The sequence below is a fragment of the Pinus tabuliformis genome, chromosome 6 (genome assembly GCF_031772625.1).
Source record: "Pinus tabuliformis cultivar Carrire ecotype Pingquan chromosome 6, CPIR1, whole genome shotgun sequence".
NCBI lineage: Eukaryota > Viridiplantae > Streptophyta > Pinopsida > Pinales > Pinaceae > Pinus > Pinus tabuliformis.
In genome coordinates, this window is record NC_142292.1 from 865533495 (window position 1) to 865677673 (window position 144179).

The 144179-nt window shown below is 36.9% G+C and overlaps 1 non-coding gene across 1 annotated transcript; it reads right to left on the minus strand.

The window, feature by feature from the left end:
- Window positions 1–128975: 128975 nt before the first annotated feature.
- Window positions 128976–129048, minus strand: TRNAK-CUU (transfer RNA lysine (anticodon CUU)). Its single transcript has one exon. It is a non-coding gene; the product is annotated as a tRNA-Lys (tRNA).
- Window positions 129049–144179: the final 15131 nt, after the last annotated feature.

Here is a 144179-nt window from a genome sequence, read left to right on the forward strand (position 1 = left end):
ACACCGTTCAGAGCACACTTGGGGATGCAGTCGATCAAGTGTCCATGGACTTGCCTACCCACGAAGACATCAAGTTGTTCATAGACAAGGACATCAAGATATGACAACAACAACATCACAGCGAGAAGCATCATGAACAAAAGCTGAAGACAGCATACCAAATGCAATGAATGTAAGAGGAGGGTTGTTGACAACATGGAGATGGAACAAGGTTGCAAGCTCAAGCAGGTCCATTGATGATGAAAGCAACTTTGGAGATTACGGCTATGAAGTGACGGCGCGACATGAAAATCGCGAAGGCAGAAGATGGAACAAAGAAGGAGTTGCATGTGTTGAAGCATCAACTTAGGAAGAACATGAAGCTGCACAGAGAGACGAATGAGTTGCAATAGGAACATGAATAGCAATGGGTGTAACATGCACTCACGGATGAAACTGCACCTGTACAAGTTAAGGATCCATCCCAACAGCGGAAATAGAGCAGACATGGTGAGCAATGTTTTTGATCACATTCAAGGGATTCAACAACATGCATGACGTTGAGCACACGCATGCAATCCAACCCATTCAACACACTCACCAAGGTGAAGACAAGAAGCAAGTCCAACTGGGGCTGAACATGTACTTCGGAAAGTTGATGGACCTGAACACTAGCACACACTTGAAGATCAACATGGACACTATGCATTAGTTTGATCTCAATTCAACCGTAGCCAAGAAGACCATGCACATGTTAGAAGATGAGTTGGATGAAGGGGCTGAACCAATGCACCGGTTGCAACGGAGGCAAGAGTTCACTTTAGCAAGATGTCACCATGAGGTGCATGCACACCATCACGGATGACCAAGCTTGGCATCAGCTCACCACCTTCACCATCACAAGCATGTCAAAGAGTTGGTCTCATCACAGCAGACCGAGTGTCAGTGATGCCTTGCATGGCTTGTTCAAGCCATTGTTCACATGGGTACATGTGCATTGTAATGTTGAGTCATGTCAAGTGTAAGTCAAGTCTCAATAATGGGTGTAACAGTCATAGAGTAGGTGAAGAGTCATGAGGGTGGTTGAATGGTCACAAAGGGGAATGTCAAGGGTCACCCCACCCTTTGCTATAAATAGTCCCTCGTAACTCATTGTATAGGCTTTTGGTCAGCCAAGCTTCTATTAAGACTATCTTGAAGAAAGCTTGGATAGTATTGTAACACGCCTTGGCTCTCCACTGGACAGAGCTAGTACATCTCTTTGGAGGAGCAGGCGGATGTGGCTGTAACGTTTCACTGATGGGACTAGTAGGTTTACATGGATGTATTGTATGATTGGAATATACACTTTATAACAAGAGCCAACACATTATCATGCATATGTTGTTATTATAGTTGGACTGCTCTGGTTTCCTTAATGATATATGTTGTTTAACTTACGTATTTGTGTATGAACTGATTCACATGCAATTATATGAATCTTGTTGCAAATGTGTTGTATATGTTATTAATGTTGTCACCGTCCGTGTCGACTACTCTACCGGACACTAGACAAATCTTTCACGTGAACCTTGTTGTAACAATTGTTGCACTCATCTCACACTAATCCATGAGTGTTGCACATGTTATCTTACCTTGTACGTTGTGACTACCACATCCGAGTGGACTGCTCCGCCAGAAGCTGTGTATGTCCTTTTGTGTTGTGTGTTCCTAGTTGAGTTAGGACTGATCCCTTTCAACCTGGAACTCACCTTCACCCTTTTCTCCCCTTTATGTGTTAGAAACCTCTCATACACCTTCTTTGACTCATTGCATCAGTCACACCCTTGCTACTGACAGAGTTATGTTACTTGCCTCTGTGCGACATCATGGTCAAGGCATTACCTTACGATCCACTGTTGGGACTCCTACACCAAACGGTCTAAGGTCTAATTGGGACTTCTTACCAGGGAGATCCCCTTGACATGTTGGTGTGTCCAGCACCATCAACAGGTTGGAAGAGGGTTATATGATAGCCAAAGAACCATGATTGTAATTGGTCGATGTTAGGACATCAAATTCTTAATGGCATATATGCATTATTCTATTGTATTTTTTATTAATTTATATGAACTACTACGACCTTGGGTAAGATGCATTTTTGTAGGTAACATGACTTCTCAACTAAATAATTTAATGACAAACACCCAAAACTAGTATTATAGTGTGGTCTATCTTAGGGTTTTGACCCTAGCTCTATAACAAGGGGCAAAGGCATTCCTCATCGGTGTATCTTCTGAAAGCTGGAGTCATGGGAGAATGGTGTTAATTATCACTCCCCTAGACGTGTGATGTTGACTATTGGTTTTCCATTGGGGAAGCTTGATCAACACATCAATACTCTCACTGACAGGTTCAACTTAAAGTTAGGTCAATAAACTTGATATCTGCGATAGTCCAACAAAGCAGGGAGAGGACATGGAGGATGGAAGTAGGTTAGGAAGGAAAGGTGTTAGGATTAGTTGAGAGTGTATTGAGTTATCACATAACTATAGTTCCTAACCTAGTTCATTTTCCTTGTATTTCATGTTAAACTTAATTTTCTATTAATTAGAGACTATCCTTTTATGTTCTATATGTTGTGAATGACAGAATTCTTCTAACAGGATTGGGTATGTACTTAATTACTTCATTTTGATGTATTTCACTATAGATTATATGTGATAGTTATTGATACTAGTACACACATGAGATATTTATGCACTAGCTACACATACATACCTTGCACATAGTAGCAGTAGTGAACTCATAGTAACAAACACACAGTAACTACTACATTTCCCTAAGTTCTAATCGTTTGAAATCAAATAGAATGAAGGAGGCCTCTTACCTATTTAGCGAACCGATTGATGAAGTCCCTCAAAGCTTTCGATGACTCACTCTTTGATGCTCTAAATGTCCTCTCATCGCTCCTAACAGGTTCTCCGCAATGTCCTGAAAGAGATCTGCAAAGACAGAGACAAACAAGAGATCAAAGAATACAACATATAATCAAAGAGATAAATGAACTAATTAACTAATTATACCTATGAACTGATCAATTATACAACCATAACTCATGTAGGTGATCAAGGAATCCTACAAATTAAATCAATGAAGATGTAACTAAGAAAGAACAATTTCTTATATTCATAAAACTGGAGAAAAGCCTTACAACCATGTAGCCTTGATGTAGCAAGCCCCTTTTGCAATCTCCAACCCTCTCCATTGCAATAAAATCCTTCCAACCTAATTGAAATAGCATAAACCTACTTCCAACAGTCCTCCTTCAATCCTCTTGCCTATAATAGCTTTATAGGCCAAGAATGGGAAGTTATGGATCCATTCTCCATGGGATGAGATCTACTATTAGTGGGTAAGAGGTTCCACAAAGGAATGGAAGTTACTCCATCATGGGAGGGATCAATACTGAATAGGCACTCATTCGAAGCTTGTTGGTTGAGATAGATGCTACCAAATAGTGCTTCTAGACTTTTACTTTTTATTTTTACGTACTTTAAGTCATGTTCGCAAGTCATAGTGGAAGACAATGCGTACTTTTCCACAGATAATAATGGTCTTTCTTGTGTGTGGGCAAGAATCAACTAGGTAACTGTGAACATAGCCAAAATTAGGGTTTTGTACCATAGGATATAGAAATTCCACTTTCTTTGGTATAATTTAGTTTCAAACTTTACAGGGGAATTCTCCGAGACACTTTTGTGGATAGCGAGAGATCCAAATTAGTGGTCATTTGCTTACTACGACAAAATGACGTGTAATAGATTGCCCCTTAAAGCGCAAAGTCAGAAGAAATATTTTGATGACTGAAGTGATTTATCATGCGAAGGTTTAGGTTAGAGACTACAATCGAAGACCTGGAACAATCAAACAAATGTTACAATGCAATATATAATATAATCGTTGAGGTGGGAATTCCCAGACTCAGAACCTAAATGTCTCAATAGCACAATATGGAAATACAACTATAGATCCATGTCAAAAAACGACATAGTATGGACACAACCATCAATGGATTTATTTTTACAATCATGAATATTTAATAACTCCACGTAGTCTAGATGGATGAAGCTAGATCCAGGGTCTCGATCTTTAGCACGAATCTAAACATGCGAGTGAATGTCTCGAAGTCGAACATGGTAGAAACCACTTGATTATCGGTCAATGATATGAATCGTTAACAAGTGTGAGAGAAACCACCAATAATGACAATGGCTCTCAAGGTACTTCTAGTACAATATATGGATTGTGAATAGATTATTTGATGTCGAACACTCATAGAATCATTCGATCGAAGGCCAATGATGAAAACGTATCATCAAAGATGAGAAACCTACCATTAAGGTATGCAAGCTTCAAGGTACTAATGTTTCTAAATAAACTCCCTAGATAATGAGCTGAAGTCGATAGGAAGTGATTTGTCGCAGGAGGGCCTATGACATGAAACTCATGTCAAGTTTTGAAGAACAACAGTTTAGAGTAATCCAAGACTGACTCGGGGATAATCTCTGCAACTAAAGGTGAAGACTGGAAAAGTAATTTTTACTGAGGTTGAACTTTTCTTGAACATATTAGAGACATGACATGATGACTTGGTAGCGTTTGACTCAAAAATAAAAAACCCAAACCAACTGAATTATTTCAAATGAGGTATGGTCAACTAAGAGGAAAATGGATTTCCCAACCCAGGCATGAAAGTGACTGAGTGTCATGTTCAAGAGTGACATACTACCTTTTAAAAATGAAAAATAAATATTATTTCTCACTTTTCCCCCACCATTACTGGAAAGTACCTCTTTATTTTTTACAAGCTTGAGGAGGATAACATATGCTTGTCCTGTAAGCTCATCCTTCGGACGAGTCCTCCAAAGTATTTTTAATGAACCCTAAGAAGGAGTGGTTTGGTCTCGTCATGCTTAACTAGTCCTATACTATTTAATTTTTTTATGAGTCCAATAAAGGGGTAACTCGATGTCATTTTCATGTTTAAAGAGTTTGAAAATACATGAAAATAAAACTCATTCAATTCTTTTACTGTAAAAGTATAACGAGCCCGGAGAAAGTAAAGCTTGGTGTTTTTCAGTTTTAAGGAGTCAGAAGAAAAACGTAAGTAAACTCCACAATGATATTTTTTGTAAGTTTAGTTTCTCAAGCCCGAAATAGGATAAAATAATTCAGGAGATAACTATATTGACCATGATTGGTCAATGTATACCTTTCTTGTAAATATTCTAGTTTAGTCCATAAAAGGGGTAAACTTATACTAGAAGGACGGTTGTTCATTTACTTTTATAAGTTCAAACAATCAAGTACTCGACGATATTTTCGTTTTTAAGGAGTCTAAAAAGGGCGTAAAGTGAACTCCGTGGTTTCACTTTTTCACAAGTTTTAATGAGTTTGAAAAAGTGATAAAATGTACTTAGTACCAAAAATCATTTGTTTCTATAATTATCCAGTAACTTGCACACTTAAAATTGAAATAAAATTGCACACTTAAACTCGAAATAATTATCTCTGCTTGAAAATAAAAATGAAAACATTTTTAAAACGAGACTTAAAAAATTTAATAAACACAAAATATTAGATATCATTTTTGGGATTCAATTGCATTAAGTAAGTCATTCATCTATGACCATTTCCATGAGAGGTAGTCGTAACTGACTAATTTCTCATGATTTTTGAATAGTTCACTTAGCACTCATTGCATCGGGTGATGTTCACAGGGGTGAAGAATTGGGATTGAAACTAGTGAAATAAATCACATAGTGTCAATCATCACTTCCGGGGCTTGCATCCAGTAACTAGGACTTCCTGGGAGGTCACCCATCCCAGATCGCCTTTGGCTCAAGCGTGCTTAACTGTGGAGTTTTCCCCACAATCAAACCCACTTAGCTTGCTACCCCACTTATTTCACTAGTTTGAATCCCACTTCTTCATCCCTGTGAGCATCACCCAATGCAATGAGTGCTAAGTGAACTATTCAAAAATCATGAGAAATTAGTTAGTTACAACTACCTCTCATGGAAATTGCCATGGATGAATGACTTACTTAACGCAGTTGAATCCCAAAAATGATATCTAATATAATGCACTGTGAAAACCCCCAATACTTAAGCACAAAATAATATTTAATTATCCCTTAAAACTTATAAAAATTCCAAAAAAGTAAAAAGTTTTCACCATTTTCATTTTTACCCTTTTGAGAGATAGAAATCATTTTTTACGAAAAACTTCCCAAGTTGATTTCGAGAAAAGTGTTGGAGGAAATCATGAGCCGCTTTCTCCAAGTAAATGGTTTATTCGAGCTCTTTATTTTCATGTCAATTTTTTATCTTTTCACCATGGATTTTGGTTTTTTGGGGAGGGTTTTAAAAAAAAAATTGCCCTCGATGTGCGCAAGTACCCTTTATCAATCCTGCGCACACCAACATTATTTTTAACGCTATGTGCGCAGTTTCAAGGAAATAAATTGTGCACATGTGCACTGTCAATCAAATCCGGCTGCCCACAACACCGAGGGCAAGAAAAATAAATGAAAACACCCCAAATATTTTTCTAAATCTCTCCATATTTGATTCTAATGATCTTTAATGTTTAATTGTAGGCTTTTGAACCATAAACATGGAATGGAGAGAGCGTGAGCATGAAGAACAAGATATACTTGCTCTCAATGACCCAACAACCATACAAACCTTGACAAATTATGGATTATACAAGTTTTTCACCATTCCAAGCATGAGGGCCCAATTAGACTTGCTTGAATGGATGGTAGGCAAGTGGAATGTTCAGGAAGAATGTTTCATAGTTGGAGACCACAGAATTTTCATCAATGCTGATGACATTTACTTCCTGAGTGGACTTCCACGTCGTGGCGAGGAAATTTGTCTATATGGCCATAGGCACAATGGCGAGACCAATGCTACCTATTTGATACAATATTGTACTAATGGGGCTTCTCTTAAATATGGTCAAATTGATTTCAAGACCATAGCTTCCTTTCAAAGCCATCGAGTTTATTGTTGCATGGTTGTGTGGTAGCATAGCTTTACATTTGCTCACTAAGGCTCATATGCTGACTATTGCGGATTGCTTTCATGGTACCATATTTAACTAGAGTGAGGCTGTAGTTTCCAACTTGAAGGGGCAACTAACTAGGGTTAGAACGAGCATACTCAAAAACTTTGGGTATGGTTCCTTCGTTATTTCATTTTATTTGGAGCAGATTCCTTTCTGGCTCAACAAGTATCTGTAAAGAGAGGAGGGACTCATGATCCTCATATGATAAAGTGGGGTACACTTATTGTAGGTTTTAAACCCTTACAAAAATTACCTGCATACGAATTCTAAAACACAAAAAATAAACAATGCGAGAGCATAACACATAAAACACATATACACAGAGATTTTCCCCTGGATCCCAAAACTGGACTACCAGATTGACTTTTTATTATGTTCCTTTCAATGTTACAATACATATTTATACATGTCAAAGCATCCAATACCATGGACCGAAAACCATCGCGTCCAAAACCATGTGCGAAAACCATGCACAAAGTCATAGGTAGGTCTGCCCAACCTAATATAGGGTCCCAAAAAAATTTCCCCGGGGCACTGCCCCGGACCCCCGTAGAGGAGGGCTACCCGCCCCCCTCAAACCCTCGTTGCGCAATCGACGCAATGAAGGGGGGACTCTGCCCCCCCTCTAACCCCACAATTAACTACGTGGGCTAGTCGTAGAAAAAATATAACACAACCCAACATTCTCCCACTTGTTGTTTTCTTTCCATAGGAGAGCTTAGTCATTTATCCAACACTGCAATGCCCATTGTTTCTCTACACCAAGAGAACTTCTCAGAGGTCACAGATTTTGTCAATGCATCTACAGTATTCTTCAAAGTGTCCATCTTTACCAACAACACCCTTTTGTCTTCTATCATATCCCTCACAAAGTGATACCGAACATCAATGTGCTTTGTCTTTGAATGGTAAGCAGGGTTCTTTGCCAAGAAAATTGCACTTTGGCTGTCACAGTCAATCCTTATAGCTCCGTGTACTAACCCCATACTTGAACACAATCTCTCCAACCAAACTGCTTCCTTGCTTGCATGAGTGGCTGCCATGGATTCTGCCTCCGTAGTTGATAGTGCCACTACAGATTGTTTCTTACTCATCCAACTGACTGCACCTCCAAATAAGTTAAACACATACCCACTTGTAGATCTTCTCTGATCCAGATCTCCAACCCAGTCCGCATCAACAAAGCCATGGATATCCAAAACTCGGTCCCATCCCAGTCTTCCTTGGTAGCATAAACCATAATCACTAGTTCCATGCAAATACCTAAAGACCCGCTTCACTATTGTCCAATGCTCCTTCCCTGGTTTTGACATAAACTTGCTCAATACTCCCACTACATGTGCAACGTATGGTCTAGTACAAACCATTGCATATAGTGGGCTATCGACTGAACTTGCATATGGAACACAGGGCATGTCTTCTTCCTCTTCTTGTGTCTTGGTACATTTTTCAACAGATAACTTCACACCTACAGGAATAGGAACCTTCACCGGTTTACTATCCTGCATATTAAACCTCTGAAGTATTGTCTCGACATACTTCCTCTGGTTTAACCAGAGCTTCCTCTTTGCCTGGTCTCTTTTAATTTCCATGCCCAAAATATTGTTTGCAACACCAAGATCTTTCATGTCGAATTTGGAGGACAATTGGGTCTTCAAATCCTAGATAATTTCTTTGTCATTTCCAACCAGCAACATATCATCCACATAGAAGAACAGATAAATAACACGATCACAAATTAATTTGAAAAACACACAGTGATCTACTTTGCTTCTGGTGAAGCCAAGTCCCTGTATAAATGTATCAAATTTCTAATACCACATCCTTGGCGACTGTTTTAACCCATACATAGACTTCTCTAACTTGCATACCAATTCTTTCTTACCCTTGACCACAAAGCCTTCAGGTTGCTTCATGTAGATCTCCTCTTCCAGATCCCTATGAAGAAATGTTGTCTTCACATCCATTTGTTCTACCTCAAAATCAAAAGCAGCAACAACAGATAAAAGTAATCTAATAGAAGCTACCTTGGAAACAAGAGAAAAAATATCATCAAAATCAATTCCTGGCACCTGGGAATAACCATTTGCTACCAACTGAGCTTTGTATTTCTCTACCTTTCCTTCTGCATTTGTCTTCTTCTTGAACACCCATTTGTTGCCTGTGGGTTTCCTTCCAGCCGGCAACTCCACCAGATCCCAAGCTTCATTTTTGTGCAAAGCTGTCATTTCATCAACCATGGCCTCTTTCCAGAGTTTGTCATCCTCTAAATCAACTGCTTCCTTCACAGTTCCGAGATCATCATCAGTAATAGATAAAGAAAAATTTGAATAGAAAGCAAATGTACTATACCTTTCTGGCTGCCTTCTTTCTCGAACTGATCTTCTCACACTCGGAGTTTGTGGCTTTTCATCTTCTGATTCCTCTTCTGCTGTAGAGTATGATTCTTCCTCCTTAAGCTCAAACTCTATCTTCTCAAGTTCCTTTGGTTGGAATTCATGTTTAATAACATCTTTCACCTCTCTAAACACCGCATCTCGGCTATACACAACCTTCCTTGTTACTGGGTTCCAAAGCTTATAACCCTTTAAACCATCCTTATACCCAATAAAGATGCACTTTTCATATTTACTATCCAACTTGGTTCTTTTCTCCTTTCGAATATATACATATGCGTCACATCCGAATACCCTCAGATGTGAAAGAGAGGGTTTCTTACCAGTCCATACCTCTTATGGAGTCTTATCCTCCAACACTGATGAAGGTGATCTGTTGACCATGTAACATGCTATCTCCACCACCTCTTTCCAGAATTCCTATCCTAACCTAGCACCACTTAGCATGCTTTTTGCCCTTTCCGTTAATGTCTTGTTTATTCTTTCTGACCCTCCATTTTGCTCAGGTCTATATGGAGTAGTCTTTTTCCATGCTATACCACATTTCTTACAGAATTCTTCAAATTCCTTACTACAAACTCTCTACCGTTATTTGTCCTCAGCAACTTTATCTTCTTCTCTGTCTGGTTTTCCACCAAAGCCTTAAATTCTTTAAACTTGTCAAAGACTTCATATTTCTTCTTAAGGAAATATATCCATGTATTCCTTGAGAAGTCATCTATAAATGATACATAGTACATAGACTTACCTAGTGATGGAACCTTCACAGGTCCAAACACATCACAGTGCACAAGCTCTAGTATCTATTTCACCCTCTTACCACTAGAGGGGAAACTCACTCGATTCTAATTCCTATATACATTATTTTCACAAAAATCAAAATCTAGAGAGATATTACTCATACCTTTTACCATACCTTTACCATGAAGTATTCAAAGGCCCTTCTCTCCAATATGTCCAAGCCTTTGAAGCCACAACATGGTTTTCTCTCCAGAGACCAGTATATTTTGTGCTCCACACTTTCAGGAACCACAGAACTGTTGCACCCATCAACAACAGTGCTACCTTGCAGCTTGTACAGAGTTCCAATCCAAACTCCCCACATCAATACCAGTGCTCCTTGAACCATCTTGCAGGTATCCTTCTCAAACAATGTTTTTACACCTGCATCATCCAGCTTTCTTACAGAAATCAGATTTTTGGCCAATGCAGGAATATGCAGAACACCTGGAAGTGTGCTAACCCTTCCACCTTGCAACTTCAACTTTACTTTTCCACGACCAATGATTCTAGCCTTCCTATCATTTTGTAAGAAGACATCACCACCATTGTATTTCTCATACTCGCAGAACCACTCTCTATGGGGAGTGAAGTGAAAAGATGCACCTGATTCAATCAACCATGCCTCATGATCTATGTGTGTATTTGAAGAAGCCAAGTACACATCTCCACCTTCATCTGAAGTGGTTTTCATCTCTGCAGAAGGAGCATCGTTAGATCCCTTTCCTTTGTCAGGAGCTTTAGATTTACAATCCCTTTTGTAGTGCCCTTCCTTTCTTCATTTCCAGCACACCACCTTTACAGGTTTTCCTAGAGATTTAGATAACCCTCTAGATTTATATCTCCCTTTCGATGACTTATTTTTGTTTGTATTTTGGCACCATCCTCGGACAGACAAGGCATCACCATTCTGGCTCTCCATATTTTTCCGTCTCATCTCCTCCTTCAGCAAGGATGAGACTATTTCATCAAACTGCAAGGCAGTTGCATTGCTACCTATTGCAATAACCAGATTATCCCACGAATCTGGTAGAGAACACAAAAAACTGATGCACTTATCTTCTTTTGAAATTTTAATATCAACAGATAATAACTGACTTACCACAGTATTAAATGCGTTCAGATGTTTTGTCACTGAGTCTCCATCTTTCATTCTCAGGTTATACAACTTTTTCTGTAGGAACAATTTATTCACCAGAGACTTACATTGGTACAAAGTCCCTAACTTGTCCCACAAAGCCTTTGTCGTAGCTTCCCCTTATACATTCAACGACACTGAATCTGAGACACACAATCGTATTGTGCTCTTTGCCTTCCAATCCAACTTCTTCCATTCTTCATCGGACACTCCCGTTGGTTTAGTACCCAGATCTACCGCGATCCACTGATATTTATCCACCAATAGATCCTCCATCTTGAGTTTCCACAACTCAAAACTCTGACCATTAAATTTCTTGATCTCTATCTTTCCACTCTTCGCCATCTATTTTCACCACTAGAATCGATCCTGCAGATTTCCCACTGAACAGGGTCTACCACAAACCTGAGTGAAACCCCTCAGCAACAAAGGTGTCCCCTTGAAGCCAAAACAACTCCGATACCAAATGTAGGTTTTAACCCCGTATAGAAATTACCTGCATATGAATTCTAAAACATAAAAAATAAACAATGCAAGAGCATAACACATAAAATACATATACACAGAGATTTTCCCCTGGATCCCAAAACCGGGACTACCAGATTTATTTTTCATTATGTTCCTTTCAATATTACAATACATATGTATACATGCCGAAGCATCCAATACCATGGACGGAAGCCCATCGCTTCCAAAACCATGCACAAAACCATAGGTAGGTCTGCCCAACCTAATAGAGGGTCCCAAAAAAATTTCCCCGGGGCGCTGCCTTAGACCCCATAGAGGGGGGCTACTTGCCCCCCCCTGGACCTGCCCCCCTCTAACCTCCCGGTTAACTACATCAGCTAGTTGTGGAAAGAATATAACACAACCCAACACTTACGGCACACCATGGAGGCGACGAAGGACCAATAATCAGATTTACTCCTGACTTATTTGAGTGGCTGGAAAGCCAGATCATCGTGATTGAGAACTTTACATATGCAGGGATCAACTACACAGGAGATCCAAACATGTCTCTGCCTCGTGGGATGTAGTGGGGTGCTATAGGTAAAACTTCAAATTTTGGTTGATTTTAATATTTTTATTTATTGTTATTTTTGGCATCCAACTTATTTTCTGAAATGATCATGGAGATATGGCCCCAGTCAGACCAGTTGGATTACGTAGGTATGACCGACGTGGTGAGCAACCAATTTCCCCCATAGTACAGAACTTGGATGCTGCAGAGACACTGACAGAGATAGAAAACAACCTTGAGAGTTTGAGTATGGACATTCTAGATGCCACTATAGATGATTTGCCTCTCTGCTACTAGAGGCATACTATAGTAGTTCCCGGTCCTATTAGTTGTTTGCTACGATGAGTAGCACGTGGCATTGTATGTTACCATGATCACCATCATGCATAGAGACTAGTTTAAGGGCTACATTTTTTATTTTTGATGATGTATCGGCATGTTCATAAAATAAAGGCCATGGGGCCTCATGTCATTGAATGACATTTTTTGTAAAAGACACACCTATTTACAGACTTTTATCTAATGAAAAGCCTACTGCTTCTATTTCTGATTATCTCGTACAATATGTGAATGAATATTGCATTGATTTCTTTACAAATATTTTACAAGTGCCAATTTAACACATAATTAGCTAATTTATCTGTTAATGTGTTTAAATTTATCAGAATATGTTGATACTCAATATAATCAAATTCTCATTTCAAGAGACGAACCCGCAAAAACATCCTTAACATGGAAGCACTTCTAACTGAATACACACCATTTAAATGTGATACCACGAGTTTTGAATCTAACCTAATGATCAATTGATGGATGCCAAATGCAATGGCATCAGATAATAGTTCAATCACTGTGCTATATTCTGTAATATTTTTCGTTGTTCGATTGAGGCATATCCCATGAATATAAACTAACTCGTCTGTGGGTGAATAAATGACCTAAGCTACGGAAGACAAATTTTGGGTACTATGACTAGTGCTATCATCGAAGCCAATCTAAGTATGAGGGAATGTCGACATCTGTAAATTAGGTGTAAAACAAGATAAATAGGAAAAGTAGCGAAAATCGCAAAACAACTAAAAAATTTCATATGTCAATTATGGTATAGTAATATACAAATGTTTCACCAAACAATCTAATCATAATATTTCTTTAACCAAGGACCATTTATGGGCTTTCCCAAAGGAATTCTTGTCATAATCCACTAGTTCATAGGCCCCTTTTTCTAGTGCATGTTTTACAATATAAGGGCCATGCCACATAGGATTGAATTTACCAGCGCATAAATTATCATGCTCTTGATCATGGACCAAGACTAAATCGCCCTCTGCATACAAATGAGGTTTGGCATTTTGTTCATACTATGCTTTAACTCATTTCTTTTGGGCCTCACTAGCTAATGCAACATCATGGCGAGTCTTATCGAGATGTGATAAGTACAAAAAGTTCTCTTCTTCAACAGAAGTAACTGAAATAATTCAATTGTCAGTTTCAAAGATGATATCTCACATTCAATTGGTAAAGCTGCTTCCATATCGTAGAAAAGTTGGAAATGAGTAAAACGAGTTAAAGTTTTGTTGTAGTGCAGTGTGCCGACAAGGCTGAATGTAGCATTAGATGTCATTCTCGCTTATGGGTCCTGATAATCCATTTAATCATGGTGGTTAAAACCTTGTTAACGACTTCCACTTGGCCATTTTCCCGCAGTTAATATGGGATATAACTGTTATGATGTAGCCCTAGCTTGGTGGTAAGATCAATCATCATATGGTTTCGAAAATGGTTACCATGGTCCGTGACGATATCTTGTGGTACTTCGAACCGAGCAATTACATGATTGAACATGAAAATGGATGTTGTTTCACTGTCATCCTTGTATGTATGAATCGCCTCAACTCATTTTGTAAAATAATCTACCGCAAGGATAATATACACATGCCCCCCGGTCAAGCGAGGGTTACATGTAAGAAAGTCAATGCCCCATTTAGCAAACGGACTGAAAACACTGATTGGGTGAAGAGGAGTTGGATGTGTACACATTTTTCAATCATAAATTTGGCAACCATGGTATTTTCAGACCATAGTTATATGTCTTTAAACATAAAAGGCCAAATATACCCCGCGCAGAGAATATTTTGAGCAGTGGCAAACCCTGACATATGATTGCCACAAGCTCTAGAATGACGGTCATTTAATGCCTTTTCAGCTTCTGCGTGAATTAAACACCGTCAGAAAACAAAATTGGGACCACGACAATAAAGCGTGTCACCAACAATATTGTATTGTTGGGATTGATACCAAATTTGACACTGATCAGTTCGACTCATTTCTAGCTAAAATGTCTAGGTATGGAGATAAATGATGATATCTCTGTATCAAGGATCTAAAGTACTAATTAGAAAGAGAGAGTCACCTAGAAGAGAATCTTCTGCTACGTTTTCAGTTTCAATACTGGGAAAGTCACACAATAACTCAACAAATACTAATGATTTCTTAGATTTGGATTTAATGAATTCCAAATTGAATTCTTGTAGGATTAATATCCATTTCGAATACTTGACCCTGAAGAATTGTCTGGTAAGAATGTAAACCATGGGGTTGCAATTAGAAATTATAGTAATTTTGTGCAATAAAATGTAGTGACGGAAACGTTGGACAACTTGAATAGCTGCCAATGCCAATTTCTCCACATGTGCATAGCTCGCTTCAATTTTGGTCAAATTACAACTTAAGTAATATATCACATGCTCTTCATTTGACTTGTCTTCCTGAACTAGGACCATACCAATGGTGGCATCAGACGCTGCTAAGTATAAAAAGTAATCTCGGTGATAATCGGGAGGATGCAACAACGGTGTATGGGTCAACACATATTTAAGTGCATCAAAGGATTTTTTAGCCACTTCATCCCAGATAAATGGGATGCCCTTTTTCAAAAGTTGAGTAAACCCTTAGTCAACTCGGCATAGTTCTGGATAAATCGACGTAGAAATTTTTCTTTCCCTTGCAAAATTTGGAGTTGGCGTAGATTGGAAGGAGGAGGTAAATTTAAGATAGCATCAATCTTCAATGGATCGACATGAATGCCTTCATCTAAAACAAGAAATGCTAGCAATCGATCAAATTGCACATAGAAAACACACTTATGTGGATTCAAGCGAATATTGTAATGACGACATCTGATGAAAATTTCTCTCAAATGCATTGGATGGTCTTCCCATCTCAGTGAATGAGTTGGTAAGTCATCCAAATAAGGTTTCACAATATGCTTGATATCGTGAAATGCATAAGGCATGGCCCGTTGAAAAGTTTCACTTGCATTATTTAAACCGAATGGGAGTTTTCGATAGGAAAAATTCTCCAATGGGCAAATGAATGCAATTTTATGTTGATCAACTGGGAGAATGTTGATTTGATTGTAGCCAGAAAATTCGCCTATAAATGAGAATATTTTATTTTTGGCACATTTTTCAATGATTTGGTTGATATAGGGAGTAGGATAATTGTGTTTTGTACAAGCCTTATTGATGTCCCTATACTTGATGCATACTCTAATGGTTCCATGTTTCTTGTTAACATACATGATATTGGATACCCAATCAGTTAAGGGAACCAGATAGATGAAACCTACTTTGAGAAATTTATCGACCTCATTTTTAATCGCAACAGCGTTTCTTGGATGCACTAGACGTAATCATTGTCTGACAGGCTTAACATTTGGGTAAGTCTTAATTTCATGTATTACAATGCTTGGATCAATTCCTGGCATTTCCTCATAGGACCAGGAAAAAATGTTGTGGAATTCTTGAAATAAGCCTTATATGTTCGAATTTCTTCGATCGAACATGAGGCACCTATGTGAGTATTTTCAACAAATCTTGTTTTAACTGAGATGTCAATGGAGATGGTCACAGATATATCCCCATATTTCTTTCATATTCAGATTGAAAAACTGAAATGGGTGATTATGGACTTTTTACTATCTCAGGTGAATACATATTTGAAAAATCATTCTTGATTTTCTCCGGGCTAGGTAGAAAATATGAACAATGATGGTGATCGTTCCATGGCATTTCATCCGAAGTCATAACCTTCATGATACTTTCATGAGTTGGAAATGTATGATTGAAAGAATCAGAAAATGAAACCGGTTCTAACCAAGGCAAAGGAGGATAATCTTCATTGGTTGTATCCACTTGATCAAAATCTAAAGATGCTGGGTTAGAAAACGATTCTACTCCCTGATAAGCCAATTCAAAATGACTCAAAGGAATCTCATTGTCGTAGGAGGATAACTCAGACTCTAAATGCACTATCCACGGATCAAGAGATTGCATAGTGCTTGAAGTAATCATGTTTATCTTAGAAAAATTAGAAGGAAAATTCAGTGGAGGCATCGCAAAGATTCCCATTAATGACGAGTCTTAGAGTAAACCAACACTGATATTTTCATAAGGAGAATTCATTTGCCGACAAAATGTAAGCTACCCGCAGAGTTAAGGTCTGAAATGTAGTAAGACAACTGGCCAACTTTAACAATTTTTCCCTTATGAGGAAATTGGATCATTCGAAACAGTAACGAGACCATCGCTGACATAGCATAGGTCCAACTTCGACCAAAAAAAAGGTTGTAATCTAGCTGAGCATCCATAACAAAACTTCGATTATGACCATTTTTCCTCTAGCGCTATGGGCAAATCGTTCAGGATCCCATATGGACGAAAACCTCTTCCATGAAAGGCTTTCAGAGTGAGAGGTGATTGATTGATTATTGGAGAACCTAAAGCTTTCGAACAAGTAATCGACATAATGCACGTAGAATCTCCTTCATCAACTGTACGAAATACTTGTCTAGTTTTAACAAAAACTGGGATCTAGATTACCAGTTGATGAGGGAGTCTCAGGATATGACTCTCAAGATCAAAGATAATTAAGTTAGAATCATGTAGATCAATAGCTCCTATATCTGAAACTAAAATCTTCACTATGCCGGGCATGTTTGCAATACTCCCAGCGCTGACATTGCGAAAGGAAACAACCAAGTCTTCAACGATGCTGTAATTTTGCGCAGCTCTAGCATGCGGATTGAAAGTTGATTTCCGAAGCACACCTTTGGGAGGCAATCTGGTCATCATGTCAAAATTTGGGTTCTCGATCTATAATGGTTCAAACGGAGAAGAAAGAATTGAATTGGAAGGTTGGCTAGACGGACTAGCTTCATTTCCATTTTCGACGAGAAACTTGGACCCATAATCTTTGGACCTTGTAACTACCAAAACTTCTTACGAAGACATCATCAGGATATCTTGTAACGTGGAAGAGGAAGATGTGTTATGAGAAACCATTTTGTTCCCTGAGAAGGAAATTGATCCTTTGTAACGTGGAAGAGGAAGATGTGTTATGAGAAACCATTTTGTTCCCTGAGAAGGAAATTGATCCTTCAAAAAAAAATTTGTCGAGTATTTGATTGAGAACTGCAGTTTAAAAAACAAAAAAACCATACGCATAACAAAAGTAAAAACGAGATCTTGGCGGACAAAACAAAAGGGGGAAGACAAATATTGAGGAAAATAACCGTTCAGATAAAAGGATGTTGAAAATGCCACTGCGAAAGTAAGTCAGAGATCCTCGGAAGAATCTGAAATCCTACATTGCCAGGATTTAATTTCATCATGGTGTAAAAGCCAAACCCATCTTGTTTTTCGTTGACCAGATTTGAACCCGGGTCGCCTGGGTGAAAACATGGCAGCATTGAATCCAAGGTTCTTTAGCTGGATATAACACACAAACAAACAAAAACAGTTGTCCATTTTATTTTTTTTCAAAGGAAAAAAACTAGATATATTATATGAGAAATATAAAGTAGCTGTGATACATCCTCAGATTTCAGATTAGCGTTCCTGCATTCTAAATTTTTACAAAATTCAAAATACCTGTGATCTACATAGAGAAACATATATTTATGAAGCTAATCTACAGCTATCTGATTCCAAAATTTCTATATATGGGAACTGTCTTGCAGATAGAGAATTAAAAATCTGGTAAAACAAAATCACTGATCTGATAAGTAGTATCATCTGATACTATCTCAAGATGCCAGTATCCAGGAGCGGAAGATAGACCCATTTTGGAGAGGGAGTCAGCTGTAGAGTTCTTATCCCTGTAGATGTGATGAATAGAGCACTGCTCCATGCTGCTCCAATAGAAGTTGATTCTGTCACGCCATCCGGACAGATGCTGAGCCAGAATGACATTTTTCCTGTTAACCGAATCTATCAGTAGCTTAGAATCACCATAGATGGCCACCTGCGGTATGCCAAGGAATATACAAAATTTTAAAAGACCTGTGAGAGCCATGGCTTCTGCCAAATTGTTGGAACCCTGTCCACCATGCCAGAAGGAAGAAAAATGTGATTTTTCAGATATCTTGATGTGGAATCCACATCCACATTGACCCCTTTGAGCAGCCCCGTCAAAAAATGCTGTATGCTGTGAATGAACAGTAGGAGAAGACCTGGCTGAGGGATTGCAATTGTTCCTTGTTTTCTTCAGTGGGAGCGATTCCAGATATACAGAAATTGAGTCAAATGATTTAGTCCATTTTATATCTCGTCAGGCGCTGGACCAAGCCATTCTCGCACATTCACTTTTATTGTTCAAGTAGCTGGTATGAAATTTAGAAGGGAGTTTCTCAGACCAAACAAAACAAAAAAACGCAGAGAAGAATGCAACATGGAATGATGGTGAAGGAAAAAAAAAGACAGTTTATCCTCGTTGTTTTAGCTTGCTATGAAATTAAATCACGGTAATGATTACCTTAAAAAAGTGAGAATTACTAAGGAAAATACAAATAAATAAAAAGAAAGTGGGCAAATTTTATACAAACCGGAACATAAGATATTGAGTCATCAAGGGTAATAAGAAAATTTAGAATTAGTGAGTAACAATCACTTGCTATAAACCTCCCAATCGTTGCAGGTTGCTTGTATGATTATTGGTACCTGAATTAATATATTTATGAAAAATATAAATGTGTATAAATAAACTTATGAGTTATGTTAAATAGAGTGTATATGTAATGTAAATATATGTTATATATCGTAAAAGTGAGTTAAATAAAGTTAGTGTATATAATGTAAATAAATGTATATTAAAAAAAACTAATGAATATATTTATGGTTCAAGGAATCAATACTATTCATCAAGTTGTATTATTTTTTTTTAAATGTTTAAATTATTATAAAAATGAATGGTTTTATGTAATAAAAGAATTTACTAAATATTTATAGTTTTTATATTTAATTAATATAAAAGGAATTATTTATTTAATAAAAGAATTTACTAAAAAAAAATTTTAAGTTGTTTGTCATGATTTTAAATTCATATACATGATGATTTGAAATAGATTTAGATGAAGAGATTTTGTTTTTGTTTTTATTATTATTAATATGGAGAAAAGAGAAAATAAAATATACTTATTCATTCAATAATAGATTTCATTGAAAACTTAATTTTTTAGTTTTAATCATAATATTGATTTTCTACCTAATGTGTGCTTCTATATTGAGTTAGGATGTCAATTGGATTTCTTTTGATATAGCTAATAATGTTGTTAATACTAATAGTTTGGGTTCACAGTTGACTTAGGGAAAGTTCGCTAGACTTTGTTGATATTTGTTTAATATTATTGATAATATGGGAGCTTTTGACATTGTGTGGAATTGATCTCATTGATTGATTTTGGATGTACAAATTCTTTCATAGTGATGATTATGCTTATAGTGTACTATTGAGGTGATTCTCATATTAATGATGTTTAATGATATGATGATATAAGGATAATGATGCACATATTTATTTAGTTATTACGATAATGATGTTGTATGGTCATGAGGGATTTGATATTCATAAAGTGGCATAGGATTTGTGATGCTATGATATGAGGTATGTTGACATGTAGTTCATTTATTATGTCATGTGATGATATATCTTTGATGTTGATACGTTGACGCTATAACTTAGGAGGATATTATGATGTCAAGCATGTGGTAATTGTATGTAGATTTATGATATGCATAATTTTGTGATAATAATGATGTTATGTTCTCATGATGACATGCAAGACTTGGCATGTGGATTATTTTCTGTGATGTTATAAATAATGCATTGGATGTATGTTGAGATGTGGTGATTGAAAGGAAATCCACAAATGGGATGAGAGGGTCAGTTTATTTGATGATCTCGTACGAGCCCATGCCTACGAGGGATAATATGTAACACCATATGGGTTGGGGACAAACTCAATCAGCACTACATATGACAGTGGTTCATTTGTCTTGTATGGCTCTTGATGGATAGCTATTGAGGGGTTGTGGGACAATCTTGAGGAGACCAAGTGCCTGATATTGTAGGCCAAGTGCCTGATATTGGAATGGGATGTCGAAGTCTTGTGGGGGTGTAAGGACTTCAATGCCTAGGGTTGTGCACCTTAGTAGGTGTGGAGGGAGTGGGCCAACCTTGCAAGATGCCCGAAGTCATTGAGTACTGGGACCAGATGCCTGCCTTGAGGCAGATGAGGTTCGAGCCAGGTGCGAGCCTTGGGGCTAACCTTAGGCTAGGGTAAAGACTGATGAGGCTTATGCCTAGTTCCGAAAGTGGGAAAAAGGACAAAGATTCCTTGAGATTTCCCGGGTGTTGTGGAAACTTTCAATGCCTGCTCGTTATACTAGTTCAGCAAAGGGTGTAGGGAAAACATGAAGTAATAAATAACTAAATAAATAAAATGTTAAATGATTCAACTTAACTTCAGGATGAAGTTCCTTAAAGAGGGGGAGTATGTAATGTCCCCTAATGATAATAAAAATAAAACTGATAAATAATATAATATAATATTAAAATATAAGCAAATAAATTATAAATAATAAATAAAAGATATTATTAGTAAATAAATAATAAATAATTAAGAGAATATAATAATAATAAATAAATAAAATAGTAAATAACAATACTAGAGTTTTAAATAAATATATATAAAAGTAAACTATAAAAATAGTAAAAATAAGTAAAGTTAACAAAATGTAAAATAAAATAAGAAAGAGTTAAACTAAGAGAACTATAAAATAGTAAAAATAAGTAAAGTTATCAAAAAGTAAAAAGGAATAAAATAAGAAAAAATTAAATTAAGAGAAATATTAAATTAAGTAAAACTTAAAATAAAAAAATAAAAGTTGCATGGTGACACATGGAATGTGTGCATGCAGACCCCTTTCCATTGTTTGGTCTATTTAATAGACGATGAGGAAGATGAGATTCATCATTCCTTCCCCCATCGTCTGGGGAGAAAAGTGTTGTGAGACGAAGGATTCTCTCGCAATGGTACGTTGATTGAGGGCTCGGGGATGGCCAACTATAGAAAGATTATGTGCAGTTGAGCTTAGGGTTAGGTGGAGAGTCATCCCCAAAACTTTGTTGCGATTAGCAGGATTCAAATAGCGTTCAACTCCGAAATTACAAGTGAGGAATATCATCGCTACAGGTAAGTTGCCTTTGCTCCTATTTCTCAAAAATTGTATGCTAATTAGTTGAATAGAGGTGTGTTGATTGTAAATCGCATAATTGATCTAATTAGTTGCAAATTTTGATTTCAAGGTTGTTACAAGTACTGGGCACAAGAAATTACTTGATTTTCCATGATGACACCTCCCTTGGGAACATCTTCCATGATAATGGGAAGAAGTGACTTTGTAAACCATTCAACGAAAATTTGATCTGGAATGAAAACTTTGACTAAGCGAAGTCTATGTCTCCATTCATGGATATGGTCAAAGATGTGATTCGACTTCAATTGTTTTAAAGAAGTCAATAGTTCAGTACCAATATCATACCAAATTGGTAGTTGAAAGTGGGTTAAAAATGTGGTTGCCAGGGCGTTAAAGTTATGGAAAGAGGCACAAGGTAGCTCTATGTAGCATTTAGCTACCAAACCAGTTAAAGCTCATTGAAAATTGCATAGATGGATGGAATCATCAATCAAAGAATTTGATGCACACCAAAGATGATATATCATCACATGATTCGATGGATCCTCTCCCGATTTACCTTCGAATTTAGGTATGTCACTTGGTAACTTGGTAGGAATCACCGACCAAAAAGGATAATAATAAATAGGATTGTTGGTTAACCAAGATAAATTTGGTATATCTAGCGTTGCAATAAATGGTAACTATCGGCTAGGATCTTGCGGTAAAGTTTGATAACCTTGCGGGTTAAGACCAACCCCTGGAGGCAGATATCCAGGATATCCTAGAATAACCTGAGTAGTTGGAATTGGAATTCCACCAAGGTAACCAGGGTGAACCATACTGGGTTGAGGTTGAACAAGGACTTGATAAGTATGACCAGGGTACGGTTGACTCTAGAAAGGTTGATATTGACCCATTTTACCTAAGTAATATTTCCCCTACATAGGTTGCGCTTGCAAAGGTTGACCTTAAACAAATTGACTTTGAATATGTTGGCTTTGAATGAATTGACCTTGAAAAGGTGGGTTTTGGAAAGTTTTGCCTTGGAAAGGCAGACTTTGAAAAACTTGTCCCTAAAAAGGTGGAACCTGGTAAGCTTTACCTTGAAAAGGTGGGCTTTTAAATCTTGACCTTGAAAATGTGTTTTCCCTATTTTGACAATGGGTTTCCTAATAGGAATCTGTTGTATAGACTAGACCGTAGGAACAATTTAATAAGCATAAACCTGCAAGATTTCCTGAACAGTTTGAGGAACATATATTTGAGGGTTACTGAAATGGTCTTTTGTGATACTCCTGGAATAGGTGGCTGAGGAGAACTTGGAACTAGGTATGAAACAGTTGTTTGAACAAGGGTATGTGGCGAACTCTGAATAGGTCGTTGAACCTGTTGCTGAACATGTGTTTGAGGAATTCCTTGAATAGGTTATTAGACAATTATTTGAAGAATTCCCTGAACATGCTATTGGACAGGTACAACAATACCTGGAACATGTATCTGAGGTATAGCTTGTCCAGTAGGCTGAACAGGTTGATAAAGTGGCACTTGTGGAGCACGTGGACCATACTATTGATTAAAGGCATGATTCCAAATTGTGTTTGTCCCAGGATAAGGAGTACCAAGTAAAGGTTGATTTATAGCAAGTTGACCTAGGTCGGGCTGAGGTATCTGACCATAAGTTCCAGTAAAAGATTGACCCCTAGAAATAGGTTGTCCTCCAGGTGGAGGATAAGGCGGTTTCCCCCCATGATGGTAATAAACGTCGGTCAATGTTACTTGAATTACCATACACCATGTGAATATGTTGTTTTGATGTCGTAAATGCTTCAGGAATGGAATTCATGCTCTAATTAGTAGACGTAGATAAACCAAATGACCAAATAGAAGGTTGGGGAGAAGAAGCAACTCCTGAAAAAGTTCCAGTAAGTGACTTGTACCCAGGAGGAACTGATGGACCACCATTGATCCGGATTTAAACAGGAACGCAACAAATTACAGAGATAACCATAAACACAGAAATGCAGCGGAAATAATACTTCATTTCATTAATGTAAAATATTGAAATATGCTTACAAATAACAATGGAAATAAACCAGCTAGGGCGATGGTAGCTTATCTCTGAGAAGAGATGTGGCAGCTACATGCCTCTCAACTGTGTTACAATGAGGCTCGAAGGCCTATTTATTGTTTATGGACAATGGAAAACCCTAAACTTCCAAAAACCTAACCCTAGAAGATAAAACGCCAAATTGTTGGCCCTGTTTGGGTAAATTGGTACATCAACTTCTCAGGGTCGTAACTTTGGCATATGATCTCCGTTTGACGCGCACAATATCTCGTCAGAAAGATCTATCCGAGAACTACAACTTTGGGAAGAGAAACATCGGTCCATGGACCCATGTTACTCCCAGTTTTCCCAAAAAAACGTCATTTAGGGCCTCAAAATGGTTCCAGAAGTTCAGGACCCGAAAGACTACTAAAAATAGTAAACTGTGTTACAATTAAGGAAACTAAAAAGCTAAAAGAAACAATGGTGGGGTCCAAGTGGACTTGGCAGGTGGCCACCAATATCCACCTGGATCATTCCTCCCCCCTTAGGAAGCAATGGTCCCCATTGTGTTGAGTTCCTCCATGAGATGAGGAAACTTCTGCTGAACTTGATCCCTGGTGAGCCACTTGCCCTGGTGAAGGAGTTGGCCTGCTTTGACAACTCGATACAGTTGGATATTCTGTTGGCGAGTGTGCTTGATTTATGTGTCCATGATCCGATCAGTTGCAACTTTTTCCATGCAATCTAGATTTAACTCTGTGGGTGTGAACTATTCTGCAATGTCGGATGTGTCTAGTAATGGTGGAAAGTATGGTCGAAGGTAGTCCACATTGAACACTGGGTGCAGGAAAATGAAGCGGGGAATGCTGAGTTCAAATGCATTGTCTCCCATAGCCTTGGTAATGGTGTAAGGACCATATCATAGTGGTCTAAGTTTTCGATAGGCTCTGGTAAGGTGTTCCTTTTGCAAATGCAACCAAACTTTGTCACCCACCTGAAACTTGTGTGGCACCTGATGTTGATCATGTCGATGCTTGTACTTGGCATTTGATTTCTCCAAAATGTCACAGACCTGCTCGCGAATATGTTGGATGTGCTCAATGAAGTTGTTTGCCTTATCTATTTCGGACTTGACATGAGCCAAATCTGCGTGAGTAGTTGCAAATGGCATGGCCACATCAATGGGACATAGTGGCTGGAATCCCAAACCCACCTGAAAAGGGTTGTGGCCAGTCGAGCTGTGGAGAGCCTGGTTGTAGCTGTGCTGAACATAGGGGAGGCTCTCATCCAATGTGCGTGGATGCTTTGAGTTGTACATGCGCAAAATGTGTACGATCATCCTGTTGACAACCTCTATCTAGCCATCAGTTTGAGGATGGAAGGTTGTGGACTTAGTGAGTTTGGTGTCCAACATCGACTAGAGACTGGACCAAAATGTACTGAGGAACCTGCTGTCTCGATCTGAGATAATAAACTATGGGATCCCAAAGTGTAACCACACTCTTCAAAGAATAGTTTAGCAGTGGCTTTTACTGTGTTATCTTTGAGAACTTGTCGATGACCACAAAAACACAGTCATTTCCATGCTGAGTGGAAGGAAGGCCTGACATGTAATCCATGGAGATGGATTCCCAAGGTTGACTGGGGGTAGGCAGCAGGGTATAGAGGCCTTACTTCTTGATGGTCGGTTTGGAAATGGCATAGACAGTGCATGATCTGATGTACTTCTCGACATCCTGTCGAAGGTTCGGCCAATAGAAATACTTCTGCATTACCACCACCGTTTTCTCGATCCCGAAATGCCCAGCAGCCCGACTATAGTGTGCTTCCCAAATCATCTTGGCACACTCGCTTGAAGGAAAACACAGGTGACCCAGGTGGCATAACAACACATCCTGGAGGTGAAAATCTAGAACATGCTGCCCTCCAAGAGTTTCTGGTATGTGTGGCCGAATTATGGGTCGCTTTTGTAGAGAAGTGGCCAATCAGAAGTCTCGTGCCCACAAGAGTTGAGCACGGTGGTTAACGCCATGATCGGTGGTTGACTGAGGAAATTCGAAACATTATTGGTGCTGCCCTTCTTATACTTGATATTCAAATGGAACTGTTGCAGATATGTGGACCACTTCTGATGGCAATCATTCTGCAATTTCCCTTGGATCTGGATGAATTGCAGGGGTCGGTGGTCTATGTGGATGATCGTTTCCTTCCCCAAAATGTAATGCTTCCATTGTTAGTAGGCCTGCACAATGGAATACATCTCTTTTTCATAAGTGGGATACTTCTAGACTGTGTCTAAAAGAGACTCACTATGATATGCCACTGGATGCCCGTGTTGAGTAAGGACTGCCCAATAGCATAGTCAGAGGCATCTGTCTCAACCTCAAATGGTTGTTGCAAGTCTGGTAATGCAAGCACTGGTGCAGTTCAGAGGCAATCTTTCAACTCTATGAATGCCTTCTATTGAGATTCAGACCAAAAGAATTTTCTTTCGCTCCTCTCTTAGTGACTTGACTCAAGGGCCAAGTGATATGAGAAAATCCCAACACGAACTTGCAGTAGAAGTTGGCAAGACCTAGAAAGCTGTGGAGCTCTGTCAGAGTGGTTGGAGATGGCCAATCCTGAATGACTTTGATCTTGGATGGATCCACATGCACCCCATGTTCATCAATAATGTATCCCAAATACTGAACCTGGGTCATGCCAAAAGTGCATTTCTCCAAATTGGCACATAACTTGTGTTGCCTTAGTGTTTGGAGAACCTGTAGGATGTGGTGGAGGTGCTCTTCCCAATTCTGGTTGAAGATCAGGATGTCATCCAAGTATACCACTACAAATGAGTTGGTGAATGGCCGCAAGATGTCATCCATTAGCCTCATGAAGGTTGCAGGAGCATTCGTCAATCCAAAAGGCATAACCAACCATTCGCAAAAGGCCCTCCTTGGCTTTGAAGGCAGTCTTCCACACATCAGAGGGTTTGCTTAGTACCTGGTGATATCCTAACTTCAAATCGATCTTGATGAAATATTTTTCCCCCTTCAGTTGGTCTAGGAGGCCATTAATTTGTGGGATCGGGTACCAATTATAGACAGTGATCTTGTTCAGTGCCCGATAGTCAATACAAAGTCTCCAAGTCCCATCCTTTTTTTGTACCAACATGATCGGGCTCCCACAGGGCGATGAACTCGGATGGATGTGACCTGTCTACAACAGCTCCTGGATCTACCTCTTGATTTCATCATTCTCCAGAATGGAGCGCCGATAGATTGGTCCATTGGGCAGCGACGCACCTGGGGTCAGATCGATGGAGTGCTTGACCTAACAGTGTAGAGGAACCCTTGTGGGGGAGGTGAAGATGTCCTCGCACTCCTCCATGACCTTGTCCATCTGTAGTTGTAGTGCGGAGGGGCCTTGTCTAGAGGTCGTGGCCACCTTCTTCTTCTTTCCTTGAGGGCGTATCATCAGGAAAACAAATTTCCCGGTTTTGGAAATGAGCTTGCTACATTGTTTTGCAGTGACCAAAGAGATGGCGGTAGGTGGTGCTACCTCCGGTATCCTGTACAACTTATTTCCTAAAGTAATAATAACAACACAGGGCCTTGAATCATACACAGCATGTCACTTCCACAAGTATGGTTGTCCTAATAATACATCACAAACTTCAAGGGGAGCAATGTCACACAATACCTCATCCATGAAGGGTTTGATTTTGTATGGAATGCAACACTACTGGCTCACGCGAAGGTCCCATCCTTGGTGAAGCCACCCAATGGTGTACGGTTGTGGATGTGTTATGGTCGGTAAGCCCAGCCGCTTCACGACCTCTGCCGAAATGAGGTTCTTTTGGCTCCCGCTGTCGACAATGAACTGTAGAGGGAGCCCTTTACCCACATCTGGGAGTGGAAGAGACACTCCTCCTCCTTTGTATCTTTGGGTTCCTCCTTTTGGATCTTCGTGTTGGAAATGGTGGCATTGGGCTCTGCATCAATAATCTGCGTCCCTTTGTCATTCCCCTTGTCAGGTTCTGACTCAGAATCAGAACATGCATATGATTCTAAAACCCTTAGCTCAGCCACCAGTGATTTCTTGGCCTGACACTCACTTGTTTTGTGAGTGGAGCTCTTATGGAACTCACACCACTTTCCTGTGTCCTTTTTCAGCTTCACGGCATTGTTCTTTGCTTGCAGCTTTGGCGAGTTGTCTTGGGCCACCCCGCCTTGGCTTTGTCCTTTGCTCTGCAGTTTGGGGGCACCTTTCCCTTGCTTCGGATTTGCAGATCTAAAGTCTCGCTTCTTCTGTTTAAACTTTTTCTTGACCTTGACGACATATCGATTTGCCATGCCGATCGAGGGGATGTTCAGGAATTCTATTTCTTCCTAGATGTACTTGTGCAGGCAGCTGCAATATTTGAGTACCAAATGCTGCTCTGAATCCTTGATACCAAACTTTATGCGAAGGGTATGGAAAATATTGGTAAACTCTGACACATCTTAGTCCCTTCCCTACCACAGCATGGTCCACTTTATGTATTGATCCTCATAGCTTCCGACAGGGTAGTACTGCTCCTTGATGGCATCCCGGAGTGAATCCCAAGTGGGTGCGGCTGAAAATAGTGAGCTTGTAATTTCATCCTTCTGCTTACAGTAGGTTTCCCACCAGTCCTTGAAGTGGGGGGCTGCTTTGAGAACAGCGAACATAATCTTTTCCCGACTGGAAAAATCATGAACAAAAAGATAACCCTCTAGCAGATTTAACCATTAATCAATGGCATATGCGTCTATTTGACCCTCGAATATGGGGATTTCAAAATTAACTTGTACCTTAAATGGTGTGGTGTTTCCAGAGTAGCTGTTAGAAGCCGATGCGTCGCCCCTGGGTAGTCACTGAAGGATCTAGGCAAAGTTGTCCATCATCACGTTCCTTTGTCACTCAAGGGCTTCTTCGAGCAAGATTTTGATAGAATCTCCTACCCCATCGTCTTTCTCTTCATCCACCATGGAAGGTCGTCGGGATTTGCGAGGTTGGTCTTGTTGGACACCTAATCCTCTATGGGTTAGTGTGGAAGCGGAATAGACTAAGGAAGTCCGAGAGACCTTGGGATGTGGAACCCAACGGTCAAACCATGTACTATAAATGTAAATGTTTTGTTAATAAAAATGTACTATCATGTTTTATCTTTCATATTATCTTGTTTCCATGTGTGTTTAACATGGTATCAGAGCCACGATGTGTGGCCTTCTCCCACCATTAATTGTGTGGTATTCTCGAAACTGGGTGCTTTGTCATTTGACTATTAAATATTCGACCCTTTGTGTACTATTTTAGCTTTCCTCTCTGCCTTCTACAGTGTCCTTCTTGCAAAAACGTTACATTTACCTGAGAGCGAATCCTGACAGCTATTAATCCTTCACCTGTCGCTGCACCTTATTATAGCCTGCCTTCTACAGTGTCCTTCCTGCAAAAACGTTACATTTACTTGAGAGCGAATCCTGACAGCTATTAATCCTTCACCTGTCGCTGCACCTTATTATAGCCTGATATAACGTTCCTATGTGCCATCCATGGCAAGTGGAAATGGCTCTACGCCATCCCTGTTAGGTACATGTAGCTCTTAGATTTGTTGTGGTGCATCTCGCTGCCTTTATGCTTAGTCTGACTTGCCATATTTTGTCATTGTTTACCTTCTCGGAAGTGTTTCATTTGCTCACCAAACCTGCGTACATGTATACTCGCAGTACTCAAAAACTTCACCTGCATTCGTTCATATGCTGACAACATTTCATAGCTCAGTTGGTGCATTGGAATTAGCATTGGTTTTGAGCTTTGAATGTATTATGTTGAGCATGTCTTGTGAGTTATTCTCTACCCAATCTGCGTGAGGCCCATCTATGAGCACAATTGCATGTGAAAGGAAAACAACCTCATTAGCATGCTTAGTTGCATGTGAGAGGAAAGTTGCGATGACAACGAAGGAAAATAACACTGTGGAGGGAATGCATGGCATCCTTTTAGTGCATCGTGGCGGTTTGAAAGAGGACAGAGGGGAGAGTTTTCCTGTAGTTGATGAGAGGTGGTGGAGATCATATGATATCTTGGTTTGGCTTTCAAGTTCAACATCAAAATCAACAGTTACAAGTCTATGGTAAGTTTAAATGAGACAAGCATAACATATAATTTTGCAAGGAATATTGAAGTCCTGCGTATGGACAACATTTGGGACACATTGTTTATATGGTGTTGAAGACGATATATACGATGGAAGTATGCATTGAGATCCATAGTGTATTATAGTGTATTATTGAGTTCAGTCATAATATTATTACACATATAAAATGTTATTGATTAAAAAATTAAATGGTGCATAAACTCTTGAAGGCCGTGACTGGTGTTGTGATATATATGGTGCGGTAAGCGCGGAACAGTTTGCATTATATACACAACGATTGAAGCATTGAACAAATGTGTATGCTCAACTGTATTGATTGAATGTTGTGCATGAATATTACTTTGGGTGTTGGACAAAAGCTAGTCGAATGGTGCGTTAAATTCCATGTTCGGTGTCTCTGTCATGACTGAGTTAAATCCTGTGTTGCAAAAAAAAATAAAAAAATTGACCTGGCTGAAGTATAAACATATGCATTGGCCTTTTATGATGCAATGGTCATGATTCCTTACTGTAATTTTTTGAACATCATGTAGTTTGATGTGAGATGCTTGGGTGGTCGAATTGTTTACTAAAGTGAAAGAATATGTGCTGGTCATTTTTGTTAAAGAGGATGTGTTGGTTATGTGAAACCCATGAGGCCAGGGTGTATATATGAGTATTGTTTCATTGCTCATTGTTGAACTGAAGATCAATAGTTTCATTTCGTGAAGAAAAGATGATTATTTCCTGTAAGGGCTAACAGAGATGTCCTCCTAAATGTGCTAAGTTTTTGCGTATTTTTTTGAGTGCTGCCATTCACTGCAGTCTTCCTTATTTTATATGAAGAAATTGATGATATTGTAAGCACTTGTTTTGGAAAAACTTGTAACAAAGTTTCACCCTAGGGTTTCGAGGGTGAGCACTTCATCATCTGCCATTTCAAAATTAGCAAATGTAAGGCGCTTCTTATGTGCTTTCAGCTTTGCAGTTTATGAGATTATGTACAACGCTTTCTCTGGTGATCTGTTATCCCACAATTGCAGTTGTTCCACATGCTATCATCAATGGTTACAAGAATGTATTAGTAGTCGCTATTGAACTTGACTATTCTTTTCCATTGGCCAAGAAATGAAGGAGTATTTGAAGGATCAAAGCAAGTTTGCAGTTGCTGCTGCCCCAGTTGTGGCATTGTATTTAAAACTCATTATAGTTTTTGTGTTCAGTGCTGAATGAATACTTAATCTGCTCCCTGGTATGCTTCAAGACATTGCAGAAGGCTTAAAGTTTTTATACTTGCAATATTTTCAATTAACATAATTTTATGGCACTTGTGTGTCATGCGAAATACAAGAAACCTATAGATTTGGAGGTCGAAGGGATACAAACACAATCTACATATATATTCATTGATTCCTTGTTACTTCGATTGCTGCATAAGAGTTTGGTGGGTTGTAAACTCTTATTTTTATGTAATGGATTGTAATTGGTTGTTGCTGGTTGCACTATGATCATTTGTTGCACATTTATAAAGGATATTGCTATGTACTATGAGTGGGTATTACTTTTCTGCATTGAGTAGTAGTTGTGATCAGTTTTTAAGGTGTAATTTTGACATTGAAGAAAAAAATGGCCATAATCAATGAAGTATTAGAGTTCCTTAAAACTCTGATATTGTCTACTACTCATGATACATGAAAAGTCAGCAAAGTTTCTCTCACAAACATTCAAGTCTGTCTACAAAATGCACAAGAGAAAACTGATTTTTTGTAACTTGAATCTCAGCTACAACAAGAAGAATTAAAAGAGAGGAGTCATCATTCTGAACCTATTTCTGTTCAGAAGATTGAAACAGACTCCCATAAAGCAGCAGTTGTACATGCAGATGCAGAAGTTCAGTTTGCACTTCCAAAGCCCATCATCAGACCTTGGGAAGAGCTTGTCCATAACAAGCACAAAATTGGTCTTGGATCTGACAAGGACTTGTCCTTTCATATTCCAGACTACTCCAAACCAATCCAATTTCAAAGTGTTGGATTCATTTATGACAGTTCACCTGCTCCTCATGACAATTCACCTCGAGCTGTTCCAGATTCTTCCCCTCTTCCACAACAGCCACAACGGATTATGAAATGCCAACACTGTGACCGAGTTGGCCATCTGAAAGATCATTGTTTTGATCTTCATCCATGTAAGCACTGTCATAAAACCAATCATTCTTCAAACAGATGCTTCAGAAACAAACCTCCTGCAAGAACAAAGATTCATCTTGGACGGATCGCTTCTTGGAAATGGGCATCAACAGCCAAGAATATATTCTAGTCACATGTCAAAACTTGTTCTAGAGTATTGAATAGTCTTGTAATTGAGTTTTCTCCATCATCTCACCTTGTATCTGACAGGGGGGGAAATGATGGTCATGTACAAGCTTCAAAGCCACATCAAGCGAGCCTGAGCCACAACCTGTCACACCAGTTTCAAAATTGTAGCCAGAGACAAAGATACCCCTGAGCATGCCTTCATTTGGTAATGCCTCTTCAAAGAATCTAGGACACTTCCTCTAGCAGAAGACTTCAACTTCTTGCCAGTTTTGGAAGAATTCTAGGAACAAAATTGGGGACACTTCCTCTAGCAGAAGACTTCAACTTCTTGCCAGTTTTGGAAGAATTCCAGGAACAAAATTGGGGACACTTCCTCTAGTAGAAGACTTCAGCTTCTTGTGAGTTTAATAAGAGTTCCAGCAATTGCATTAAGCATTCCAGAGTTGTTGGTCATCCTTAAACCATCACAGGTTGAGACTTCCCTTTTCAGGTTGAAGTTCTGCCCTTTTATGCGGGGTGAGACCTCCCTTTATTGGTTGAAGGTTTCCCTCTTCAAAACATCAGGAGCACTTCCTCTAGCAAAATACATGAGCTTCATGCTAGAATTGGAAGAGTTTTGGGAACTACATTAAGCGTTCCAGTGTTGGTGGTCATCCTTAAACCACTGCCCTTTATACCAACATTTCAGAGAACACATTCAGCCTAGTGTTGCCATGCATTTTTTGCACGTTCTGTGTTACAGCTCTCTTCTTAGACTCATACATAACCCTTCAGATTAAGGTGGGGAATGTTGGACACCTAATCCTCTATGGGTTAGTGTGGAAGCGGAATAGACTAAGGAAGTCCAAGAGACCTTGGGATGTGGAACCCAACGGTCAAACCATGTACTATAAATGTATATGTTTTGTTAATAAAAATGTACTCTCATGTTTTATCTTTCATATTATCTTGCTGCCATGTGTGTTTAACAGGTCTTGCAAAGGTTTGACGAGTTCAAGCCCTAACTCCTTATATCCCGACCTCATTGGGGACATGCAAAGAAAACTAGAGAAAAAGCAGACCACTCTGATACCACTGATCCAGATTTAAACGAGAATGCAAAAAATTATAGAGATAACCATAAACACAGATATGCAGTGGAAATAATACTTCATTTCATTAATGTAAAACACTGAAATATGCTTACAAACAACAATGGGTATAAACCAATTAGAGCGATGGTAGCTTATCTCTAAGAAGAGATGTGGCAGCTACATGCCTCTGAACTGTGTTACAATGAGGCTCGAAGGCCTATTTATTGTTGAGAAACAATGGAAAACCCTAAACATCCAAAAACCTAACCCTAGAAGATGAAACACCAAATTGTGGGCCCCGTTTGGATAAATTGGTACATCAACTTCCCGGGGCCGTAACTTTGGCATATGATCTCCATTTGATGCGCACAATATCTCGTTAGAAATATCTATCCAAGAACTACAACTCTGGGAAGAGCAACATTGGCCCATGGACCCATGTTGCTCCCAGTTTTCCCAAAAAACGTTGTTTAGGGCCCCAAAACGGCTCCAGAAGTTCAGGACCCAAAAAACTGCTAAAAATAGTAAATTGTGCTACAATTAAGGAAACTGAAAAGCTGAAAGAAACAATGGTGGGGGTCCAAGTGGACTTGGCAAGTGGCCACCAATATCCACCTGGATCAACCATACAATAGTGATTACAGGGAGCTGGTAAACATGGATGAATCAATAGGTTCTCTCCCAATAGGAATTTCTGACATAGTTACTTTGGTGAATAAAAAGGAATGCGTAGTGGTAACAAATTATGACCTAAAAACTCAAATTTGTAGAATACCAAGGGTCAGGTTAGAAAGGAGAGAAAGGAACTCTTGGGTCAAAAGTTTCAATACCGGTAAATTGAGAATGAGGTGTCTCTATTTCTTTGATAACGTCTTCAATGCTAATTCACCCAGGAGGTAATTTGGTCATTACTATCAGCTTCCTTTGAGGTGAAGGTGGATCAAGAATAGGAGATAAACAATCTAAGGTGATTTAGGTTGAGAAATTTCATATTTAGGATGTTCTACATTTGGTTCTCTGAAACTTCATTAGCGTCAGATTCTGTATGAACTACTTCGGTAATCTCTAGACCAAAGAGGAACTAAGTCTGATTCTACTTCCTGTGTTGGATTCAAATCGGTTTCTATTGTCTCAGATTGTAAAATTGATTATGTTTCAGGTTCATCTAAGGCTTTTGATCTTGTTTACTTTGACCTTTCTATTTTTATCTTTTTTCAACTGACTTGTGTGTATTCAGGAGGTTGACCTCGCATTCTACGTGATTGTCTTTGTGATTTAGTCAAGATTAAAATTTATCTCAAAATTAAACAATATTCACAATCCAATTTTAAGGTCTCTAAAAGGTAAAAACAAACAATTAACACACGATAAAAAAATCTAAGGATTCAAACCATGCAAACAAGCTTTTCACAATGAAATCACTAGTTGGTAATGAAATCCAACATTGCATAAATTAAAGTGAAAAGTGGTTGTAGATATGAGCGAGTGGAACCAGTTACACTGACAACCTACTTAATGAAACGATTTGTTGCAAGCAACTTCACTTATGCCATCTAAAGCGGAGATTACCCTCCAAGTGAGTCTAGTCAGTGTTTGTTTCAGGTACAGCAGGATCTTCCCTCTGTCGTCACCTCGGGTAATAGCCCTAGGATTATGGTCACTAAGGTTACCAACTACAACAATTCTACCTGGGGGGATACTCGTAAATCAGACGTACACGCAAGGGAAGAGTAACAAAGTTCAATCCCCTTGAAAGCTCCTCAACATGGTTAATTGGAGGTTTACTTTCAAGTGACCTCAAGTATCATTCGACACCATTGTAATACATGTAAATCATTGTACCATAGCTAATGAAGTGTGTATGATCACTTCGCCAAGTTTGATATGATCTCGCGCTTGACTCTTTTGTAAGGGGAAATTCCCAGAGAAAAACTAAAATAACTGGATTTATCTCCCTATCGCAAGATTCTAGTGTTTGTCTACAACTTTGGAAAGTTTACTCACTTCCCCCCTACACTTAATCTACTATAGGTGGAAAATATCCCTAAGAATAAAACTTTCTAAATTGAGTTTAATTAGCATTGATTTTAATAGTTCTTGTTACGCAAAGGTAATGAATGTGAAACTTGATGAAATTATGACTTGACACAATCCTAATGCAAATGAAAATGATGATATAATCTTTTTGTTTCAATGAAAAAATATCTAAGGTAGGAAAAGAGTTTTCACTTTTCCAACTGAAATATAAAGAGAAACTCAAAATCCCATTATAACTTTTTCCCTAAAATGAAAATAACCAATTTCAAATCACCCGAATATTGAAAACAATTTCAAGCCTTCACTTTGCCCAATAATACATGTAAACAAAAAAAAAGTCTCTCTTTTCATACAAGCACTCAAAAATTCAAACAATGCAACAAGAAACCAATGATGACTAAAAATGAACTTTTCCCTAATTGAATGCTACAACTTTTCTTGCAATAACTAATTCAGTTCATGAACACTTCCAACAAATAGACAAAAAATATTTTTCATTCCAAAACTAGCATACAAAGTATTTTCATAAAACAAACCTAATCTTGTAAATAATTCACTTTCACATTCAAAATAAACTTTTGCAAAAGAGAAATTTGGATTGAAAGATTGATTTAATTGACAGAACAAATATAGATAGTCAATTCAACAAGGCCAACAAATCTCTCTCTTGATAGGTCAACCGTTCATAAGGAAAGACTCAACCCTAATTTGCAAAACAAGACCAATCACAAGCAAAAAACCAAAATAACATTCAATCAGACTGAAAAATACTCACAGCAGGTTCTAAGAGGTGAAAAACAATAGGAAAAAACAAAAATTTTGGATTTGAAGATGAAACAAATGATTTTTTCAAAAGTTCTAGGCATGTGCGCAAGCTCTAGAGTAAACTAGTGCGCATGCGCTCTGTTGCTAAGTGCTAAGTGTGTAGAACTGTGCACTGTGCCTAAAGTAAAAGTGCACACAACGGGGAAATTCAAGAAAAGATAAAAATAAACCAAATCTAGCCCAAAATCAAAATTTCTAAACTGTCTAGACACTCAAGTAAGGCTTGTGCAACAAGTGGAAAAGATAAAACAAGGAAAATGACAGAGATTGAAACGATTCCCCAGTGGAGTCGTCAATTTTCTATGTGGACAAATCCCTCTTGCGGACAATAGAAATATCCCTAGACTTCAAAGAACCCTATTAACAAACACACAATAATTGCTACCTTTACCTAAGTTCTAATCATTTGAGAGTAAATAGAATGAAGGAGGCCTCTTACAGGTTTAGCGAACTATTAGATGAAGTCCCTCAAAGCTTTCGATCACTCACTCTTTGATGCTCTAAATGTCCTCTCATCACTCCTAACAGCTTCTCCGCAATGTCTTGAAAGACATATGCAAAAACAGAGACATACAAGAGATCAAAGCATACAACATATAATCAAAGAGACACATGTACTAATTAACCATTTATACATGTGAACTAATCAATTATACAACCAAAACTCATGTATGTGATCAAGGAATCCTATAAATTAAATCAATGAAGATGTAGTTGAGAAAGAACAATTGCTTATATTCATAAAACTGGAGAAAATACTTACAACCATGTAGCCTTGATGTAACAAGCCCCTTCTGCAATCTCCAACCCTCTCCCTTGCAATAAAATCCTTCCAACCTAATCTCAACAACATAAACCTACTTCCAATAGTCCTCCTTCAATCCTCAGACTTGTAATGGTTTTATAGGCCAAGAATGGGAAGTTATGGATCCATTCTCCAAGGGATGAGATCCACTATTAGTGGGATAGAGGTTCCACAAAGGAAGGGGAGTTAGTCCATTATGGGAGGGATCAACACTAAATAGGCACTCATTCGAAGCTTGATGGTTGGGATAGATGCTACGAACAATGCTTCTATAATTTAATTTTTATTTTTACGTACTTCAAGTCAGGTTCGCAGGTCATAATGTAAGACAATGCGTACTTCTACACAAATAATAATGGTCTTCCCTTCGTATGCGTAAAAATCAACTAGGTAACTATGAACGTAGCCAAAATCAAGGTTTTGTACCATAGGATCTAGAAATTCCACTTTCTTTTGTATATTTTAGTTTCAAACTTTGCAGGGGAATTTTTCAAGACACATTTGTGGATAGCGAGAGATCCAAACTGATGGTCATTTACCTAATGTGACAAAATGACGTGTAACACATTCAAAGTGGATATATGTTCTAAATAAGAGATCGAATTAGAGGGGAAATTGGCAGATAATGAAGAACCAAGAAAGGAGTCGAGGAAAGAACTTGAGAAAGAGAGGTCAAGTTTGAATACAGTTAACCCTTCACAATCCCTATTCAAGATGGAAGAAAAAGTGGATCACAAATCGATCATGAGGTGAGAGTGATGCATTAAAACTAAAAAATGAGTTGCAACAACTAAAATTTCATTTCAACGCTCACCATATATACGAAGAACAACTATATCATTTGCTACTTTGAAGTTAGAGGTCCATTCTTTAATTTGGTGGGAAATCCATACAAAAACACTTAGGTTGGAGGTTGATCAACTAGTAACTAGGTGGGAGGACTTCCAAACCCCCATTAAGTCCCAACTTAACCCTATCAGATATCTAGGGTACTAATGGATTTGGTGAAACTACTTTAAGTAGAGGTAGGGGCAGACTATACAAGAGTACACCAATGAGTTCAAAAATTTGGCCGTCATGCTAGGTATCTCTCACAAGAACCTAGATGTTCTCCTCAAGTATTTTGGGGATCTCTGAGTCATCTATAAAATCAAGTGATTCTTTTTAAGTTAACAATAATGGATGAGGCATGTGTATAGGATGGAAATCATAAGCCACAAGAAAGGGAAGAAAAAAGCATTAGGAAGCTTCCAAGGAGGGGGAGAAGAAGTGGAAAGGGGGGAAGGATATGCAAATGACACCCATTATATGCCAATGCAAGGATCCCAATAACCATTGTAACCATTACAATATTTATGGTCACACTAAGGAAAAGTGTTGGAAATTGCATCCAAAGTTGAACCTAAAGAATTTCAAGAAGGACGCAAAGAAAAAGTATTTTCTTGCACAAATTCGAGCAATCAAGTTGAATGTAGCTCTAATGTGGATGAGAATATTTTCTACACATTAGTGTAAAAGGAGGTGAACCCAAGTAGCCTTCTTCACTAGGAAGAGAATGAGATGACCAAACTCTTCCACATCAAGATCGATGTAAAGGAGACCAAGATAGATGCTCTATTCAACTATGGCTCATAGGTTACTATCATATCGAGAAATCTAGTAAACAAGATTGGATTAGATGTTCATAATCATCCTATCTTGTATCCATTGGAATGGATATACAAGGATGTAGAGATCAAGGTAACACAATAATGCAAGATTAAATTTTTTGTAAGTGCTTATTATATTGATGAAGTGGAACTGGAGGAAATACCTCTTGACATATGTGCAGTAGAATATGGAAGCCCTTACATGTATATGAGTGAGGAAATATTCATGCATAGATTTAATCAATAGTACTTGATTAATAATGGAAAATTCTATGTCATCAATGCACATAAAGGCAATTTAAGGTCTCACTAGCAAGTGTCAACCAAGCCAAGAAACTGATTAGTTCCAGTAAGAAATATGCTTTACTTTTCTTAGAGATAATTAGTTTGATGATGAGTCAATAAGAGAAAAAGTATCCCTAGAAGGGTGTACTAAGGAATAGAAGCATCAATTGGAGGAATTGCTACAATTATATAGGGGAGTGTTCCAACAACATAAAGGCCTACCACCGAAAAGGAAAGTGAAGCACGAATCATAATTATTGTTACTCTCCATTGTTGAATATTAGGTTGTAAGGTAGTCCATTCAATAATTGAATGAAGTAAAGAAGCAATTGCAACAACTATTGGAGTAGTGTGTCATTCAACCAAGAACTTCACCTTGTGGGTCACCCATAATAATTGTACCAAAGAAGGATGGGACTTCATGAATTTACATTGATTATAAAGCATTAAACAAGATTAAGCAAGGGAATATTTTTTTTAATAAATTAATAAAATTGAATATGGTAAACCATGGTTTAATGCCTTCAAACGTGATCAACCATGTTCAACCATGGTCAATTAATGTCAACCATCATTTACCATGATCAACGATGTTCAATGATGATCTTCTATGGTCAAGCATGCTCCACCATCATCAACCATGGTCATAATGGTTAATCAATGTCTCTATGGTGAACCATGATCAATGATGGTTAATCATGCTTGAATATGGTCGACCATGGTCAGCATATTTATGGTCAACCACAATCAACCATGGTCAACCATGATTAACCATGGTCAATGATGGTCAGCCATGATTAACCATGGTTGAATTTCATCAACCACGATCAATCTTGATTAAAGTGTCTTTGATCATGATCAATAATGATGGTCAACCATGTTCCAACCATGGTCAACCATGTTTATTTTAGTGTTTATAATATTTATCTTAGGGTTTATATACCTTGGGTTTATAATATTAGTCTATTGAGTTTAATATTATTCCCTTGGGTTTATAATCCCTCGGAGTTTTAGTATTAATCCCTTGGGTTTATAATATCAATCCATTGGGTTTATAATATCAATCATGGTCAACCATAATCAATCATAGCCAACCATGGTCGAATGTCACAGTGTAACAAAGATTGTCTCAATATGGAAATAAACCATGGTCAACCATGATCCAACGTCGTGTTCTGATAAAGATTGTCTCAATATGACAATCAATCATGGTCAACCATGGTCCAACATCGCATTGTGACAAGGATCGTCTCAATATGGAAATCAACCATGCTCAACCATGTTTATTTTAGGGTTTATAATATTTATGTTAGGGTTAGATACCTTGGGTTTATAATTTTTATCCCTTGAGTTTATTGATCTAAGGGTTCATATTCCTAGGGTTTAATATTATTCCCTTAGGTTTATAATCCCTTGGGTTTTTAGTATTAATCCATATGGTTTATTATTCCTTTGGGTTTATAATATCAATTATGGTCAATTGTGGTCAACCATGTTCAATCATGGTCAACCATTGTCTACCATCTTTTATAAATTCAATCATGGTCAACCATGGTCCAACATCACATTGTGACAAGGATTGTCTCAATAAGAAAATCAACCACGATCACCATGTTTATTTTAGTGTTTATAATATATATCTTAGGGTTTATATACCTTGGCTTTGTAATATTAGTCCCTTGGGTTTAATATTATTCAACTATGGTCAACCATGTTTTATAAAATCAATTGTGGTCAACCATGGTTAATCATGGTCAACCATGATCCAACATCACATTGTGACAAAGATTGTCTCAATATGAAAATAAATCATTGTCTCAACCATGGTCCAACATCACATTATGACAAATATTGTCTCCATATGATAATCATGGTAAACCATGTTTTATAAAGTCAATCATGGTGAACCTTTGTCAACCATGTTTTATAAAGTCAAACATGGCCATCCATGGTCAGCCATGGTCCAACGCCGCATTGTGATAAGGTTTTTCTCAATATGAAAATCAATCACGGTAAACCATGCTTATTTTAGTGTTTATAATATTTATCTCAAGGTTTATATACCTTGGACTTATAATATTAGTCCCTTAGATTTAATATTATTCCCTTGGGTTCATAATCCCTTAAGGTTTTAGTATTAATCCCTTGGTTTTATTATTCCCTTGGGTTTATAAAATCATTCTCTTGGGTTTATAATACCAATCATGGTTAACTATGGTCAATCATAGCCAACCATACTCAACCATGGTCAAATGTCGCATTGTGACAAATTTTTTCTCAATATGGAAATCAACCATGGTCAACCATGGTCCAATGCCATGTTTTGACAAAGATTGCCTCGATATAAAAATCAATCATGGTCAACCATGGTCCATGTCACATTGTGACAAGGATTGTCTCAATATGGAAATCAACCATGGTCAACCATGTTTATTTTAGGGTTTATAATATTTATGTTAGGGTTTATATACCTTAGGTTTATAATTTTTATCCCTTGGGTTTATAATATCAATCCCTTGGGTTTATTGATCTAAGGGTTCATATTCCTAAGGTTTAATATTATTCCCTTAGGTTTATAGTCCCTTGGGTTTTTAGTATTAATCCCTAGGGTTTATTATTCCCCTAGGTTTATAATATCAATCATGTTCAACTATGGTAAACCATGGTCAATCATGGTCAACCATTGTCTACCATATTTTATAAATTCAATCATGGTCAACCATGGTCCAATGTCGCAATATGACAAATATTGTCTCAATATGAGAATCAACCCTGGTCAACCATGGTCTAATGTCATATTGTGACAAAGATTCTCTTGATTTCAAAATCAATCATGGTTAAGCATGGTTAGCCATGGTCCAACATCACATTGTAACAAGGATTGTCTCAATATGAAAATCAACCATGGTCAACCATGTTTTATAAAATCAATTGTGGTCAACCAGGGTTAATCATGGTCAACCATGGTCCAACGTTGCATTATGACAAAGATTGTCTCAATATGAAAACCAATCATTGTCTCAATCATGGTCCAACATCACATTTTGACAAACATTGTCTCAATATGATAATCATGGTCAACCATGTTTTATAAAGTCAATCATGGTCAACCATGGTCGAACGTCACATTGCAATAAAGATTGTCTTGATATGAAAATCAATCATTATTAAGCATGGTCAACCATGATCCAATGTCAAATTGTGACAAGGATAGTCTCTATATGAAAATCAACCATGGTCAACCATACTTATTTTAGTGTTTACAATATTTATCTTAGGGTTTATATATGTTAGGTTTATAATAGTCCCTTGGTTTTAATATTATTCCCTTGGGTTCATAATCCCTTGGGGCTTTGGTATTAATCCCTTAGGTTTATAATATCAATCCCTTGGGTTTATAATGTCAATCATGGTCAACCATGGTCAAACATAGCTAACCATGGTCAACCATGGTCAAATGTCGCATTGTGACAAAGATTGTCTCAATATGAAAATCAACCATGGTTCAATGTCGCATTGTGACAAAGATTGTCTTGATATGAAAGCCAATCATGGTCAAGCATGGTCCAATGTCGCATTTTGACTAGGATTGTTTCAATATGGAAACCAACCATGGTCAACCATGTTTATTTTAGGGTTTATAATATTTATCTTAGGGTTTATATACGATGGGTTTATAATTTTTATCCCTTTAGTTTATAATATCAATCCCTTGGGTTTATTAATCTAAGGGTTTATATTCCTAGCATTTAATATTATTCCCGTAGGTTTATAATGTCTTGGGTTTTTAGTATTAATCCCTAGGGTTTATTATTCCCTTGGGTTTATAATATCAATCATGGTCAACCATGGTCGAACGTTGCATCGTGACAAAGATTGTCTCAATATGAAAATCAATCATTATCTAGACCATGGTCCAACGTCACATTATGACAAAGATTGTCTCAATATGATAATCATGATCAATCATGGTCAAACTTTGTAAACCTTGGTCAACCATGTTTTATATAGTCAAACATGGTCATCCACGGTTAATCGTGGTCAACCATGGTCGAACATCTCATTGTGACAAAGACTATCTTGATATGAAAATCAATCATGCTTAAGCATTGCCAACCATTGTCCAATGTCGCATTGTGACAAGGATACCATGGTCAATCATGGTGGACCATGTTTATTTATCTTATGGTTTATATACCTTGGGTTTATAATATTAGTCCTTTGGATTTAATGTCATTCCCTTCAATTCATGATCCCTTGGGGTTTTAGTATTAATCCTTGGGTTTATAATATCAATCATAGCCAACCATGGTCAAATGTCCCATTGTGACAAATATTGTCTCAATACGAAAATCAACCATGGTCAACCATAGTCCAATGTCGCATTTTTATAAAGATTGTCTCGATATGAAAATCAATCATGGTCAAGCATGGGTCAATGCCGCATTATGACAAGTATTGTCTTAATATGGAAATCAATCATGGTCAATCATGGTCAATCATGGTCAACCATGCTTATTTTAGGGTTTATAATATTTATTTTAGGGTTTATATACCTTGGGTTTATAATTTTTATCCCTCAGGTTTATATTTTAATTTTAATTTATATTTAATTGAATATATTTATTTTAAAATATTATTATTCTTATATATTTATCAATGGCTTATGTCATAGATACAAATGAAGTTGTATATCAACCACATTTACTAAAATAACTATTGTTATTAAAATAATTATTGTTAATTAATATTACTACTATTATTATTAAATATTAAATAATAATTAATATACATTTATAATTATAATTATAATTAGAATAATATTAATATTTTATTGTAATAACATTATTTTTATTGATATATATATTTATTAATGGTAGATGTAAATGAAATCTTTGACTATATTAACCACATTAATATTTTTAATATAGTTGTACTATTTATAATGTAAGTTTGTTTACAATGTTTTTCAAAAGAGATCCACTTACTCGGGCAATAAAAAAACTACATTACATTAAAACCCATGTGTAATATATATGAATCTTTCCATAATTGTGTTGTCACTGAATGGGTTATAAGGAGTAACTCAAAAGGCCTTTGTAGGTACGCTAGAGGTATCACTTTTCTAGAAACACCTATAGAGAGTATGATCTCAAAGTTTAGTTATCTTCCTAACAATCACCTATGGAGAATATAATCTCAAAGTTCAGTTTATAATAGAGAACAAGATGGAAGATCACTAAGAGAAGAAGGGACTACAGTAAAATGCCAATTTAACTATTCTATTGGAGCCCCTTGATATCGTTAAAAGAGAAGGGCCTTTCTAAAATTGTTTAGAGATTCGTTATGAAATTTTTTACGAGGTTATAATGAGATGTTCCAGCACACAAACCCACATATCACACGTAATGTGACAGGCCAAATTTGCATGGTAGAGGACCCAACAGAAATGAAGTACCTTTTAGGCCTTGCTTTGGGAATTATAGTTTTGGTTTGAAGTAAAGTAGTGAACCTGATTCCTTATTGACATTATCAAGGAACATGCATGTATAATTTAAGAATAGAATGTGCTTTTTTTTATTACATTTAACTTAGACCAAGAACCTTCTTAAAGTGGGATGAATTTGAAAATTAAATATATTTTAATATGAGTTATAGTTTACAAAAAGTCATTGTAAATAAAAGTGTTGAGTGCAAGGATGTTGAATTTGAAAATTAAACATATTTTAATATGAATGATAGTTTCAAAAAGTCATTTTTTGAGTTACATTTAACCTAGACCAAGAACCTTCTTAAAGTGGGATGAATTTGAAAATTAAATATATTTTAATATGAGTTATAGTTTACAAAAAGTCATTGTAAATAAAATTGTTGGGTGCAAGGATGTCGAATTTGAAAATTAAACGTATTTTAATATGAATGATAGTTCCAAGAAGTCATTGTCAGTAAAATTGCTGAGTGCAAGGATGTTAAAGAAAAAAAATGATAAAGACTCAATAAATTAAATTTATAAAATTATTTTTTAAATAGTGTGAAATTTTATTATTATTTAGCTATCAAATTATTAGTGAAGACAATTATCTTTTGTTGTTATTCCTTAATACAGAGTGACTCGTCACCATTATTTAAGGAAAACCACATCACTTGGAATGACTTGTTGGTGGTTCATAAGTGGGTAGGCTTTCACTCCTACCAAATGTCTTTGGGTGTTAACCTATTTCCTTGCATCCAAGGAAAATGAGTTGTTAGCCAAGCATAAACAGTTTTAGAACATACTTTAGATCCATAAATAGTAAACTCCATGTTCAAACTAGAAATTAACGGATGCAATACAAACATAGATTTTACTATTTATAAAAAAAATTATTTCTTGTTTTTTTATAAATTGTAAAATCTATGCATGTATTGTATCTGCTAATTTCTAGTTTGACATTGGGTTTATTAATAGGGCAAAAATATACTACATGAAATCATATTAAGGAATTTATAACTGTTAAAACATGAAGTGGCATATTAATTAACCTAGAATCATCTTAACTCCATATTTATCAAACATTAAAAAGGATCCAGTGAAACTTTTTTAAAGTGAAACTAGATTTGATCCCTCTTAATACTTAGTAGTGTCGGAGTTAAAAATAAATTAAAAAACATATCCAGCATACTAGAGTGCAAAGTGCAACTAAGTGGAAAAATTTAATATAACAAAATAATCAATTAACTAAATGGACTTGCTTCGTAATGGTATTCAAATTTACATTTGATTGTGAAGACAAGCTTTTATTTTGGAGCTTTTAATTAGCTAGTGTATTACATATTTCTCAGTGATATACTAGTCGGTGTATCACGTAATTCTTATTGAATTGGAAAATTTCACTATATAATATCTAATTTAGATAAACAATACACTTTATATTCAATGGCCTATGCAAGTTTCGAACATGCGAGCTTCACGTTATTAGCATGACATTCAGACTAACTTAATTTCCAATGTCAACAAAAATCAGTGGAAATGATAAGATCTAGTATATCTGACTTTCAAGCAACCAACTTAATCTCCAATGTCAACAAAAATCAGTGAAAATGATAAGATCTAGTATATATGGCTTTCAAGTAACCAACTTAATCTCCAATATCAACAAAAATCAGTAAAAATGATAAGATCTAGTATATCTGATTTTCAAGCGACCAACTTTATCTCCAATGTCAACAAAAATTAGTGAAAATGATAAGATCTAGACTTTCAAGCAACCAACTTAATCTCCAATATCAATAAAAATAATGAAAATGATAAAATCTAGTATATATAGCTTTCAAGCAACCAACTTAACCTCCAATATCAACAAAAATCAGTGAAAATGATAAAATCTAATATCTGACTTTCAACCAGCATAGGATGGTCTCACTCATCAACAGCTAATATTATATATCCGACGTGGCAGAATCAACTGCCGTACTAATGCAAAATGATAAGTATTTTAATATATAATTCGGACAATTCAATGCATGCGTCATTTTTAACCCTTTTCAAAAGGGTCTTTAACGTTCATGGCGAACTCGTGGCTATATGAAAGTGAGAAGTTCATTAGATCGATTTCTTTGTTGCACCCTGATTCTATTCATAGGTGTTACCCTTTTAAAAATCTCACATGATTTCGTTTTATGGTAGTTTATTTGGAATATTTTTATTTTCCTTTTAAAATATTTAATGGAAATTTTATGTTATTTAATTTTCATTTTCAAATATAATTCGATGAAGAAAGTATGCGTTAGGATTAATGTAAATATAAATACAAATTTAGATATAAATATGGTTAATTAAGTTAGATTCTAGAAAGAGTTTAGCCACCTTAACTCATGTTGAAGGTTCACTTTCAACATGCAATTAAGAATGGATTACATCATAGAATAAATATTAAAGATATATGGGAGGAATTCCAAATATTTATTAAGAATACATGGGAGGAATTCCAATAATATTTGTATTCAGTCTTTATATGCATTTATATGTTAGGGAATGATTGGAGCAGTTGTACCTGCACCAACTAATCATTTTTCAAACATATTTACCCTTTATTACATACATATTCATATATTTTACTTATTATTTGGTATTTAGTGTATGACAATTATTACATAGGCCTAAGAGGCCCCTCAACATCTTCCCCAGCCTTAGTTTCTTGCTCATCCTGAGCAAGTTTTTAACAATACTATGACCTATTACTCTTTAGCTTTCACCTTCAATCTGGTAGGTGATTTTTCAGCCAATGATTCTCTTCCATGCCTTTTTCTACTCACCCAATAATGTCTTATTAACTCTCTTGCTATACCATAGTGTCTACAGAGTGCTGCCCAACTCATCCTGTCCTTATCTTGCACCTACACACACCCTATGGTGGAGCTCATTCTTGAACCAACCTACCATATCTCTATTGCTAGCTTCTAAGGTCACAACCCAAAGAATTGTTTAATGACTTTTATACCAAGGGGCCCAATCAATTTAAGCACTCTTATGTCATCAACTTGTCATTTATGTTCATTATGTTTGTGGTCATCTCATTTGATCTCATTCTTAACTGCTTTCTTTTCTCATCACCTCCCACAAGTATTTCTATCAAAGAGTCTCTCATGTTCATACTTTCTTTTTTTGCTATTAACATGGTTGTGCTCTCTGTATCTTTTGTTGTTTCCTTTCTTCCACTACCAACAAATGCTCATGTTTTGTTGCATGATAAAATTTACTTTATCAAGGAGAGGTGGTTGGACTGAATGCTCTATTGCTTATCACTACTAGCTTCTTTGAAGTTTCTTATAATGTATGGAACCTGCAATTCAATTTACATAAAGGGAAACTTAACTAACTTGACTAAGACACACTATTTTTTTCTAACATCTAGCTTTTTACTTGATTATTGTCGACTCGATATCTATAAATGTCTGTGTAAGAAATTGACCAACTTACAATCTGACTCAATCAACTAAAATTTTTCAATGATCGTAAATTCATCAAAACATATTTTTTCTCTAACTTCTTACTCAACTCTAGACTTGACTAGATACTATCCTTCATATAATTATTTTTGTACATAAGATATATTTTCATAGTGATCCAAATTCAACGAAATTTAAATACTAAGAATGATGCATTCAAAATGTTCGTTCTGATGGCTTCGCTAGTTAGACAAAATTGACTGGCAAGTGTAAATGAATTTAAATTAATTCTCTATATAAAATTTAAATTAAATATTTTACTTATTTAGATTCTTAATTTTAGAATTATTAAAGTATTACTAAATTGATTAATAATATGATATGTGAAATGTGAATGTGATGTGTAACTTCCATGATTATAAAATCAAATTATAAAATAATAAAAATAAATCTTTAGTGTAAAAAAAGAATATCAAATATTAATTAACACAGTAATATAAATTTGGGATTTATTAAGCATAAAGAGTGTTGGGTTTCAATGTATTATTGATCTTCTAAGTGTTTAATATATCAAAAAATAAGATGGTCAATAAAAGAGAATTGAAAAGCGATTTAGAATAAATATAGGTTTAAATTTGGAGAAAGTATAGATATGAGCCAGTGCACATTTTGAAATCCGAAGTACATCATCAAATATGAAAAATTGGAGAATTAATTTAAATTAATTTACACAAACAGGTGCACTGCTGGAAGGTACAAGAATAGAAACAGGTGCAAGTTTAGTATGTGTTTTTTTAATATAAATAAGAAATTTATGGTTAAAAAAAGCACAAAGAGAAATCTTGTTAGTAAATTTTTTATATAATTTTGTCTTGTCATGTAATGTACGTTTAGTGTGAGCTTTATCACGATGAAGTAAGTGTTATCACTCCAAAATTTCTCTAGAGTTGGTGGGAAAGAAATAATAGAGGTAACCACAAACCTACTTTGGAGATCAGGATCTAGCCTTCCTAATGCTCAGAGAGGGCTCTCTCTCTTTATGATTTAACTTTATTTAGTTAATTGATTTTAGGCTAGTTATGATTGTACTTGGGTTTTGATTTTGATTTGGTACTGGGATCATTTACTTAGATAGATAGAGGGATGTCTTTTACCATTGGGCTATGGGGTCAAATGTCAAGCAAACAGGACTGGATCAAGTTCTAAAAATAGTGTTTACAGGGCAAGATAGTTGAGTAAATTCAGATCTTAAGGCTGGATGGTGAAATGGTTTTCAATTGGATCCAAGGAGCAATTAAGGATTCCTTAAACCGGATTATGAAGGAAGTGAAAGAGGTCAACCAGGATGGGAGAGAAATTAAGGATTCTCAGATCTGGATATCAGAAGAAAACATTAAAATGATTAATTGTTCAAGACAGAGTGTACTTAAACAAATTTTGAAATAAATTTCCAGTTAATTCATTCAATTTAAATAACATGCAAGTTTGTGAAACACATAAGAAAATACTTCACTGAAGTAGCTCAACACATGAATCCTGTAATGCAATCTCTTTATTACTCAGTCCAATCTGCTGACTTGAAAAAATGATACAGTGAACCCTTAGGTTTCAGATCAATACAACTCTACAAATGTCTAGTAATCCACCCCCAATACTTCGAATTATGAAGTCTTTATACAAAAATAGTTTAAAAAATATCCAAAACTGTCTTGGGAATTAATCTAGGAAAAAGAAATATCTTCATGCAAGAAGATAGAGACAAATTTTCAACTGTTGTATGTTGTCCCCGTTTATTTGGTTGTGTTGTCTTTATGCTTTTGATCTTTTGCTATTTATTCTCTACCTTGTTGTTGGTCTTCACGTTGGCTGTTCTTTTTACTTTGCCCTTTCAACTGATACTCTTTACCCTGACACTCTTTCATCTGGCTGGCCTGTTATTTTTCTTTTACTGTGCTTTTTCACTTTGATTGTGCATTTTTAGAGTAAGCCATTTAATTTCTTCCAAATATCTACATCTGGTAATTTATATTTACCATTTTCCTATAAATTTCGTCTGCTTCTGTGTACTTAGCAAAGGTTGGCTTGTTCACAAAAAGGTGTTTTACCTCATGCTGGAGGTAAAACAGGTTCTCAAATGTTTGATATAGAAACTTTCCAGTAGGCATCCCTTTCAAAGAAGAGTTATTTTCCTGATCCTTTGCCACCTCTCTGAATTTCTTGTTGTAGTCTTCCTGTGGCATCAATTTGTCATTTATCACCAAGGGATTTGGCAGACCTTCCTGCCTCAAAACATCAAACTTTATCATGAACCTGTCTATAGCCAACTGCATGGTTTGGCATTTTTCCTCAAGATTCATCATCAAATTCCTCTTTGTGAGCACCTTTTTAACCTCCAGTATGGTGCTTGTCCTGTCAGCTATGTCCAACTCCTGCAATTCATATTTATTTTTAGAGTTAAGGAAATGGATTATTCTAGTGGCTTCTTCTGGCATGTCTCCCAGTTCAGCCTTAACTCTTTGTATTGCTCCTGTAGCTTCTTTGACTAAGTCATTCTACTCAAAGATGACTTGTATAGATGGCCAAATATCATTAACAGAGTCAATGATATTGGCCCATAACTATTCTTTAGCTTGGCCAAGTGGTTCCTTCAATGTTAGTTCTTTCTCTAAGCTCTTCATTCTTTCACTCAACCTGGTTGACTTATGAACTTCCTCCTTGTGCATAATCTATGCAAGCTTATTCTCATTCTCTAAACTTGTTACCTTTTCTTTAAGCTTATTTATCTGTTTTGTCTGAATGGACATGTCTTCCATTGCTTTGACCAATTTGCTTGCCTCATCACTTGGCTGAGCTGCTACTATTGTCGAACCTATTGCTAATGTAAATGATGTTGCAGGTGGAGGTGTTGTAGCCAGTGGAGCTATAGGAGCCAATGAAGTTGCCAAGGTGGATGGTACTGTTGTAGTTACTGTTGGAATGATAGTGGAAATGGCAGTCTCAAGGCTGGCCTGTTTCAGCTGTATTAAGCTGTCCAACTCCTTCTCCATTTCTTTCAATTGGTCATTAAGTTGTAGAACTAGATCCATCATCTCCTCCTACTATGTTTGGCTTTCTAAGACCTCTTTTGTCTGTGGATGCTCTGAATGAGGCAGTTTTAGTTGCTTCTTCAAAGCAGCAATATCCTCATTCTTTTTCTTTATCAATTTCTCAACAACCTTGACATCATTGGGATCATGTCCAAGCTCAATCACCAAGTCTTCCAGTGACTTGATTCTGTTGTCCTTGGCCTGTGAGGAGGCCTTTTCTAGTTTGTACTATGTAATGATATTATCTAGTGAGCCTTGGAGTTTGTGCATAGTCATAGCTTTGTTTGTCATGGTGGAATAGATCATCTCACCTGCCTATTTGTGAAACTCAATTTGGTCAATGGGGTGAACATCCCTGGCCAAAACTTCAAAATATGTTTTCTTATAGTCTGTTGATGATCTTGGTTGCTAGACTATGGGTTGCATGAATGTCATTTGCATCTTCCCAGTCTTAATGTCGAAGGCTGACATTAACCTATTTTGATTGGCAGGTGTTTGCTTGAAGCACTGGGCATAAGTCTCAGCCTTCAATGTCTCATTTCTCAACTTAATTTCCTTATACCTTTCTTTAATATCTCTCTCTTTATCCATAAAGTTGGTGGATGAAGAGACTTCAATGCTGAGCTATTTCTCAATAAGTTGATTGTTTTATGTATAAGGATGGTGTGTTTCTTCTAAAGTTGTTGGGCCTTTGTTCCTTCCCACCATTGTGTCAGTGTCAGTTATTTCCACTATTCCAATGGTGTCTTCTTGTTCAGTTACAGGACTAAGCTTGGGCCTCTTCCTATAACTGATTTCAAATTGTTCATCTGTAGTGTCCATTGTTGAACAAGAACCTTCTTCCCTGGTTCTTTTCACATTCTTGTCTTCATTTGCTGGAGTTTTTTGGATGGGAGTAATATTCATTTGTTTTCCTAGGGCTGGAACCCGCAGAAAGGAACTAGTATCAATCTGCTTTTCCACATCTATCAATGTATTTTCCACGTCTACTATAGTATTGTCCATGTCTATCAAAGTGTTTTCCAACCATTCAGACTGGTTGGCAAATATCTCAATGTCTGGCCTAGGATGATGTATGAAAGGTCCCAATTTGACTTTGAGCCTTAGTTTATTTATGACTCCATGAGGGTCATATTGCCACATAAAACTATTCTTGAATTTCATCTGTTGTAGAATCTTATCTACCTCTGGTCAAACTTCCATATTATTACAAATAAAGGGGCCCAATTGGTTTTTCATTTTGAATTGAGCTTCTTCTTGGCTGCCAAGAAGTTATCTTCATCAGAGTTTATAATCTGCCTAAAGTACTCTAATGCAATTAACCTCATGGGGAGGTATTTGGGCAGTTTGTAGGGAGCTAGTTGACATCCATATATCCTTATCTTTGTGTGGTCCTAGTATAAATACCAGTCTACCACTTTACTGTTCTTTGCCAACTATAAAACCCTTTTAATTTCTTGACTGATCCTGGGCTGATAGCTGCTGGTTAGCATCTTTACAATAGGATGCATAAATGAATCAATGAAGTCTTTATAGGAAAAACTAGTTGAGTATTCTTGGATCAATGGTGTCCAATATATCACTGATCTTGGATTGCCTTTGGTGTCTAACTTCTGAATGTTGATTGGAAACTTGTTTGACTTATAGTACAAGAACATGTGAAACAAAACTGAAGAGTACTTGAAAACTCTCTCATTTGGTAGTCTGATGAATTGTTCATGCATTCTATCTGCTATGAACTAAGCATAGTTATACATTATGGTAGGAGGCTTACTGGGAAAAATATAGAAAGGAAAGTCAGGACAACCTCATCCACATGTTCATCTGTGGTGTACCCTAAAATGCAAGAGAGCATGGTAATAATTTGTTTGTCTCTCTCATAAAAAATGGTGGCAACATAAGGAGGACTATCTGTTGGAGTGTGAGACTCTTTAATGATGAAATTTTGAATAATCTGAGCTTTCTTGGGAATATCTAGCTTGGTGTAGAGGTCAAGCAATCCTTCAATTGAAAGTGTCTCATTTTGAATTGGCTGGATTTGCAGCATTTGATTTATAGATTCTACTGTAATGGTGAGCAAAACCTGTTGATCAAGGGTGACTATGGCTCTTTGAGTTCGAATATAGCATGCTTGGCAGAAGTGGATGATTTCTGGGAATGGGTGTACCTGTGGGAAACAGTACTTGGGCAAATTTGACTCCCAAAGGTGAATGTCATTATTCTGGTTTAAAAAATTGTCTTTACTCTAGTAGTGGAGTTTCAGTAGGTAGGCAGGGAAAGCAATATCTTTAATTTGAAAGTATCTATTGGCTAACGCAAGGTGGTCAATATCCAGGTGAGGGGTTTGGAGAGGTCTTACATCCAGAGAAGTTTGGGAAGCCATAATTGGGTTTAATGAATTGAATTATGCTTTCTGTGGCTTCAGGAGTGAGGTTTAGAAGCTCTGGAACAGTGGGAGGGTAATTACAATCTGTGAAAAAGGGTTTTGGGTGGATAGTAGGCTTCTCTTCAATTCAAGAAGGTTTTTTAGTTAATTTAATTAATTGACCATTCAATAATTACTGTGTGTTTTTCAAATTCACAGGGTCGTTCTGGTTTTTCCAAGAATACCTGGAAATTGGCGATTTGGTGTGCAGACGAGGTTCTGTGGTAGCTGCAGAGGGTACTGAGGCTTGAACTGGATATTTGTTGCTTCAATTTGGCGTTCGCAATGTATTCAAGTGGCAATAAGTGGTTGAATTGGTCGCTCAGAGGTTCTGTGTGTCACAATTGGTTTACAACAGTTTACAGTGAAAAACGAGCGAAAAGAGAAATTTGGGGCTTTTTTAGCCTTTTAACCGATAATGGTTAGATTTTGGCGCAGAATTTTATTGAATGAATAGTGGGCAATTTTCAGTTTAAGCGGGGAGGTAGTTTTGTGCGATATTGCATCGCTTTTGGATGGCAGTGGTATTTTTTGAGAGCACGCGATATAATGTGGGGTTGCCACGTAGCAAAAGGGAACTTGGGCAAAACCACGAATCTCCCGTGCTTTTGGGATTTTAACTGTCGGACGATGGGAGTGCGCAATATGGATATGGGCCGTTAGATCTGGAGGTGGGAGATCGGAGGGTTATCGCGCGGCGGAGTTGCAAGGGCTGAGTTGGGGTGTGGTTGGTGAGGCATGGGGATAAATAATGCGGTGGTTTAAATATATTTCAAAGGTTTAGTGAGGGTTAGGATTTATAAAGTGGGGGGGTTTAAATATATAAAGTGGGATTATTGTATGAATAATGTAAGGGTTAAATTAAAAAGGGTATCAGGGAGGGTTTTTTGAATGGGGCCCGATACATTATTCAAACTTAGGATAAGGGGTTTTAGTGGGTTTTAAGGGAAAATGGAAACTAATAAGGGGGGAATAGTAAAATGAAGGGGTAAAGGCCAAAATGAGGGGGAAGGGTATTTATAAGTAATAAAGGGATAATGAGGGAAATTAACAAATAAGTATGTGGGGGTGTAATGAAATGAGGGGAAATTTTTGTAAACAAACTTTGGTGAATATCCTTTTTTTTTCTGAGCTCCTCCTGCACATGAAACATAAGATTAAGCATGATAAATGTGCTTTTGACTTAGAAACCTTGTGCACTTTGCAAAACTTCTTCTACCTACCCTCTATTTACCCTAACATTTTTTCTTCATTTCAATTGGTGCATTTGAGCTTGCTAACCCTTTATTTCCTTTTCTTTTGATAGGCAAACTATCTAATTCTAACCTTATAACTTCCAATGGCTCAGATTAAACTGATGAGCTCATTATTATTCTCTACCTAACTAATGATCTGCTAAGATTAAACGGTTTGACTAGATCTTTATTCTCTATCTATCAACATGAAATTTAAAGCATGAATGAGTCAAGATTAAACTATTTGACCATCATGGATTGTGGCATTTTGGACAAGCTACACACAATTTTATTTTGCAAAGTAAAGTAAAAAGGTAGTGGCATTTGAATTTTCACACTTTCATGATCTATTTTTATCTCTTTTGGGGTTCATATTTTTCACTTTTTTATCTTTCTTTTTTCTTTCTTTTTGTCCTTTGATTATTCTTTTAGGACATACCCTCTTTACATTTTTTAATTTTTAATATGGAAAACATTTTGTAGAAAGCAAAAGTATGTACAATATTACAATACTAACCGTAGCCAATTCAAAATTATGAATCCTATTATTATAGGACCCTAACGGTGGCTCCACATGGGGATGGCATTTCCTTGTGAAATGTCAATAACTTTAAGATCAGTAACCTTTGAAATTTTTTACTATAGTTTCCTTGTAACTGCTCCTCTATAATTTGCTTTATTCATACTTATGATGGTAAACATTTCAAAGCTCAGGGCCTTCTCTCCGGGCTTCAACTTTAAAATATTACCATCCAATCCAATCTAAACTTTGCAATGTTATATACAATGAGAAAAGTAAAATGAACTATTGTTAATCTATGGATAAGTAATGCTTCATCATTCTACCATTGATTGGTCCTCCTTGTAAATCTGTTCCATCTAACTATCTCAAGAGAAATGCATTGTTACCTCTGTAACCATAAATGATATAAGGGCCTTGCCATAGGAAATCAAATTTGCCATGTTTACCTTTCTCTTCTCTTCTAGAATCCCATTTAAGTACTTTTTCACCTATGTAAAAATCATCAGCTTTAGTTTTCTTGTCAAAAATCTTTTTGATTTTATCCTGGATCACTTGTGATTTGACATAGACTTCTTCTCTGGTTTGTTGCAAGTGTATTGTCTGATTTATCCTCCTTTGGATATCATTCGGTTCTACTTGCAACTCTTGAATGATCTTCATCACTGGTACTCCTAAGGAGGATGGAAAAACAACATCCATTCCATATACTAGCTGGTAAGGAGATGTACCAATGGAATTTTTGGTAGTTAGTCTGTCTGCCCATAAGGCATTAACCAACTTTTTATTCTAGGTCTTCTTGTTGTCTTCTAGCAGTTTCTTGATGATATTGACAAGGCTTTTGTTTGAGGATTCTGCAAGTCTGTTACCTTGAGGGTAATAGATAGTGGAATGGCCAAGGGTAATGTGATATCTATTACAAAAGTCTATCATTTTCTTGGATTTAAAAGCAGTTGCATTATCGATAATGAGCTTTTGGGGGCATCCAAATCTTGAAAGGATATTGTTTTCAAGGAATGAGATAATGACAGAGTCTGTGGCTTGTCTAGAAGGGATTGCTTGTTTAGTCAATTTAATGTCTTAAATTGCTCTACATAAATTATCAATCTGGGTATCGTAAACTGATGAAGTGTGGTGCACTATATGTGCTTAGTTAACATTTCTCTTACTTCGTCGTTTTATAGTTTATGTTGTTTTTGGGGTTTTGTTCTTGTTGCTTTTCTGAAGTGTTTAATGCAACTTAAAACAACTAGTTCAATCGAAATAAAATGCAATAATCAAATAATGAGAGAATGACTATGAGACCCAGTATCCTTGCTGCTTCAGCAAAAGGACAAGATGATTTTATCACATCATTAGTTCATTAAAAGGCTATGTGCATCACTAATCTACAATCAACTTGAAAGCAATTTATGTACAGCTAATATACATGGTGAAATAAAATGCAAAAATAAAATGACAACTATACAAGGCAGGGGCCCCCTACTACCTATGAAATCAAATGCTTAAAGGAAAATAAAGACATCAAATAAAGGACTAATGACATCGGCCCAGTATCTCTGCTGCTGATTAAAATGAAAATGAAATCTAAGTGACACTACATAAAGGAGACAAATCACACTACTTTAACCTTTTCTTAACCTTTTTGCCTTTCAGCTAGATTTATCATGTGAGAACAGTTATGAACAAGTCAGCAATGTGAGTCTTAAAGCAAACTAAACCAAGTTGTACTAAGTGATATTTTGGCTCCAATAAAGTTATTTGATTATGGAAAAAGAACCATCAATAGATGAACAACTTGATATCTAAGAGCAGAAAGTAAAGTACAAGTCAAAGAAATGATACTAATGAAAATCAAATTGCAGAAAAATAAAGGTCAGCAACATAGACAAGATGATCACACATGCCACTAGTCATGAAATCAAATCAAAATTGAACACACTTGCATGAATTAAAATTGCATGAATGAAAAATCTAATCTACCTTACATTCTACAAAGCAATATTTACAAAATGAAATCTACTCTACCTTACATCCTAATATGCTCCATGACATCTACTTCACATCTCCTTCAATGTTGAGAACATCAAAGCTTTATTCAATTTCTTCAAAAGTACAAAGTACAACAAAGTCCTCCAAAGCTTTCAAAAGCCATCAAGGAAGAACTACAAACTTGAGAACTAGAAACTAAAAGACTAAAAGGACTAACAAATGAAGGAGAGAGATCTCCTATTTATACAAAAAGATGAGAGCCATCTCATTAATGATAGTCCATGAATCTCTCCCTCTACCTCTAGAGTCCTAATCAAAATAGGAACTGATAAGACACATGTCTTCTTAGAGTTACAATACAATTAGGAGATGTGACACATATCCTCATGATCCCATGATTCTTTCCAACCAAATTCGAATTTGGCCTTAGAGTGCCACATAAGGGTCTTCTAGAAGCCTCCTTTCAACCTACACATGTCAACAATCTCAACCCATTTGTTAGGTATAAGCATATGCACATTATTTTCTAATGTTTAGCCACAAATTCACTTAAAAGGCTTAGAAATAATAAAGATTGGGAAAACATAAAGGTGGCCCAATGATAATGAAAGTGGGATGAATGTGGTGACATAGTAGTGAAATGGAGGTGAAATGGAGGTGATATAATGGACATAATAGTGAAAGTGTAATGGAAATGAATGACATTTTCAAGACTCAACATACCCCCCAAATGAAGCTATTGCATGTCCTCATGCAATGTATATTACATTAACTCTTTTGATCCTTGAGCTTTGGCTTAACTTTGCATGATATCATTTGATAACTTCATATTTCTGCAAAGTGTTTCACTTGAATTGCAACATGGTTGGTTCTTGTGTTACAACCATTTTTTTTTTTTTTTTTTGTTGCCTTCTATTTTGATCTTTGAACTTTGCATAATGATATTTTGATTATTGTTGCAAAGTATATCTTTATTGGATTGCATGATGGTTGGTTCTTGTGTGACAACCATGATTTTGTTTGTATCCAATTTATCCTTTAAGCACTTTTTCAAAAGCCATTGTATGCTCATAATAACAATGTAATAATTAATATATGTTGGAAGTATGTGAGCTCCTGAATATGATATGGAAATGGCAAGATATGAATATGAATGTATTCCCCCCCCCCCAACTGATGGTATTGGCAATTTTATGAAATGAGGAAGAGAAATGTTTTTCCAACAATTATCATTCTAGCTTTTTATGGAATTCTATGGTCAAAAGTTAGAAAATTCCATACCTTCACTTACCCTTTGGAATGGATGAGTTGTATGTGTGGTGGCTGAAAACTTCTGATCATATTCTTCTTTAAGTGGCTGAACAAGAGGAGTCATGGATAGAGAGATAAGATGACTTTTTATTGCTTCTGCTAAAACTTGCTGAATCTGCTCCAAAATGATGAAAATAATAGTCTTCATGTCCTCAAAACTTATTGGCACAATTCCTACTATGTGAAAAGATGTTCTGATGTCGAACATAGTAGGAAATTGTTGGCTTAGTGGCCATTAATGGATGCCACTAGTCAACACGAGAACTCTCACCATTGATGACAATGAGAGTCAAGATGCCCAAACACATCTTGCTAGGTACGAATGAATTTGTTGATGTCGAGTCACCTAGAAGATCTAACGAACAAGGGACATTAATGTATTCCCATTGTTTTTCAGCATGAGGACTTGCCATTAAGGCATGCAAGCCTCAAGGTGTTTTTACAAAGAACTTAGACTCAAAGGACTATGGACTCAATAATTTGCATTGAAGCAGGGCTTATTTGCGGAATGAAAATGACAAGGAATGGAAAATGAAAATGGAAAATGGCAATGGAGAACAGAAATGGCAATGGCAATAAGCATGTGAATGAGCCTCTTGCTTTTATTTGTGGGTTATGAATGGACAAAAAGAGATGGAAAGTGTATGTGAATGAAAATGGAAAATATGGAGTGAAATGAGGTGAATGGTTTATTATGAAGTATGGATGTGATGATGGAGACAATAGTATCTGAAAGTTTTCAAGTGTTTGGATCTGATTTTGCATCAGCATATTTCCTCTTTGTCGCTGATCATCCTCTTATGAAACAAATTGGTCTCTTAGAGAAACACCATTCTCTTGTAGTCATTTGTCCTTCCTCCTGAAACCTGCAAAAAAAACTAATACTTCTTCTGCAATGGAATGTAAGATTATCAAAGGAGAGAGGTGATCAATCTCTCTAGTTATGATATTTACACACAAAACTAAGAATTTGTATTAATGAAACAAGTTCTCAAAGGAAAAATCAAAAGAATTTATACCTGCTTTGAAATTGGTGCCCAAGTTGATGTTGTTTCTTTTCAGCAATTTATTTCATTATTTGCCATTTCAAACTCTAATGATAGATTTATCATTATATAGATCTTGTTGAGATCTTTCCAACGATACTTAAATCATCAAAATCTGATTTTGTATGAGAAAGATAAGCTGATTTGAACAATGAGGTTTTTCTGGCTGCGGAATCAGAGAACAGCTGCGGAATTGGACTTTAGCTGTGGAATGTGCACGGTTCTGTAGCTAAAAATCTTGAATACAAAGTTAGCCATTCATCTTTCATTATCAGTCCAAAATTAATCAATACCTTCAGAAAAGTGAGCAAATAACTTGTTCATTTCAATGATTCAAAATTATTATTTTTTTTATTATTTTTTGACGTGGCGACTCAGTGTGGCGACTTTGTGATAACACACAATTTGACTTCCCTTTGACCGGGGTCTTTTCCATCAAATTTGATCGAATGAATAGGACACCATCCATGTACTGACATTTCCCTAGCTACCCATGTGGCTTGTTTTGCTTGATGACACCTGCAACCTAGAGTTTAACAAAACAGCTGCGGAAAGTGGGGCTGGCTGCGGAAAGTGGCTAAAACAGTTTGATCATCAAATTTTTTTATTTTTTATTTTTTTATTGTCTGCAGAGCAAAATAGTTTTATTGATAAAAAAAAAACAGTCTATAACCATTATCATGACTATTTGACCCTTTCATAGACTTAAGCCCTTCCGGTTCTGCCTTTAGTTCAGTTTGACCGTATTTGCCTCCTCGTTGACCACGGGTTTTGATGACCGGTTTGGATGAGCTGGAAGGACACACACCATGTCCTTGATCCCACAAACTTGCCCATGTGGCTCTTCTACCCGGAGGACACCTGGAACATAGCATTTAAGAAAACAGCTGCGGAATCCGGGATTGGCTGCGGAAACCGGGATCAGCTGCGGAAACTGGTGCGAGCTGCGGAAACGCTGTGTGACATTAATAGTTTATAGCATCAGCCAAAAGAAAGTTAAGGTGTAAACGAACTGATCTTCCATATGATAGCCTTTTCCATGGAAATAGCAAAGGAACCACCCTTTTTTATTGCAGAAGTGGTGAACCTGAAGGATGTTGTGCTTGACTCAAAGTCCATACACGTGAAGATTGTAAAATGTAATGTTTCTTCTGTTTCAAAACTCACTGCAGTAGCAAGAACACAATTGCAAATGATGGGAATTTACACAATTATGTGTTGCTAGAGACTACAATGGCAGATGGAAAACTATTCCCATGATTAATGCTACTGACTGTTAATCTTTTGAAACAGTGTAAGTGCCCCCTCAAGACAATTAACTTAACTAATGCAATTCACGGTTCAGCTCTGCCAAGCTTTCCCATTCTCGGCTTTCAACTCCGGCTGAAAATTTTACTGTGTGTGGACATTCAAGGGAAAAACAAGCTGATTACGGGATTCTTGAGGCAAGTGGAGTGGCCATAATCGAATTGCAAGGCGTATTGGTGACTGTAATCAAGGTTTGAAGCACAGCCGTGGAGCATACATTTTCACCCCTAAATCACAATAAACGCAGAATGCAATAAAGAAATTGACACAAGTGGTGTATGCTGATCCAGACTTTTAGGACGAGTAATCTGAAATGCGAGGGAATCCTTCATTTCCTTGAGTTCTTCAAACATGATTTTCTCCCAAAATTTAACCGACAGTAACAAAACATGTACAGATGGGTGGCAGCGACAGAGAGTCGTGTTCAATTGAAACTGTTGTTTAACGGGGAGTCGTGTTCAATTGAAACTGTTGTTTAACGGTTTTAAATGAATTGCAATGGGTGGCATATGGGCAGAGAACGTGGTAGAGGTGGCAGCATAGAATCAAATTTGAATTCCCCTTCTTCAGGCACGCGGAATACATCAAACTGTCAGTTAATAACTCAATTTTTTCACGCGGCGACAAAAAAGAGGCTCCAAAGAACTGAATATTTCTCCCAGACCGCCACAAATTTCTTCAAACAGTTTCTGGGTTATCTAATTAACCCACCTGGAAAAAAAACCCATGTTTTATTTTTTCTAAATTCGTCTCTGTTTGGTCAAATCGAACGTTTGAATTTTGACGTTTTTTTTTGCTGTTACGTTTTTCCTGAGTTAACTGTTCTCACTGTTCTGCATTGTTGCATTCATTTTTCTTGCTTGATCTACTGTTTTGCAGGTGTATTACACAGGTTCAATCATTGTCCCTAGTCATTGGCTTTTCTCCATTGCCGATAGTACCTAGTCGTAGTTACCGTTGGAAGTATTAGCTAGAAGGTAGATGCAGCTAGGCAGTGCATTAAGTTCTTTTCAATCAGGAATTAGGTCTAGTCCATGGAAAGACTCATTAGACACTTAGTTAAGTGCGTGAACCTCTGGTCAACATGCATGAAGCTCTGGTCTGCCCGTGAATGAAAGAATGAAGCTCCTTTTAGTGCAGCAATTAGCTCTTTTCGGTGCAGCTAGAAGTTATTGCCTTGAGACAGAGAACATCATTCCAATAAGAAGAGACAGTATTTGCTATGATCTTAGAGGGTAGGGTATCTAGATAGGACGCATACAGATGACTTATATGAGCTGGCCTAGAGCATAGAGAGACAGTGGTTTTTAACTGCAGAAAATGAAGTGCTTATCTATTCCATTATTGCAATGGTTATGAGCACATTTTAGTGAAACCTCTTCTCTTATTTGCTGAAGATGAATTATTTGATTAATCTGACGCTAAATATCATCTTCCTCACTGTCGGCTTCCTACAATAATCTCATGACCAAGACTACAAGGGATGTGTTAAACATTATATCAATACCATAAGTAAGACAATACGCCATTGTTTGATGGTGGTAGTTTCACACTGTTGACCCTTATCAGAGATCTATGTGGGAGACAAGAAATTCCAATCCAACCATAGGAAAGACACATCAATAAAGAACACACTATTTGAAGAGTCACGAAGCCACAGCGAAAACTAGGAATGGAGATAGCCATAGATTGTTTTTCTTCTCTTCTCCTTTTTTTTTTTTTTTTCTTGAATCAATTGAAGTGATGAAGTTTATTTTGTCTCCTATTTTTTCTTAACAATTCTTTTTCTGATCCTCCAGATCACACAAAGTGCAGGAGGAGAGCATACTCAAGAATTATTATTTTTCTTTTTTACTTAACAATCCTTTTTCTGATCCTCTAGATCACACAAAGTGCAAGAGGAGAGCATACTCAAGAATTATTAACTTTTTTTTTCAGATGTAAGAAATGAGGTCTCCTAATTACACTTCCCCGGCAACGGCGCCAAAATGTTTAGTCAATTTAATGTCTTAAATTGCTCTACATAAATTATCAATCCGGGTATCGTAAACTGATGAAGTGTGGTGCACTATATGTGCTTAGTTAACCTTTCTCTTACTTCGTCGTTTTATAGTTTATGTTGTTTTTGGGGTTTTGTTCTTGTTGCTTTTCTAAAGTGTTTAATGCAACTTAAAACAACTAGTTCAATCGAAATAAAATGCAATAATCAAATAATGAGAGAATGACTATGAGACCCAGTATCCTTGCTGCTTCAGCAAAAGGACAAGATGATTCTATCACGTCATTAGTTCATTAAAAGGCTATGTGCATCACTAATCTACAATCAACTTGAAAGCAATTTATGTACAGCTAATATACATGGTGAAATAAAATGAAAAAATAAAATGACAACTATACAAGGCAGGGGCCCCCTACTACCTATGAAATCAAATGCTTAAAGGAAAATAAAGACATCAAATAAAGGACTAATGACATCGGCCCAGTATCTCTGCTTCTGATTAAAATGAAAATGAAATCTAAGTGACACTACATAAAGGAGACAAATCACACTACTTTAACCTTTTCTTAACCTTTTTGCCTTTCAGCTAGATTTATCATGTGAGAACAGTTATGAACAAGTCAGCAATGTGAGTCTTAAAGCAAACTAAACCAAGTTGTACTAAGTGATATTTTGGCTCCAATAAAGTTATTTGATTATGGAAAAAGAACCATCAATAGATGAACAACTTGATATCTAAGAGCAGAAAGTAAAGTACAAGTCAAAGAAATGATACTAATGAAAATCAAATTGCAGAAAAATAAAGGTCAGCAACATAGACAAGATGATCACACATGCCACTAGTCATGAAATCAAAGCAAAATTGAACACACTTGCATGAATTAAAATTGCATGAATGAAAAATCTAATCTACCTTACATTCTACAAAGCAATATTTACAAAATGAAATCTACTCTACCTTACATCCTAATATGCTCCATGACATCTACTTCACATCTCCTTCAATGTTGAGAACATCAAAGCTTTATTCAATTTCTTCAAAAGTACAAAGTACAACAAAGTCCTCCAAAGCTTTCAAAAGCCATCAAGGAAGAACTACAAACTTGAGAACTAGAAACTAAAAGGACTAACAAATGAAGGAGAGAGATCTCCTATTTATACAAAAAGATGAGAGCCATCTCATTAATGATAGTCCATGAATCTCTCCCTCTACCTCTAGAGTCCTAATCAAAATAGGAACTGATAAGACACATGTCTTCTTAGAGTTACAATACAATTAGGAGATGTGACACATATCCTCATGATCCCATGATTCTTTCCAACCAAATTCGAATTTGGCCTTAGAGTGCCACATAAGGGTCTTCTAGAAGCCTCCTTTCAACCTACACATGTCAACAATCTCAACCCATTTGTTAGGTATAAGCATATGCACATTATTTTCTAATGTTTAACCACAAATTCACTTAAAAGGCTTAGAAATAATAAAGATTGAAAAAACATAAAGGTGGCCCAATGATAATGAAAGTGGGATGAATGTGGTGACATAGTAGTGAAATGGAGGTGAAATGGAGGTGATATAATGGACATAATAGTGAAAGTGTAATGGAAATGAATGACATTTTCAAGACTCAACATAGCTGCTATCCATTTAGTAAAGTAATTAGTGGCTGTCAAAATCCATTTATGTTGGGATGAAGAGGATGGGTGAATTTCCCCAATGAAGTATAAACCCCATTGTTGAAATGGCACTTCTGTGGATATGGGTTTGAGAGGTAAAGGTAAGAGCTTCCTTTTGCCCTCAAATATTTGGCACTTATGACAGGAGGTCACATGTTTCTTAACATCTGCAAAAAGGGTGGGCCAGTAAAAACCTGCCCTTAGAATCTTATTAGCAGTAGTTTTCCAATATAGGTGTCCTCCACAATCTCCTGCATGAAATTCTTGCATAACTTTGTCAGCTTCATCTTTCAATAAACAATTTAATAGAATTCCACCATTATCTTTCCAAAATAAAGCATTATCTATGATACAATATTTCATTGATTTCATTTTCAAAAATCTAGCTTTAGTTCTAGATAAACCAGGAGGAGCTTGTAAGTTTAGTAAAAAAAATATGATATCTGCATACCAAGGTGAATCTGTAAAAGTTTCATTGATCTGTGGAGATCTAAGGCCTGACAGTTCAATTCAGTCATGACTTTAGCTAAACATTGGTTGTTGATAAGTTTTGTAGGCTTTATTTCTATGTCATATTCCAAAATAGTGGCAATCCATTTGCCTCTGTTTCCTTTAGGCCCATTATGTGTTAGAATGTCCTTTACTACTAAATTTGGAACATAAGCAATGGTGTGTGAATACAAGATGTATACTCTGAAATCCTTAATAGCTTTCACTAAAGCTAGTGCTTGTTTTTCCATTATGTTGTATTTTAGTGTAGCATCTCTGAAAGATTTGCTGAAAAATGCAATAGGTTGCTCATAACCTTGATCATTCTTTTGCAACAAGACTGCTGCAATAGTATGTTCTAAAGCAAAAGAAAAAATTATAAAATCTTTTTGGAAATTAGGACTTACAAGGACTGGTGTCTTAGTAAGGGCTTCTTTGATGGCCTCAAAAGATTGTTTAACCTCTACTGTCCACTTAAGTGTTGAATCTTTCTTTAACATGTTATTTAATTCTCTGATTAATTCTTCTAAGTTAGAAATGAATCTCCTAAGGAAATTTATTTTGCCTAAGAATGATTGTAATTCTTTGATGTTTCTAGGATGAGTGATGTTTAGGATTGCCTCTATTCTAGCTGGATCTATTCTGATTCCATATTTGGATATTATGTGTCCCAAGAGTTTACCTTCTTCTAGACCAAAGAGTGTCTTTTTGGGATTTAAGGAAATACCAAATTTTCTGCATTTAATGAAAACTCTTCTTAGGTGATCTAGATGTTCATTATCTGGTTTGAAAACACTATGATGTCATTTTGGTAAACAAATAGAAAGTCATAGATTTCTTTTGCAAAATATATATCCATAGCTCTATGGAATGTTTCTCCTGCATTCATCAGTCCAAAAGGCATCTTTAAATACATAAAAGTACCCCAAGGAGTGGTAAATGTAGTCTTTGCTTGATCCTTTGGTTGAAATAAGATTTGGTTGTATCCAGAGAATCCATCAAGTAATGAAATTCTGGATGAGCCTACTACCCTTTGGAGAATGTGGTCCATTTTAGGGAGAGGGTAGTTATCTTTTAATGACACTTTGTTCAAGTTCTTGAAATCAACACAGAGTCTGATTTCTCCTGTTTTCTTTCTAGTAGTGACCAAATTAGAGACCCAGTATGAATATCTAATTGGTGCTATGATTTGTGCATCATACATCCTCTTTACTTCCTTTTCAATTAATGGCATAAGAACTGGATTAATTCTCCTAAGCTTCTGTTTAAAGGGTTTATGATCTTCTTTGATAGGTATCTTATGTTGAATTATGTTGGTATCATAAGACTTAAGGTCTTCATAACTCCAGGCAAAGACATCTTGAAACTCTTTGAACAGACTTATGTATTTAATCTTTTCATCTAGAGGTAAGGCTTTTGATATTTTGATAAGCTTGGGTTTTTCTTCTGTTCCTATGTTACATTCTTCTATATCTGCTCTTAAAGGTTCCATCTTTGGTTTCCTAGCTACATCATTTGAATCAAACAAATCTTCTAATGGGACTAATCCCTTGGGAAAAAAGTTATCTTTAAGGTTTAAAATTTCAGGATCATCATTCATTATTTCTTCTATTTCTACCTTTTCTAAGTTATCTATTTCTACTTTAGTGAAATTAGTGGGTTTATTCAAATCTAAAGCATTTATATCTATCTCACTATCTATGTTATTATCTACTGTACAATCAGTATCTATGTTACAGTTTTGAAACTCTCCTTCAGCATTCATGAAATCATAAATTTGAGAATCTTGTGAAAAAATCTGCCAATATTTCAAATTGTCAGGTATGACAGGTCTGTGTCTTACTTCTGCAGTGTACTTGTGGTTGGGCTGAAAAGGTAATTTGTAGGTACTAGCAAAAGTGGCCAGACTATGAGCTTGCATGTTCTGTTTCCTAGGAATGGCAACAAAATCAGTTTCAAGGAGGTCCTTAATCAAATCTAGGACAATCTCTTTGTATTGGCTAAGTCTGGGATTATTCACAGAGTATTCTCCTTTAATTTTTTTTATAATCAATTCTGAATCTCCCATGATAGAAACTCTCTTGGCTCCAAGTTTTCTAACAATTTGTAGTCCTAAGATTAAAGCTTCATATTCTGCCATGTTGTTTGTGCATTTAAAGTTTAATCTAAAGGCATGACCTTCAGAATGATTATTTTCCATGTTGTGAATCCAAACTCCTGCACCTGCTCCTAATCTATTCACAGAGCCATCAAAATCTAAATGCCATAGAGACTCATGAAATATGTTTTCACTATCAGGTGATTTGTGTTTTTCTTCTACAGCTGTGATTTCATTTTTTTCATTGTCTGAATTGTACAAGATAAAAGAGTCCATATCAGAATGCATGGAGTATATGGGGAAATTCTGTGGTTTTTTTGCACTACTCACCATGTATTTCATCAAGGTCTCTCTGTAAATTTTTCTTGGCTGACCAAACACAAAGATGGTGGCATATGACATGTCTAACTGTAGAGATCCCTGCAATTTTTCTCCCCATGAGTGAGATAACAACATTCCATACTTGGGTGGGATATCAGCAACTACTATGTCCATGACAATGCTCTTTGTTGGGCACTGGACTAGAGTCACACACAAATATTTAATCAGGCCAAGGCATTTGACTTGGCTAGAATCAAAGGAAAAGAGGTCCTTGTATGGTCTGGTGATATCTAAGTTTAATCTCTCCATGATTTCTTTTGGCATTAAGTTATGGGATGCCCCTAAATCTAGCATAGCATTATGTAAGATTTTATCATGAACATTCAAGCTAATGTAGAATGGAGGGATACCCCCTTGTTGATGTGTGCCATTTACTTTTGGGCCAAACAATAACTCAGGTTGATCATCATTAAGGTTTACAACATCTTCTCCTTCACCTATGTTTAGTGTTTGAATGATTTGTGCTTTATATAATTCATTTTTCACTAACTCTGTCAAAGGAACTAATATTTTCAATTTGGCTATCTCAGTCTTAATGTTGAATGGCAATTGAGTTTTGCCTGATTGTGTGAGATCTTCCTGAGAAATTGTGGTCTGTGTAGTTTTATCTTCTTTATCAACAGTTGGCAATTCAGTTTGTGTACCAGTTGTTTTGTTTTGGATTCTCTTATTTGGGATAGTTTGACTAACAATTTTAGTTTGAGTTTCAACTGAAGTTATATCTACAATTTTAGGGCTGGAAGTCTCCTGAGTTCCTCTAGGGAGAATTTGTAGCACTTTTTTCACAAGAGATTCTGTTATCTTTTTATTTTGGGTTTGGATTGATTTCTTAGTGGGAATTTCAATATTCTTTTTGCTTCTAAGGCTGTACTGTTTTTGAACTTCATATATAGCAGATTCATAGCCTTGTTTGAAGTCAAAGGATTCTCCAGATTCTAATTGTAATTGTTGTAGCATGTACAATTCCTGTTCTTCCTGAGTAAGAAAAACAACATCTTCATTTTTAATTCCTAATAGATTTATCTGGGTATCCTCCTCTTCTTCATGGTTTTGTGAACCCTCAGCATAGTTTTCCTAGAAAGGAGGTCTAATCTGCTGATCTGGTATAGCATTTTTTCCAGTGTTAGGATTTTTCCTAAAGTTGGGGTTTCTTATTGGGGGTGGCTGTTGATTTTCCCACTGTTATGCTCTTAACCTGCAAGACGATACCAGAAACCAAATATCCAAAGAAATATACCCAGAACATAGAACAATGAGAAATAACAACAAGTATTTTATTATTCAGAAAGCAATGTTCACTTGTCTCTTCGAGGGGGCAACCTCCAATAGAGCAGAGCTCGATTACAAAATAAGACGCAATGCTCCTCGAGGGGAGTCTCTATCCTTTATATAGGATCCATACATGCAATACCATGGGGCAATACCATGGTTCTTATTAACACCATCTATCTAATACCATGGCCCATTTGCAACTAACTGTGGTCCCTTCATTAAATGTAGGTTAACCACTTACAATTATTAATATGGGCTTTATTGACTCTTTACTTAACTATAACTATGACTCAATCCTATTACATAAATAAGGGGGTTAGGGTGGGACCCTAACATGCCCTCCCCCATAAGAATAGCCTTGTCCTCAAGGCTGAAGCTACGGAAACTGCTGAAGAATAGTGGCTAGTTCCCAGGTTGCATCTTCTGGAGAGGTGTCTTTCCACTTGATGAGGACTTCCTTGATCATGCGGCCACGCAGGTGCCTTTCTCATGTATCAAGAACCTATTCAGGTTGGAGCTAGATTGACCCTTCTTCATCCAATTCAGGTAGATTGGTTTGAATTCTGCAATTGTTCCCAATCACTTTCTTGAGGCATGAGACATGGAAAACTGGATGGATTTTTGCAATTGGGTGGCAAAGCTAGCTTGTAGGCAACTTCTCCAATGCGCTGAAGTACTTGATATGGTTCATAGAATTTTGGAGATAGTTTCTGACAACCCTTGTCTTTGAGCGATGTTTGCTTATATGGTTGCAGCCTCAAAAATACCTGATCCCCTTCTTGAAATTGGCGTTCTGAGTGATGTTGATATACCTGTTGCTTCATGCGGTTTTGAGCTTGATGAAGATTCTCTCTAAGGTGAGCTAGCATGGTTGTGCAGTTCTATAGGAGTTGATCGATTGCCTGTACCTTCGAGCATCCCTTGATATAAGAAGTAGGGGAAGGAGCGAGTTGACCATAAACTGCTTCATATGGAGTCATTTTTGTGGTGGCATGATAGTTGTTTAAGATCTGTTGCATCTCAGGATGAATATGAACAAGATTGGGTTCGTAGGCCTAGATGGCATTAAATTGAGCTATAACTCCATGGTGGCCCTTTTTTAACAATTTTTCCATCCGATGTGAGCTGATGATAGAGGGAGGTCCCGCCTGGAGTTCGTTGAGGGTATGTGTGTGGTTGTTCTGCTAAAAGCTCATATATAACTCCTAGAAATCCATTGTGATTGGGCCAAGTGTGCGAAGCCATTCAGCACCGAGGACAATGTCGCACCCTCCCATGTGTATGGCAAACATGTGGGTCTTTAATTGATAATACCCCATTTGAAGTTTGACATTTTCACAATGGCCTTCACATTTCATTGTTCCCCCATTAGCAATTTGGACCTGGAAGTTAGAAACTACTCAGACAAAACAATGCATTGCTTTTGCAACTCTTTGATGGATAAAATTATGTGTACTTCCACTATCAATCAAGACTACTACTGGTCGATGCTTAATAAAACCTCTGATTTTGAGAGTTTGAGGCGAAGAAATCCCTGCCAAAGCATGCAGCGAGATAACTGGTTCTTCAGGTACATTGTCCTGCTGGTTGTCCTCTTCTTCCTCCTCTGGTTTCTCAAGTGGTGGAGCTTCCTCCGATGTACTGTGATCAGTAGCATAAAAAATTTGGGCTCCTTGCATTTATGCCCGGGGGAGTATTTCTCATCACAGTAGTAACATAATCCTTGCTTTCTTCTTTCTGCCAATTCTGCTAGTGACACCTTCTGAACCTTGAGTGTCTGGGTAATGCTTTGAGCCTGTGGGGGGTGACCTTTGGCGATGAAATTTAGGCAATTGGATTGGGCCGCCAACGCACGTTCGAATTCATGAGCTATCCTGCAAGCATGCAGCCACGTGCTAGGGTGGTGCAGTCGTACGTGGGCTTGTATGGCTTCTTTGAGACCACTGACAAAACATTCCGTGTAGAACTCATCTTGTAGACCTCCAGTGCAGAAAGCTAAGGCTTCAAAGGCTGCAATATATTCATTCACTGTTCCTGTCTGTCTGAGCTTAGTGAGACGGCCCAAAAAGTTAGATTCATGGTCAAAGCGATCCATAAGAGCTTTTTTGAATGTCTCCCACGTCAAGGGCCTTCCATAGCAACGTTGATGCCATTGCCACCATTGCCATCTTTCATTGTCCAAGTACATGATACCCACACTAAGCTGAGTCGCATTATCCAGGATGTAATTCAGTGTGAAATATTGCTCCATTTGTGCTATCCATGCGGCCGGGTGAGAGCCATCAAATTTATACATGTCCAACTTGGGTGGTCGCAGATGGGATTGTTGGTGGGTGCCAAAGAGGTGAAGAGACTGGCTAGACTCACCCTCACTATTTTCATTGCCAATATATGCCTCCTCGCATGCCTCCATCTTGCCCTTAGAGAGTGTTGTAGTTAATTCCTTCAGCTGTGATACGATGTCTTTCAAGGATGATTCAAGGCTATCCATCCTCTCATTCGCCATAGCTTGAGCTCTAGTTCGTACCATGCACAGAGCCGATTTACTTGAAATTTGGGATCACCTGAATTTTTTGGCATTAACAATTGAATGGTACCACCTTGCTTAGCTCATCGTCTTGATTCTTATGGGCTAAGTCACCAATAAGCGCCCCAGGGGGTCTCAGACCTTTTTTTTTTTTTTTACTCTTAACGGAGTTTTACTCCTTGCTTAGGAAGACTGCAGCAGCCGAATCCTGGAAATGTCAATGCTGCCAAAAGTCTTGCGAAAATCATGCCCAGGTATAGGAACCCACACAACTACTCAGATTTAGATGGCGGATCTGATGGACTTGAGAGATCTGAATGGCTGATCTGATAGATCTGAATGACAGAACTGATTTCTGTTGTGGATATAATGGATCTAATAGATCTGAATGGCGATTCTGATAAATCTGAATGGCGAAATTGATTGCTACTGCTGCTACAAAACCCCACTTGTGAGATCTGATCTGGCAGAGATTATGCGTGATCCAGAGATAGAGAAGGGAACTATGGTCTCCAGGAGTGTCAGGTGCTACAGATCGCAATATACATAAGGGTCTGACAGTAGTACTCGGCCCAATTTTTCAAGGCACTAACCAAGGAGGATCAATCGTACCCTTAGCCGTACAACCCGACTACCCTATCGTACGGGCGAGTAATCTCTCCGAGTGCTATTCTCGGTGTACTGTAGCAGCAAGACGGCTGACGGTTTATCTATGGCGAGGTTTCAAGGGAGCTAGGGGGCTTCCGATATACCCAGAGGGTACTTGGAAGACAGTCCGTGCGCGGTTCTGTCTAATGCGCTACTACTCGAAGGGGTACCCACAGGGGTTACAAGGGAGTCCAACAAGCGTGACCACCTCTTGTATTTCTTGCGTGCATGCCTCCCCAAATCCGTAGGTTTATGCGCTCAATGACAGATCCTGTGGTTTAAAGATGCCGGAACACGTCTCTAGCCAAAAAAAAGTTTGCTAAAAAATGGAGATCCACCGGCCTTGGAAAGTGATCTGATACCTCTTGTTATGCTCTTAACCTACAAGACGATACCAGAATACCAAATATGCGAAGAAATATACCTAGAACATAGAACAATGAGAAATAACAACAAGTATTTTATTATTCAGAAAGCAATGTTCACTTGCCTCTTCAAGGGGGCAACCTCCAATAGAGCAGAGCTCGATTACAAAATAAGACACGATGCTCCTCGAGGGGAGTCTTTATCCTTTATATAGGATTCATACATGCAATACCATGGGGAAATACCATGGTTCTTATTAATACCATCTATCTAATACCATGGCCCATTTGCAACTAACTGTGGTCCCTTCATTAAATGTGGGTTAACCACTTACAATTGTTAATATGGGCTTTATTGACTCTTTACTTAACTATAACTATGACTTGATCCTATTACATAAATAAGGGGGATATGGTGGGACCTTAACACCCATTAAGTTTTTCTTTCTATGTTTTCTAATATATCCATTATCCTTTCTACACTCTTTACTAAACTATCTATTTTACCATCAGAAGTGGAGGTTTCCTCTTTAATGACAACTCGTTTCTCATTTCTCATCCTAGCTTTCTTAGCTATTAAATTTGCTTCTACACTAAAAACATTTCTTTGCATATGTTCTAATGTTTCAAGATTTCTTTCCCTCAACTGGTAGGACATGTTAGTGCCTAAATCTACCTCAGGCTGAAGGAAGGTAGGTCTAGGGTTACATCAAACCACGCTTAACCTGGTAGCTAGCCCTACCAGGTCAGGAGAGAGCTCTCTCCTTGTCAATCTCAATTAGAATATTGGGAACTAGGGCTTGAGATGACTGAAATGAATGCTGATTTTAGGCTAGGTATAGTAGATCAGAGAATTTTGTTTGATTTGAGGTTTTTGTTGCTAGATCAATTAGAGAAGGCAGATTAGATCTGAGAAATCAACTCAAGGATACAGTCATGTCCTGTGGGGCAGGGTAGAAAAGAGCTTGTGTACTAGCAAAGGATTGAGATGGCAGAGTAAGACAGTTAAGGAGTTGAGGAGGGCATAAGAAACTATGAATCCTCTTTAAACAGTGAAAACATTGAAAACTAAATGCATTCCCAAGACAAGGCACTGAAAATCTAATGTGTTTTGTTTACTCACATTGATTCATTTAGTTTTAGAAGAGAAAGATAGATTTGGATACATATAAAACACAATAAAAACTCATTACAAAGAAGAAACAATACATAAACTCACTGTCATAAGAATCCCACAAAAATAACTGTGAAACCTAGTTTTATTCCTTGCCAAACTGCTGATAAAAATGTTCAATGAGTGCCACCACTTCCACCAAAGTCCAACCTTTTCAAATGAGTCAAAAAGTACATGATATAGGCAAGGAAACTACTCAAGCTAGCTATTAGGGTTGAATCCATGAGAAAATGGGTGGTTTCAACGATATCTAAACTAAGAATAGGAATATAAGCAGTGGAACAACTTGCCTCTAAAACTAAGGAAACCAATTCATTCAGTTTCAAACTACCTTTGACTTGATGTATCTACCCTATTAAGTGTTTTACATCCATAATTACATCAAGTTACATAATTTACCATGCTAATTTCACCAAGAGAGCAAGAAAAAGTCAACTGTAGAGAAAACTAGGCGAAATCTGGAAAATCAGGAAAAACTGGCAAAATTCATCCTATGCGTAGTGCCACTGATCCTATGCGCAACGCTTTTTCTAGGCCAATTTTGGAAGGCTTCTCGGAGTCCAAATCAGGTGCAGGATAGCTCGTTGGAAATCTTGATGAGTCTACTTTCTAGAACAACTTGAATTTCTAAATTTGGAGTCCATTTGCCCCTCCAAAAATTGATTCTCCCAATATTGCTTCCTATGTGGCAAAAAAGTGGCAGAGAGGGCACTTTTTGGGTGTTTTTTGCCCTTTTGGAGACCTAGAACTTGTCCAAAATTCTCAGCCATTTCTGAGCTTCCATATTTTTCCATGCTGATTCCAAAAATATAATTTTTTTTTGCAAGAAATTGTCCCCAACAAAAGCACAGCGCCAGTGGCGCTGCGCACCTATTGAAAAAAAACCTGTTTTTTGCATTAAAATTTTCAAAATTGACAAAAATTTCTCCAAATTTCTTGAAATTTGGTATGATTGACCCTTGTTAAGTGCTTTGATGAGCCAATGATGCTTCAGCCAAGATCTTGAGTTTATCATGCTCTTTTTGCTCCTTTTTGCTTCTCAAAGCCTTCCTCAACCTTGCTAATTCATGATGGGATTTTACCCTTTTTCACCATTTCACAAAAAGTAAACATGATTGATGTCTGAAACAAGAAAGGGTAAATGGGCAAGCTTGCAACTCTCTCAAACTGGTGGGCTCCTCTCTGATATGTTTTCCTCCCTTATGAGGTCTTCTGCCCTGAGTGTCTCTCTCTGGAACTGTCACTATGTGTCTCTTCCTCCATTTCATACCCACTGTCCCTCTCCATTTATTGTACTGCTGTTTGTCTTTATGGTCAATGAGGAGTGATGGAGTAATGAATGAGGGTATGATGAGTATGAAGAGATTTTAGATAGGAATGTTAATGAGGGTACAGAAGAATGGAATAGGGGTGTGGGAAATGAGTGATTAATGAATGATGTAGGGTTTGGGATTGTGATAGGGTTTAAGGCATATGATATAGAGTTTGGGAATATGGTAGGGTTTAGGGTATATGTATGAGGTGGGGAAAATATAGATGGAATAATTTTTAGGGAATCATGTATGGGGAATAGGTTTGAGGGAACAACAACTAGATGGGGGAAAACAACAATAAAACAACGGCCCTTTGGGTTTATTAGATATTTTAGGTAACAATTAGGGTTTAATTTCTTAAGAAACAAACTCACCAATAACTGATTGCAAAACTTCTTTTAAGAAAGAATGGCAGTGATACTTACTTGAAATAGAGGAAATTTGGAGGTTTGAGGTGATTTAGTGCTCTTTGGAACAATTTGACAGGTTTGAGAGCTTGGTTTCCAGGTGCGCAACACCCCCTAACAGGTGCACAATGCCTTTTCTATGCGCAGCGCCTGTGTAATTTTACACTGGCAAAAGCTCACAGCTGCGCAGCGCCAATCCTATGCGCAACGCCAGCTGATAGGTGCGCAGTTCCCTTTTGCAAACCGATTTTGGAGGCCTTCCTGGTGTCCAAATTGGGCGTGTGATAGCTCGTTGGAAATATTATCGAGTCTACTTTCCATAAAATCTTGAAATTTCCAATTTTGAGAGCATTTGCCTTGTCAAAGGTCAAATCTCCCAAGACTGGTCAAAATGTGCAAAATGAGGTTGCCTAAATGCAGATTGTTGTTGTAGTCAACGTTTGAAGGTCTTCCTCAACTCCAAATTGAGCTCATGGTAGATCATTGGAAATATCTTTGTGTCTAGTTATCATTTGACTCATCAACCAAGTCATTTTGCCAACCAAGCTAGGAGAAATCTTGATTTTACCAAGGCCACTCCAGAAGTACATCAATTCTCCTGAGGCAACTGTATTTTTGACATTTCTCTAAAACCATGACACCTGTGTAAAAAGTGAAGGAGGTTTTTCTTCCTTGGCCTATTTTGGAAAAAAACCTCTCTCACTTTTTCCAAATTCATTTTTCCTTGCTCAGAAACATCATTTGAGTAAAACCTATCCCGATGTGTGGAACAGGGGATTTGTCGAAATGAAGTGAAATGAAGGGGATAAGGGGCTTCTAAATTCTTGAGAAAATTTTGGGAAGTAGGAGGGAATGTTAGGAAGTAGGGAAAGGTGAAATTTTCAATATTGAGTGAGGGGAAGGGGTCCAAAATGGCAAAACACAGGCCTAACCTAGAAAATTGTCAAATTGTAGCAAGAAACTAGGGTTTGTGGGAAAATGAGGAATTTGAGGGATATTAGTGATGGGAAGTGTTTAATAAGGTACATTAAGGATAGGGGAAGGTGTATGAGCATAAGGATGCAAGCTTTGTTGATGATTTGACCATACAAGAGAAATTACCTTCAAAACCCTAGGAGAGGGAAATGAGCCTTACCTAGTACAACTAAAGCACGAACAAGGTGTAAAATGACCCATTGGAACCTAAAATGATGATGACAACTCTCTGAATGATGGTACACTCTGCTGAATGGTGACATGGACCGACATTTGGAAAACCTTGAAAGGAGTGAAAACAAATCCTAGACCTAATACCTAGAGACCAAATTTTACTCGAAGACTCACTGAAATGACAAAATTTGACTTTGACACCCTAAGACCACTTTGTAAGAGCATGTTTGATCACTGGTGGAAGGCTTCAAATACTAACACTAACATTGGCTCCAATGGGGATGGTAGCTCCTTGGAGGTGCCACGAACCGTAGATCTTTGGGAAGCAGACTAGTGCCTTATCCATTGGGCAATGGAGTCAAAAACTCAAGCTGAAATTACATGACTGAATACTGATGACTCAAAAACACCAACTGACTGAAACTGACTCAATACTAAAATACAAATGACAAACTAGAAAATATGCTCAAAATGGAGCTTATTCAATAAAACCTACTCTAACTGTTACATTCATCACCTGATCAATTGAAATGAAACAACCAATGCAACCAAGTAAGTATTCCGGCTGCTGTTTGAATTCTTCGCAAGTGCTTTCTTATGAAACATAAGAGAGAACTACTGAAAGGCAACTCCCATGAAAACTTGTAAACAGATCCAAATTTTACCAAATTGAATAATATAGATTCTCTATCCGTCTCCAAAAAGACTGCATAAGGATCTTGAAATTCATACACACTGGGACTTAGCTCATCCAATGGATTACTTTTCTTCTCCTCGTACCATGAATGCAGACTTTCATCTGAGCTTTGTGATGAGACTCCTGTTGATAATGACAAAGAAACCGGCTGCCAAATCAAGTTTGTAACAATACTTGTTTCAAGCTCACAAGTAGCTAATGGAGAAGGACTTTGACTGCAGACATCATCCAACACATCAGCTATTGGATCGTGAAAAACTTGAAAAGACTGTTGCAACCCATTTTTTATTGGTTCCGATGAGATTACATGATTTTCTACACACTGCTCATTTGAAGATATACTATGCAATTTTCCCTTCAAAAAATGAAATGATTCAAAACAAAATGGTACGAAATCATCTGGCATCATTTGATCCTATGGTCCAACTTCCAAGTCTTCATTTGCAACTTGAAAATCAATGGCATTCGGAGGCTGCAACTCTGGATATGAAAAGTATTGAACAAGGATTTCATTTCCCTCAAAATGGTTCAGATCAAAAGTTATCGACGATTGACTTCTCATTGCATGAAATTTGTCTCTGATGAACTAAAACGAAGTAAAACAAAAAGGCAAAGATCCTTCACTTACTTCAAAATTTGATGCACTTTCCTCCTCACATCCATAGCTGATATGTATTGGCTAATCACTGCATTCGAGCTGCTGAAAGTGAACTTCCTCCTCCCACAAACTAGCTGCTGATTTGTCTGCAAGATTAGCTTATGTTTGGAGAACATAATCATCATCATACTAATCAAACTGAGGCAAATCATCAGTATAAAACACATCATCAAGCACACATGTCATATCAACATATCTCTCTTCTCCAAGATGATCTATAAAACAATCATTATCAGATCTATGACAACTGGGATAAGAAAGAAAATGTTTTGGATCAGCAACTTGTTCCTCTTCAATCAATGAGCCATGGTCTTGAACGTCATACTCATTCCTTGTAGTGATCTTCTACATCATATCTTCCACTACACTTACCAAAATGTCGAGCTTTACCTCTAAAGATGTTGATTCCTCTGGATCTATGTTTTTCATCTCTTCTTCCTTCAACTTTGTCCTTATGATCAGCAAATGAGCCTCTACATCTACTGCAATTTTTTGCATCTCTTCAAGAGTTGCAAGGTTCCTTTCTCTCAGCTGAAACTCCATTTCCGAATCAAAGGCTTTCGGGTAGTGCAAGAGAGCGAATCCAGGAGGAGGTCTTATATTAACCGGCATCAAAAAATAGAATTGGTTAAATCTGGCAGAAAATTGTTGTATTGTCTCCCTTGGCAATCTTTTCAGTTGGTTATACTCTTCTATAATCAAGAAAGGGTTTTTTCTGACCACCCACCTATCGAGGAAAACTTTGACGAACTGCTGGAAATTTGAGATGCTCACATCAGGCGGGGTTTTGAACCAACTCTTAACTTTGCCTTGCAAAGAAAGAGCAAAAATCCTAATACTAACATCCTCTTCATCAACTTCAAAAAGGTCAAGAAAAGACTCAAAATTAAATACATGTCTCTCAATAGTAATGTCGTCAAAGTCACCATCAAATCTTGGTAGATAGAGGTAATGATTTTTAGGGAAAGCATGGGATATAGGAGGTAAAATCAGAGGCTTGTATCAATCTGGAATTACAAGGGATACGGGTATGTACAAAAGGTGTAGAATCAGTCTTGGTCTCTTGAGGCTCATCAGTTTAAATATGGTCATCACAAGCCTCAGAAAAATGGTCTTGATCAAGCTCAAAGGCATGCAAATCTTTGGTATTCACAATCTTCAAAGGGAAGGAATCAAATGTAGGTCTGCGATATTTTCTCAAACACAGTATACTTTGTAAAACCTTCTGGACATTCTCGGGAAAAGAGAAGAAATAATTTATAACAAAGAACATAATGTCTTGGATGAATTTCCAACTTGAATACCTGATCTTTCCATATTGTCCTTTCATGTTTTTGCTGGTCAGGTTCATCCTCCAGTGGAGTCCTTGGATCTGATCTCAAAACTGATTTAGAGTCTCCAGGTGAATGATTTCAGCCTTTCGGTGTCTGATCGTTGTCCACCATCAACAATCAGATCTAAACATGATACATTTTGCTGAGGAACATAAAACTACATTCCCCAGTATGGTCGCCACTATGTTAGTGCCTAAATCTACCTCAGGCTGAAGGAAGGCAAGTCTAGGGTAACATCAAACCACGCTTAACCTGGTAGCTAGCCCTACCAGGTCAGGAGAGGGCTCTCTCCTTGTCAATCTCAATTAGAATATTGGAAACTAGGGCTTGAGATGACTGAAATGAATGCTGATTTTAGGCTAGGTATAGTAGATCAGAGAATTTTGTTTGATTTTAGAATTTTGTTGCTGGATCAATTAGAGAAGGCATATTGGATCTGGGAAATCAACTCAGGGATACAGTCATGTCCTGTGGGGCAGGGTAGACAAGATCTTATGTACTATAAAAAGATTGAGATGGTAGAGTAAGACAGCTAAGGAGTTTAGGAGGGCATAAGAAACTATGAATCCACTTCAAACAATGAAAACATTGAAAACTAAATATATTCCCAAGACAAAGCACTAAAAATCTAGTGTATTTTGTCTATTCACCTTGATTCATTTAGCTTTAAAAGAGAAATATAGATTTGGATACATATAAAACATAAGAAAAACTCATTACAAAGAAGAAACAATACATAAATTCACTGTCACAAGAATCCAACAAAAATAGTTGTGAAACCTAATTTTATTCCTTGTCAAACTACTGATACAAATGTTCAATGAGTGCCACCACTTCCACCAAAGTCCAGCCTTTTCAAATGAATCAAAAAGTACATGATATAGGCAAGGAAACTACTCAAGCTAGCTATTAGGGTCGAATCCATGAGAAAAGGGGTGGTTTCAACCATATCTAAACTAAGAACAGGAATATAGGCAGTGGAACAACTTGCCTCTAAAACCAAGGAAACCAATTCATTCAGTTTCAAAACCACCTTTGATTTGATGTATCTACTCTATTAAGTGTTTTACATCCATAATTACATCAAGTTACATCATTTACCATGCTAATTTCACCAAGAGAGCAAGAAAAAGTCAACTGTAGAGAAAATTAGGCAAAATCTAGAAAATCAGGCAAAACTGGCAAAATTCATCCTATGCGCAGCGGCCAATTTTGGAAGGCTTCCCGGAGTCCAAATCAGGTACAGGATAGCTCGTTGGAAATCTTGATGAGTCTACTTTTTGGAACAACTTGAATTTCTGAATTTGGAGTCCATTTGCCCCTCCAAAAATTGATTCTCCCAAGACTACTTCTTGTGTGGCAAAAAAGTGGCAGAGAGGGCACTTTTTGGGTGTTTTTTTCCCTTTTGGAGACCTAGAACTTGTCCAAAATTCTCAGCCATTTCTGAGCTTCCATATTTTTCCATGCTAATTCCAAAAATATAAACTTTTTTTCAAGAAATTGTCCCCAACAAAAACGCAGCGCCAGTGGCGTTGTGCACCTATTGAAAAACCCTGTTTTTTACATTAAAAATTTCAAAATTGACAAAAATTTCTCCAAATTTCTTGAAATTTGGTATGATTGGCCCTTGTTAAGTGCTTTGATGAGCCAATGATGCTTCAGCCAAGACCTTGAGTTTATCATGCTCTTTTTGCTCCTTTTTGCTTCTCAAAGCCTTCCTCAACCTTGCTAATTCATGATGGGATTCTACCCTTTTTCACCATTTCACAAAAAGTAAACATGATTGATGTCTGAAACAAGAAAGGGTAAATGGGCAAGCTTGCAGCTCTCTCAAACTGGTGGGCTCCTCTCTGATATGTTTTCCTCCCTTATGAGGTCTTCTGCCCTAAGTGTCTCTCTCTCTGGAACTGTCACTATGTGTCTCTTCCTCCATTTCATACCCATTGTCCCTCTCCATTTATTGTACTGCTGTTTGTCTTTATGGTCAATGAGGAGTGATGGAGTAATGAATGAGGGTATGATGAGTATGAAGAGATTTTAGATAGGAATGTTAATGAGGGTGCACAAGAATGGGATAGGGGTGTGGGAAATGAGTGATTAATGAATGATGTAGGGTTTGGGATTATGATAGGGTTTAAGGCATATGATATAGAGTTTGGGAATATGGTAGGGTTTAGGGTATATGTATGAAGTGGGGAAAATATAGAGGGAATAATGTTTAGGGAATCATGTATGGGGAATAGGTTTGAGGGAACAACAACTAGATGGGGGAAAACAACAATAAAAAAATGGCCCTTTTGGATTATGAGATATTTTAGGTGACAATTAGGGTTTACTTTCTTAAGAAACAAAATCACCAATAACTGATTGCAAAACTTCTTTTAAGAAAGAATGGCAGTGATACTTACTTGAAATAGAGGAAATTTGGAGGTTTGAGGTGATTTAGTGCTCTTTGGAACAATTTGACAGGTTTGAGAGCTTGGCTGCTAGGTGTGCAACTCCTTTTCTATGTGCAGCGCCTGTGTAATTTTATACTGGAAAAAGCTCACAGGTGCACAGTGCCAATCCTATGCGCATCGCCAGTTGACAGGTGCGCAGTGCCATTTTGCAAACCACTTTTGGAGGCCTTCCCAGTGTCCAAATTGGGTGTGTCATAACTCGTTGGAAATCTTATCGAGTCTACTTTCCAGAACATCTTGAAGTTTCCAATTTGGAGGTCATTTGCCCTATCAAAAGTCAAATCTCCCAAGACTAGTAAAAGTGTGCAAAATGAGGTTGCCTAAATGTAGAGTGTTGTTGCAGTCAACTTTTGAAGGTCTTCCTCAACTCCAAATTGAGCTCATGATAGCTCATTGGAAAATTTTTTGTGTCTAGTTATCTTTTGACTCATCAACGAAGTCATTTGGCCAACCAAGCTAGGATAAATCTTGATTTTCCCAAGGCCACTCCAGAAGTACATCAATTCTCTTGAGGCAACTGTATTTTTGATATTTCTATAAAACCATGACACCTGTGTAAAAAGTGAAAGAAATTTTTCTTCCTTGGCCTATTTTGGACAAAAACCTCTCTCACTTTTTCCAAATTCATTTTTCCTTGCTCAGAAACATCATTTGAGTAAAACCTATCCTGATGTGTGGAACAGGGGATTTGTCGAAATGAAGTGAAATGAAGGGGATAAGGGGCTTCTAAATTCTTGAGAAAATTTTGGGAAGTAGGAGGGAATGTTAGGAAGTAGGGAAAGGTGAAATTTCAAATATTGAGTGAGGGTAAGGGGTCCAAAAGGGCAAAACACAGGCCTAGCCTAGAAAATTGTCAAATTGTAGCAAGAAACTAGGGTTTGTGGGAAAATGAGGAATTTGAGGGATATCAGTCATGGGAAGTGTTTAATAAAATACATTAAGGATAGGGGAAGGTGTAAGAGCATCAGGATGCAAGCTTTGTTGATGATTTGACCATACAAGAGAAATTACCTTCAAAACCCTAGGAGAGGGAAATGAGCCTTACCTAGTACAACTGAAGCACGAACAAGGTGTAAAATGACCCATTGGAACCTAAAATGATGATGACAACTCTCTGAATGATGGTACACTCCGCTGAATGGTGACATGGACCAACATTTGGAAAACCTTGAAAGGAGTGAAAAGAAATCCTAGACCTAATACCTAGAGGCCAAATTTTACTTGAAGACTCACTGAAATGAAAAAATTTGACTTTGACGCCCTAAGACCACTTTGTAAGAGCATGTTTGATCACTAGTGGAAGGCTTCAAATACTGACACTAACAAGACATGTCAGTGTCAAAACCATCAGGAAATTTGATTAATGCTAGGTCTAGTGGAGGTTTAATATTAGCAGGGATTGCATTGTAGATACTATTGAACCTAGTACAATAGTCCTGAACTGATTCATTAGGAGCTCTTCTAATGTTATCATATTCAGATAGTATTTGCAGAGGGTTTTTCTTTCTTTCCCATCTATCAATAAACAATCTATGAAAAGCAGCTAAATCTGCAATATGATTAGCAGGTAAACCTTTGAACCATTTTTTAACATCCCCTGTCAATGTTTGGGCAAATAACCTCATTTGGACATCAGACTCATCAATCTCATGCAATTCAAAGTAATCAGTCATTTTATTCACATGATGTTGGGCAATATACTGACCAGTAGCATCAAACAAAAAGATTTTGCTTTGGTAATCTTGGGGCATGCCATGTAGTTGAGCTAGTAAAACCAAAGGTGCATATTTGTCTGCCATGGCTGAGATTTTGGTTTGACTGTGGGGCAAAGTAGTGGTGCTAGAAGAAGGACTTGAGATGGGTGTAGATGAACTTGAGATGTTCGGTTGGAGAGGAAACTGAGGTATGAATGGTTTAGGGGAATGAATTGTGGTGGATATTATAGGTGGGGTGGTAGTAAATGAAGTTGTATTTACAGTTTTTGAAGACTCTGTAGAAATTTCAGAGGCAATAGTAGTGAGGGCAGCTAATTCAACTGATTGTTGAAGGTAGGCATTGTCTATATGGTTTATCAAGGTTGAGGTTAAAGCTTCTAGTTTATCAAAAGTATCCAAAACAAGTTGATCTAAATCTGGATGTATAGGCACCTTTTTTGACTCAATGAATTGAATAAAACTAGGGTCTATTACAGTTTCATGAATTGAATTTTCTGATTTGGTTCTAAACAATGAAATCTCAAATGACAGATCAAACTGAATATCCTCTAAACTTGATAATTCTTTGGGGAGTGAATTTGCTTTAACTAACTGACTACTACTTCCTTGAGTTTCTACCTTTTTTTATTTTCTTAAAATTCTGTCAGGGTCATCAACTATTGTTGCAGGGTTTGGATTTGGATTTGCCCTGGTATAGTGTGTTCTCCTGGAAGCCATAATTTTAGTTTTTTAATTGTTTTATGAAATTTTTTAACAACTCTAAGATGAACTTAAGGTGAAAAAGGTAAAATTTAAGATTTCCTTAAAAAATTTATTACACTGAGGACTGATCCCCAGTATGGTCGCCAATATGTTATCACTCGAAAATTTCTCTAGAGTTGTTGGGAAAGAAATAATAGAGGTAACCAAAAACCTTCTTTGGAGATCCAGATCTAGCCCTCCTATTGCTCAGAGAGGGCTCTCTCTCTTTATGATTTAACTTTGTTTAGTTAATTGATTTTAGGTTAGTTATGATTGTACTTGGGTTTTGATTTTGATTTGGTGGTGGGATCACTTACTTAGATAGATAGAGGGATGTCTTTTACCATTGGGTTATGGGGTCAAATGTCAAGCAAACGGGACTCGATCAAGTTCTAAAAATATTGTTTACGGGGCAAGATAGCTGAGTAAATTTAGATCTTAAGGCTGGATGGTGAAATGGTTTTCAATCGGATCCAAGGAGAAATTAAGGATTCCTTAAACCGGATTATGAAGGAAGTGGAAGAGGTCAACTGGGTTGGGAGAGAAATTAAGGATTCTCAGATCTGGATATCAGAAGAAAACATTAAAATGATTAACTATTCAAGACAGAGTGTACTTAAACAAATTCTGAAAAAAATTTCCAGTTAATTCATTCAATTTAGATAACATGCAAGTTTGTGAAACACATTAAAAAATAACAGTTGGACAAAGAAAATACTTCACTAAAGTAGCTCAACACATGAATCCTGTAATACAATCTCTTTATTACTCAGTCCAGTTTGTTGACTTGAAAAAATGATACAGTGAACCCTTAGGTTTCAGATCAATACAACTCTACAAATGTCTAGTAATCCACCCCCAATACTTTGAATTATGAAGTATTTATACAAAAATAGTTTACAAAATATCCCAAACTGTCTTGGGAATTAATCTAGGAAAAAGAAATATCTTCATGCAAGAAGATAGAGACAAATGTTCAACTTCTATATGTTGTCCCCGTTTATTTGGTTGTGTTGTCTTTAAACTTTTGATCTTTTGTTGTTTATTCTCTGCCTTGTTGTTGGTCTTCACGCTGGCTGTTCTTTTTACTTTTCCCTTTCAACTGATACTCTTTACCCTAACACTCTTTCATCTGGCTGGCCTGTTATTTTTCTTTTACTGTGCTTTTTCACTTTGACTGTGCATTTTTACAGTAAGTCATTTAATTTCTCCCAAATATCCGCATTTGGTAATTTTATATTTACCATTTTCCTATAAATTTCATCTACTTATGTGTACTTAGAAAACATTGGCCTGTTCACAAAAAGGTGCTTTACCTCATGCTAGAGGTAAAACAGGTTCTCAAATGTCTGATATAGAACCTTTCCAGTAGGCATCCCCTTCATAGAAGAGTTATTTTCCTAATCCTTTGCCACCTCTCTGATTTTCTTGTTGTAGTATTCCTGTGGCATCAATTTTTCATTTATCACCAAGGGATTTGGCAGACCTTTCTGCCTCAAAACATCAAACTTTACCATGAACCTGTCTATAGCCAGCTGCATGGTTTGGCATTTGTCCTCAAGGTTCATCATCAAATTCCTCTTGGTGAGCACCTTTTTAACCTCCAGTATGGTGCCTGTCCTATCAGCTATGTCCAGCTCCTGCAATTCATATTTATTTTTAGAGTTAAGGAAATGGATTATTCTAGTGGCTTCTTCTGGCATGTCTCCTAGTTCAGCCTTAACTCTTTGTATTGCTTCTGTAGCTTCTTTGACTAAGTCATTTTGCTCAAATATGACTTGTATAGATGGCCAAATATCATTGACAGAGTCAATGATATTGGCCCATAACTGTTCTTTAGCTTGGCCAAGTGGTTCCTTCAATGTTAGTTCTTTATCTAAGCTCTGAATTCTTTCAGTCAACCTGGTTGACTTCTGAACTTCCTCCTTGTGCATAATATGTGAAAGCTTATTCTCATTCTCTAAACTTGTTATCTTTTCTTTAAGCTTATTTATCTCTGTGGTTTGAATGGACATGTCTTCCATTACTTTGACCAATTTGCTTGCCTCATCACTTGGCTAAGTTGTTGTTGTTGTCAAACCTGTTGCTGATGTAGATGATGTTGCAAATGGAAGTGTTGTAGCCAGTGGAGCTGTAGGAGCCAATGAAGTTGCCAAGGTGGATGGTACTGTTGTAGTGACTGTTGGAATGACAGTGGCAATGGCAGTCTCAAGGCTAGCTTGTTTCAGCTGTATTAAGTTGTCCAACTCCTTCTCCATTTCTTTCAATTGGTCATTAAGTTGTAGAACTAGATCCATCATCTCCTCCTGCTGTGTTGGCTTTCTAATGCCTCTTTTGTCTGTGGATGCTCTGAATGAGGTAGTTTTAGTTTCTTGTTCAAAGAAACATTATCCTCATTCTTTTTCTTTATCAATTTCTCAACAGCCTTTGACATCATTGGGATCATGTCCAAGCTCAATCACCAAGTCTTCTAGTGACTTGATTCTGTTGTCCTTGGCTTTTGAGGAGGCCTTTTTCTAGTGTGTATTGTGTAGTGATATTATCTAGTGAGCCTTGGAGTTTGTGCACAGTTATAGCTTTGTTTGTCATGATGGAATAGATCATCTCACCTTCCTGTTTGTGAAACTCAATTTGGCCAATGGGGTGAACATCCCTGGCCAAAACTTCAAAAAAAAAATTCTTATAGTTTGTTGATGATCTTGGTTGCTGGACTGTGGGTTGCATGAATTTCATTTGCATCTTTGTAGCCTTAATGTCGAAGGCTTACATTAACCTATTTTGATTGGAAGGTGTTTTCTTGAAGTACTGGGCATAAGTCTCAACCTTCAATGTCTCATTCCTCAACTTAATTTCCGTGTACCTTTCTTTAATATATTTCTCTTTATCCACATGCCTGGTGGATGAAGGGACTTCAATGCTGCGTTGTTTTTCAATAATTTGAGTGTTTGATGTAGAAGGATGGTGTGTTTCTTTTGAAGCTACTGGACCTTTGCTCCTTCCCACCATTGTGTCAGTGTCAGTGATTTCCATTGTTCCAATGGTGTCTTCTTATTCAGTTACAGGATTAAGCTTGGGCCTATTCCTGTAACTGATTTCAAATTGTTCATCTGTAGTGTCCATTACTGAACTAGAACCTTCTTCCCTGGTTCTTTTCACATTCTTGTCTTTATTTGCTGGAGTTTGTAGGATGGGAGTAATATTCATCTGTCCTCCTAGGGCTGGAACCTGCAGAAAGGAACTAGTATCAATATGCTTTTCCACATCTATCAATGTATTTTCCACATATACTACAGTACTATCCATGTCTATCAAAGTGTTTTCCAACCATTCAGACTGGTTGGCAAATCTCTCAATGTCTGGCCTGGGATGATGTATTAAAGGACTCAATTTGACTTTGAGCCTTAGTTTATTTATGACTCCATGAGGGTCATATTGCCACATAAAACTATTCTTGAATTTCATTTGTTGTAGAATCTTATCTGCCTCCAGTCCAACTTCCCTATTATTACAAATAAAAGGGCCCAATTGGTTTTTCATTTTGAATTGAGTCTTCTTTTTTGCTGCTAGGAAGTTAACTTCGTCAGAGTTTATAATCTACCTAAAGTACTCTAATGCAAATAACCTCATGGGGAGGTATTTGGGCAGTTTGTAGGGAGCTAGTTGGCATCCATATATCCTTATCTCTGTGTGGTCCTGGTATAAATACTAGTCTCCCACTTTACTGTTCTTTTCCAACTGTAAAACCCTTTTAATTTCCTGATTGATTCAGGTCTGATAGCTACTGGTTAGCATGTTTACAACACGATGCACAAAAGAATCAATGAAGTTTTTATAGGACAAAACAGTTGAGTATTCTTGGATCAATGGTGTCCAACAGATGACTGATCTTGGATTTCCTTTGGTGTCTAACTTCTGAATGTTGATTGGAAACTTGTCTGACTGATAGTACAGGAACATGTGAAACAAAACTGAAGAGTACTTGAAAACTCTCTCATTTGGTAGTCTGATGAATTGTTCATGCATTATGTCTGCTATGAATTGAGCATAGTTATACATTATAGCAGGAGGCTTGCATGGGCAAAAGATAGAAAGGAAAGCCAAGACAACCTCATCCACATGTTCATCTGTGGTGTACCCTAAAATGCAAGAGAGCATGGTAATAATTTCTCTGCCTCTCTCAGAAAAAATGGTGGCAGCATAAGGAGGACTATTTGTTGGAGTGTGAGACTCTTTAATGATGAAAGTTTGAATAATCTGAGCTTTCTTGGGAATATCTAGCTTGGTGTAGAGGTCAAGCAATCCTTCAATTGAAAGTGGGGTCTCATTTTGACTTGACTGGATTTGCAGCATTTGATTTATAGATTCTGCTGTAATGGTGAACAAAACTTGTTGATCAGGGGTGACTATGGCTCTCTGACTTGGAATATAGCATGCTTGGTAGAAGTGGATGATTTCTAGGAATGGGTGTACCTATGGGAAACAGTACTTGGGCAAATTTGACTCCCAAAGGTGAATGTCATCATTCTGGTTTAAAAACTTGTCTTTACTCTAGCAGTGGAGTTTCAGTAGGTAGGCGGGGGAAGCAATATCTTTAATTTGAAAGTATCTATCGGCTAACACAAGGTGGTCAATATCTAGGTGAGGGGTTTGCAGAGGACTTACATCCAGAGAAGTTTAGGAAGCCATAATTGGGTTTAATGAATTGAATTATGCTTTCTGTGGCTTCAGGAGTGAGGTTTAGAAGCTCTGAAACAATGGGAGGGTAATTATAGTTTGTGAAAAAGGGTTTTAGGTGGACAGTAGGCTTCTCTTCAACTTCAGGAAAGTTTTTTAGCTAATTTAATTAATTGACCATTCAATAATTATTGTGCATTTTTCAAATTCACAGTGTCGTTCTGGTTTTTCCAAGAATACCTGGAAATTGGCGATTTGGTGTGCAGACGGGTTTCTGTGGTAGCTGCAAAGGGTACTGAGACTTGAACTGGATATTTGTTGCTTCTATTTGGTATCCGCATCGTCTTCAGGTGGCAATAGGTGGCTGAATTGGTCACTTAGAGGTTCTGGGTGTCACAATTGGTTTATAGCGGTTTGCAGTGAAAAGAGCAATTTGGGGCTTTTTCGGCCTTTTAACCGATAATGGTTACATTTTGGCGCTGAATTTTATTGAATGAACGGTGGGAAGTTTTCAGTGTAAGCGGGGAGGTGGTTTTGGGCGATATCACACTACTTTTGGATGACGGGCAGTATTTTTTTAGAGAACACGATATAACGTGGGGCTGCCACTTAGAAAAAGGGTGCTCGGGAAAAACCATGAATCTCGCATACTTTTGGGATTTTAATTGTCGGACGTTGAGAGCACGCGATATGGATATGGGCCGTCGGATCTAAAGGTGGGAGATCAGAGGGTTATCGCGCGACGAAGTTGCAAGGGCTGAGTCGGGGTGTGGTTGGCGGGGCCCGGGGATAAATAATGCGGTGGTTTAAATATATTTCAAAGGTTTGGTGAGGGTCGGGATTTATAAAGTGGGGGCGGGGTTTCAATATATAAAGCGAGATTATTGTATGAATAATGTAAGGGTTAATTTAAAAAGGGCATCAGGGAGGGTTTTTTGAAGGGGGCCCGATACTTTATTCAAACTTAGGATAAGGCGTTTTAGTGGGTTTTAAGGGAAAATGGAAATTAATAAGGGGGAATAGTAAAATGAAGGGGTAAAGGTCAAAATGAGGGGGAAGGGTATTTAAAAGTAATAAAGGGATAATGGGGAAATTAGCAAATAAGTATGTGGGGTCCTAGTGAAATGAGGGGAAATTTAGTAAACAATCTTTGGTGAATATCCTTTCTTTTTCTAAACTCCTCCTGCACATTAAACATAAGATTAAGCATGATAAATGTGCTTTTGACTTATCAACCTTGTGCACTTTGAAAAACTTCTTCTACCTACCCTTTATTTACCCTAACATTTTTTCTTCATTTCAATGGGTGCATTTGAGGTTGCTGACCCTATATTTCATTTTCTTTTGATAGGCAAACTATCTAATTCTAACATTATAACTTCCAATGGCTCCAATTAAACTGATGAGCTCATTATTATTCTCTACCTAACTAATGATCTGCCAAGATTAAACAGTTTGGTTAGATCTTTATTCTCTATCTATCAACATGAAATTTAAAGCATGAATGAGTCAAGATTAAACTATTTGACCATCATGGATTGTGGCATTTTGGACAAGCTACACACAATTTTATTTTGCAAAGTAAAGTAAAAAGGTAGTGGCATTTGAATTTGCACACTTTCATGATCTATTTTTATCTCTTTTGGGGTCCATATTTTTCACTTCTTTTATCTTTCTTTTTTTTTGTCCTTTGATTATTCTTTTAGGACATACCCTTTTTAAATTTTTTAATTTTTAATATGGAAAACATTTTGCAGAAAGCAAAAGTATGTACAATATTACAAGACTAACCATAGCCAATTCAAAATTATGAATCCTATTATTATATGACCCTAACAGTAAGTTTTTGCATTTTGTTAAGATGAGCATGAAAAAAGTCAAAGGGTGAGAAGATTTATTAGGAAAGTTAAATGTGTGGATTGAAATTGAAAGGTTGAATTTTGTGAGAATATTTTTGTTTAGTTTATGTTTTTTAATATAAATGAGAAAATTTGTATATTTTGAAAAATGTACAGAGAGAAATTTTGTTAATAATTTTTTTATATAATTTTATTTTGTTATGTAATGTATGTTTAGTATGAGCATTATTATGATGAAGTAAGTGAAAAATAAAAAGAGCAGTTAAAGGTTGAGAAGTTTTATTAGGAAAGTTTATAAGGTTGAATTTTGTGTGAATAATTTTATTTTTTTAATTTTAATTGTTTATGGTATATTTTTATTATTATTTAATTGTGGGTTGTTTTTAGGATTTGATTTCTATTTTCAAATTATTATTATTTATGTTTTAAATTTTCATATTAGAGTTAGTGTGATAATAAACTCTCTGGTGAGTAAGGTTTATAGATTGTTAGGGTATTTTTTGTTTTCAAATTTTTTTTATGTGAAGAATGTCATTCTAGATTTAGGAATACATTGAGAGAATACTAGAGTGGAGGGAGAATCCAAGTTTGTGTTAATGAGTGTTTATAATGATGGTGATCATAGATAAGGTGAACAATACCTAGTTATAATAAAGAAAGCTTTTGCATATGCAAATGTGTTATTATAGAAGTTGAGGCTCCATAAAAATCATGTTTGTTCACTGAAGATAGTTCTTGAAGAAGCATGTTGGGAGTAAATCATTGTGAGTGGGGTGAATGGTGTTTTTTCCCTTGTTGAATGGATGTTAATGGTTAACAATTTTGCTAATCACTACAAAGATGAACTTTCTTTTGTACATTAGTGATGGGCAATGATGTCTCATGAGTATGAGATAGAGATATCTTTAAGAGGGAAATTGGAACAATATGATATACATGCATTCACAACTAGCACTCTATGTAAAGGAGAACATTATTAATATAGTCATTACCTAAATGCACAATTCCTAAGCCTAAAACATCACGTCGAGAAGAATCTCCAAGTATAAACCTATAACATTCGCCAAATAACAATAAAAATCTATTTGATGGGACTAATCCATACCTCATGCATGAACTTTGCAGAGTTTTTTAGCAAAAGTCAATATGTTCTTGAATTTAGAAATTTGAATGAACATGTTAATCTTGTGTGTAGTAGAAACATGAACAAAGTCAATGGGGTTTATATTGAGGTTTTAATCAACTGTAGCCAATTTTATTAGTGAGGATGAGGTCTAAACTTCACAAATATTAATCTAATATTTCAAGAAACATATTGATATTCTTTTCATTTTATATGCAGTGTGGAGTTTATTATTTTAGCCACAAAGAATTCCCTTCATGATCAAAATTAACTTAGAGATGCTTCACTCTATATATATACGTGTGTGTTTACAGAATAAGTTGAATTCAATGTTTGTTAGATTTCCATTCTTATCCTTGCACTGAATTATCGGGTCTTGATTTTACTCTTAAAACGTTGTAATCATATCTCAACATGGAAACATATATTTTTGAATGGTGTGTATCCTAGCATGAAAACCTACTCTGCTCTTATAAAAGGCCTCTTGTAGAAAATTCATTAGGAAGAAGCCTATGCTTAGCTTGAGACAGTCGTGAGGATCAATTTCTATGGTTTGCACAAACTTATCATAGGAGAATGACTGACTTTAATTGAATTTGGGTTCCCAAAATAAGCAAATAGGAAACAAATTAAACTTTAGAACATGACCTTTATTCTATTTTGTTTAGATGGAAACAAAAATTATTTGAATTTTTTTTTAAACGATCATAAACAAACTATGTGACACCACGTAGGGGTAACCCTTGAGTTAGAAGTGTACTGTGTTATTAAACAGTGATGGTTTGGGATGTAATTGTTTCAAAGATCTGCAAAAGGTACATGAAAAATGGAATAGGAAAAAAATGGAATATTGGATTCCTGAGACATTTGTGAGGATCAATTTCTATGGTTTCACATAGATGTCTCATAAGAGAATGACTGACTTTAACTGAATTTGGCTTCCCAAAAGAAGAAAATAGGAAAAAATTTAAACTTCACAACATGACCTTTATTCTATTTTGCTTAGATGAAAACAAAAATTACTTGAAAATTAAAAAATGATCATAAACAAACTATGTGACACGAAGTAGGGGTAACCCTTGAGTTAGGAGTGTATTGTGTTGTTAAACAACAATGGGTTGGGATGTATTTGTTTCAAAGATACAATCCTTAGAAACCTAAGGACTGACATTCAACAGAAAATGCTTACGAAGGAGGTATCTCCACAACAAGAATATTGTTTTGTATTATCTGCTCAATAAATGTATTCTTACACTTTGCAAGCACTCTAAAACCACATTGAACAAAGCTCGTTGAGCAGACTGGAAGAAATGAAGAAAAGATAACAGGAGTTATGTTCACTCTAAGCTGGACATCACAACTCTTGAGCCTTGCAGAGGATGAGAAAGAGGTCGAGGTCCTTGTAAATGAAATATTGTTTAATGGGTTGCTTGCTTGCAATATATTTTTATGAGTTGTAACATTGTCGAGGTCTATTGGGCACCTGTCATTATGTGATATTGAATTTCTTTATCAAACTTCTTTATTCCGGTGAATGAAGGGACATAGGACGAGCTTGGAATGTCATCACATAACATATCACATCTTCTTTCTTCTCTTTTACTCATACCTATGCTACCGCCTTACGACGTTCCCTTTGCAACATCAACTGCAATTGCTAGTATACCTTATCATGAACTTTATTTGTATGTATTGTTTTGCTGAGGTTTCATGTAATTATTTTCATATCGCATTTAATGGTATTATATTCATATATGGTTGGATTTTTCTGATTTGTTTGTTTAATGGTATTTTATTCATATATAGTTGGATTTTTGTGATGTTGGTTTGTTTTTGGTTTTTTATTTTATTTTATAATTTTTGTAAATTAAGGTAATTATATAAATTAAATGATTAATACAATAGGTATCAATCTATGATAAACATTAAAACATTTACATTATAATATATCTCACTATTCACGTTGTCAAAAAAAAAAATTATAACTTTATTATTATTATTAATTATAAAAAGAATTAATATATGAGCTAAAACATATATACATTTTAAAAAACATGTAACACAAATTTTAAACATGAAAATTTTTAATGTGTAAATTTGTTTTATTGCAATACCATGGCTAATCAATATCACATGCTTACAAAACAATAACTCATTTTATATTAATTTTTTTTAATTAAATAAACATAATTAAAATAACTACTTTTAAAATAAATCTCAACCTTTAATTTGTGATCATTAATACAAGTTAAATATTTACCATCTATTTAATAATTATTAATAATTAAATTACAATTTTAAAAACATTATTCCAAACAACACAACACAGTTATTATTATATTTAATCACTTATATATAACTTTATTAATTCCTTAAAATTTAATATATTTTATATTTAAAAAATACACATCAAAACATACGCAATCTCCATCGCTATTAAAAAAAAAAAATTCCTCACATTTCATTTAATTAAAAAAAACACAGCAAAACAAAAACGAATCTCGCATCTCATTGGTTCATACCAATGCTACACAACACAAGCTCCATTTCCGCACACGGTGTTACTGTTTTATTTACCATATATTAATCCTCTTAACATATGAAAGATTATGCTTCAGAAAAGCCCTATAATTAACAATTTCCTCTATTGAGACCATTCAGATTCATTTGCGATTTGTATAATATTAAATTAAAAAAAGAAAATGAAATATATTACTATAGAAAATTTTAAGGGTTAATATCTGTAAATGGGTTAATTTTTTATAATTTTTTCATAAAAAAATTTGTTAATTTTTATTTCTTTTAAAAATAATTCGCTCAATTTTTACACTATAAAATTATATTACCCTAAAAATCCTCAAAATTATATGGACTCTCCTTATAAAATAATTAAAAATTTAGATAGTTTTATAAATATATCAACAGACATTTTATAATATTTATATTAGACACTAATGAGATTCACCAAAATTTATAAACTTTAAAATAATTTTCTATCTTTTAATATTACAAACATTCAAACATTTATATACAAATTTGAAATAATAAATTAATTATCAGAAATAATTTTATTTACAAAATAAAATAAAATTTTATAATCAATTAAATGTTTATTTTTAAAATAAAAATATTAAATATATATTAAAAGAAATTTTAATAAATATTTTAATTTTTATAATTTTAATAAATAAATATCATTATTAATTAATAAATAAATTGCTTAGTTTAGTTAATAGATAAAATGATCTTGTTCATGGAGCTTATAATAAATGGTGATGGGGTGTATTGTTAAGTCGTTCCCTGAGGTGAAGGTAGGTGGTTAGAAACTTCGTGGTCTTAAGGAATGGTGTGGCCAGGCAGGGTGTGATCCCCTGCTAACTTTGATGGCTGACATTCCCTTGGGTCATGATTTCTCAAGCCACAAGTTCTGAAGTAATCTTTGGAGAACTTAGATAACTTGAAAAACAAAAACAATTGATGAAATAATTTTTTTACGATGAATTTTGCCCAAAATTTAGTAGAGATTTTTTAAAAATTATAAATTTAAGTTATTTAATTTACAAATTTCTGGAGCCTTATAGTTTTTCAAGACACTGAATCTATTTATACATTTAAAAGTGTATTTTAAATAATAAAAAATCACAATTTTATTCAAAATTATATTACAAAATTTTCACTAAAATCTATTTTATCTACCATTAAATTATCCTTAATTAAATTATTTACAAAATAATCCAACAATAATGAATAAACCATGCTCCTCAACCATATACCTCCTTCCGTAGAAGGGGGACGTTGTGGAAAGTACATATAGTAGAGAAAGGGTTAATATTTTGTAAAAATCCAAATAATGTATGACGATAAAACTGGACAAATGTTCAAGGGGCATGATAAGAATCTTCTTAAGCGAAGATTTGATTGATATATATATATATCAATTTTTATTTTTGTATTTTAAGGTTATTATTTATTTATTTATATTTGATGTTTGTCTAATGATAACCAATTAAGAGGTCAATGGAAGTAGATTTTTTTTTTTTTTAACTTATTCATTATATTATTTCTATTTATTAAGAGGTCAATGGAAGTAGATTTTTTTTTTACTTATTCATTATATTATTTGTATTTATTATATTGGAAGATTATTGAAAATTTGAAAATTATTTAATGATAATTATTTTGAGGTGTTATTTTAGAAGTTATTATTTTCCTATGTGTGTGAGTTGTAGTTGAGTCAAAGTATTTATCATCCAAGTTGTTATGTCTATCGAGTCTACGTTATATAATGAGACATTTTCATGTATTTGGTGTGTGAGAAGGTCCAAGACTGAATTAATAGAAGTCTAATTTTATCAATTCTTTGTGATCCTTATTTGTTTAATTTGGTATCAAATCTGACAGGCCCAATCCATAGTTGTGTTTTTGTGTTTGTTTGGAGAGTTGTTCGTTTGGGAGATCCTTTGTTGTCATTGTGAGTCAGAGGTGTTGTTGTAACCTGTTGTTATATTCACCAATAAATAGATTGTGCATTAAGCCTTTGTAAAGAGTAAGATTTGAGTATCAAGTGATGTTTGCATTAAAGAGATGAAAGTTTTTTTGCAGTTTGAGAGCACCCCCATTGTCACCAAGTCAGAAAATTGCTAAGGGCCTCTGAGTAGCCACAATTTCCATTTGCAGAGTTATAACATTGGTTTCTCGTGTAAGAAGAGCCGCCAATTCATGATTATTGAGAACTATAACTACATAGTTTCTTAAATGAAGTTCCCTCAGTCCTAGCCACAAAAATTATTGGAGGATGTTATTTTTTAAAAGGAAGAGCCATCTCACATGCATCGCCAAAGCTAGGAAGACAAGATCGATCACATGGCAGTTGATCCACCACATAAGTTTGGTTTGTGAAAAAATTACACTCTTGATAACATTTATTTTAAAGCTCATACCATACCTTTCATGCATGGTGAAAATTTTGATATTCTATTTTTTTTTTGGTTGGAAAGAAGTTTTGTGTGTTTTTTTATTGGTCAAAAGGAGAAATAAGGAATACAAATATTTTTTTTCTTTTTATTTTTAATTCGTGAAAAGGATCCCATGGGGCATAGAATGAATAGTGATGGGATATACACTAAGTCATTCTTGGCTGTGAAGGTTGCCGGTTCAGAACTTTGTGGGAAAAAATCTAGTCATGTTAAGGGTTGGCGTGGCCTAGGTTGGGTGCGATCACCGGTTGATTTTGACAGCTTAGATGCCCCTGGGTCACAGTTTCTCAATCCAAATGTTAAGCATGTAGTCATCTCTAGAGGACACAGAAAACTTGACAAAAAAAATGGTGAAAATGAGAAATTAAAATTAAAAAAAGGGGGTAATGTGACAACTCCAGGCTAATTCCCCTTAATTGTAAATATTTCACATATTGTGATTATAATTAAAAGACCTGAGAATTGGGACAAAGATTCCAGAGTTTCAGGAAGGAGGTTGCTTAGGATTTGAAGGAAGTTTGACTTGTTTCATGACAACCATTAAAGGTTGGCAAGTGTGCCTTGAATGGAATGGTTTTACAAATAAATTGAGCAAGAAACAAGGATAGAAGAACCATGCCTACCTTGGATAAATATATAAGGAAGACAAGACAAAATTAAATAGAGAATGGTCTACATTGGAAATTGGTGGATAGAAAAGTCTACCTACAAGAAGTGGGGAGGAAGGAAGTGCTAATAGCCAACATTCTCACCACCAGTCATATATGACAGAATCACTATGACTGGGAAGGAAGAGGAGCGACAACAATGCCTGCCTACACAACCAAAAAAATGGTTGCAACAACATAAGGAAAAAGATAAGCATTCTCACGGAAGGAAGACCAAATTCACTATTAGGAGGAGAGAATTCATAAGAGAGCAGGGGCACAGATTGAGAAAGAATGATTCTGATACAGAGAAGGAGAAAGTGTAGATGAGCGCAACTAAATAAGAACGAGAGAGAAAACTCTGGGATGCTACTAGAACGCAGGGGGATAGAGCCAGTTTTTGGTTAAGCATTGGAGGTGGAAGAATAACCCTTAGGTAAGGATAGTAATCTATGAATTCCCTGTAACCTTGGAGGGTGGGGATAATTTTCTCTGGATTCCCTTGACAACTTCGGTGGAGGCCTGTTTCTTGGATTCATGGTAGGAGAGTTCTTTTGTAACATCCCTGGTGAAAATTCCATGTAAAAACTATATAAGGCCACGGTCGATGGGATTTGTATACGAAGTTGAATGGTGGGGGAAACATCCTAGTCGGTGTTGATTCAATTTATCATGGCTTAGGAAATTGGCAAAGGAAATGGCTAAGGCTTTGGAAAGGCAAAATGGCATTTTTGGCACATTTATTTATGAAAATAATGGAAATTAGGAGAAAATGGAGGTGAAAGGTCATAGGTTGCATGTGAGGAGGAAAATGAAGGAAAATAACAGAAATTGAAGAAAATAGAGGCCTCATTCATAAAAAGGCTTCTAAGGATCAGTTGGTAGGCTTTTGACAAGTTTTCATGGAGCTCTCTTCTATTCTCTCTCTCATACTCTTGGAGACTTAGAGTTTTCTTGGAGCACTCTTGGTGGGTGTGGCATACTTGGATTCTTGGAGCAAAAAGGAGAAGGAAGAGTAGGAAAGCACAAGAGGACATCGGGATCAAAAACTACGTCAGATTTGCTTGTAGGTACCGAGTTGCATGTATTTTTCCTTCACTAGTTTTGGCATGCATGGCATATGCATGTGGATTTTTGGCTATGATCTGTCATTGGCATCGAGGATGGTCGAGATTGACAGTGAATTTCCTAGCCTTTCCATTTCCCGGATAACCATGGTGATTTTGGGCTTACTTTCATTGTTTGTTTTTGGTTGGTTCTCATGTTTCCTTGGCGTGGGTTGAGTTACTAGTCTTGGAAGCCCTAGTTGGACAAATTCTCTGGAATCCCTGTAACAGCTTGGGTTGAGTTACTAGTCTTGGAAGCCTTGGTTGGACAAACACTCTGGAAGCCCTTGGTGGGTTGAGTTACTAGTCCTGGAGGCCTTGGAAGTCTTGGATGGGGGCCAATCTGATGATGTTTTTGGTGATGTCCAGCCAGGTGGTGGAATCATTGTTTTATGGGTTGAGGTGGATGGCCTCTAGAAACCCTGGATGAATTTTGATTGATGTGTTCTATGAGATCCCACATTCATGCTTGGAATATGGCACGGAGGTGAATGGCTGAAGAGAGATTGGCTCATCCATTCTACATTTGGGTGGAACGTGGAAGTCCCATCTCGGGTTTGGATTTTTCATCATTAATGAAAGGTTATTTCTCCTGGTATTTCTATGAGTATTATGATGGATTATATGTGGTGTATATGGTTGTGATTTCATTGATATTTATGTCCCTATTATGTTGGTTATGTATATGTTTTATGACAACATCTATGTATGGCTCTCATCATGTTTTTACTTGTAAATGAATGAATAATTTATCTATGATCTAGTGGATGGAATGGGAGTTAAAGTGATAAGGAAACAATGCTTCATGGCGAAATTCAGATAAGTATGATACCCCTATGCTCAGATCTGTTATTTACAACTGTAGGTTGTATATTTACTAAGTGTTTGACAAAATGTCTATCATGGTTAGGCTTGGTTAGGTCAAGCCCTTGATCAAGTTTTGTCTTAGAGGCTTTGCCTTGGTGTCATTAATTGCCTTGGAAAGTCTCATCAAGTTCTATGCATTGGTTTGGAGACTAGCCCGGAAAAGTTGCTTAAATCTCTCAATCTCTGGCACAAAATTGGCTGAAAAAGGCTGCAATCTTTCCCTTGCAGGCATTGTGGGAGCAACTCTACGGTTTCGGTCGCATGAATGTCTTATCATGGGAGAAACTTTGGGTTTAATTCATTGAAATTCTAGGTTAACTCAGGGTTTGGGCACCTGGAGTGGTGGATTAGCTCCTGGGGGTTCTGAAGCACCTAAGGGAGGTTTGTAAGGTCTTGCTTTGTCAACTCCATTTCCTTAAGGTTACTTAGGAGGTTGAGTCTTATCATAGTGGCCTCTCGTTGCATTTTTAACCCCGCTGGTCGATTGCTTGGGTAGATGTGAGAGGAGAGTGTTACAGAGTGGTATCAAAGCGTGGTTGCACTCTCCTTGGTTGGTGTTGATCATGCTTTCATGTTGGTTGTAGATGTGTTCCTTATGCATGTAGTCCATGTGCTTGTTGCATTTGCATGGCATTGATCATGGTTGTAGTGATGTTGCCATGTGAAGGTTGAAGGTGTTATCATGGAGTATGTATTCATGTGTGTATGGTTGATTATGCATTGTTATGCACGTCAGTGTTCACATGTTATGAAATGCATGTGAGGTGGTTGTTGTTGTCATGCATGAGGTCATGGTTTGTGTAGTTGATATGATCATGCATTAATGACTGGACTCTAGCTAGAATGGTGTGTATATGGTTTTTCACTCATGTGTTATATGTCTATATGTAGTTGTTATGCATGTATAGTCTTGGTTATAGTTATGCATGAATAGTAGGTCAAAAATGCCTTGTGAAGTCATTGTATGCAAATTTAGGTCATCATGGTGTTATTGGTTGTTATGATGCTAATGTGTTGGCTAAGATAGAATAGGAGATGTAGATCATTAAAGTGAAGTTGCAACATTGGACCTTGAGGCAAGAGTAGATCGTCATACATGTATTGTATGTTTGGCATGCAGGTATGTAAGTTAAGGATTGTCATATGCATTAGGTTTATATACATTAGGTTTATGTACATGTTTTTGATGTTATGGTTACATACATGATAGATGATAGTTGATTAGTATAGTCACATGCACATGTGTCATGAATGATAGTAACATGTGGTTGTATGCATTGTTATTTTTGTTTTATGTTAGATAACTTGATGATCATGTTATATGTTGTTGATGAGTATGCTATAGGTTAACTTGTTGTTGTTATATGATAGTTAGCTTGATGATTAGGTCATATGTTGTTGATGAGCATGTTATATGTTAACTGATTGTTGTTATATGTTAGTTAACTTGACGATTAGGGTTATAACATTAATATCTTGATGTTATATGTATCATGCTAAATTGGATTGGACTATGTAGATGGTTATGGTTACGATATTCAGGTATGAGCCAACATATTTGTGATGACTTTGCACACATGGTTGTTATGCATGAACGATAAATGCTTATGAGTTTATGATGTGGACATGTTATTTAGTTACTGTTATGGATATCATGATCTTATTTATGTTTGAGTTGATATGTTGTGAAGTTATATCATGCTAACTAGATTGATCGTGCAGACAAGATAGCCTCCCCTGAGATACATTAAGGTATGAGTTCACTTATGTTGTATATTTGGTGCTTGATTGTTTGATTATGTCATCTATTTGGTGTTCGAGTGTTGGGTGTCTATTACGTCATCTAGTTGATTTATTTAACATGGTATGGTTGCAAGTTGGTTGAATGTTTGATAATTGCATAATATGAATATGTGTTCAAATTATCTTGTTTTGAGATGATTGTACTAATACATGTGTCGAGAGAGTTGATATGTACTTGTGTGTAAGTATGTGATAGTTGTAGCATTATTTCTAATGACTATGAGTTGACTATGGGTTATGACATGATTGTTTGTAAAAGTTGATTTCAAATTGATAGATATTATTGTCTCGATATTTGGAACATGTGGTTGACATGTGTGAACAGTTGCAGGAAACATTCTTGGCATTAGCGTGACAAGGTAATAGTTGATGTGTTTATATAACTAACAAGTTGGTGATGTGACAGTACATAGTAAGCCTCGATTGCAGCAAGGTAAAAAGGTAAGGGAAAGGAATTGGGCAAGAATTCCTTTGGCTATGTTTGGAAACCATAATTCCAAACGAATGAGTACTTTGCACACAGGAGGTCTTCTTAACCATGATCTTGTCTGACATCATGCAAATATGTGTTAGATTCATGAACATGTACTTGACAGGTATATTAGCTAGTCTCTAGTTACATGTGGAGCTATCAAGGGGATTGGAGGCCCTTGAGAGATGGCATGGATGTGTTCAGTTGCAAGGCAGTGCACTTGACTCAACAAGATAAAATAATTGGTTTATTGTTATGTTTATTTATGTACTAACATTTATGTGTTGATGATGGTATGATGCAATGAATTGCATGGCAAAGAGATTACCATGAGATCTTGAAGAAGGCTCAAGTTGAGCTTTCCTTTGGAAGCACTGGGAACCATGGGGATTGAGTCATGGTGTCTATTGTTAGTCTTATGCTTTTGGTCTTTTGTGATTTTCTTGCGCTTGATTTGTAGTTTTGTTATGTCTAGTGCATGATCATGCCACTTTGTTGCGGTGTCACATTGTTATTGATTTTCATGGTCTTCTTCTTATTTGTTTCTTGCCTTGTCTTTTATGTTTTGAGTCTTGGGAATTGGTTGGGAAAGGGGAAAGTTGATGGAGCTCAAGGAGAGTTGTATGGTACCCAACAAGTAATGAATCTCGGTGCATGAGTAAGAACAACGAAAGGTAAGACTATGACAGTCGATTGGACTGGCTGGGTCCATTGTGGTAAATGGATAGTGGCAGTACATACATGAGAAAGGTGACCAGAAAAGGTAAAGTAAATGGGTTTGAGGTGTCATATGGCTTGTCTATGTTGGGAATTGTTGTTCTCAATGTCATGCATGTTGTGCATGAATAAAGGAAGTTCTCTTAACCTTGACCTTGATTTTTGGTAATTATGTTATGATCATGATTATGTTGATGTTTATATATGTATACATGTATGTATGTATGTCGTTGTCTGACAGGATGATGATTGTTTTATGCTAATGATTATATATGTATGTTTGTATGTATGTATTTATGTCACTGTTTGACAGGGTTTTCAAGGATCGTTCATGTGGAGGAATGATTTTTTATGCATGTGAATGGCATGAAGAGATTCCTAGTTCATGAGGAATCAAGTGGGAAGAGTAGTCCAACACATCTACGAGGTCAGTATCATGTGGTTATGAGTTGATATTATGTGATTATATTATTTATATGTTATGGACAAGTTATACCAAGGGATGCATCAGCAGAATGAAAGTCGTGTGGTCTGTGGCATGCTAGGATAAGCATGGATGGTGGAGAGACACTAGAAGCAAGGTTACCTAGTAGAGACAGTGTGGTTTGGATGTGTGGTACTATTGTTGTGCATATGTTGTACATGTTGCATCTATGATGTTGTGTGCATGTGGCATTGTGTATATATAGTGTGTGTACATGTTGTTTATGCAATGTTATGTACAGGGTGGTACAGATAGTGTTGTGTGAATGTTGCATATGCAGTGTTGGGTATAGACGGTGCTATGTACATGATGGATATGCGGTGTTGTGTGCATATGGTGTTGTGCACATGTTGGATATGCAGTGTTATGTATGGTGCTATGTACATGTTGTATATGCAATGCTATGTACATATGGCATTGTGTGCATGTTGTACATATGGTGTTGTGTGCATGATTGTAGAATTGGTGATGTGAGCATGTGCTGTCGTGTACATGTGGTACAAGTGGCGTTGTGTGTAGATGGTGCTATGTACATGTCGTGCATGTGGCATTGTGTACATATGGTGTCATGTACATGTCATGCATGTGGTATTGTGTACCTGTCGTATTGTGTACACGTTGTACAAGTGGTATGATGTACATGTGGCATTGTGTACACGTTGTGCAGGTGGTGCCATGTACATGTAATGATGAGCACACGTTGTGTAGGTGGTTCTTTGTACAGGTGGTAGTGTGTACGTGTTGTACATATGGTACGGGTGTATATGTGGCATTGTGTGTGTGTCGTACATGTTTTGTTGTGTACATGGAGTACTATGTATGTGTATTGTGTAGTTGTGGTGACATGCGCACTCGTTGTGTTGTACTATGTGTAGTACATGTATTTTGTTGTGTTGTATGTAGGTGTAGGTACATGTATTGTATGGCGTTGTACATCGAGTATAAATGTATGAGTTGTGTTGTATATCAGGTGTATGTCTATGCATTTGTGGTGTCACAAGTTGTGTGAGGATGCATGTCTTGTGATGTGCATTGTGTACGTATACGTGTTGTGTTGTGTTGTACACAGGGTGCAGGCGTATGTATTGTGTTTTGTTGTACACCGGATGTAGGCATATGTATTTTGTTGTGTTGTACACTGGGTGTAGGTGTATGCATTTTATGTCAGGTGTAGATGCATGTATTTCATGGTTTGGTATGTCGTGTGTGGTTGTATGTGTGGGATGTGCAATATGTGTGTGTGCATGTTGAAAATAGCAACAAGAAATGCTAAAAATAGAAATGCTATAAATAGTATTGCTATAAATAGCATCTCAGGTACCAGTGTTGAAAATAGCAACAAGGAATGGTAAAATAGAAATGCTAAAAATGGCATTGCTATAAATAGCATTTCGGGATACATTCCAATTTTAGTTAGTCCCTGAACTAAAATTGAGAATTAAAATTCGAATTTGATCTTAGCAACTGTTTGAAAAACAATTAATTAATTCATCTTGAGTTAATTAGTTGGACAAAATCAAACATGAAGTCTATGTGAAGGCATGCAACAGTTATCCCTTTGATTGAGGAAGTTATCCCTTAATTAAGGAGATCAGGATGAGTTGTACTTTGAGTTGTAATTAGTTAGCTTAGTTAACTGAGTTAAGTATAGTTAGATTAGTTCCAACAGTTTGTGGAACTGATTGTGAGTTCAGTTAGTTAATGCATGCATGCATGTAACTAGTGTACTTCAGATAACTGAATATTCTCTCATAAATAACTCAAGCATGTCAGTTCAGTTAGAGACCTAGTTGAGATCAGAGAAAGGGACAGTGTACTATCAGTTGGAGGAATTTTCCTATATAAGAAACTCACCCATGTAGAAGGAATTATCTCCTTCAGGATTGCGGAGTTATTTCAGAGGTCAGTGTTGTGTGTGAGGTGAGAATCACACAAGTGTCAACGGGAGAACCCAGGAGAAATTGCGCAAGGAAATAGGAGGCTTGGAGGACTGAAGGAAGGCACATGTGTTGTCTATTCAATCCATGAGCAGCATTGAGGGATTGTACTGAGAGCTGGATAGCTTGTGAGCTAAAGCTTTGTGTAATCCAAAGATATTTCCACTTGTATGATAATACAAAGATTAGGGTTTTTAACTGAGGCTTTCCCCAGAGTATTCTTCTGCGTTCATGTGTGATTGTTTCTTCTTCATTTGTTATATGTATTCTATTTGATCTTGCTCAAAATCGATTAAGCTTTCGCAAGTTTGTTTGTAGAAGTAGATCAAGTATTTTACTTTAGTATATTGCATTATCAGGTGATCTACGATGAAATTTCTACATGGTATCGGAGCAAAGGTGATCAAAGCAGAGAACAATATACAAAGAAGTTCGAAGTTCGAAGTTTTGAAGTTCTTGATTGTAGGTACATAATCGATTTCTTATCACATCTCAAAATTCACCAATGGTGTTCAATGGATTTAGACTCAAGTATGCCCTGGATGGCAGCTCGAATTACATTTTCTGAAAGGATCGCATGGAAGCAGTATTAGAGGACAACGGTTTGAAGGACTTCATTGATCAAGAAGTCCCCAAGCCAGCGACAGCTAATGCCCAAGAATTGGTGGAATGGAAGAAATGTGTGGCGAGAGCGAGGAGGATTCTTCTAGAGGGAGTTCGAGACCACATTGTCTCTAGTCTCCATGGGAAGGAGACACCGTTTTCAATGTGGAAAACATTGAAGGATCTATATCAGAACAACAACGATCAGAAGAAGTTGGCGTTGAAAGACAAGCTTCAGAAAATCAAGTGTGAAAAGGGAGACAGGATCTCTACATATCTAAGCATGCTCACCACCTACAGGGATGAGCTTAGAAGTGTAGGAATCATGACAGCCGATGATGACATGGTGAGTCTTGCTCTCCTAGGTCTTCCTAAGAGCTGGCATAGCTACCAAGACTTAGTAAATGGAAGAGAGAAACTGCCAGATTGGGAACGACTGTGGTCGAATCTTATGCAGGAGGAGATCAGGAGAAGCACCAGAGATGGTTATTTATCTAAGGAGGATGATGAAAATTGTGCCTTAGCGAGTAAGGCAAGGAAAGGGAAGGAGAAGGATCCTCATCCCAAATCGAGTTCTTCTCATGAAGGAAAGAAGATTGACAAATCTAAAGTGAGATGCTTTAATTGTCATGAGGTGGGCCATTATGCAACTAATTGTCCATTGAAGAAATCCAAGAAGGGATCCTCCAAAGGATCTGAAGGTGAGGCATTGGCCTCTTAGTTTGAATTGGATTTTACCCTCATCGCATGCATGGTTTCATAGATGATGGGTTGTGGTTGGTTTCTTGACAGTGGAGCCTCATTCCACATGACTAGCGATAAGACTTTGTTCAGTACCTTGGAGGAGAAAGACCTCAAGATACTCATAGAGATGGGTAATGATGAAAAGTATAGTGTTTCAGGAGTGGGCACGGTTTCTTTTCAGAGGGAGAATGGAGCTCGCATTACCTTGACAGATGTGAAGTATGTGCTAGGACTGAAGAAGAACTTGGTATCAATCGCGATGTTGGAGGACGAAGGATATGATGTAGTCTTCAGTAAGGGAAAGGTTTTCCTTAGACACATCACCATGAGATAGGTGAAGCAAATCGGTTCATGAGTCAAGAACCTATATGCTCTTGAGGTTCAAGATGCATGCAAAGCTTTGAGGAGAAAGGAAACTGTTGGAGACTTGGTGCTTGAGAGGGAGAGTACATTACCTCTCAACATGCAACACCAAAAGAAGTCTCAGACAATTGTGGAGGAGCCACAATTGGTGAAGCAGCTTCAGGAGGTTGTGGAGCAGCCACAACTGGAGAAGCAAAGAGGAGACAGAGTGGAGGCATCCACTCATGCAGAGACCTCCAGTAGGGGGAAATTTCAATCCAAGTGGGTAGAGGGATCACAAGCAGCCATACCTCCAGGTGTGAGGTGGGGCAATGTGAAGTGATAGTCCCAAGAAGGCTGAAATAGGGGTAGGATCCTTGAGGTACCCAGCCTCTTTGATTAGACCTTGCTATGGGAGCCCCGACGAGGAGTAGCAGGACTAGTTGAGTGGGTAGAGACAAATGCAGATGGAGTGACAGAGGGAGCTTTAGCATCAGAGGGTGTTTCTAGCCCAATAAGGAGGTCAGTTGGGAGATCAGTTACTTACTTCTCAATAACTGAGTTGCAGTGCAGCAGTGGGCAGCGGATGCAATATGATGAGAAGAGGTGCAGTGCAGATGGAGTGTTGGGAGATAGGACCAGCAGCAGCACGGATGCAGCAGGAGGAATCAGTGGGTTTGATGCAGTCAGAGATCAAAGTGACAGAGTCTAGAGTAGTTAGATACTGAAGAGCATAGAGGTGCAGAGTTTTCAGTCGACAGAGACACAGACTTTGATGATAGAGGCATCATTCTAATTCAGGTTGGATATTTTTTTCTAGAGTTGTTGGAAAAACAACACTTGAGAGAAGTGTTGCACGCAGAACATTCCAAAGGTTTAGGATCGGGTTCGAGTTGAATGCCTTTCTTGTTGAGAGGGAGTGTTGAAAATAGCAATAAGAAATGTTAAAAATAGAAACGCTATAATTAGCATCTCAGGTACCAGTGTTGGAAATAGCAACAAGGAATGATAAAATAGAAATGCTAAAAATAGCATTTTGGGATACATTCCAATTTTAGTTAGTCCCTGAACTAAAATTGAGAATTAAAATTCGAATTTGATCTTAGCAGCTGTTTGAAAAATAATTAATTAATTCATCTTGAGTTGATTAATTGGAGAAAATCAAACATGAAGTCTATATGAAGACATGCAGCAGTTATCCCTTTGATTGAGGAAGTTATCCCTTAATTAAGGAGATCAAGATGAGTTGTACTTTGAGTTGTAATTAGTTAGCTAAGTTAACTGATTTAAGTCCAGTTAGATTAGTTCCAACAGTTTTTGGAACTGATTGTGAGTTTAGTTAGTTAATGCATGCATGCATGTAACTAGTGTACTTCAGATAACAAAATATTCTCTCATAAATAACTCATGCATGTTAGTTCAGTATGACACCCAGTTGAGATCAGAGGAAGGGACAGTGTACTATTAGTTGGAGGAATTTTCCTATATAGGAAACGCATCCACGCAGAAGGAATTATCTCCTTCAGGATTGCGCAGTTATTTCAGAGGTCAGTGTTGTGTGTGAGGTGAGAATCACAGAGGTGGCAGCTGGAGGGCCCAAGAGAAACTGCGTAAGGAAATAGGAGGCTTGGAGGACTGAAGGAAGGCACAGGTGTTGTCTATTCAATCTATGAGCAGCATTGAGGGATTGTACTGAGAGCTGGATAGCTTGTGAGCTAAAGCTTTGTTGTAATCCAGAGATATTTCCACTTGTATGATAATATAGAGATCAGGGTTCTTAGCTGAGGCTTTCCCTAGAGTATTCTTCTGTGTTCATGTGTGATTGTTTCTTCTTCATATGTTATATGTGTTCTATTTGATCTTGCTCAAAATTGATTAAGCCTCTACAAGTTTTTTTGTAGAAGTAGATCGAGTATTTTGCTTTAGTATATTGCATTATCAGGTGATCTATGGTGAAATTTTTACAGTGCACATGGTTGAGGAGAAGCTACTGGGTTTTTTTCGGGTGTGTAAACCAATTTGGAGTGTGTAAGAAATAAGGACAAAGGTGGAAGCCAAGGATTGATTAAAGTATAAGTATCAATATTTTACTTCAGAGTTATCATGCATGTGATTTATGATTCTAGTCTATGATGATTACATGTGATCTATGATTCTGGTTTATGATGGTTACATGTGAGTTATTATTTTGATCTGTGGTGGTTGTTTTTTGAGCCAACCTGATGTGACATATTTATACATGATGACTTGGTCAAAGATGCTAGTTTGACTTGTTGTGACAGGAAGTAAACAGGATTATGAGTGTACCTTATTGATGAGCTACCAATGAGGTATTATTTGAATTTATTTAAATTTATTTTGAATCTAATGGGAGTTATATGCATGGTACAGGAAGCACGAAAATTCCTAGTTGGGTGGTTGAAACCAACTGAAAGCATTAGCAACAACAACAAAAGAAATTGGAACATGCAGCAGTATGCTGGTAAATCACTTCAGGAGCAAGGCCATTATGGGATACTAGTGATGAGCCTCATAAATGGGTAATTATATGGGTTCATTTTACCTCCTAACCTAGTCAAATCAACCATTCTCTTAGCTTATTGTATGATTTTCTGATTATATTTATGCTTATGGAGTGAGTTGAGTTAGTTATGATGCCATGTGGTCTAACATGTGTTTAATGCAGATTATTGATGAATTTCGAGGTCAAAGTCAAGGATCCAGTGGACAAATGGCAGCAATAACTCGAAGTGGACAAAGGATAGGACTTATAGGAGGGAATCCCCCTCATTTATTACTCCTCACTTCGAATTCCCCTTCATTCAGCTCGGAGTACAAGCAGCCGAATCATGCACTAGAAGGCAGCCGAGCAAGTGGAGGATGACTGATGATTATCTCGAGTTTTGGGAGCCAAGCCTCCCTGATTTTAAGGAAGTTGTTGGTAGCTTCATTTGTATAAGTAGAGAGGCCTAGGGCCTCACTAGGGTCGGATTTTTGCTTATGTAAACTCTGCTCCAACTTCGAGCTTATTATTTTGTGACAGTTTCATGTAATCTTGTTATTGTTTTGGAAATAAAGATGGAATCCTTTTTGAGCTAGCACTGAGTTACCTCAGAGGGCTAAAGCTCTTGGGTTAGGGCCCAATCCAAGCAACCAAGCTCCTCTTTACTTGTATTTGTATGTTTTATTTCAGTTTGTAGATTAGGTTGTTGTTAGATGTATTTCTTTTATGGTTAAGAATATGTTGCTTTTGATGATTTAGTAGTTTGCTTCCATTTGTGCTTTCTGTAGCAGGTTAAGCAGTGATAAAGAGAAGATTCAAAAGGCTAGAAATAGTTCCTTGGACTCTCTTCCTCCCTTTGGGACCATGATTTGAGGCAAAGACCCTCTTGCTGCCCCAAAAACAAATATTTTCCTCATTCATAGGACTTCTAGTGTTTGCAACATTTTAGTAGGTGAATAGTCAAGTTCTGCTTTGCTTCGGATTTTATTCATCATGCTCACTTCTTTATTTGTAATAGTCTTGTTTCATGCTTTCCTTTCTTGCAACATTTCTCAGCATTTCCTTTCATAGATCATAGTTTAGACTAGTTTGATGCAAAACTTTGTTTTTCTAGATGCACTCATTTCATTGCTTGTTTGATCTTATTGGTTGATTGTCAGTTCCTTTGTAGCAGATATCTTCTAGCAGTAGGCCAGCTTATCAGCCATCACATCCTCCATCTGATCCATTCCCTACAGGTCGCCCAAACCTCACCTCAATTCTGCCTTAGTTTCCTACATTTTCCATAGAACTTCTTCCTCTCTCCTTGAGCAAACCCAATCATCTTCCTCTCTCCTGGTGATTCTTGGTAGACCCTAGGTGCCCTAACACCTCATTCCAACCTTCATCCACCTTTTCCACCCACTCTCACACCCTCAAAACAGTGAAAACTACTCTCGGCCTCCTCCTGTAGGCCTCTTGTAGTGGCCATGTTTTCCTCCTATAGATTTCCTGTGTCCTCCTGTAGATTTTCCTGTAGGCTTTCTTTTGAAGGCCGAGTGTGGGAAAAGCCTCCAGAAGGCCACCTGAGACCTCCTAGGACCCATCCACACCATCCTACATCCTCTCAAGTCCCAAAGCCACCCTCCAATGCCACCTATTCGCTGCCACATTCACACACAATAAATTACATGCATGTCAAATTCACATGAAAATACATAAAAATCCAAAAATATGTTTTTTGCTTATTTACTTCCAGAATTAGATTAGTTAGATGTTGTTTACTTCCTTGAGTAGGTAATGGCATTCCTTTCATGGTTTTCATAGTGCTTTCTACAAAAGTAGGATTAGTTGGTTAATTAGGGTTTACTAGGTTTGCTTTACATTTCAGTCTTTCTCCTTTTTGCAGTTAGAGTAGCATCTATAGAGTAATATTTCTCTCCTTTCATCACATATAGAGCTTCTTCTGGAATCCATAGAAGTTGGCTTGAGCTCCTAGTGATCTTGCATCGGCTGACCAAATGACAACCTGCAGTAAGAGCTAGTACTTGTGCATATAACATCGACGCTTCCAAGTTTGTTACGAACTACCGGGTTGATAAGAGTAAAGTAGGTAGCCTAGGAGTTGCAGCATTATTGTTGCAATACTGGTGCTCACCAAATAGTACCCAATAGTGATCATTGATTTCCATGCGCATGCTATGACTGGTATAATGATTTTAAGGCTAGGATATGCCTTGCGTTTTGTATCTTTTGATGCGAGGAAGCCTTGCCAAGGGATGGACTACCCGAGATGGGAGTGCCAGTGGAACTTGGAAGGTGAGTGACTGCATGGAAGGGGTTGACCGTATTTCCTAAGGGACTGTGTACAGAGAAGGGAATGTTGAGGGATATATTTGTTTTGGTCATTAACATTTCCAGATGGAATTAGATTCACATTGGGAGTGCGCACTAGAACAATGAGCTGATAATTGTTCACTGAGAGGACAAGTGGCGCTAGATTATAGTGCTGGACATTAGATGTAGATTTGAATTTGCAGTGGATTCCAGACTTCCTGGGAAGGAGGTGAATCCTGGTATTACTTTGAGGGTGGAGGTGTGAGCCTCTGAATTCCCTTGTTGCAGATGCAAGTGTCATATCCTTTTATTTGTTGTAGAAAATGTGCATATGTGTATATGTGTGTATTATTGTAAATAATGTATCGAACTGGTTTATAAAGCTCCACAGACAATATGGTTATTTTCTAGTTGAAGAAAATGTGTATGTGTATATGTGGTTATTGTAAATACTGTAATGAGCTGTGTTATAAAGCTCCAGTAAACGGTATGCTTGCCATGTTTTAGTAGGCGATCATTGTAAATACTGCAATGAGTTGTGCTATAAAGCTCCATGGGCAATATGTTTTGTTTTCAACAGTCTTGTTGGTTATAGGTGTCATTGAACACCGAGGATGGTGTTCACCCAGGGGGGGGGGGTGTTCTGTAACAACCCTGGTGAAAATTCCATTAAAAAATATATAAGGCCACAGTCAATGGGACACATATTCCAAGCTGAATGGTGGGGGAAACATCCTAATGGGTGTTGATTTGGTTTATTATGGCTTAGGAAATTGGCAAAGGAAATGGCTAAGGCTTTGGAAAGGAAAAATGGGATTTTTGGCACATTTATTTATGAAAATAATGGAAATTAGGAGAAAAGGGAGGTGAAAGGTCACACAGGTTGCATGTGAGGATGAAAATGAAAGAAGATAATGGAAAATGAAGAAAATAGAGGCCTCATTCATAAAAAGGTTTATGAGGATCAGTTGGTAGGATTTTGACAGGTTTTGGTGGAGCTCTCTTCTATTTTCTCTCTCTCATACTCTTGGAGACTTAGAGTTTTCTTGGAGCACTCTTGGTGGGTGTGGCATACTTGGATTCTTGGAGCAAGAAAGAAAAGGAAGAGAAGGAAAGCACAAGAGGGCATCGAGATCAGCAGCTACATCAGATTTTCTTGTAGGTACCGAGTTGCATGTATGTTTCCTTCACAAGTTTTAACATGCATAACATATGCATGCGTATTTTGGGTTGTGATCTGTCATTAGCATGGAGGGTGACTGAGATTGACAGTGGATTTCCTAGCCTTTCCATTTCCTAGATAATCATGGTGATTATGGGTTTACTTTCATTATTTGTTTTCGGTTGGTTCTCATGTTTCCTTAGATTGGGTTGAGTTACTAGTCCTAGAAGCCTTGGTTGGACAAACGCTCTGGAAGCCCTATAACAGTTGTGTTGAGTTACTAGTCCTAGAAGCCTTGGTTGGAAAAATGCTCTGGAAGTCCTTGGTGGGTTGAGTTACTAGTCCTGGAAGCCCTGGTTGGACAAAGGCTCTGGAAGCTCTATATAAGTTGTGGGTTGAGTTACTAGTCCTGGAAGCCTTGGGTGGACAAACGCTCTGGAAGCCCTAGAAGGCTTAGATGGAGACCAAGCTAATGATGGTTTTGGTGATATCCGATCGGGTGGTGGAATCACTATTTCATGGGTTGAGGTGGGTGGCCTATTGAAGCCTTGAATGAGTTTTGATTGATGTGTTCTATGAGATCCCACATTCATGCTTGGAATATGGCACGAGGGTGAATGACTGAAAAGAGATTTGGCTCAACCATTCTACAGTCAAGGGGAACGTGGAAGTCCCATCCCAGGTTTGGATTTTGTGTCATTAATGAAAGATTATTTCTCCTCATATTTCTATGAGTATTATGATGGATTATATGTGGTGTATATGGTTGTGATTTCATTGATATTTCTGTCCCTATTATGTTGGTTATGTATATGTTTTATGACAACAACTATGTATGGATCTCATCATGTTTTTACTTGTAAATGAATGAAAAATGTATCTATGACCTAATGGATGGAATGGCAGTTAAAGTGATAAGGAAACAATGCTTCATGGTGAATCTCAGATAAGTATGAGACCCCTATGCTCAAATATGTTATTTACACTTGTAGGTTGCATATTTACTAAGTGTTTGACAAAATTTCTGTCATGGTTAGGCTTGGTTAGGTCAAGCCCTTGATTAAGTTTTGTGTTATAGGCTTTGCCTTGGTGTCATTGATTGTCTTGGAAAGTCTCATCAAGTTCTAGGCATTGGTTTGGAGACTAGCCCAGAAAAGTGGCTTAAATCTTGCAGTCTCTGGCACAAAGCTGGCTAAAAAAGAAAGGAGTCTCTCCCTTGCAAGCATTGTGGGAGAGACTATATGGTTTCAGTCACATGCATGTCTTGTCATGGGAGCGAATTTGGGTTTAATTCATTGAAATGATAGGTTAACTCAGGGGTTGGGCACCTGGAGTGGTGGATTAGCTCTTGGGGGTCTTGAAGCACATGAGGGAGGTCTGTAAGGTATTATTTTTTCGACTCCATTTCCTTAAGGTTACCTAGGAGGTTGAGTCTTATCATAGTGGCCTCTCATCGCATTTTTAACCCGGTTGGAAGGTCTCTTGGGTAGATGTGGGAGGAGGGTGTTACATCTTTAGCCCCCTCTTCATGTTTTTCGGTTTTACAGTGAGCTATAGACTCCCTTGTTGATTTAAGGGTGGAGGTATAGCCTTTGGATTCTCTTACTACTTGGACGGTGGAGGTATAACCTCTGGACTTATTTACTCTTTTGAGTGTGGAGGTATAGCCTCTGGACTCCCTTGTTACTTTGAGGGTGGAAGAATAGCTTATGGATTCCTTGTTGCATTGAGGGTGGAGTTATAGCCTCTGGACTCATTTACTACCTTGAGGGTAGAGGTATATATTCTAGATACCCTTGCTAACTTGAAGGTGGAGGCATATCCCTTGGATTCTCTTGTTGATTTCAGGGTGGAGGGATAGCCTCTAGATTCCCTTGTTGATTTGAAGAGTGGAAGTGGTGAACCTCTAGGTTCCCTGTGAGACATTTACCAAAAGAAGTAGCTGGAGGGTGGAGGTGGATGGTCCTCTGGAGTGCTTATTTTAGTTGGAAGATTTGGTTTAATCTCTTAAGCACTCATCCTCAATCTTTGTAATTTGGCTTGGGGTGTCTACTGCAAAAAAGGCTTGGTTGCAGTGTGTCTAAGGTTGAGTGGGGAGTTGAAGTCCCAATCTTAATTACCTAGTTCAATTTATCAAAGATAAGTGTATTCTTATGACTCTCATTTCTTGAATTCTTTATTCTTGTTTAAAGTATTACTTTATCATATCTTATGATTCTAGGAATTAGGAATTCTTGTATGAATGATAATCGTTGTCTTAAAGGCATATATATGGAATGGTTTAAGTTTCTATTTTGACTTGACCATAATACTAGTCTAAATGGTCTGTATGCAAAGAATGTGTGAATCTTATAAGTGCTTGAATCAGGGATATGGTCCAAGTGCCTGCATATCAAAGAGAGATGAATCTTTGCAACAATTATACTCGGTTAAAAGAATGACTAGTAGGTTTTGTTCCTAATCTACAAGCCCAAGAAGGCTAGATATTTGCATAGGGTAATGTGTTGGATTAATGCATATGTTACTATTTTGGAATGTTAAATTCCTATGTGAATAAATCACATTGAATTTTGTGAAAATGATGAGGGATGGTTGATCCCTAAAGCCTGACATTTTAATGCTTGTTCATGATATTTCTATTATTGTTACATGCTAGAAATAGGGTTGGCAATTGATTAAGTGGGATGGTTGATCCCTAAAGCCTGACATTTTAATGCTTGTTCATGATATTTCTATTATTGTTACATGCTAGAAATAGGGTTGGCAATTGATTAAGTTAATATTTAGGAGTGGTTACTCCTGTATTCATCCCAAGTCCTTAAATTGGTCTAAATGGTTGAGTACAAAAGAGATAGAAAAATCTTTGTTAACCAAATGGACACCTGCATTAAAGTGACATGTCTATTGGGTCTGTATTCACCCATAAGCTTAGGAGAGGTAGCATTGGATATATATATATATATATATATATATATATATATATATATATATATATATATATATATATATATATATATATATATATATGTATATATATATATATATATATATATATATATATCTATATATGTATATATATATATATATATATATACATATATATATATATATATATATATATATAACACTTAGTTTAGCTATGCATTCACAGGTCAAGTTCAGACCGTAGTAGTATAAGCTCAGGAGTGATAAATAGAAAGGTTTTCATACACTCTTGTATATCTTTATACTATGCGTTAGAAGCCTAGGCAAAGTCCCTTTACACATACATTAACAATGAACAAGTGCCACAGGGCTAGAATTCCAAGGCTCGGAGGAGTAAACAGGGACTAAGGCTTGAGCATCATGTGACTAGGCACCATGTCCAAGTGTTGATAGTGTGGATCAGGATCCATTTCCGGGGGTTAAAGAAATGGCTCACTGTCGAACCATACGGCCAGGGGCCATGACGAAGGGCACATGTAGATGAAATTTGAGTCATAGATGTGAAGAAGAAAATGCACTATCCATGTGCCCTGAAAATTTTTCCTAGAGGTTTCGAGGGGAGCTCTAAGGAAAAATCCTGAGACTTTATTCCCGGGGTGACTTGGTGTAGTGGGGATGGTTGAACGCCTAGCAAAAAACAATGAAGGGAAAGCCTAAATCATCCTATAATTTGAAAATTTATTGTACCACATAGAGGAAGACCAAGTGGGACCTACAACCAGTGTTGCATGTGATGTGGCCTCAAAGACACATGTGGTTCCTGGAGGTAGGATATGTGTCAGTTGAATTTGGGGTTTTGCAGGGTCTTATGGCCTGAAAATGGGTGACACATGGCATACTAGAGAGGAGCCACATGGAGGGTGACATCACCTTGACAGAAAGGGCCAATGACGTCACCCTGGCGCCCTATCCTTGGAACTTTCTAACGGATCCAGGTGTAATTTCGTTGGGATTTAATTCCTGGGGTGATGTGGTGAGGCAAATCCCATTGACACAGGTGTAAGGGACTTGACCACGCAATTGGTGAAACTTGCACAACATAGTTGATGTGTGGTATGCCATATGGAGTTGCCACTTAACCTTAACAATTGCAAACATAGATAGAGTAGAAATGGGTTGGGACGACATGGTAAGGGTGGAACCGATGCAAGTGATTGCAAAAAATGGCATTGAAATGCATGGAGGAGGGACCACCAGGGGTCCACGTAACCCTGGAATGTTGTCCTTGGTAGTTTTAATGGGGGAATGCATGGGAACCTACCGAGATTTTATGTTAGTGGCGTGTCCATAGAGGGATTGTGCATGCTTACTTTGTATGTGTTATATGGGTCAAAGCATGGAGTTGGGTTACATTTTTTGGCAAAATGAGGGCGCGTTTTTCTAAAAAATTGCTTAATCGAGCAATTTTTAAGCACTCGATCGAGCTATTGAGGTGCTTAAAAATTGCTCGATTGAGCGTTTAAACAAACTCTTGATCGAGCTATTTTCTAACCCAAGTTAGTGGATTGATCGAGCCCTTGAGACATATGATTCACCATTAATACCATTAATAAAAGTTGGTAAGGGCGCTGGCGGGTTAGCTTTTTAATGTCTCAATCGAGCCCTAAGGCTTGATCGAGCCGCTGGTTAACCACGTATGTCACTCGATTGAGGGTTACTTTAATGCTCGATCGAGTAATTTGAATTTTGAATTTAAGCACTTGATCGAGCTCTTGAAGTCTTAAAAATTATAGTTTCAGCACCTCTTTTGCAGATTTCTCTGCAACCCCATTTTTCACCCTATCGGATTTAGGGAAGAAATTATCCTTAAGTGGCGGAGTTGATCACATTGGATTCGTGAAATAATCCTCTATCCAATGGCATATGAATTTGACACTTTCGAATTCATATGATATTTTTCATCTAATTTCTTTTAAACATAACACTTGAATTTTTTTTGGACAATTTCAAAGGGGATGAATAAAAAATCAATAACATAAAATATACAAAACAAAAAAATTTCAAAAAATACCACTATCTTCATTTATGAGTCCTCTTCAAAAGGGTACTCTTGGTTTTTCAATTTATTTAAAGAGTTGAAAAAAATCTTACGTGAACACATGTCTCCAAAATGCAATTGAAATATTACTTCGCCAACTTTGAAAAATAATAAAAAATATAATTTTGCATAAAAAATAAATTTTTAATATGAAAAACTTAGTTCTCTCTTTGTAGACCACGCTTATATATATATTACACATTTTAGACTAATTTATGCTACGTGAACACACACACACACCTATTAAGTTTTGTGAAAATTTACAAGGAAATATATTGCATTTAATGGAAAATTGTGAGATTATATGACACTAATTTTTTTTGAAAAAAGTATCATTAAGACAACAAATAATTCTCCACATATTGCCTTTTTACTCCAAATCAAAATTCACAGTTATTATATGAATTTTTAGGGGTGCAATTCAATAAAAGAGGAAAAACTTGAAATTTCATCGCTACATTTGGCCCAAAAGTGTAACCCATCTTCATGCTTTCACACACACACACACACACACACACACAGATATATATATATATATATATATATATATATATATATATATATATATATATATATATGTCGGGATTTGTGAGCCGTGGAGAGGGAGAACACGTAACCTAGTATGAATGGGTCAACAGTTGGGGTCATGTAGCTAAGTTTCAATGAGGTGGACATGACTTGGATAGTCACGTGAGTGCCATGTGGGAACCATAAGGTAGGTTAGGATGATGTGGCTTGCTCTCGTAGGCCAATATTTGAACGGTCATATATTTTGATCTAGGAGTCGGATTTAGGCAAATTTTATATCGTTTGAAAGGTATCGATGAGATAGGCACAACGATGTTATCAATTTAAGTTTTAATAAAAAAAAAAACCGACTTTAGACCCCATTTCCATAACTAGACTTTGGAAGTTGGGTCATCAGAGTATTTGCCTCCTTCTAACCTTATTAGGGGCTAGGGATATTAAGGTGATATGTTACAGGTAAATTTTCCAAGGTGCATTGGTTATGAAGATTAAAATTGCCTACATGTGGTACAATTTTGTGAATCACTTGTGGAATATACAGATCTGTCCAATTTCTTATAGTGATCTTTTTTTTGAATTTTTGGTATTTAGATATAAGGTATTTATTTTAAATCCAGTGCATTTTTTTAATTGGGTACATTTAAAAAATGGAAAATCAATTAGCAGATTCATATTTAAATGAGTCCACAAATCTAGATGGAGATAATTACACAAATTGGAAATTAAGTTGCATACGTTATTAGGAGCCAATGCTTGGTTAATAGTAATAGGATATTAAACCAAATTGGCAGCACCAACAACTTCAGTTCAGGATTGGGAGTGTAGAGAGACTAAGGCCAAGGTACTCTTTCAAATCTCCATAAAGGAAACCATTATTTCACACATCAGGGATTGTGCTACATCTCAAGCAACCTGGGAAAATTTAAAAGTTGCATGAAACTCCTAATACTAATAAAGTATTATTTTTAAAGGAGGATTTTCTCAATTACGATGGAATTAAATGAAAGTGTTCACTATTTTCTTTCTAGAATCAAAGAAATCTATGATAAACTTGGTGCTATTGATGAAAATATTTCCAAGAAAGATCTAGTAACAATTGCTTTTAATGGGATGTTATATGATTATCATATGTTTGTCACTGGAATTTCAACTAGGGAAAAACTTCCTACCTTTGATGAATTAACATGTATTCTCTTGCAAGAAAAAGAAAGAAGGAAGAATCTCAATGCAAGATCCCAAAATTTAGATTTGATGCTAGTAGCCAAAGGGAAGCAGTCATACAAAGTAAAGCCATGGGACAAGAACAAAGGAGGCAAGTCATAGTCAAAACCACAACAAGGAAAAACATCACCAAGGAAAAATACATATATGAAGAGGAAGGGTGGTTGATTCTATTGATGTAAGCCTAGACAATTTGATAAAAAAATGCAATAAAAGGAAGTTTGATGTTTCCAAAGCCTCAGTTAGTGATAATATCAAAATTCTCAATTTATTCATTCCATACGTTGTCTTATCAGCGGAAATTGATGACATTAATACATGGTTTATTGACTTTGGTGCTTCAATTCATATGCCATGGAAAAACGAATGGTTAGATACATATAATGAAAATAATAACCATAGTCATATTTATCTAGGAGATGATCAATCTCATAAAATCAAAGGTTATGGTGATTGTAGTGACCAATCCAGGGGTCTAGATTAGAATAAATTTAATGTCAACCAAGGTAGGTAAACTTAGAGGCACGTGTCTACAATCTCTAGACCTAAAAGGATCTCATCTACCTAGATAACTGTCTACTGTGACAGGCTACAACACTCATTTACAAGAGATTGGAATATGTTTCCTTTCACAATTCAAACACTTATATCACCTAATTTAATCAACTGTTCTAAGAAAACAAAGTGTTACTAGTCTGAGTTTTCAATCCTCTTACAAGGATATCATTCACAAAAACTCTTTCTAGCTAACACACTAAGCATTCATGAAAACCAAAAACTCTTTTAAGCATACTAAGACTCAAATGCATGAAAATGGAGTCCACAGAGATACTTCGGAATTCAGTGCTCAATTAAATATTTTACAAGATCTTGTTCAATAATTTAACAATTGAAGTTTCAAGCTATCACCATGAATCATACAGTAACACTTCGCAAGAACTTCTAATCGAATTAATTAATTCACAAGCAAAGAAATGGCATCAAACACTATTCAGATCTGAAGTCTAAATGCTATGAAAATGAAATGAAAGTATACTAGTCCCCACGTACGGCCCGTCCACGCGTTGATGGTACACTTAGAAAACTTCAGATGTTGAAATCGTTAACACATAAAACACTAGAATGATAAAACGCTGCCTGTGATTAAAGTCTAGAAATCAATTACATGCAAGAACAGAGTTCTGGTAACAATACAATACAATATGATACGCAGTCTTAAGTTTGCTCTATGTCTCTTATCACGCAGTCCTATTTGCAATAGAATGTACCTACATTATCACGCAGATGTTTCTGCTTTTACAGTCAAAAGGCGATTTTTGTTTTTTTCTAATCTTAATTGATTTCCAAAACAAAACGAAATCAGTCTAGGTAACTCTGGCTTTTTGCTGCTTTTATGACCAAAAAGGCCGGGTTTGACCAGCATTGACCATGTATCCAGGAGCTCCAGATGCGATGCTGAATAGATCCTTCACCATGTATGTACATCTGTGATCACGTCCCTATTCTCGGTTTTGATTTTCCTGCCATGCCACGTGTCACAACATAAACCAATTACAAGAAGTCATGACATCCCGTAATTTTGTTGAAAATTTTTAATTTTTAACATAAAAATCCACAAATTAAATTTACTGTAAAATAAAAATTATAATGCTTAATTGATCAATTTCAATGGACTATGAGGGGTTTATGGGAGAAAATGATAGATGAATGATGGATTTTTAGAGGAAAAGGATGGCAATAAAATAGTACCAACATCTCCCCCAAGCTCAATGATTTAGCATGTCCTCATGCTAATCCTGATGTGCTCCCTTTATATTTTGTTCCTGCTTGTGCCTCTGCCGCTTGTAGCAAGACATCTATACTCCTCTGAACTTGGGCATCCTTCTGAACTTGGAACTCATGTTTCAGTTTCTTATATTTTTCTTTGAGAGCTTTTTTCTGAGTGTACCATTTTGTTGCCCATTTGCACGTTTCAGTTTGATCAATCTTAAGTTCTTTGATTTGCTTCTTCAGTTTCTCATTTTTCTGCTAAATCTTCTTGCTCTGAGCTCTCAACATTTCATTTTCCTTCTTTATGACCTTCTCCAGCATGTTTGCTTCCATCAATTCCTCTTTTAGCTCTTCAATTTGTTTCTCTAACCTTCTCTGTTTCTTATTTGTAGGTACTGGCTCTTTCCTTTCTCCCTTGCTACTCTCGATTTCCATTTCTGCTTCCTATTCTGGCTGTGAATGAGCACTGCTTTCAATTTCCATTGGTGCATTTGCATTTGACTCCGGTTGATCATCTTGTGTTTGGTTCTTTTGTATTCTCCTTGATCTTCTTGTATAAGTAGTGAAGATTTTGTCTTGTTCAATTTTCTTGGCAGTTTCTTGCCTCATCTTTCTTGTTTTTACACCACTGTTGGGTTGAGGAACATTGCTTGACTTACGCTCAGGTATTTCCTCATCAATATCAAGCATAAACTCAGTGTGTTCTTGTTGTTTTTCCTGTTCATCTTCTTTAATTTGATTGGCAATTAAAAATTCTTTTCATGTTTTTCCCCTCCTCTGCAACTCAAATTCAATTAGAATTTTGATCAACCCAAAATGACACAAACTCTTATCTTCATTACCCTTTCATTTATGAATGGTCTTCGACATTTTAGTCAAACTCTGTAAGAGGAAGTAGGGTAAACTGATGGTGCATTGACCTTTTAAGTGCAACAGAAGTTTGATGTGATATAGGTACACTATACTATAACGACCTTCACATGTAACAAATTTTCTGAATAATGTATACCATTTTGTCCCAAGGGTGAATTAGCCAACTTCTGGGAACACACTTTTTCCAATTGATAGAGGAAACCCTTGACCTAGACATAAACTGAGTTCATGATTTTTCCTTAAATTGTTTGGTCTTGAAATACGTTTCCCCTTCTGGACTGATTCCCAATGTTTGTGCTATGGTATCCTCTGAAATTCTAAAAGAGAAGTTTCCTATTAATGCTTTCTCTCCATTGAATGTGAATGCAAACTGCTTTGTCACTTCTTCATTGTTTCCATTGAATTTCTCTAGAAAGGGTAACCAGTGTTTTTCCCTTAAAATCGTGACACAGTCATCATGATATTGTGAACTATCAAATGTTTCAGGCTCTGCTCTATTGGTCATTTAAAAAAAAAAAATCTATGTTCTAACCCTTTTGTTTATGCTTAACAATTCAATCAGGGTTTTTTCAATGTGTTACCTCTTCTCCTGCGTTCCACTTAGCCGACCTGGTAACGCCCTCGATTCTCAGGATTTCCTTCTTTAATTGCTTGGGCGGCGGTAGAAACTTGTGGTAAGCCTGTGCTATGCTCTCCCTTTGTAGCGCCTGCTGTCTCGGCCCTCTTTGAAAACTCAGAGTTTAAACACTCACATGGTAACGCACTTTTATGAGCTGAGAGTGTTATAAAGTGAAAACTTAACAGCTGACCTTCACCCAATTGCTATAATGATAATGTAGAGTTGAAGGCGCATTCACATCATAAAGACAGAGGAGCGGTACTGATTTGCATAGGTACAATCATGAGAACACCATATACATGTAAAGAGTGTTGTAGTGATGATAACGGATATATGTTTCATGAGCCGACTTGGGTCAAAAGACTATTTATAACTCCCACATTCAAAATGAACGAAATAATTTAACACTTGTCTTTCCAATGATTTACCACTTGTGTTCTAAGAAAACAAAGTGTTACTAGTCTGAGTTTTCAATCCTCTTACAAGGATATCATTCACAAAAACTCTTTCTAGCTAACACACTAAGCATTCATGAAAACCAAAAACTCTTTTAAGCATACTAAGACTCAAATGCATGAAAACAGAGTCCACATAGATACTTCGAAATTCAGTGCTCAATTAAATCTTTTACAAGATCTTGTTCAATAATTTAGCAATTGAAGTTTCAAGCTATCACCATGAATCATACAGTAACACTTCACAAGAACTTCTAATCGAATTAATTAATTCACAAGAAAAGAAATGGCATCAAACACTATTCAGATCTGAAGTCTAAATGCTATGAAAATGAAATGAAAGTATACCAGTCCCCACGTAGGGCCCGTCCACGCGTTGATGGTACACTTAGAAAACTTCAGATGTTGAAATCGTTAACACATAAAACACTAGAATGATAAAACGCTGCCTGTGATTAAAGTCTGGAAATCAATTACATGCAAGAACAGAGTTCTGGTAACAATACAATACAATATGATACACAGTCTTAAGTCTGCTCTATGTCTCTTATCACGCAGTCCTATTTGCAATCGAATGTACATACATTATCACGCAGATGTTTCTGCTTTTACAGTCAAAAGGCGATTTTTGTTTTTTTCTAATCTTAACTGATTTCCAAAACAAAACAAAATCAGTTTAGGTAACTCTGGCTTTTTGTTGCTTTTATGACCAAAAAGGCTGGGTTTGACCAGCATTGACCATGTATCCAGGAGCTCCAGATGAGATGTTGAATAGATCCTTCGCCATGTATGTACATCTGTGATCACGTCCCTATCCTCAGTTTTGATTTTCCTTCCATGCCACGTGTCACAACATAAACCAATTACAGGAAGTCATGACATCCCGTAATTTTGTTGAAAATTTCTAATTTTTAACATAAAAATCCACAAATTAAATTTAATGTAAAATAACAATTATAATGCTTAATTGATCAATTTCAATGGACTATGAGGTGTTTATGGGAGAAAATGATAGATGAATGATGGATTTTTAGAGGAAAAGGATGGCAATAAAATAGTACCAATAGTGATGTATGTGTAACTTTACCAAATGTCTTTGTGAGACAAATACAAAATGTTATGTATGTTGCTAGAATCATGGAGAATCTAATCTATGTGTCCATCATCGCAGATCAGAATCTCAAAGTTGAATTCTTCAAATTAGATTGTATTGTTAAGGATATCTAGGAAACTACAACATCATAGAAAGAGGAGTAAGAGTTGGAGGCCTATAAAAGCTTGATGTTAACAGGAAATACCATCAAGCATTAGCGTCCACAACCATGACAACAAAAGCTCTTTGGCATCAAAGGTATGGCCACCTTAATTATCTTGACTTGTTGCTACTTTAGAAACAAAGAATGGTAGAGGGACTTCCATTATTAAATAATGAATATTCAATATGTGAAGGGTGTGTATTAGGGAAGATGCATAGGGAAGAGTTCCTTACTCATACGAATAAAAGAAAAAGGGATATTCTTGACCTTGTGTATTATAGATGTGTGTGGGCCTATGCAAACTAGATTTTTAGGAGGAGCATATTTTTTTTTTTTTTTGTTGATGATTGAACAAAATATACTTAGGTTCATTTCATGAGAAAAAAGAGTGATGTATTTGAATATTTCAAAGAGTTTAAAAACTTGGTTGAGAAGCAAACAAGAAAATACATCAAGATCCTTTGATTTGATCAAGGGGGATAATATATGTTAGGTGAATTTGTTAAATATTGCAAATCCCATGAAATTGTACAAAAGTACATGGGTCCACATACTCCATGACAGAATGGAGTAGCAGAAAGGAAGAACAAAACCTTATTGGAATGTGCAAGGAGCATGATGAAAGGTTAAAATCTTATCGATGCCTTATGGGTTGACACTATTAATACTCTTGTTTATTTAAAAAATAGAAGTCCAACTTTAAACCATAAGACTCCATTTGCAGCTCTTTATGGTTATAAACCCGTAGTAAGCCATTTAAGAATATTTGGAACAAATCATTTTCTCATGTTCCAAACAAAGATAGGAGAAAACTTGATGCAAAAGCTATAAAGTGTATTTTCATTGGTTATTGTTCTGATCATAAAGCATACAAGATGTTTGATCCTTCTACACATAAAGTTTTTACAAGCATAGATGTTTTGTTTCATGAACATGCAGATGAAGGTCATAGGGAGGATAGTTATGATGCATGGCATATTCATCATAAATGTAATGATGTCACAAAAAAAGTTGATGAGAAACAAGAATAGAAACAAGAGGAAGAATCTAGTGATATGAACATCTCAATCAATGAAAGAACACATAGAGGAGGAAAAGAGTCACCACAAAGTAGGATAAGGGATGAAAGAAGTGAACTACTAAGAAGGTCATCACGCCAAATTCAGTCACCAATAAGGTATAAATATTATGCCTTGATGACTGTAGTGATGAATTCCATAGTGTAGGTTTTAACCATGTATAGAAATTACCTGCATACAAATTCTAAAAACAGAAAATAAACAACGACGAGAACATAAAACATATAACATATATACACAGAGATTTTCCCCTGGATCCCAAAACCGGGACTACCAGATTGATTTTTCATTATATTCCTTTCAATGCTACTATATATATATATATATATATATATATATATATATATATATATATATATATATATATATATATATATATATATATATATATATATATATATATATATATATATATATATATATATACATGTTGAAGAATTCATAAACCCCAATCCATTAACCCTGGACTATAACATAATCATAGTTCCCTTGACCGGATCTACAAAATACCATGGGCAGAAAACCATCATGTCGAAAACCATGTGAAAAAACCCATGCAAATATAGGGTCAAAAAATATTTTCCCAGGGCACTGCCCCAGACCTTGTGCAAAGGGGTTACTGCCCGCTTAAAACCCCTCGATACAGGGGCTACATCCCCCTTGTGACCCCCTTGTTGTGCCTGATGCAACGAATTGGGGGAGTTTCTACCCCCTCGTGCGTGCGACTAGTCATGGAAAGAATATAACACACACCCAACACATAAAACCTTTTAATTTTGAGGAAGTTAATAAGCATGCAAAATGGAGAAATGCAACGCATGAAGGAAATGATTCCATAATAAGAAATGATACATGGGAATCGACAGAATTTCCTAAGGATAAAATTCCCATAAGCTCAAAATGGTTGTTGAAATATAAATTTAATGTTGATGGAATATAAAGTTATCTCTGGTAGCAAAGGGTTATTCATAAAAATAAGGAATATATTATGAAGAAACTTTTGCACTAGTAGCTAAAATGAACACCATTAGAATGATCATTGCATTGGAAACTAAGCATAATTAGAAGTTAAATTAGTTAGATGTCAAATCAACATTTCTGAATGGTGAATTAAAGGAATAATTCTATCTTGTTCAACCAGGAGCTTTTGTAAAATAGGGAGAAGAACATCTTGTTTGCAGGTTAAAGAAATAACTATATGGACTCAAATAACACCCAGGTCTTTCTATGTGAATATTGATTAATTCTTCTATCGATAGGGTTTTACTAAAAGTAAAGGAGATCCAAATCTCTATATCAACAGGGATAAAAACGACCATATTGTGTTGATTTTTGTATGTGTTGATGATACAATCATAACATGAAGTGATTCCATGTTAATTGAAAAGATCAAAAGTTGTTTGTCATAAGAATTTGAAATGAAGGATCTTGGAGAATTGCATTATTGTTTAGGCCTTGAAGTTTGGAAAGAAAATGGTAGAACTTTGGTCACACAAAGTAAATACACACGGGAATTAATCAAGATATTCCACATGAATGGATGTAAAACAATATCTACACCATTGGAACATAATGTTAAACTCAACAGTGATGATGAAACAAAAGAAGTGAATGACACATTGTAATGAAAATTGGTGGAAAGTTTCAATTAATTAAGTACAATCGGGCCAGATATTGCATATTCAGTCAACATACTTAGTCAATTCATGGTTAATCCACATAAAATTCATTGGAAAGTAGCTAAGATAGTCCTTCGATATTTGAAGGAGACTGAATATTTTGGTATTGAGTATACTAATGATTTGAATGTTGAGTTGAGTGGTTATTCAAATTCTAATTGGATAGGAGATCCAAATGACAAGAAGTCCACCTCTAGTTATAAATTTGATATTGGATCCGCTATTGTGTCATGGATCAACAAGAAACAATTGGCAACAAGAAACAACCAATTGTTTATTTCTCTTCCACTGAAGCTAAGTACAAGGTCTTATGCAGTAAAACCTGTGAAGCAATTTGGCTAAGAAGAATTTCTGAAGACATGGGAGAAAAACAAGAAGGACCAACAATCATCAAGTGTGACAACCAAAGCTCTATCAAACTGGCCAACAACCAATCTATCATGCAAGATCAAAACACATAGAGACTCAACATCATTTTGTATGAGAAAAAATGCAGTCAAAGGAAATAAATTTGATCTATTGTAATACAAATAATAATGTGGTAGACATATTTACTAAGCCTTTAGGAAGAGACAAATTTATGTTATGTAGAGACAAGTTAGGTGTGATAAATAATTCATTTCTCCATTAAGGGGGAGACTTAGAGATAATAGAGAAATGAATTTTATGGATTTGTGTGAGTTTCAAGGTGTTATTCTAGAAGTCGTTATTTTCCTATATGTGTGAGTTATAGTCGAGTCAGAGTCTTTATCATCCTAGTTGTTATGTCTATCAAGTCTATTGATCCCATCATTATATAATGTGACACTTTGATGTATTTGGTGTGTGAGCAAGCCCAAGCCTGAATTAATATAAGTCTCATTTTATCAATTCTCTATGATCTATATTTGTTTAAGTGTTAAGAGGTCAAGCATGACACTTGACGGAAATCAATTATCCACCCACAATTTATATTTGGTGAGGGCTCACTTGTTTAATGATGCTAAGGTCTCATATCAATTAAGAGGTTCAATGGTGACACCAGATCCAAATCAACTACTGATTTACAATTTGTAGGTGACACACTTTCTCAATAAGATAATGAAACTTTTGAATGTATACAATAAGGTTCTAGAGAAACAATGACTGTATGTCAAATATTGTTATGCATATAGTTAAGTAGTAAAAGGAGGAGTTGAGTTGCAATGGATTTGGCTTTAAAATTCGTTGAAAAGGAGAGGAGGCCATCTTCAAGTCTGGATTACTTTTGAAGTGTAGGTTTTCACCATAAACTTCACTTTTGAGGTGTAAGTTTTCACCATAAACTTCACGGTTGTATAATTGCTTGATCAATTGAATTCAAACAAAATGTGAAGTGGGAGATGGTAGGAGGAAGCCTAAGTAGAAAAGGGAAGATGAAGGATCTAAATTCTCTACCCTAAGGGTTTAATAATAAGCTATAACAACTATGGTAAGAGATATTTTTGTTAGCCTTTCTCTATAATCATGGCTTGTCAGTAAGTGCTAGACAAGCAAGGTGAAAAGCACATGTTTTGGACTAGCAATTGGTTTAAATAAACTTTTTTCAAAACCATATAAATTTACCGTAATGGAAGCCTTCAAGGTGTCTCAAAATTTTATTCTTTTATGACACTTGTGTATCTTGCCCAGACATGACTTCAACAATTTTGTACACTAAAATTCTATCTTACTCACCAAAACCGTAATGAAAGCCTTCAAGGTGTCTCAAAATTTTATTCTTTTATGACACTTGTGTATCTTGCCCAGACATGACTTCAACAATTTTGTACACTAAAATTCTATCTTACTCACCAAAACAAGCATCTATGCAACAAAAGGCTTCAACAATTTTATACACTAAAATTCTATGTTACTCACCAAAACACGCATTTATGAAACAAAAGAATGTGATGGTAAATTTTGTGTTATTATTCCCTACCTCATTATCCTTATAAAGTGGGAAGGAATTGGGTTCCATCGCAATACAACATAGATATCACGAACAAAATCTGTAAAACCTTACATTAAATGTGAAAGAAACAGCGCGCCCACCGTGGGGCTCGAACCCACGACCACAAGGTTAAGAGCCTTGCGCTCTACCAACTGAGATAGACGGGCTCATTACGAATTAAAAAAATATAATTATTATAATCAGTCCCTACGCAAAGAAGTGGAGAAGATGTGTGGAGTGGGCACATAAAAAAGGGGCTCAATGGAAATCATGTCAACAGAAACATTTCTATAGTTCTAAACATACCTCACTGGTCTTTTCAATTTTTATTTTCTTAAAAATACAAAAATCTTGATTTTAAAACCCAAAGAAGCCTTTAAATTTGAATATAAAATTTAATGTAGCTTATTTACTTCATTCATAAATTAAATTTACCATCTTAACATACTACCATCGCTTAAACCCAATTATTTTAAAAATTTCTAACCAATATTTCAAGGTAAGGAAATAATGTTATACCGAGTTTTGGTATATGGTGATGTTTACTCATGGTAGTGGAGGAATTTTATACGAAGTTTTGAAATGTATAATCATGTTTAAAAACGTTTCAAAATTTCAGAAGACAAAAAAAATATGTTAAATTTAAAATATTGAAAACTTTACTTAAAAAATATAAAAATCCTTTTTTAATATAAATATTATTTAAAAATATATATTAATATATTTTTAAAATATATAAATATTTAAGAAAATATTAATATTTTTAATTTTAATATATTAATTTTTTTTTATAAAACATATTCTCTCTCATACACACATATGTATATATATAAGCTTTATTATAATATCCAATGTAATGAAAACATGTTATAAATTTGTTGTTTTCGCGAGTTTTTAAGTATCAAGTTAATGCTTATTACTAAATCACTTTCAAATTGAATCACAATTCAATATTAACAATCACTATTAGGGAGATGTTGCGATGTAACATTACATTTAAAAATATCATAATAATAATAATAATAATAAAAAATCAATGTTAGCTATAAACAAAACATTTCAATTCCATTTTAATTTTGCATCAAACTTTATATAGAGATAAAGTAATTGAAAGTAAAAAAGATAATTTTTTTGTTTTATACAAGAGAGATATGTAATTCATTCACTGCTTGAGTTGACAAATACCATGTAAAAATAATATTATTGATACTATATTATTAATATTAATTTACTACTAGTTATAAATAACATAATTTTATAAATCAAATATTTCGATGTGCATATTGAGTAAAATATTTTAATATAAAAGAGGAGGGTTGGGGATTCATTAATAAGTTCTTTATAATTCAAGTGTATGATAGAGATTTGTAATTTGTTCAGTGTTTAATATAGACTTGACTTGTAACATTTTAAAAAGTATTAATAACAAAAATATTTCATTGTGTTTATATATAAAATAATGGGTGGACATTTGAAATCTTTACTCACTTTTTTTATTTAATGTTCATGGACCTGCTACACATGGTTGAGGAGTCCAGAATTGAAAAACAAGTTTTTGGGGCAATAAATTCTACATACTTTCAAGGATTATCGATCGATCTCCCTATGTAACATTTCCTATAAATTGATCTCTAAAATCATTGGAAACATGTTAAAATAAACTATTTCTATCCATATTTCCAGAGAGTCGTTTGGTTTCCTTTGGAACTAGAAAATTTAGGATGTTGTCATCATTGCTCAAGTGTAACATCACCCAACCCCTCAGGTTACCATTAGAGGAATGGGGTAAATTTTTTTTGTTAATTGTCAAATCAATGGTTAAACAAAGATATATATATATATATATATATATATATATATATATATATATATATATATATATATATATATATATATATATATATATCTATAGCTAGATCCATGTATTTTCTATGCCCGCCAAAAAACCAATAGGATTCCACTCTTCGCATTAGCTAGCGGCTTTCGGGTGGGTCCTACTTGACACGTCACCCCGCGCAATCTCTCCTGACAGTTTCCCAAACTGCGTGTTTGGTTACCCGCTGACTTCTCTATTATGGGCTTACATGGAAAATGGGCCCCTCTACCGACTCCTCATTGGCCTAGGGCTTGTCCATCAATCGTCGCCGCTAGTTCATGTTATCCGGGCACCTCATCTCTTACAGTGACACTTTATTTTGCGAGGAATGCAACATCGTGATGACTTGGTTGTGTGTCCTACCTCCGCCAATGGTAATACTATCGGGCTTGCATGTATGGCCAACACAACCAGACAGTGTCATCTCGCTGGGTCCCTCCCAACGCACTCCAGAGAGCACCATTTACTAATTGTTGGGACTCTACTACTGGGATTGTGTGGATGGCGGGGCCATATGGTCTCTTTACCATTGGTCTTCCATTGCCCAACTCTTTGCTTCCATCACGACCATGCCAACATCATCTCACTTGTATCCATCCCGACGCTTACATTTGGCTACCCACCTTAATCTCATCTAGGGTCATGGAGTCGGGCTAACATGGATGGCGAGACTCTTCCCCACCAATCAGATGGGAGCGTATCGCCACGTGGCATGACTTATATCATCTCACTAGCTTACCTCCCAATGCTTTACAATTGACTCCCCACTTTAATCTTCCAGGGTGAACTTTGTCGGGTTGACTCGACAAGTGGGCTAGTTTCCAACCAATAGCACTACAACAATAGTGCAAGCCTGACCATGTAACCTCCTTACGTCATCCCTCTAGGCTTTACCAAACGTTTTCACTTTGCGCCTTCTTTTCATGCTTCCAGGCCTATGTGTCGGTAGGACAACCATTCCAACTAATATTAATACTGTTGGGCACATGTCATTGTGCCACATCATCCCACTTCCTTTCACCTGGCTCTCCTTTACTTGCACCCTTAGAAATTTTCTTGGGTAAAACTCCTAGGTTCTATCTCCGAGCCACATGATTTGGTGGGCCGCACCCCTGTATAACCCTTGTTCCCGATTGGGATACGTGGTGGCACTGCAACATCATCATGCTCCCTTCTACTTGCACCTTATGCAAATGCTCTGGCTGAACCTAATTGGATGACCTGTTAGGTAGGTCCATCCTTAACCAATCAACATAACGGTCGGGGTTGCGTGGCTGCCAGCATGTCCGGATTTCTGTTATCTTGGTTAGCCCCTTTTTTCCTCCCGTGACAACATTTTGGGGTATTCCTTCTGGGCCATGTCAACCCTCTCGCTGGCAATCACATTAGAGGGGAATAAAGCCATGCTAATGGGAAGCCTCTGCAGCTACGGTTTTGATTAGTGAAAGGATAAGGTTACATGATCCTTTCTTGTAAGTTCAGGGCTCGATCCCTCTACGCTGTTACAAGTTTTTCTCTCGATCTCTGACATGGATCGATTAAGGGATGTTGAACTTGACTTAATATATGAATTAGAAAGGGGTATCCATGATCGCAACTTTACTATTGTACATAAATCCTCGATCCAGTGTTATTTGTCATGACTTTGTCTCAGAGGTCCAACAAACCTTCGGGTCCACGTTAAGGTTTCATGTTGATGTCAATGGTTTATTAAGGTATTACATGGTTATACCCCTCCTGAGCTTGGGTGAAATACTCTCCAAAGAGTTCCTGTATTTCTTGCAATCCCCATCCTCGAATAGGGAATCCCATGGAGGTCGTCATAGGCGCTCCAACGACCATTATCTTCCACGAGCTTGGTGTGGAATCCTAAGAGGTTTCCACCTGGTTCATTGCACATTGAAAGTGGCAAAATCCATGTCGATCCTATAAGCATCTCCATGGTGCTATGAAAAAAAAATTAGGGCACTAGTTATTCCCATATGCTAGCGGAAGAAGGATGAGAGGAAATTTAGGTAAAGTGTATGGAGTTTGAAAGGCCCCATTGGAAACAAGCCCTTCGATGTTAATCCAATTCTTTTCGTGCAGAAAAACAACTTCTAAGTTAGGAAATAAGATGCTATAAGCAAATGCAAACCCTGCTAAGCAAAAGGTCTCCGATGTGACTATTTAATATTTAATAAAAAGGGCCTCAAAACCTATTGATTCCAAGTTATTATGGCTCTTGCTACAACCTGTAGCATGGAACGTTGTGTCTATGTCATTCATTAATGTGTGGTTTACAACAGAGGTAAACATTTCCTTCAAAATGAAGTTTAGCTTAGTGATATAGCATAGTTCTCGTTATCATATGGTTTATTACATATTTTGTGCATCACATATTCTATGATCAACATCACCAAGCTATTCACACAACACTTTACTTCTAGTTCAAAACCACACACTCAATTTACTTAACAATATCATTCGTTTTAGAGAAGCACACACATGCAGATAAATTTAACATATCAATAAATTCCATCTCTACATAAAGGCAAATCCACATGTTCATACATTAACAACATGACATGGACCCAATTTATTCAAACATCAGAAACAACCCCATTGGTTTCATAGGACAAAAATTTCACTAGTGTAATCCCAAAGTTAGTGCCAATGAACCTCTCCTACATTAGAGGGTTAGCATAAAGCCATCGATCTTATGAAACATTTATGCATATAAATACATCCCCATATGAACCATAAATTCGCAGTTATCATATCTACACAATGACTCAAGACTTATCATCCAAACCACCAACCTAATAGTCATTCACATTTTAATATGGAAGTCACATAAGGTTTACACATGATAAATACTTATCTTGAATTTATAATGAAGATGGGCAACTGAGTTCAAGACTTCAACTCTCCACCCAACCATAGACAAACTGCAACCAATCCACTTGCAACTATCACCCCCAAGCCAAATTCCAAGGATCTGAGGTGACCTTGTGTTGAAAATAGCAACAAGAAATGCTAAAAATAGAATTGCTAAAAATAGCACTTCTATAAATAGCAGTTTAGCCAGTGTTGATCTTAGCAACAATGGATGGAAAAATGGAAGTGCTAAAAATAACATTCTATTAATAGCATTTCGGGATACCTTCCTATTTTATTCAATCCCTAAACTGAAATAGTGAAGTAAAATCCGAAGTTGATCTTAGCAATTGTTTGTAAAATAATTAATTAATTCATCTTGAGTTAATTAGTTAAGGAAAATCAAACATGAAGTCTATGTGGGGACATGCAACAGTTTCTCCATTAATTGAGGAATTTATCCATTAGTTAAAGAGATAAGGATGAGTTGTAATTAGTTGACTTAGTTAACTGAGTCAAGTCCAGTTAGATTAATTCAAACAGTTTGTTGAATTAATGTAAGTTCAGTTAGTTAATGCTTGCATGCATGTAACTACTGCATTTCAGATAACTGAGTATTCTCTCATAAATAACTCATGCATGTCAGTTTAGACAGAGACCCAGTTGAGATCAAATGGAGGGGCAGTGTACTATCAATTGCTAGAATATTCCATTGTGAATATTCCTTGCATGCGGAAGGAATTCTTTCCTTGAGGATTGCGTAGTTACTTCTTCGGGTTTAGTGAGTGTGATGAGGCCAATTCACACATGTGACATCATTGGACCCCAAGAAAAATTTTGCAAGGAAATAGGAGGATTGGAGGGCTTGAGGAGGACATATACTATGTCTATTCAGTCTGTGAGCTGTATTGTTTGATTGCAGAGAGAGTAGGATAGCTTGAGAGTTGATTCTTTGTATAACTTGAACAAGATTTCCACTTGTATGATAATACAGAGATTGGGGTTTTAGGCTGAGTCTTTCCCCCGTTTATTTCTTTTGTGTTATGTGTGATTGATTTCTCATTCTCAGTTATATGTGTTCTCTTGATCTTGCTCAATTCGATTAAGCTTCCACAAAGTATTGTAGAAGTAGATCTTGTACTGTGTTTTAGTATATTGCATAATTTGTTGATCTACAGTGAGAGTTTCTACATGGTATTAGAGCAAAGGTGATCAAGGCGAAGAATAGTATACAAGAAGGAGAAGTTCGAAGTTTGTGGTTCTTGACTATAGAAATAGAGTTCTTATCACATCTCAATTTCACCTATGGCATTCAGTGGTTTAAGACTCGAGTATGCCCTTGATGGTAGCTCGAATTATATAGCCTTGAAGGATCGCATGGAAGCAGTATTAGAGGATAACAATCTAAAGAACTTCATTGATCAAGAAGTCCCCAAGCAGACTGATGCTACTCAACTGGCGGAATGGAAGAAATGTGTGGCTAGAGCAAGGAGAATCATCCTAGAGGGAGTTTGAGACCACATTGTCTCGAGCCTCCATGGGAAGGAGACATCGTTTTCGATGTGGAAAACATTGAAAGATCTATATCAGAACAACAACGATCAGAGGAAGCTGGCGCTGAAAGACAAGCTTCGTAAGATCAAGTGTGAAAAGGGCGACACGATCTCTACATATCTGAACAAGCTCACCACCTACAGGGATGAGCTTGGAAGTGTAGGGATCACGACCGTTGATGATGACATGGTGAGTCTTGCACTCCTTAGTCTTCTTAAGAGCTGGCATAGCTACCAAGACTCGGTTAATGGAAGAGAAAAACTGCCAAATTGGGAACGACTTTGGTCGGATCTGATGCAGGAGGAAATAAGAAGAAGCACCAGAGATGGATCCTCATCGAAGCAAGATGATGAGGAAAATCTAGCCTTAGTAGTAAGGAAAGGAAAGGGAAAGGGAAGGTGTCCCATCCCAAATCCAGTTCTTCCCATGGTGGGAAGAAGATTGACAAATCGAAAGTGCGATGCTTTCATTGTCATGAAGTGGGCCATTATGCTACGAATTGTCCATAGAAGAAATCCAAGAAGGGTTCCTCGAAGGGATCTGATGGTGAGGCACTGGCCTCATAGTTTGAGCTGGATTTCTCACTTATCGCATGCATGGTTTCATCCATGGTGGGATGTGTGTGGTACCTGGACAGTGGAGCTTCATTCCACATGTCAGGTGACAAGAATCTTTTCAGTACCTTGGAGGAGAAGGATCTCCAGATGCGGATCGAGATGGGCGATGATGGAAAGTATCGTGTTTCAGGTGAAGGTACGGTTGTGTTTCAGAGGGAGCATGGAGCTCCCCTCACCCTGACTGATGTAAAGTATGTACCAGGTTTGAAGAAGAATCTTGTGTCTGTCGCTATGCTAGGAGATAAAGGCTATGATGTAGACTTTAGTCAAGGAAAGGTATTCCTGAAGCATATCGGTACTGGACAGACAAAGCGAATAGGGATTCGAGTCAAGAATATCTACAAGATGGAGGTAGATGATTGTGCTGCTTTGAGTTCCAAAGCTGAGATGGTGCAGAGCCAAGATATTGGTGAGCTATGGCATAGAAGACTGGGCCACTTACACCATGGAGCCATGAAGATCATGCAGTAGATTTCTACCAGATTACCCAAGGGAAAACTTGAGTAGACGACTACATGCAAAGGTTTTACCTTGGGTAAGTATGCGAAATCTTCCTTTCCGGATTGAGACAGTAGAGCTGGAGCAATCCTGGAGCGAGTTCACTCAGATGTTTGTGGACCTTTCTCTATAGCCTCCACTGCTAAACAAAGGTACTACGTTATTTTTATTGTTTATTTTTCTCGTAGATGTTGGATCTACTTTATGCAAAAGAAGGATCAGACCTTCTTGAGGTTTTGTGAGTTTAAAGCCTTGGCAGAGAAAGAATCTGGAAAGAAAATAAAAGCCTTGCGTAGTAACAATGGTGGAGAGTATGTCTCCCAACAGTTTAAAGACTTTTGTGTTGCAAAAGGAATTAAACGGGAATTGACGGCACCCCATAACCCACAGCATAATGGGGTGGCTGAAAGGAAGAACAAATCGATTGTGAGAGCAGCTCGAGCGATGTTGCATGACCAAATCCTACCACTACATTTATGGGCTGAGGCATGCAATACAACAGTATACTTGCATAACAGAATCCCACACCATATACTGGGGATCAAGACACCTATGGAGGCCTATTCTGGGAAGCGACTTGATGTAAGTCACTTCCGAATCTTTGGATCATTAGTTTACTGTCATGTGACCAAAGATGCCAGGAAGAAGCTAGACCCAACAACTGAGTTGGGAATACTTGTGGGGTACACGGATACACCCCACAACTATCGGGTGTACCTGCCTTCCACTCAGAGGACAGTGGTACACAAGGATCTGAAGTTCGACAAGCAAAAATCCATGCGCTTATCACTTGAGAGGGAGCTCGAGTTGCATGCAGATGAGGAACCTTCAGTTCCTAAGGAGGAGGAGCCTTAGATTGATGCGGAGCAATCGCATGCAGAGGATCCGGGAGTGGAGACGTCCACTCATGCTGATACTTCCAGAGATAGGCGGAAACGCTCAAGGGAAGTTGACAGGTTGATGTTGGATGCGCGGGAGAATGTGGGACAACCATCTTCCCAGCACAGATAGAGGAGGTCACCTGAGCGGTACACTAGGTACATGGCCATGGTTGGGGAGTGTGTAGATAACAAACCTTCTTCATTCGAGGAGGCAGTGTAGCAACCAGTCTGGGTTGATGCAACGATAGAGGAGTACGACTCCATCATTTAGAACAGTGTGTGGGATGTTATCCCAAGGCCTCAGGGCAAGTCAGTGGTGAGTTCCAGATGGCTTTACAAGGTAAAGCAGGCAACTGATGGTAGTGTTGAGAAACATAAGGCAAGGTTTGTTGCCCGGGTTTTCTCACAGGTTGAGGGGATCGACTACGATGAGACTTTGGCTCCCGTAGCAAGGTACTCATCAATTAGATCAATATTGGCACTATCAGCTCAGATGGGGTGGAAGATCCACCAGATGGATGTGAAGACAACATTCCTCAATGGGAAGATTGAGGAGGAGTTGTACATTGAGTAGCCAGAGGGTTTCGAGACCTTCGATCGTGAGTCGCATGTGTACAGATTCAAGAGGGCTCTGTATGGGCTGAAGCAAGCACCCCGTGCTTGGTACACCAGGATCGACAGCTATTTCACTAGTTTGGGCTTCACTAAGAGTGAAGCAAATGCGAACCTTTACCACATCATGGTAGAAGGTAAACCATTGATCATTGTTCTTTATGTCGATGATCTGATTTTGATAGGTGATGATCAGCTGATACAGTCTTGCAAGGAGGACCTTGCAAGAGAGTTCGAGATGAAGGACATGGGCCTTATGCACTGCTTTCTAGGCAAGTATGCCAATGAGATACTCAGGCGCTTTCACATGGAGAAGTGCAAACCCATGCAAACTCCTCTAGCTGGGAACTGGAGGAAGGAGGATGCTACTTTAGGTGAGGTAGTAGCTGCTACTATTTATCAACAGCTGGTGGGTTCACTTATGTATCTGGTGAACACACGACCCGACTTATGCTTTGCGGTGAACCAGCTGAGTCAAGCTATGGTTGAGCCTACCAAGCTATTTTGGAAGGTAGTGAAGCATGTGTTGAGATACCTCAAAGGCACATCTCAGTTCGGATTGTGGTACAGACGGACAGAGGGCATGAAGCTTCAAGGCTTCACAGATGTGGATTGGGCAAGGAGTCCATCAAACCGGAAGAGCACTTCTGGAGGAATCTTCAACCTTGGTTCAATTGCAGTTTCCTACAGTAGGAAACAAAGATCAGTTGCACTTATCTCAGCAAAGGTTGAATACATGGCTGCTAGTCAGGCTGCATGGGAGGCCATTTGGATGTGGAAGATTCTAGTGGGATTGTTTGGTCAGATGATGGATCCTACAGTGATCTACTGCGATAACCAAAGTTGTATCAAACTCTTTGAGAATCTAGTTTTTCATGACAGGTCCAAGCACATTGATATCCGGTATCACCATCTTTGAGACTGTGTGATCAAGAGGATCATGTTGTTGCTGTATGTTTCGAACGAGGAACAGGATGCAGATATTTTGACTAAGGCATTATCAAAATGCAAGTTCGAGTTCCACAGAGACAGGATTGGGGTTACTGATAATCCCTTTCTTATTGAGAGGGAGTGTTGAAAATAGCAACAAGAAATGCTAAAAACAGAATTTCTAAAAATAGCACTGCTATAAATAGCAGTTTAGTCAATGTTGATCTTAGCAAAAATGGATGGAAAAATGGAAGTGCTAAAAATAACATTCTATAAATAGCATTTCAGGATACCTTCCTATTTTAGTCAGTCCTTAAACTAAAATAGTGAAGTAAAATTTGAATTTGATCTTAGTAGCTGTTTGTAAAATAATTAATTAATTCATCTTGAATTAATTAGTTAAGGAAAATCAAACATGAAGTCTATGTGGGGACATGCAACAATTTCTCCATTAATTGAGGAATTTATCCATCAGTTAAAGAGATAAGGATGAGTTGTAATTAGTTGACTTAGTTAACTGAGTCAAGTCCAGTTAGAATAATTCAAATAGTTTGTTGAATTAATGTAAGTTCAGTTAGTTAATGCTTGCATGCATGTAACTACTACACTTTAGATAACTGAGTATTCTCTCATAAATAACTCATGCATGTCAGTTCAGACAGAGACCCAATTGAGATCAAATGGAGGGGCAGTGTACTATCAGTTTCTAGAATATTCCATTGTGAATATTCCTTGCATGCAGAAGGAATTCTTTCCTTGAGGATTGCGCAATTACTTCTTCAGGTTTAGTGAGTGTGATGAGGCCAATTCACACATGTGACATTATTGGACCCCAAGAAAAGTTTCACAAGGAAATAGGAGGCCTGGAGGGCTTGAGGAGGACATATACTATGTCTATTCACTCTGTGAGTTGTATTGTTTAATTTCAGATAGAGCAGGATAGATTGAGAGCTTATTCTTTTTGTAACTTGAATAAGATTTCCATTTGTATGATAATACAGAGATTGGGGTTTTAGGGTGAGGCTTTCCTCGGGTTATTTCTTCTGTGTTATGTGTGATTGATTTCTCATTCTCAGTTATATGTGTTCTCTTGATCTTGCTCAATTCGATTAAGCTTCCGCAAAGTGTTGTAGAAGTAGATCTTGTATTATGTTTTAGTATATTGCATAATCTGTTGATCTACAGTGGGAATTTATACACCCTTCTCAAGGGAATGAACACCAATCTACCAGCTGAACATGGACTCCGAAGTTTCTTCTTCCTTCACCCACCAGTTTTTAAATAGTTCACAAATTCATAAGGAGTTCCATGACCAACTGCCTCACCCTACAACTATCCAATGAAGGGCAAAAACACTTCAGATAAACCTAGAGGCTTGTTTCTCTCCTCTCTTCTGTGTTTCCTCATGAAACTTGACTCTCCTTCTGCAGAGTTTAGAGCTCTCTCCCTCTACCCACTGAAGTATGAGATCTAGTTCTCTCCAAAGAAAGAACCAAACCTCCTCTTCTTCTCTGCTTAGTCGTGACTCATTGAGATCAACCTCTCAACCTCTCTCTTTTCGTTTCTACTCCTCCTTTATTCTTGTGAATGCATGAGAGTATGTATCCCTGTTCTCTACGAATCCGAATGAGTCTCATGCCATCCTCTCTCTAAATGAGAATGATTATCCTCTCCTTATATTTTCTGTTGATGCATAGTTCCCTTCCAACACTCTATTTCTCATTAATTTTCTTGTCCTTTTTGTTGTTTGTTTGCCTTGTTGTAGTTTCCAAGCCATCATGGGCTTGTCTTTGATGTTGTAGCCCAATTAATTTCCAACAATAGTCCCATCCTATGCATTTAAAGCTCAACAACCAGCCTTTAATGGTTGTCATATAGTTCAGATTTTTCCTTCCTTCAGCAAGCAAGTTGAGTTTCCCAAGCAATTTGACCTCCCGTAGACCTCTTGGAATCTGTGTCCCTTACTCAACCCATTTAATTTTTTTACAATCCAATTACATGATGAGATTACATGGCCAAATCAAGCCATTCATGGATAGGATGTCACAGAACCCTCCCCCTTGGGGGAACACCATCCTTGGTGTTTTCTATCCCTACACATAGAGAAACATGCTAAATAATGGAAACAACTACGAAATGTCTTTGGAGCTTTATATTTACAACTCTTTACAAAATTTACATATATTCACATGTCACACATTCACAGTTGTGTGCCCAACAACTAAGCAATTATAAAATAAAATTTCAATAAGATCAACCACTTTTTGTGGCTTTGTGCAATTTCCTAGTGCTTTTGCTACACCAAATTCGACTTGGATTCTTTCCTTTGTTCTGGAGGGTAGTATGCCTAAAATATCCAAAACTACATTCCGTTTCACTTTTGTTCCCTCAATGAAAAATTCATGTCTCACTGCTTCTCGATATAACCTGAATGTGCTTTTGATCCCAATCAACTATGCTCATGGCTAAGAAACCCAATTCATTTTCTGGCCTTCCCTTCTATGATTCTCAGTCCTTGGGAAATCTGCCTACCCCCTCTCTGTGCAGTAACTCACCTTCCACGTTCATGCATCCCCTTCTCTACTTGTCAACCCCTCAGGCAATCCATCCCTTGGCGAGGTTTCCTTGCATCAGAAGGAGTTCAAATGCAAGGCACATCATTACCTTCAAAACTACCATATAGTCATACCATGCTTCCTGACAATCGATTGAAATCGTTGGTGTTAGTGTATCACAATGGCTCCATTCTTTAAATATTTAATCTATGTGCAAGTCACATTAGATATTTTTCAACTGCAATTATTTATCTTTTAGCCAAGTCCATCCACCCAACTAGGTGATTTCATGCTTTCCTGCATCATATCACATATGCCTCCATAAGTTCCATCATTAAGGAAATGCAATAATTTTAAATCATACCTCACCAACAGTTCATTCATGAAGTGAACTTGGAATTCTCCTTTAATTCATATCATGGAAAATCAAGTTAGCTCATAACCCAAACCATCATAGATCAAATCATTGAATTTAGATTCATAAAACAAAGCATCAAAGTCATGAAATATTGATACTTATATTTCTTTTCTTCTTTGTTTCTTTATTTACATACACTTAATTAGTAGCCGACCGAGTAAGCACCCAGTGCCTTCTCTTCACTATACACACACCAGATTGGTTTTCAATCGGCAAGCATATAGTGCCTTCTCTTCCCTTTGACCATATACACACACCATATCGGTTGCCCATCGACAAGCATCCATTGCCTTCTCTTCACTTTGACCACATACACACACTAGATTGGTTTCCCATCGATAAGCATCCAGTGCCTTCTCTTCACTTTAACCACGTACACACACTGGATTGATCCAATTCCTTTTCTTCTCTTCTCTTTGATTTAAAATTTACTAAGTGACTCATTGGCCTCAAGATGAGCACTCAAGCCCAATCACAATCCAACGATTATGGGCACTACCATCCAGGTAGTCTTTTGTCGAGAAGAATATCAGTGTATTTCACACCTGTGTAGGCCCAGGCAGTCCCATACCTTCATATGTGTGGAACTAAACATTATAAGGCCCCAGGTAGTCCCATACTTGTCTGAAAACTTTTGCACATACAAAACACATAGGCCCAGATAGTCCCATACATGTTTATCTTGAACACACAAACACAACACACACATGTCCAGACAACCCCATACCTGCCTGACCTAAACACATTACACATCACACACTTATACAAATGGTACGAAACAATACATGTAATACAGAGTTCAAGACAATTAAATTTATACCTGGTCAGATGTGCAACTCCAATCTCTGAGAATATGATCCATCTTTGATTCCTTAACCAACTAATTTGAACCATATGGTTTTCCACCCAACCATATCAAGGGAGAACTTCTCCCCCTAGAACCCTCGAGCTATAAGAGATGACAAGCAGTACCAAAATATAGCAGTAGAAGATATACAAGGAAAGCTGAGGAAGATACGTTTTACTTCCTCTCAATACCACTCATGTTCAACTCCACTGGGTAGAGATACTTAGTAATTTAAATTAGCATTTGGCTACTCTCCAAATCTCTCCCTCTCACAAACTTCTTCAAATCTCTCAAACTCTTTGTATCACCATGCACCTCCCCCAAGTGAGAATACATGAGACACATATATAGGAGGAACAACGAATTCTTGTCATAAAGGAGTAATATGCATGCCTTGTATTCCATTTAGAGGAGTGTAACTCATGCCATTAAGCAGAGTTATGCATGTCTTAGTTAAGAAGAGTGTAACTCATGAATTAAAGAGAGCGTAAGAGGAATCTTTTATGACATGTCTTTAATGAGTGTAAGAGGAATATGCCATTCTTTGATGAGTGCATAAAAGAGAGTGTAATGTATTATTAAAAGAGAGAGAGATTTACATAGAGCCATGAGAGTCATCAAGGAGAGAGGTGTGAAGTGATTGAGGAGATGAAGGTAACTTGTAATTCCCTTTTAATAATAATATCATAGTCTCATAAAAGATAATAATAATATTAATAATATTTAGGATTAAGTTGATATTGAACTATTAGGATTGATTAATGATACGTTAAGTGGTTTTCCTTCAACTATACTTGATTACCCATTGATTTAAGGTGATTTACTATTTTTGGAAAGTCATACTTGAGATATTAGACATGACTTTCTGTTTTTAGAAAGTCACTCCAGAATTGCCAGAAATGAGATTTTATTAAGGAAATTCATCCCTGAGCTTCCCATGAGTGGTATTTTTCTTTCAAATAATAAGGATTCTGCACCCCTATTGCATGCATCTTCGTGCCTTAGTAGATTGAGGACTCCACGTCTTGATCTACTCTAAAGATCTAAGATTCCACACCTTGATCTTTTTAAATATTCAGACTCTATGCCCTAAAAATTTTATTATAGATCCAAGACTCCACGTCTTTATCTTTCATGGATTTAGGAATTTGTGCCCTAATCCTTTTATTATAGATCCAAGACTCCATGTTTTTATCTTTCATGGATTTAGGATTCCGCACCCTAATTTCCATGGCTTCTCATCTACTCTACTTTGAAACTCCATGCTTCACCTTAAGGTACTGATTGTGAACTCATACCCATCTGATGGTTCGTTGGTAAGGCATTGTTCCAAGACCTGCACACATCACAATCTCATAGATCAAAGGAATCAAATGAATTTCATAATTAACTTATTCACATTTTACCAAATATTTTGCATGACTTCCACAGTCATTTTGGTTCTGGAGAAATGACTTCCGCAACCATTTATAATTTGAACATCCTTGTTTGCAAATAAACACGCCCCTGTCACATCCTGCTCAATACAATATTAAGCATATATAATCATAAAAATCATGTATCATGACTTCCACAATCATTTATAATTTGAGCATCCTTGTTTGCAAATAACCATGTCCCCTGCCACATCTTGCTCAATACAAGATTAGAC